The following is a 114,470-nucleotide window of genomic DNA, read 5'->3' as shown; positions in this document are numbered from 1 at the left end:
TAGGGTTTGGCATTGTTGATGGAGGCGACGTAATGGTTTGGCTAGATAAAATGGAGGCGACTGGTGGTTTTCCATTGTTGATGGAGGCGATGGAAATAAGGGAGAGACGTTTTCGGGAGAGAATGAGGCTTAAAGAAGACAAAAATGAGGGAGAAGGAATAACAGATCTAGCAACTGGTGGTTTGTCATTGTTGATGGAGGCGACGGATTTTCAAGGGAGAGGGAGGCTTGACGAAGACAAACACAAGGAAAAATGGAGCAGATCTACTTTTTCGCTTGAAAAAGATGATTTTTTTTAATCTATTAAGTCATGCCACATGGGATGCCACGTCAAGCAGGATGGTCAAGCGGGAAGGGCAAGCGGTGAGCGTAGTTTTTTCCTTAACTTTTTAGGTTAAAGTGTATGAAGTAAGTTGAGATAAATTTAACTTTTTATGGAAAGTTGAAAAAGTAGTGGGTCTTATCAATAATTGGTTTGAGATGAGTTTGGTTCAACAATCAAACACAACCTAAAATATGGTGATCTGGGTATTTTACGTAAACATGATATGGAGAAGACTTATGATTATGTTAATTAGGACTTCATACAATACTTACTTGGGAGGTGTGGATTTAAGGAGATATGGTGCGGATTTAAAGAGATATGGTGCTATTGGATTAGATATTGCATATCTAGAGTGAGGTTCTCAATTTCGATGAATGGTAGTCTAGTTAGCTTCTTCAATAGCTCTCGCAGACTAAGGCAATGTGATCCTCTGTCTAAGCTTCTTTTTGTCATTGTTGTGGAGTTGTTTAATGGAAGAGACGCGCTGCGGAGCGGTCCGACTATTAAACTGAGAATAACAGCTCTCCATTCACACGATGACACGTATACAAAAACACAACAAACCCATTAGACCTCGCCACACATAATCACAAGCAATTCACAGAATCAGTTTTCAATCTTACTCACGATTTCTTTTCTTCGTCTTCGTGCACTTCCAACCCGCATCCTTGCTGTGCCACCAAGCCCACCGCCCACCGACCAAGACTTTCAAGGTTCCACCACCACCATCTCATTCTTTTCACCCTGGAGAACAGAGACACCCCCAGATAGAGAGAGAGAGAGATTCAGCAAAACAGAAACAAAATTAGGATTTTTTCTAATTACGTTACTCATCCCCCCGATTCTTCCAACTTAGATTTTTCTACTACTAACCCAAAATACTCCAAGACAAACAGTTCTTTATTATCCCATTGCCACTATCTCTTTCTCATTCTCCAAAAGTAATAAACTCCGAGACATAGATGGAGATAATTGGATCAAATTGATAAGTCAGAGATTGGGAATTTAAGCTATGGACTTAGACAGTGGCAACAAGCGTGTGTTCCAACGGCTGGGTGGGGTCGTTCCCACGGCGGTGCAAATAGTAGAACGGTTAGGAAGCTGAAGAGAGTATCCAAGATTTGTAAATTTTGGGTTCAGGGGAGTTGTGGCTACAATGAGCAGTGTAGGTTCTTACATTCTTGGAGCTTGGGAGAGGGTTTTTTGATGCTAACGCAGCTCGAGGGGCATCAAAAGGTGCAGTCTGGGTCGAGCGCCGTGCGGGATGGCAGTGGTGTTAAGATCTTAAGCTCGTCAGGGATGGAGTGGAAGAAGTTCAAAGGGAGGCATATGAGTGAGGAAGAAGGGGTGTAATGGATTCTCTGATCGGGTGTATGCAGATGTAGAATAAATATAATAAATCGCTTACATGTCATCGTGTGAATGGAGGGCTGTTTTTCTCAATTTAATGGACGGACCTTTTCCCATGATTTCTCTGAATGGAATGATATATGCTATGGTTGCATGTGACTTTATGATCGGGTTTTCGGTTGGTGACACCAATTGAGGTACTCTTAACATTTTTCATTTATCATTTGCAAATGATATTTTGACATTTTGTGACGCAAACCAAAATCAGATTCGTTCTTTAAAAGACATTCTTACTTTGCTTTGAAGTTGTGTCTGATTGAAAATGAACTTATTCAATCGGAGTTGGTTCCATTGGGAAACGTTTGCAATCTCCAAACGTTGACCAACACTCTTGGATGCAAATGTCTTATCCTTTCTCATGAGATAACTTAGCCTTTTGTTGGGGCCTTTTTCATGGCTAAATCTATTTGAAATGAGATAATAGAGAAAATTGAACATAGATTGACTGGTTGAAAGAGATTATAGTTGTCAAAAGGTGGTAAGACCACACTAATCAAGAGCACTCTATCCAACTTACCAACTTATTTCTTATATTTGTTCCCAATTCCATTGAGTGTGGCTATACAAATTGAGAAACTCCATTGTGATTTCCTTTGGAGTGAATTAGAGGATGAGTTCGAGTTCCACCTGTCCAAGTGGGATAAGGCATACTCTCCAATCTCTATTGGTGTGCTAGGAATTAAAAATTGGAGGGTATTCAATTGGACTCTTTTTGAAAAATGTATGTGGCGGTATAACATGGAGAGTGAACCTTTATGGAAGTTGGTGATTTATTTCAAGTACGGGGTACGTAGGGGTGAAGCACTAGGAAAGTATAAGGGGTTTATGGAGTAGGAGTTGGGAAGCACATTAGAAGAGGTTGGAGGGTTTTTGCTCAACACACTAGAATTGTGATGGGAGATGGATCTAGAATAAGATGCTGATATGATTTATGGTGTGGAGATAGAGCCCTTAAAGATACATTTCCTACAGTTTTTCAAGATTGTGTGTGAAAAGGAAACCTTAGTGGTGGACCTCATGAAGATTTATGGTGGTTCAATCCAATGGAATGTGAGCTTTTTTAGGGTGAACCATGATTGGGAAGTTAGTAGCTTTTATGATTTTTTCAAACTCTTATACGTCGTGAGATTGAGAACTTAGGGAACTAACAATTTATGGTGGGTATCAATTAGAAAAGGTAAATTTTCTGTTTGTTCCTCTAAGACCCTCACAAATCTGCTGCACAATCACTTTTCAAGAAGAAATAATTGGAGAAACAAGGTGCCTCTCAAGGCACTATGTTTCGCTTTAACAACTTCTTCAAGCAAGATTTTGACAATGGATACTTTACAGAAACGTTAGGTGATTGTTGTGGATTGGTGATGTATATAAAAAATGATGAAACTGTGAATTATCTTTTGCTAAATCGTAAGGTCGCAAGAGCATTATGAGATGATGTCTTTAGAATAATGGAGCTAGCCTGGGTTATACCTACTATTGCGGTCGAGCTTCTAGCCACGTAGACGACTTTTGGCGATATTCCACAAATCACAACGGTGTAAAAGATGATTTGTATATGTATTCTATAGTGTCCATGAAATGAGCAAAGTGTTAGTACTTTTGAAGAAAAAGAGTTTCATTGGAAGATATTATATTATTCTTTGTTAAAACTTTATTTCTATAAGCTCAAGTTCAAGATATTTTTACGTGCTTATATAAATAGCTAAAAAATGCTTATATAAATAAGAAAGAAAAAATTGGAAAAAAAAAAGCTTCGAAGCGATTTTTGCTCGGGACAAGCTTATGGCTCGTAGGGGTAAGGCAGCGAGCCCCATCGCTGCGTCATACCCGTCGTGAGGCAATTTCCACCATCTCCATGAATCTTGGCCAGTCTGTATCTGGAGTCTCTATCACGGGAAGCGGTGCTTGAGACAGACTCTTTATATATACCAGCCGCCCGCATCCATATATATATATATAAAAATATATATATACGCATGAAACGACGTCGTTTCATGCGTATATATTTTTTTTTAAAACCCAGGCATGAAACGACGTCGTTTCATGCCTGGGTTAATTAGCCCCCCCCGATTCCCTCCCTCGGCCTCGCTCACTCTCAGACCCTCACTTCTCTCATCTCTGTCTCTCCGCTCAACCCTCCCTCTCTCTAAGTCTGAGTTTCCGGCGCCGCACCCAGCTACCAGCGGTGGCTTCAACGTCGCCGTGCGCATCCGCCCATCCGGTCCGTTTCTCTGCATCTCACCGAAGATCCGAATCCCGAAAGGTAAGAAACGACGAAACCCATTTTATTTTGTTGTGATTTATATTTTTAATGGAGATTGGAGGAAGGATGGGGTTTATCGGAGATGGAGGATGGGATTTTTGTGAATTGTGTGCTGTGGAGCTTAGATTGTGCATGTGTTTTGGTTTGAAATTTGAATGAGTTCGTGAAATGCATGTGAATTGTGTTTGATTTCTCATTTCTGTAATTATTTCGGTTTGGAATCTTTGGATTGAAATTAATTGTGTAATTAATTTGGAATGAAACCCCTAATTTAATTTAGGGCTCAAATCCGAAACCCTAAATTAATTTAGGGCTCAATTCCGAAACCCTAGATTAATTTAGGGGTTTCAATCTTTGAAACCCCTAAATTAATTTAGGGTTTCGAAATACCCTAAATTAATTTAGGGGTTTCAAAGATTGAAACCCCTAAATTAATTTAGGGATCAAATCCGAAACCCTAAATTAATTTAGGGGTTTCAATCTTTGAAACCCCTAAATTAATTTAGGGTTTCGAAATACCCTAAATTAATTTAGGGCTTTCAAAGGAGAAAAATCAGTAGAGAGCAAGCATGATTTGGAATTAATTCCGAAAAGTCTCATGCTATACTTTCATTCTTTGAGTTAAATCATACTTATCTAAAAAATTTAAACTCCAAAAAATCTAAACTCTTAGGAGATGATAAATTCATCGTTGGCATGTGGGGTCAAATATATAGCATCCAAAGCCTCGTATTAGCTAGAAAATGAATTTGATATTTTCAATGGGAGGTAAATGAGTTTTAGGCCCCATTTCACAATTTCTTTTGCATATCCATTATGCTATGAAGCCTATGATAATTTGGATTTTCTGCTGCTTCTTGAAAATCATATCCAATATTAGTAGTAACAATTGTTGTTGTTATTATGGAATGATCTCTGTGTGTGTGTGTACACATTTGAAGACATGCAGTCTTCTTGCGAAGCTGGGTGCACATGCATATTGGTTAAGTGGCACCCCTTTTTATGTCAACTTGTATGTATATATATATATATAAATAGTTGGATAGTATATACAACTAATAAGCAAATAATTGTTTATATATAATTGTATGTAGCTAGAAGGTGTCAAATTGGATTCAATACCTCCTTTGTGAGGACTTGCTTTCATTATATAGGCACTGCCGTGCATGTTACAAGGCTATATTATTTTTTTATTTCTCATTTCTTTGTTAATATTTTATAATTTGTTGGATGTGGACTTTTCCACCTTACTTAAATAAAGGAAACATCCATATTTTCTTGCCTCATATAGTGTATTTGTTAATATACTTTATTAACAACATATAGTGTATTTGTTGTTAATATACTTTATTACATTTTATAACCAAAGTACACATATATATATATGAATGTAAAGTGATAGTGTGATACTTTTTGTTATTCTACTTTTATTTTATGTTCATTATATAGTTATGTTTTCTATTATTTCAGATTTCTTGTTTGCTTTAGTTCATGGATATTCCAGCGGATTCGAGTGCGAGCTCTCCTTTTCAGGCCGAGGGCACCCCTACCCCTACACCTACACCTACACCTACCCCTCCTACTCATACCCCTACCCCTAGCCCTACGACACCTTGCCCCGCCCCCAAGCCCAGCAAGAAACCTGCTTCAATAGTTTGGACTCATTTCACCAAATTAGAGGGTGGTGACTCAAGTAACCCCCAAGCCAAGTGTAACCATTGTGGCAAAATTTATGGATGCCACTATAGGAAACATGGCACCTCTCAATTAAAGGTGCACTTAGAAGAGCAATGCAAAAAAAGTCCAATATTAAGATCATTACAAGATAAAAGCCAATCTAGGCTAGAAGTTGGACTTCAAAAAATGGCGGATGGGACTAGTGGGGGTGCAAGTTTGAGGGGGTATACTAAGTATGATCCCGATGAGTGTAGAAGACATCTAGCTCGTATGGTCATAATGGACGAGCTACCTTTTCAAATTGTAGACGGGAAAGGGTTCCAGGCGTATTCTCACTACTTGGAACCAAGGTTTAATATTCCCTCTCGCCACACGGTGGCAAAGGATGTAAAAAAGCATTTTTACATTGAAAAGGAGAAGTTGAGGGGTCAATTGGCAGATCAATTTGTTTGTCTCACCACTGACACTTGGACATCGATCCAAAATTTTAATTATATGTCTTTGACTGTGCATTTTATTGATTGCCATTGGACATTACACAAGAAAATCATAAAATTTTGTAAAATCACCGATCATAAGGGTGAGACAGTTGGGAAGGCCTTGGAGGCTTCAATAAAAGAGTGGGGTTTGAGCCGAGTTGTTACAGTCACAGTCGATAATGCCTCGTCTAACGATGTTGCATTAGGACATTTGAGAACTTATCTTAGAGAGGCAAATAAGACACTTATGGGTGGTGAGTGTCTGCATGTGAGATGTGCAGCACATATTCTGAATTTGATTGTCAGTGATGGTTTGAGAGATCTTCATGACTCGATTGCTCGAGTTAGGACTGCTGTGAGATGGGTGAGATCTTCTCCTTCAAGGTTGGAGAAATTCAAGGTTGCTGCGAGATCTGCGGGTCTAACATCTAAGAATGGTCTTTGTACTGATATGCCTACACGATGGAACTCAACATTTCTGATGTTAGAGGCGGCCCAAGAATATAGGCTGGCATTTGCATTATTGGGTGATGAAGACATCCAATATGTAAAATATTTTGATGATCACGGGGGATTGGGGAAACCCGTAGCTGATGATTGGGAAGTTGTAACTATTTTTGTAGACTTTTTGAGGCTTTTTTACGATATCACCACGAGGCTATCTGGAACTTTGTACCCTACATCCAATGTTGTATGCCAGCAAATATGTAGGGTAAAAGAAGAATTAGATGACATGGTCGCGGGTGGTCACATTAGGCTGCGGGAGATGGCATTGATTATGAGGTCAAAGTACGACAAGTATTGGGGAGATTTAACTAGGGCTAATATTTTGTTATATGTAGCTGTCGTCTTTGACCCGAGGTATAAGTTGGATGGCATGATATTTGGATTGGGCCTTGCGTACGGGCAAGTATGGGCGGAGCTTATTGCAGCAAGGGTTCGGGAAACCCTTACTAGATTATTTGATGAGTTTTCCACCTTGCGGGGTGGTAATATTGCGGCACCTACATCTACCCCCTCAGCCTCAGGCTCACAGTTTCCTGAAGTCGAGAGTGGGAAAAGGCGTAGATTGGAGTGGGGTGAGAGGTATGAGCAGGCCCCCTTCCTCCGGACTTCTGTAGAGGCTCAGTCAGAGATAGACAGATACTTAGCAGCAGAGATGCTACCATTTTCACGAGATTTCGATATATTAAGTTGGTGGAAGGTGAATGCTGTGAAGTATCCCATCCTTGGAGAGATAGCCCGCTCACTTTTGGCCATCCCTGTTAGCACAGTAGCCTCAGAGTCGGCCTTTAGCACCGGAGGACGTGTATTAGATTCATTTCGGAGTTCATTAGCTCCTGCCACTGTGGAGGCTTTGATTTGCACCCAGAATTGGATCAAGGGAACTCCAATTCATGTTCCGGATGTTCTTGAGTATGAGGAGGCCGACGTCGAGGAGGAGGGTGATGATCAATCTGGATCTGGTATTTATTCTAATTTCTTATTTTCATTTATTTATTTTCATTTAATTGGTATTCATTAATTTCATTTCAAATTTAATACTTATAGTGATACATGAGACGGCGTCTACGGCTACCTCCGATGCAGTATGACTTTTGTATTGGACTCACCATTGCCATGGTTTGCATAATTTCTTCCCTAATTGTTTGTTTATAACTTTTTAATTCTAATTTGTTTTATTTTTAACTTATTAATATTTCAGGTTTTTTGACTTATTAACTTTTATTTTTAACTTATTGATTTTCAGTCTCGCAGCAGTCGCTCAGTGAACTCACAACTACGGCTCCACCCCTAAAATTAATTTTCTTAATTTACAATTATTGTAATGTTGCTACAATAGTTAATTATACAATTTGTAATATTTATTTTTTTTAGAAGAGTTTGTAATAGTGTAATAGTTTATTAGTTCTCTTAATTTGTATAATTGTAAACTATTTATTGTAGCAGTGTCTTATTGCCTTAGTGATGAATATTACTTAATTATTTAATAGTTAAAACTTAATATCTACTTATCAAAAAAAAAATATTTCTTTTTTGTTTTTAATTTTATATTTTTTTTAATATAAATAATGGGCCCAAAGTGGCCAAAAACGAATTCTGGGCCCAAAGGGGCCCAAAAACTGATTCTGGGCCATTTATGGCCAGAAAAAAGTACTGGGCCGGAGGCCCAGTACTCAGTACGGGGGTGCGGACGGGTGGGGGTCCACCCCCACGGGGTGGGGAAAAATCCCCATATCTGAGGCAGGAGGGGTGGCCCCGCCCCGTAGGGGGCGGGTATCACCCCTATAAACAAGTAAGTCGAAATAACACGAAGCGATATCCACCCATTGGTATCACCACTCACCCAAAACCCCATTAAAACCTCCCTTCTTCGAGAGAGATCTGATTCAACCGATTCGATTCTCTCGATATCAGACGCCATGAGAAGAGCTTCTACTCTTGCATCCTCCGTCCTCTCCCGGACCCTCGCTACCGCCCACGGTGGAGTCAATTCAGCCACCGTGAATCACCGGCTCCTCCAGGTGGCGCTCTTCGGCAGCACGGGTGGTTCGTACGCCCGTGGTAGGTGGTTCTCTTCCTTCACTGGCTCTCCGGCTCGATCCGTGTCTGTCGGCGTCGCTGGTGCGCTGCTCTCGGTAGCCGCAGCGGCCACGTCACTCTCCCAGGAGGTCCACGCGAAGGAGCCACCGCCGACTGAGCTCGTCCCGAAGGACGTCATTCTTTACCAATACGAAGCTTGCCCCTTCTGCAACAAAGTTAGAGGTAAGAATCTCTTTGGCTGATCTGTCTTGAACTTATAAATAAGTGAAAATCTTGTTGCATCGAAATCTAAGTTCCAATTCTTACCTCTAATTGGTGATTAGCAATGAGTAGTAGGCTTAATGTTTTGGGTGGGTTTTCATGTATGGAACTGCGAAATTCTGTTTTTCTTCTTCTTCTTTTTGGGATCGTGGGCTTTTATTTTTGTTGAAAAAGAAGTTGAAATCCACCTTAATTGTACCCATTTCTCATTTTTAGCAAGTTAGGGTGATGCTTCTAAAGGCCTTGGCGTCCAACAGTGGGAAAAGTACATAATATATCTCTTGCCAATGGTAGGACTTCTCACATTTATATGTTTATAGTTATGAAACGTATTTTCCGTCCAAATTTCTTACTTGTGATGACGAGGAATCCTGGAAACCGTGCAAACTTTTACCCTGTTAAACACTGGACCTGTGTAGGACGTCCCCATCACACGGATCAGGAAAATCATTGCCTTTTTCACCGCAGCCCCAAAACATGTTTGCACCCAAGGGTTCGAACCTTGGACCTAAAGGGAGCGTAACACCAAGATGAAGGTTCTTACCACTTGAGCCAACCCTTAGTCGATAAGATTTCTTATTTAAAAAAGGGCAATACCAAGTTAAAAACTTTAAGAGATTGTTTTATAAATTTGAAAGTCCATAATTTTATAGTTAGGTTCCTAGTTGAAGCAAGTTTTTTGGGTTTATGCAATTTTTTAGATTTATATGTCCATAGGCTGGAAGTTTTTCTTTTCTTAAACAAAAAATATTAGTTTACCAAGTATCTAGTCTCCTTAAATCTCATACATTTCTCTCTTTGTCAAATTGACAAAATAAAATAAAACCATCTGAATATTTTTTTTCTGATAAGTAAAAAATTATATATATCAAAAGGAGAAATCAAGTACACTGAATGTATACAAGAAAATACCTTGTCCAAAATGATCCAAAAAGTCCCTAATGACCCAAAAAGCCTGTGGAAAAACAACCCAAAATACATCAGACCCGATCCCAACCCCCTGTTTCCCGTAGAACTAAAACTCTACCTGAACACCCAACCCCAACCCCTTGATTCCTCCCGTCTTCACAATGCCCTCCCTTTAGACTTCCCTCTAGATGAGCTACCACTCTTAGCGTCGTAGTTGATTGCCCAGGAAAGACGCTGTAAAAACCATCTGAATATTGTCATACAATGCTATAGAAGGTGACAATGATGATTATTCAAGTAATTAAGTTTTTTCCCTATTATCATTTTGAGCTAAGCTTAAAAATATGGTCCTAGGAGCCTATATATATATATTTTTATCAGTGGGCCTGTATTTATAAGCAAAAACCTATTTCTATATTTTTAGCATCCTAACTTTTCAATTTTTGTTGTTTCGGGATATTTTTCTTTTGGCAAACAAAATGAATTCTTTGATTTTTTTTTTTAAATTGTGTTGGTTTGATTCTGTTATCTGTGCTTCTGGGAAAAAAGTATGAGTATCTCAATATGAGCCGACTTTGGTCTATTCATTATTTCTGAAAATACTCATTTTTGTAAATTTTTATAATTATAGAACTGTTAATGATAATTGACAAATAAATCTTTATCTTACCCATCGGAATTTTAATTGAAAAATTGACAGTGATGATGAATTTACAATTTTAAATGCCAGTTCTGCTTCAGAAATTCTTGATTGATAGAGCTATTTGTGATCTGAGTGCATCATTGCATCGTTTCTTCAAATAACATATAGTGTTTTCAAACCTTTCCATTTTGTGTTGAAATTGGCTTCCATCTTTTTGTATTCATGTTGGTTTACTTCAAATATGATATTTTGGTGTTTTATTTCACCCTTTTTGCTAATTTATAGAATTCGTACATATTATTTCATTTAGTTAGAATTCGTCCTGTTTTCAGGGAGAACCTACGTGAGGCTGTTATATCATGACATGATATTATTGGACCATTCTTAGAGCCAATTGATGATGATGTGGGTGCTTATTGGATTATACTCAAGCAAATTTAATTTATGCTTTATGTTTTATCTTTTGAAGTCATGACTCTAGATGGGAGTGGTTGTTATTGTGCAAGTTACCTCTTGATGTGTTGGTGTTGTTTTGTATTACGCTTTTTACCAGTTGGTGATGATATTTCCTTGCCATCCCAGCCTTTCTAGACTACTATGACATACCATACAAAGTCGTGGAAGTCAACCCAATTAGTAAGAAAGAAATCAAATGGTCTGACTATAAAAAGGTGCCTATATTGATGGTAGATGGGGAACAGCTGATTGACTCATCAGGTACTTGCCATTCATTGAACATAGGCTTGTTTTTACTTGTTGAGTTCCATTTTAAGTATTCATTAAACTCGTATATGGCATGCTGGCAGTTATCATTGACAAGCTGGGTCATAGGATTCATCCAGAAAAAAGGGCCGTGTCAGAGATGGATGATGATGAAGAGACAAAGTGGCGCCGGTATTTTGTTTTAGTACTTCATGATTTTTAACCCTTGGCTAAGCATATGTGAATGATTTGAGTACTTCTACCTGTTGCCTTAAATAATTCTGGTTAATGGCATACATTGTGAATTAGAAGCTGGTAGGAAAATGATATGTTTACATGTTCAAGAGTTTATGACAATATATTATGTACATAAGAACGTCTAAACATTCCCTAATATTTATTTTTGTATGCACTACCATGTGTATAGACACAGATGCCTACATATGTGTTATAAAAAATAATGTAAGTACCTTTGATTTTTGAAGACATTCTAAAATAATGCTCTCCTCCTGCTGCCTTGTGTTATTATTTCTTAGCTTCCACAGCAGTTGAATGGTATACCCTTGCTTTATCATTTCAAGTCTTGATCAGGATTTAGTAGGCATTACAAGTACAATGATGGCTTTTGAAAATTACAGTCTTCTAATTTTATGCCTTGATGGTGTAGGTGGGTTGACAGTCACTTGGTGCATATATTATCGCCAAACATATATCGAAATGCTTCTGAGGCACTTGAATCCTTTGACTACATCACAAGCAATGGTAAGAAATGCATGAATCCATTAAGAATTTATTGGTATTTTCATTTCTTAATCTAGACAACAAAAAGGGTATTTTGTACATTTCTATCGAATAAATGAGATGCTTAAATTCTCTTTTTTGAGAATCATACTTATAAAAAAAAAACAATTCTCTTTTTTGAGAATCTTGTGTTAAGACCCCAATGGAAAGAATAGTAATATTGATACTAAAAGAGAATCAAGAACAAGAAGATGAAGATAATGGCTACACTTTGGAGTATTCGAGGTCTCCAATTCCTCCCAAATGAAAATATAAGTTTCAGCAATAATTTTCCAGATCCTTTCCACCTCCTTTTCCCTCCTCTTATACTCTTCAGGAATAACAAACTAGACTAATTAATAAAAGACACGTGTACTGTAAAATACTGAATTACAAAAGGGCAAACTGGTAACTAAGTAATATTCTGAAAATAACTAACTAGCTTCTAGAACACTTGGAGATTAAACACATCGTTCCATTCTATCATCACGTCACTTATCCAATCTTCTTCCACGTTACATTTTGCCACCAAGGTTTAAGGTAATGGGCCGATATTGTAGTAAAGTACTTGGCTCTCAACTGATCTGCATTTTCCTCATGGGCCTCATAACAAACTCCCCCACTCAAAGAACCTTGTCCACAAGGTTAAGAGTATTGGTGCAAATCAATTGTCTAACCACCGGGGTCAAAGACATGTATGTTATTTTCACCCATAGATATCCCTGCCAGCATGGATGCTTTAGTACATACAGCCACAATTGTTGTAAAGGAAGGTGTGAGTGAGATCATTTCCGAGCCAAGTAGGATAACCATAGTCTTGATATCAAGTGGAAAATTGGCTGATAGTAGAACTCTGCAAGCATGCTTCTGCACAGGGTCATCAGTCAAGGCATAGAGTGAGTTGTAGTTTAGATCAGCAGGTTCACCCAGACAACACAACACTCTATTATGTAAAACTCCTCTTAGGAGGCAGACGAATATGCTTAATTGTAGCATGTAAACAATTCCAACAACCCCATGAACCAGTGAGCTTGCTAAAGGAGAAGCTGAAAAGAATTTAACTCCTTGAGCCGGGGACTCCCCAAACATCCTTATGAAACCGATATCTATCCACCTGCTGCACATCAGAGGAAAAAACTCCAGGTTCAAGGACCAGAAGGAAAACAACTTTTATCATGGTCATCAAATGCCTTATTGTTGCCAAAGACTGCTTGAAGAGAGATGGAAATGTCTTTGCTATAGAAGTAATACCGTATAATCTCCCCAAAGTCAAAGGCTCACCTTTAGTGTATCGATTCAACTCATCAATGCCAAGATAGAAGAGAACTAGGGGAAGGATAAAAATATATCCAACAACGAGAGTGGTAACATAAAAAAAAACCATGATTCTCCAAGGCATATAAGTAATAGAGTTGCAACTAGCAATGCCAATGGCGTAGCATATGGATGGACTGATAAAAACGCATCCCCACTATTCCATCCCAACCATTCCAGAGGTGGTGGAAGCTTGTCATTTTCTATTTTACTGAATGTACCCATGTGCTTCTCTAATACCTTTATTGAGCCTTTAAGTAATGCAAATGGGTTGTTCCCTGGGTTTATTAAATTTGCTTCAGTTACTTGTGAGGTTTGATCCTCAGAATCACCCCCGTACTCCACCCAAATTTCTAGACTCTGCTTTCCCACTAATTTCTCATCCACACATTCTTCCTTCCATTTGGACATTTCCATTAAAACCCCAATTTTCATAGGTCCTTTCCGCGTTCCCCCACCAACACAAAAAATGTGCCTACGCATTTTATCGAACATGTGGAGTGCAAAATCCGTACAACCATGCATACCTTGGCTCGCGGCATACTCAACAAGAAGATGGTTGGATGTTAAGCCGTTGTTGGCGGCAGTGGGAGGTGGCTCTTGATCAGCCTCGCGTTTGGCATACGTGGTGCAGCCGAGCTCTTCCTCGCTGAACATAGCAGCAACAATTGTGCAGAACGCCCAGCAACTCGCACAACTCTCTTGATCTGTGACGTCAACGACGACACCTTCCTTCCTCCAGTCAACGAACTTTGGTACCCTATCGCCGACACAGGGCTCATACGGGTCGCTGCTTGGCCTCGAGAGTCTCCTCTTGGAGTTGAACTTGGCACCTAGGGACGTGGTCTGGTACTCCTCGTTGGTCATATCGGCAACCCGGTTCAACCTAAGCTTGTAGGCCAGGTTCTCCTCAGTGTCATGTTCGTCGATGAACCAGAGATTGTCGTTGAAGATCTCGAACCTTTTCTCCTTGTTTGGAATCAATTGCAGAACCCTTAACAGCAACAATAATAAACGAGAAGACCGTATAGCCTCCTGATATAAGGATGAGAGTGATCGTGGAAGATGGTTTGTTGAGGGGGTTCCCATTTGGAATAGTGGTGGAATCTGACTTGTGAAAAATTGGCGAGTGTGAATATCCGGATCAAAAATCCATAATCCAGCACTAGAACCCTTGGTATTTCGGGCAAAAATCCCTACAGGAAGATCTCGATGGTAATCTCCATTTCGATGAACATCACCCCTGGTTTCACACTTAGTAATTTCCCCATGAAGAAGTGGCCGTGATGCCCGATCTTCTGAAGTTTGAGAAATTAATTTTTGTTCTGTGTTTCTAAGAACAAGTGGAAGAGAGATTTCATCCGTGGTCACTGCTATTATCTCTTCCACCTCCTTTGCAGCATCTTCTTCTAAGCCGTCCTCCACAGTCTCTACTGCATCTTCTACAACTACAGATTTTTCCTTGGCCACCCTTGCGTTCCCTTTAGGGATTTCGTTGAAATCCTGTGCAATTTCATGAAGATGCTCCTGAATATTAGGGACATTTGTTTCCTCTTCTTCGTCTAAAACTACAGAATTTTCTATTCCTTTCGAAAAACATGCTGATTTTTGTTTCATCAACTTTTCAATCATAGTAGTCCGATTAGGAATATTGTGTTGCTTTGTCAACCAGTGAAGCAGCAAATCTCTCAAATCGTTCAAGTCGTTTTTAAGCTCCTGAAGACTCTTTTCATTAGAGTCTATCCCCCGTTGCAGGGCTTCTTCTTGCTGCTCAAAACATATTTTGTCCTCCATAGATCGTCGGCTCTGAATACCAATTGTTAAGACCCCAATGGAAAGAATAGTAATATTGATACTAAAAGAGAATCAAGAACAAGAAGATGAAGATAATGGCTACACTTTGGAGTATTCGAGGTCTCCAATTCCTCCCAAATGAAAATATAAGTTTCAGCAATAATTTTCCAGATCCTTTCCACCTCCTTTTCCCTCCTCTTATACTCTTCAGGAATAACAAACTAGACTAATTAATAAAAGACACGTGTACTGTAAAATACTGAATTACAAAAGGGCAAACTGGTAACTAAGTAATATTCTGAAAATAACTAACTAGCTTCTAGAACACTTGGAGATTAAACACATCGTTCCATTCTATCATCACGTCACTTATCCAATCTTCTTCCATGTTACATTTTGCCACCAAGGTTTAAGGTAATGGGCCGATATTGTAGTAAAGTACTTGGCTCTCAACTGATCTGCATTTTCCTCATGGGCCTCATAACATCTTGTATGATTAGATGTTGGTCGTAGGTATTAGGGGGCATTTCATCCTATTCTTCTTTTCTTGACTTCTTGATTGTCCATTTTATGTTGAATAAATGCGATTGTGAAATTCTCTTTATTGAGAATGTTGTATGATTGGATGCTGGAGTAGGCAGCAGGGGGCATTCCATCCTTTTCTTCTAATCCTCCACTTCTGTCTTTTGCTAAAAATGTGCCAAAGCTTTGGCCTGTCATGTCTTTCTAGACTAGTTTTTTTTTTTTTTTTGTAATTTTTTTATGGTGTGCCGTGTTTGATACATCTGATCTGTTATCTTCTGGGGTTATCACAAACTGTGGATCCGTGTGGCTGGGTGGGTGGGGAGGAGACATGTACTCTCTGTTACCATTCTACATATGTTTGGAATTTTGTACCAATTGTTCTTCTCCTGCTCCTAAATTCTCAAGTGAATGATTAACTTGAGCTTTAGATATTGTGTGATAACATTAATTCTCACAGCGATGTCTTATAATATTGCAGGTAATTTTGGCTTCACAGAAAAAATCACAGCGAAATATGCTGGAGCTGCTGCTATGTATTTTGTGTCCAAGAAATTGAAAAAGAAATATAACATCACTGATGAACGTGCAGCCCTCTATGAAGCTGCGGAAACATGGGTGGATGCTCTAAATGGCAGGGATTTCCTTGGTATGCATTCGTGACAACCGCATTAGCATGCAATACATTTCATTCAATTTATGTTTTCTTTTGGGTTGGTTTGATTAGTACATATGCTTGATGAATATTGAGCACCACCCCTGTAGATATCACTGCTAACTTCATTGCTCACAAATGTCCCAACTACATTCTGTAGAGGGCAAATATCTCCCCAAGCATCAGGTTCATTAGTTCCATGAGTCAAATATTTTGTCAGGCCCAATGATCTACCCTTCCTGATTTCTCTCTGGCATCTCTCATTTTAACATATTCATTCTAGTTGGGGTTGTGGATTTCTTCCATTCTTCATTTTTGCTCTCCCTAGAATAATTTAGTTCTCTCTTTTTATTTTTAGAACTTAGGGAGAAAATGTAGGCGGCTTTGATGGTAAGACATTGCAATGGCAGTGGATTTCCTAGTTGAACTAAACCACCACGTTGCAATCTCACCAATCCCACCCCAGCCCTTGGACAAAATTGGTCCGATCATTGAGTTCCAGAAAGATCTTTGCAAAGTGATGCCTTTGGAGGTCACAGTTCCCCCTATCATTGTTCAAGAAGGCAGATTCAGGTGAGAGAGAGAGATGATTGAGTGTAAGATTTTGGTTTGAGATGGTGGCAACAGATGGGTGGCCTTTCCCAGAGTCTTTTGAGGGTGGTGGAGAATAGTGGTCCCATAGGGATGGTGATGTTCACCATGGCTGAAAGAAAGAATTAAAGTTCTTTAAATTCAGTTTGTTACGCGACTCTCATCAAATGACCATATTGTTCACTTATTATGAAAAAAATATGTTGTTCACTTATACATAAAAAAAATTATGACCATATTGTTCATTTGTTCTTGTTTCTCATTGTGTCAGGGGGCTCCAAGCCTAATTTAGCTGACCTTGCCGTCTTTGGGGTGTTAAGACCCATCCGTAACTTGAGGTCTGGTAAAGATATGGTGGAGCACACTCGTATTGGAGATTGGTACTCAAGAATGGAGAGTTCTGTTGGAGAGTCTCCTAGGATTAAAGTATAAACTGCTGGTCAATTGGTCTCTGCCTTTCTCAGGCTTGTAGGCTCTCTTACTACCTGAGTATATTTAATGCACAAAAACTGAGAGATTTTAGAAGAAACATTCTTGGTCCTTTGCAACTAGAAGGTTTTGCTTTCTTGTGGTAAACGATTCTTATAAGCCAATTTTTGCCCTTACTATTGATTGTTTGGCAACTGAAATGATATTTATTACTGCATGTTAATCACAGACAAGAAATAAAGGAATTGTGGTTTGCAATATTCAAACTTAGTCGTTGTATATTAACGATGGTCGCTTTTTCTGCTGCCTGAATTTTCTTGCATGCTTTTTGCTCAAGCCATGGATTTTCACTACCCTGAGTTCAGGAATTCTCTCTCATATTCTATGCAAACCAGTGATCTTTTTTGCTGTATTCTGCATTTTTGGCTGACAGTGACGAGTGTTTAAACTTTAGACAAAAGGTTAATTGACCCCCCCAAAAACAAAGCTTCTCTTGTTGGCTCTTAGGTCTCTGACACCACTGCACTCTCTTAAAAAAATGTTTATTAAATAAAGAGAGAGAATTGATGATTTTTGCAGGTGGAAAGATTTATGGTGCTAGTTGAGCGAGGAATAGGATCAATGGTTATTAACAAATTTTGGTACCACATTCATTATCAAATTACTCTTTCTATGACTAATTCATGCTTCCAAGAATCATAACTAGGATCTTTAGCTTGCGGGTAAAACTATAGAAGTATTTTTTCGAGAATAGCATCCTAATTAATCCCGGGGGTGTACAAGCCCTCGGTCTCTCAGTAAGGAGTTTTCTGCAAGTGCACATCGAATAATTTAAAAGAAAAATCTTTCAATCCAATAGTCCCTAGAGATTGTTTGTACTCAAGGAGATTTGAACCTTAGACCTGGGAGGAGCATACTCCAAGTTGAAGGCCTTTACCACTTGAGCCAACTTATTAAAATTATAAAAATAATTTTTGAGTATTCTTTGTAAAAATACCTTACAAATATTAAAAGATTTGCTTTATAAGGCAAAAAGGTGTCATTTGTTGCAATGGGGCCAAACTGGCATATGGACTCCGGTGAACATGGAATAAGTCATAGGATTTAATATGACCCTAGTCGAAATATATGCATTTGTCAAATGTCCTATTAGATGATGCAGAAGCTGTGAGTTTGTATCTCTGATGTCTTTTCTATGTGAAAGTAATTGCTCAAAAATAACTGGATCTGCATAATCAATTGCAAGGGACAGGACCCGTTGATTTTAATGCAAATAATTTCATTATTTCCGTTCTGCACTTGCTTAGAGAAATGAGAAGAAAAAAAGACAAAACGCTTTTTTTTTTTTTTAAAATGTATGATCATGCTTTTAAGCAATTTATGAATTATATTAATGCAGAACTCTTTTTGTTGATAAATAATAAATACTCATTTTATCGCAAGAGGAGAGTGATTCAACACACATTTCCATACTTTCTTTATTAGTAATATTGGATACAAGTCTTAAATAAATAAGTCTCCCTCATACCTTTTATAAAAGGAAAAATTTTTGCATCTGCCTACACCGGCACACACTCAATGCATTGAGTGTAAAAAAAAATAAAAAAAAAATATGTGAAGTGTGTGCTGGGTGTAGGCAGATGCATAGCAAACCCCTTTATAAAAAAGTGGACTTCGTTAGTTTTTTTTTACACTTTTTCAAAATGTGATTTATTTTTTTACAAAGTCTTGTGCAGGATTTGTCTATTTGGAACTTGTACAAATAATTTCTTTTTCTTAAATGGTTATCTGGCAACTTAATTTTGGATTAAAACCACAGCTTGAATTTTTTAAGTCCAGAAGAAATGCATTAATTATCAGATGGATCTCACTTTATACTCCATTGAATTACATAGAAAATCAGAATGGATTGAGATATAAAAATATTAAGCTGGTTTTTTTTATAAGAACAATTTGGGTCTCCTCAAACCAGAAAAGTAAAACTAAGGAAATTAAATTCAAATAACAGTGCACAATAAATTCTAGAAACACATATTTCAGATTAAAATGATAAGATAAGTCATGCATAGATCAAATTATACGTAGTCAACTATGTTGAAGGTGTGTCCGGACACCTAACTTCAAATAAAATTTGAGAAGCGTTACATTTTGAAAGAAATTTCATAAAAATAAAATCACAAACTGACGTAGTTTTATGTGATATGTCATATTTACTTTACAATAAAAATCAATTTACAACTTGACGCAACATTTATTGGCGTTAGTTTATAAATTTATTTTTATAAAATCTATTTATAAAGGAAACATTTCTTATAAAAGTTTTTGTAGGACTAGTGGGTATCTACTGTGACGCTCCCAAATTTCGCTTGGGATTTGATGAAAAATGAAAGGTTGAGATATGCAACACAAGGTTACATACTCACTTTCATAACAATTAAAATGTAATGCACCTAGTATGTTTCTAACAATATGCAGTAAATACAATGGATAATTTTTTTCTTTTGATCAACATACATTGTACCAGAATGCTAATATTAAAACATAATCGCTTTTCATTCATATTCACATAGCCAAAAGTCACCTCATTCGTCCAACCAATCTATAAACAAAATAACATAGTACTAGAGACAGGACTTCATAGTTACAAACAAACAAAACTCTAATCTAAATACCAAGCCGCTCACGCAGCTTCGCTATAAGCTCTAGAATATCCAAAAATTGGAGGATTGACTCCATAAGCTTCCCGAGGCTCCTCCTCGGCCTATTTGACATCGTCCAGTGGGGGTTTTGCTGCTCCTCCATTTCCTAACACATCGTCTATCATTCCGGAGGGGGGGAATGATAGTTGAGACTGCTACAATGAGATTTATAAAATCTCAACAAGTAAAGCTCATAATCTACCAACAGTATAAATATGCATGCATGACAGTAAACACGACATGTATGCTTGATGAACATGAACTTGCTTATAAAAACATAACTTAGTAACATCATGACTATTATGAATATGATATGCTTGCATAAACAAAATTCATACATAACTTAACAATAACATAACTTTTCATGAACATAGCATGCTTTCTTGCATAAACTGAATTCATTCATGCTTATTCTTGTTGTTACATGATAATGGAAGCTCCACAATTCCCCATAAATCGTGTGCTCATGTCGATACCACATCATATCACGGATCCTCATACCAGCTGTGAGTACGTCTTGAAGGTTTTACATAAACACTCAAGCTATTCGAATTAACCATAGCAAAAGTATTTAATAATGGATATTCAGGTAGTTTGAATTAACCATTACAAGAGTATTTTCACATGGTAGTACGAATTAACCATTACATAAGTTCTGTGCTTGTACAACGTGTGGCACCACCTGCGTTGGGTGCCTTAACTTCACTTCGGAATCCACTTTTGGACGTATTCGAAGTTTGATTGACGATACTTGGTCAACTTAGGAGACTCCACTTCATTTTAATTAGGGGTGTAACCGGTCTGATCCGGTTTTGGACAAAATCTAGGACTGAACCGGTATGTACCGGTTTTGTATTTTTCAAAACCGATTACGCTCTAGTTACCCTCCTAAACCGGTACCTCCGGTTTTACCGGTTTTCTGTCCTATCCGGTTAGGTTTTCTGGTTTTTTTTTTTAAATGTAAAAAATATAGAATAAAATGTTACTTCTTATGATAAAATGCTATTAATAATTTAATATATATATTATATTTAAAGCATATGATCAATTAAATTTTCATCTTGGGAAAAGAGGGTCATTCGGCTGGAACATACTTCACCCACTCCGGTTTGCTCATCTAGGGTATAGTTACTTAGGGCTTCAAGTCCACATGCAATTGTTTTGGTTAAATGAAAATACTATGGTGTAAGAGAGTAGATAATGGTGTAAGAGCTTGTACTTGAGTGATTGGTTGTTTGTGGAAGTGGTTTAAACCAAGAGGGAAACACTTAGTCAAAACTAGATGCATGTTTAGGGTTTGGAGCATTTGGGGTTTTGGTTACCCTAGGGATTTAGGGCTTTGGCTTTCACCACCAATTTTGGGGTTTCATTAGGGTTGAAACCCTTTTTGTGGTTGGCCAAATAGTATTTGAGTGGGTAGAATAATGAAATGTGTAAGAATGTATGTTGACTTGCTTTGTTTTCACTCCATTCACCTTACACACTTGTACTCCTATTAAAAAGTGTAAAGTGGGTTTCCAAAAAGACTTTCTAGTGATCATAGGCTTATTTGGACATCATGCATGGCGATGTAATGACTGTTTGGTCTAGGTGCAGCACGACGCTCTTCAGTGTAATTCATTTCGCCAAATTATGTTCTTAAATGCCTTAAATAAATAAAAAAGACAATTAGTTCGCTGTAGCAAATCATGATTCAACTACACTAAATAACTAAAACCTAATTGATCGTTCAATTCATGAAATCCTCTCGGAACTTCATTGCATTTCTAAGGTTTAAAAAAATTCCTTCTATTAAATTTATTTCAGGTCGTTACATCTACTCTTTTATATAAAAAGCGTGGATCTGTTTAGAATCTTACTTGATGACCTTTTTGCACCTACTTTGGTCTCAAAATTATGTGTTCAACTGTTTTTAATATTCGCACAATTAGCTTCTTCCTTTTTAACTCTTCTCTTTAACTATTAAGATAACTTATTGTCAGTGCTTTCTCCTTATGCAGCTTGTTGAGTAACCCTCATTTCACGCTTTGGATTTTAGAGGTTAGTTGGGGTTCAGTGTTGGGGTAGAGGCAAGACATTCGATCACAACCTGTGGCCAGTCCTTTCTTGCCCAGGAATCCGGGTAACAATTAGCAAAGTAATGGGAAGATATGCTCTGTATCTCCTCGGTGTTCTAGTATCAGTCCTTTTGCAATCTCCCATGGGTCACCTCCATCAACTTTTCAGCTGCCTAGGGGATGGCGCGGCCATCCAGTCATTTGATTTCCAAACTCTCCAGATTTATATGTTGGGCACATGGTGATGCGAGAGTCTTATTCTTTCTGAATCGATTGTTGCCGCTCTGCTCTTCACGGGAGGTAAAGAAAATCTATAGATCTTTCGAGGTTTAGAGTGAAACCAAATAGGTGGCTCCATCGCAATGTGGGGCAGAAGTGAATGGGGGAGAGAGTTTTATGGCAGTAGTGGAGATTGGCTACCAACGATGAGGCGGCAGAAGCCAATCACTGACACAATAGCATGAGGGTGGAGAGGGATGAGTGAAACCTAGTGTGGGGGTTGGGGGTGGAAGCCAGTCATAGGCGTGGTAATATTTTAATTAAGTGTGGAATATGCATCGTTATATTATCATATTTTAATACTAGTCTCAATATACATTTTAGTATATTAGTAATAGTTATTAGCGTATTTAACATCTTATATGGTCAGTGGTCAATGGCTATAATTATTTAGGTTAGATAAAAATCACATAATTTTTTTTTTTATTACAACAAAAAAGTTTCATTATTAAACAGATACATCAACAATTACATAAGGATGAATGTTCAAAGGGACATCCTTTATAACTGCTACATCCTTTTGTAAACATAAAGCCCCTTTGGCCAAGTAAAGAGCCACGTGATTAGCAACCCTAATTAACATGAGTAAAAGACTAAGAATGAAAAGACAATAATAACAACTTAATGTATGAAATGATAAGACCACAATTACTAAGATTCTCATTTGCACTGTTAATTGCATCCACAATCTATTTTGCATCTCCTTCAAACATCACTTGTGCAAATTCCAAATCTAGACAAAGACAGACAACAACGAAAGAACCCCAAGCTTTAGCATCCTTGGGGGGAAAATAAGCCAGTTTAGGAGTTTGTTTGAAAGCCAAGATGTGACCCATAGAATCTCTTATGACAATCCTAGCACCAACCTTACCAGTGCCCCTCTCAACAACTATATCCCAGTCAGCTTTCACATAACCACTTCTTGGTACCTGCCATCTTGGTTGTATTATCTAATAATGAAGGGCAGGAAGACCATGATGTTGCAGTTCTTGAAATTTTGCAAGAGATTCTTTTGCCTAATCAATTAGACGCAAGGGGTTATCAAAAGATTGTCTAAATACCAGAGAATTTCTTCTAAATCATATACCTCAAACAATACATAACATTAACTCAACATCTTAGAGCATTGGCTAATGGCTAGGCCATTGCCAATGCAAGTTCAAATTAGAAGGAAATGTGAGAAAAAACTTCAGCATTGGCCTAGTTAAACTTCATAAGTTTAACATTTATGCTATAGTAAATGTTAGCAGCTCTCCATACTTGGCGAGGGACTATACTCAGACCAAAGTATTTTTTTATCATTTATCTACCTCCCTCTCTTTCTTTCCCTCGGTTTTATTCTTCTTCATCCAAAAACCCTCATTTCATCTATCTTGATTTTCTTTCTCTCGAAACTCTATCTTCGCCCTTTTTTTCCCGAACTCCCTTCTCTTCTTCACCATTTTCTTCTTCAACCCGCAAGCCATAATCTTCTTGCCCCATTCTTATTGAGACGTTGCTCTTCCCCAGCCCGCAAGCGTCCCCTTCTCTCTAGCGGTCGCCTTCTCCAGCGGTTGCCATCGTCTTCGTTCTCTCCAACTTAAGTCCCTCTTCCTCGCTCTTCTCTCTGATTTCTTTTCCCTTTTTTTCCCTCCTCTCTATTCCTTCTTCTTGTTTTGTGCTTTTGATTTGTGGGTTTTGTTTTGATTGTATGCATTTTGTTGGAAATACTGCTCCTCTTGGTTTGTCAAGAAAACTCAAAAAATAAGTGAAGTTTCGTGGTGCTTTCCAAATCCAAATTAGTAAAGGGATGTGCTAGATGGCATTGCCTTATCTTTCTCGTAATAATAATAATAAAAATATTGGGCTGCAAAACTTTGATTACTCATAGTCCATGGGTTCTTCTTTTCTTTCTATATGCATTCTGGTTTGTTGGAGATTTGTCGATTTCTACGACTTTCTTGGGTATTGTATGGTGTATTGCATTTCATATTGGGTATTGATTCATATTGGGTATTGATTTCTATGACTTTCTTAGTATGGTGTATTGCATTTTATATTGGGTATTGATTCTCTACCATCTCTGTTTTGGCATATTGTTTATCTATTGGTTGTTGATTTTGTCATATCTAAAATTAAGTACAATTAACAAATTAAAAAGACTGTTAAAGAAGCTTAACTCATGTGTAAGTACGGCTGGATCTCTGACAATTAAGTAATTGCTAAGATTAATATGTATAACTACTGGCTAGGTTGCATATATCTGTGCATATGGGTTAAGAACAATGTCATGATCAGGGTGCGCCCATAAATTAATGCCATGATCAGCTCGATTGAGCTATAATCTACCATCAAGTTGTATATATAGTCTTTGGACCACCATATTAAATTAATTGAGAGCTAGTTAATCAAACAGAAGATCAGAGGCCTCTTACTTGATGTTCATGCTCATTGCTCATGGATTTTTGGTGATCTTCCAGCATCATCACACACACACACACATATATATATATATATATGAAATATCCATCTCCAAAGTTCTAATACTATGAACTATATACACACACACATATATACAAATAAAAAATTATATTTTGCAAGTCAGGATATAAGATATATAGATTAACTTAAATACCAATTTACAACTAAAATGACTCGTACAAAATACACATGAAACTAAAACAGTGTATCATGTTAACTAAATAACTATCATCAACTTAATTACAAAAATATATAGCATTAAAGAAGGTTTAGAATTATAGAAACAAGCTAGTAAGAAGTAGAGATTATATACCTTAATTTATCATTAAAAAAAATGGAATTGTATATCGAGAAGCAATTGGACAGAAACCCATTAAATCTTCATCATCATCATGGTATAACTTTAAGCACTACAAGAGTCACATGACCTCTTCATCTCTCTCCCTCTGTCTCTTTCTCCACACACATGTATATATGTACATATTTTTAAATATAAAGACAGACACATACACACACAGAGGTTATATTGCTTTTAATTTTGAGAAGTTGCTCCTATGATTCTCAGTATGCATCAAACCTCAATTGAACGTGATGTGTTTTGTGACTCTTAAAGAAAAACTAGATTCCTTTATCAAAATTCAATCTAGGTCCATAATGAAGTCATGAAGTAGAACTACACAAATGCATGTTCTACTAATTTACAGTGTAACTGTGTTACACCCATTGGGTCCCCCATTCTTAAAACCATGATGTGTGGAAGCTTTTGCACTTAAACATGGAGTTTGTAATGCAACCCTTTTGTTGGAGAGGCTAACAAGTGGCATTTCATTAATTTTGTTGTAGGAAATTATGTTGTGGAGCATCTCTTGGCAATTCCTCACAATTTCAAGGAGTTTTGTAAAACTTTAATTAGTAATTTGACTAGTTACTGCTATTGAAGATGGTGAAAATCTGTATAGATATTTTGTTTTATTGGTGGAATTTAATGTTGAGTAGCAACTGATTTATGAACTATTTTTATAGCTGGGTAGCAACAGGTTTTGTTTTGTTGGTTTGGTAGTTGCTGAAGTTGGTGGATTTCTCAACTTTTAGATTAAATGTTGGTGGAAATGTTGCTGAATTTGATCTGTGATTGGCATTTTGTGGAGATTAAATGTGTGTTTGTAAAATATTAAAAAAAATTTAAAAAAATTAATATTAAAATAATAATATTTTATTATTATTTAGACTTTAGGATATCTAGTTTAATGTGAACTAATCTAGCTAGAAGTCCATATTATAACCAAAAGATAACATTCTAGCTAAATTTTAGACTTGACAATACCATTGCCAATGCTCTTTGTAGGAAATGCAAACATAATTCCTGGAAAGTGATATTTTGAAAGGAAGTTTTTTGAAGAGTGATAAAACAATTACCCCATACATTTATATAAGACAATTTCCATTCATTTATATAACTACTTAGAACACATTATAAAATACTATATAAAAATTATTTAAACAAATATATAATTATTTTGGTCGGTTGGGATAAAAAAACATTCCAAGAAGGGATTGAAAATCGAGAATTTTCAACTTTTAAGACCATGATTGACCAGTTTTACTATTTCCAACCGACCAAAACTGTCCAATCGAGACCGAAAATCTTTCACTCCTACGTTTACCTATATTTATAAATTTATTTTTATAAAATTACTTTATAGCTAAAACTTTCCTCTTTTTACCGAAAATATTTGATTTGAAGATACTCACACACTATTTATACAGTTGTAAAATGCGTAAACGTCGTACAATTATTTTAAAAAAAATTAAAATCTATTATTAAAAAGAGTTATGCTACATATAATTATTTTTGTGTACTTCTTGAACACTTCACTAATATAATTAATTAAAATAATTATTTTATATTAAAAAATAATACAACTAATCACATTAATGAAATGTGCAAAAAGTATATAAAAATAACTGTACATAAAATTATTAATTAAAAAATTAATTTTTTATAATATAAATCTTATATTTATTTATTTTTTTTAAAAAAATACGTAGCACTCGATTATAAATATTATTTTTAATTCAAAAATAAAACAAAATGATATTTACCACACGTTGCTACTGTAGTAACATTTAACTAATTTAGATTGATTTGGTTAAATAAAATTAAATTATATCATCTTATATAATTATTATAATTTTATTAAATTTTTATAAAAAAAAATATAATAAATAGTTTAATTTTTTTAAATTTTAAAATAAAAATAATATTATAAATTTATATTATAATAATATTTTAATCAATTCTCCATCAAACATATCATTTATCTCACAGCTGCTAACCAAAGGACGCCAACTCGGTTTGGTACTCTTCTCCTCCGATCCTCTCTGTATTATCCGCTCCCTCCTATCCATCTCTCTCTCTCTTCCTAAAACACTCGGTCTCCGTCGGCAATTCAATTATAGGGTTCTGAGAATACTCATCCGAATTCCAGCACACATGGCCTCTCATTCGGCCAATCTGTGGGTGCTGCTGGGATTGGGCTTGGCTGGAATTTTACTTGTCACGAGAAAGCTCAGGAAAGCGGTAAGGGAGGACTTTGGCGCGTTTATCGAGAAGTTTCAGCTGCTTCCGCCTCCTCCACCTCCTCCGCCGAAAGCACCCCACCCCCTCACTGGCCTCACCTTCGCTGTTTCCGACGTGTAAACCTCGTTTACTTCAAATCTATATTGTTTTGATCGTTGTTGTTGTTGTTTTTTCTGTCTCTATTTTTCCGTTTGCTTCTCGATTAGATTTCGGGGTTGGAAGTATATAGTAAGGAGGTGCTTGTGGTTTATGCTGTTTCTGGGTGGGGAAGGGTTATCTAGATTAAGGATTCTTTTTGACTTCACTGTTCTGCTTGGTTACTGAGAAGATTTGGGGGGGAAGGAAAAAGAGGAACAAAGTATTGAATTTTTGTTGTTTTATGTTACTGTTGTTTGAACTAATCAAAGAGTATGGAGTAATTTAAGATTGTCTTTTGGTATGTTAAATCTTTCATTTGAATCAATCAACTTCCAACTGGGCCTGGCAATTAATTTTTTATTTTTTATTTTATTGGGTTGAGTTTGGAAGACACGGTGGTTGTGCTTTAAGTTCCAAAAGACTGAAAAGCAAGTATTATTTTAGTCTTTCCCTCACAGGTTTCCTATTCTCATTATTTCAAGGTACCTATCTTGATTGATATTGTCCGTTTTGCTCTATGTGATTTTTGAATATTATGGATTTTGAAACTGTGCATGTTTCAATTGATTTAGCATTATGTGGAGGTATAGTGATATCCTCAATTTAAACTTCTAGAGAGTCCTCTAGCGTGGTAAAAGCCTGAAAGGAGCCTTTTTTTTTTTATATCTCCGAAAAAAGGACTTGTGAACATCTTATAAATTGAGAAAGAAGATTTTTTTTTTCTTTGGATCAATTAAACAAGTTATTATCAGTCCTGCGCAAGATGCTGTTAATTGGGCTAGTAATTCTTTTGGTTTAAAGTTTTTTTTTTGGTTGCTGAGAGTAAAAGAGATGCTCATTGCTTTTTTTTCACTGTCACATACCTTGGCTCAGTGACCACATTATTGGAGTTGCACTCCTGATCTCTGATTTCTATTTTTTTATTCATTTATTAAAATGTTCAGATTTGACATAGATGGGCATGAGACTGGATTTGGTCATCCGGACTGGGTGAAGACACATGAAAAAGCTTCTTGGACATCTCCCGTGGTTACTACTCTTGTCGAAGGAGGTGCCACTTGCATTGGAAAAACTGTTGTGGACGAACTAGCTTATGGGTATATCTGTCTAGTACTTAATTTGTTGCAATTTCACATTGGGTTGGACATTGTTGATACGTCCTGTGTTTGTAATAAACATCTATTTGGACTTACTAAAATTTTATTTTGCTTAAGAGTATAGTTTGCCATGGATGAAGATATGCATGTTCCACTTGTTATCTTTGTTTATTTTTTGTTTTTTAGTTTTTCCCTTCTAGCTGTTGTTTTGATTTAATAATGTCATTTTTATTTTGGCACGTCTTATTTTCAGTATTAGTGGAGAAAATAAGCATTATGGTACACCCGAAAATCCTGCTGCATCTGGAAGACTGCCAGGTGGATCCTCTAGTGGAGCTGCTGTGGCTGTGGCTGCTAATCTTGTTGACTTCTCATTGGGTGAGCATCTGACCAACTTTCAACAGCTTATTGCTGTTCTCTTAAATCTTTTTAGTATCAACATATACATTGCTGATGCTAGCGAAATCGCTAAAAGGCTCTTCGGGTTAAAATTTTCTGTTTGATTGATAGTTAAGGCAATTGGGTTCATTCTTTGCATGTTTTGTTGTTTTTGGTTTCCATTTCCTTTTCTTGGCATCTTAGAATTCTTTTACTACTCACTATAAATATGAAGTGTGAGACGTCTAGTTCCTAACTTGTAACTAGGTGTTTTCTTTTGTATACTTCCTTTGGGCAACACCTATTTACTTGAATCAATAAAATTTTATTTTACTTTACCTATATAAAAAAAAGATGAAGTGTGAAGACTTATTACACTGCTTCTGAGTATATTTATTGGTGGAGCTAGCCTTGTGTTGTTATTAATGTAGTTTTTTTGTTTTTGTTCTTTCCGTAGTCTTTAGCTGGTTGTGATGACCAGAAATTCTGTTTACGAAGGCCCAACTTTTAATTATGCGTAAACAACTAAAATACCTATACTTATAAAAAAAATAACTAAAATACCTATTCATGATTTTTAAAGAGTCACTGTGTGTTCTGTACCCCAGGACTTTTAGTAAGTAAAATTTATTTTTCCAATAAAAATGAAATCAAACAATAGAAGAATTCAGTATTAAGTGTGAAACATAAAATGCCAAGATTATTATTGTTCCAATTTGCTGAAAGGTGAGCAACACTGAGAAGTTAAATTGTATCTTGAAGAAATATACTAGATAATATTTTTTTTTGATAAGTAAACAAAGAAATCAAGATGTCTGAGCCTGGGCTCGAACCGGGGACTACTAGATAATATTAAGTGGTAGGTTTTATTTATTTATTTATTTTTTATTTTATATATATCTATCCTTGAAATTCAGTTTTGGGATGTGTTTCTGCAAATATTTTTCTCTGTATTGGTTAGCGTAATGGAACTTAATGAAGAAAAGTTGTACTTTTGATTAAAATTGTACGATTGCCAATGCTAAGTTACTGGATTTACTGGGAAATGATTTAGATTTTCTACAGAACATATATATGCTTACTTCGACTTGATCCACACCGATGACAACTTTAGTGGATTTAAAATTTGTATTGTGTGTGTTGATAATGGAAATAGGATATTTTACTCTCTGGGACAGAAGTATCATTTACCTTTAATGTTAATGCACTTGTTGAATGGAGGTATAATTTTAAATAAACCTAATTTGGGTTCAATTTGCAGCATATCCAGATATATCTAGTTTAAGCAATGAGTGTCATGAAGCTAATCTACCATGCTATAGTTTATACTGGAATTTTTTCATCACATTATTGCATGATGTTGTCAATCTTCCCAAGTGAGAATGAATGCACCAGCAATGTCATTTATACTTTGATCAAGTGACGCTTAGTGCTGGGAATCTGTATTTTCAATATAGAAATTAAATTTTGAACACGTTTTCGGTGTTTAATGAATTTTTGCATGCAGTTCCCTTTTTGGAGTCCTTAAATAAGTTTTTGGATAAGTAAAGGTATCGATATTCATTAAAGAATGCTAGGGGCATAGCTCAATTACACTGGGGGGTATACATTGGAGAACACCTATTTAAGATAAGAATGAGAACAAGAATCCAAAAAATCTACGAAGGAGGAAGAACTAGAATTGTTGTGGGCGACTGAATACTCATACAAAGATTTAAGCAATGATATTTTAACTAAGATAACTGTCACTCGTAGTCTTCAAAATTGAGGGAGCTGCATTTGTTCCCATTACTCCACATCAAGCACTAAGGAGCCATCCTCCATACATTTGTGCTCAGATTACCTCCCGGTCACTGCCCCATATTTCCATTAACTCAATTACCTGTTGGAGCATCACCCATTCAATCCCGAAAAGATGGAAGATTGATGCCTTCAAGGCCCATGCCACTTAACAGTGAAGGATTAGATGGTCTATCGTTTTCCCCGCTTTTCTTGCACATAGAATGCTGGTCTATCACCATTAGTTTTTAGATGAGAGACAGATCCATAGATTTTGTGCATGATGTGTGATGTGGGGACTAGGCTCTAAATGCAGTTTGATGAGATTTGTTTAGAATCTCCTTCTGCAGGGGGGTGTCAGTGGCTGAACTAAACCAGGATACTAATGGCACAATGGAGTATCTTCTTCATCAGACCAGGATGGTTTTGGAGGTGGATTCCATCTCTTATCTTCTCAACCTCTTGTATTCTTTCAAATTGAGGTTAAATTCTATTATCACTACTACATCCAGCAGTGGAACACTCCATTTAGTTGAAAGTATATGGCAGCACAGGTCTCTCCCAAGAGTTAGCTTCTTTGTATGGACAGCGGCTGGGAAAATTAAATTGGATTTTAGGCTTTAGTATTTTGCTTTTTTTTTTTTTTTTTTAGGTATTTCTCTTGTATACCTCTCAACTGCTAATGTTTCACTTCCTGTAGCATTCTTTATGTTATTACATCTGTTTAAAAATTGTTGATAGAACTGTTGTGATGCTTGATCATATTTTAAATCCTTGAGCAAGCTAATTGTTTTAATCTATGATTAAGCCTTTCTTACTAACAGTATATGGCAGGTGTTGATACTGTTGGTGGGGTGAGAATACCTGCTGCATTTTGTGGCATTCTAGGATTCCGACCCTCACATGGGGCTGTTTCTCACGTGGGTATTATACCTATTTCAACAAGCCTTGATACAATTGGTATGTATGGCTGCAATTCTGTTTGCTACCTTAATGCAGATATATGTTGTAATGTCTCTATGACTGCCTGGGCAAGCTTAAGGAGATATATATCGTGTTTCTATTTTCTGGTTTACAGGTTGTCAGAAAAAAGGGTTGATAAGAGTATTAATTGCCGTAATGATTATTCGCCCTTTTATTTTTCCATTTTTAATTTGCCACGGTGTTTATATTTTCTATAAGTTCATAATTGCTATCTTCTAGTGGGTGGGGTTGTGAATCCAAGGCTTATAACCTAGGGATGGTCCGAAGGACCCTGCCTTGGGGTGGTTCCACATTATCAAAAAAATTTGATAAGTTGTTATTATTTTAAGTTTCCGTGAAATGCCACGAGTGATTAATTGTGCTACTGTCATAGTTTCTTTTAGTGGATTTAGAGACCAAAAGCTTGCATGCCATTTTGTGCAGCATTTATAGCTGGTCACCAAGTTTTTGTGTGCATGTGTCCCTAACTTCTCTGAAACTCATATACTGCAAACTTCTCAGTGACTCTCTTTGAAATCTTAGTTTAAAAGTAATTGTAAGAAGTTCATGTAGATAATTGATGGTCTTGCATTACAGAGTCATTACATGTGATGCAATATGCAGTCACCATGCCTTGGCTGGATTTTTGGTTTCAACAATCATTTCTCACCCTCACTGGGTCAGGATGTCATGTAACTGATTGCCTTTTGTATTGGTCATTGGTTGGAAACTTGATTTCTGCAGTTAGAAAGCCATCGACATGCATTCTAGATCCCTTATATAATTTTATTGTAGTTATCTTATGCAATCTCTTTGTCAGGATGGTTTGCTAAGGATCCTAATATCCTTCGTCGTGTTGGCCATGTGCTGCTGCAACTTCCATATGCAGTTCAACGCAGTCCCAGACAAATTATAATTGCAGATGATTGCTTTCAACAGTTAAAGATTCCTGTTGACAGAGTTGCTCAGGTGGTCATCAAATCTACTGAGAAGCTTTTTGGAAGTATGTCAATTTGCTATGCTCCCCTAAGCGTCTATTCTTCTTCTTCTTGGTGCTGCTGCTCTTATCATTATCATTACTGCTATTGCCTTCTAATTATCCCTTTTGTCAAAAACTGTCTACTTTTTATGTTGGAATTATGCTTAATGATGCCTCATTAAACTTCTTTAGGACAATTATTGAAGCATGAAAATGTTGAGGGCTATCTCAAGTCTAAAGTCCCAAGTTTGAAAGAGTTTCAAAGCAAGAAATCAAATGGTGAATTCAAAACTTCTTCAACAAGTTTGATTGCAAATGTTATGCAATTTCTTCAAAGGTTAGCTTGCATACAGAGAAATTTTTGTGGGTTCAAAAAGAGTTGGATATTTCTTTCTATGTCACATATGACTCTTTCTAATTTGTTATTTTCTTAGCCCATTCGTTTCACAGAGAGAGAGAGAGAGACTTTGGGAAAAATTAGTGTAGAATGGTTGTTGGCCACCTTGGAAGCTTGCTTTTAGTTAGAGGGAAAAATGAAATTCATTAAGGCTCCGTTTGGATACTAAGAGTATCTCAGATGATCTATGAATAGTAGTGAGAATAGTAACCTTTCCAATTCCCATTTCCAGTGGTTTCTGCTAGGAATGATTTCTAATCTTCCTGTGTGTTTTTCTCCTACCTTGGCTTGGTTGTGTTCCTTGTGTGGTTTGTTGTTATCTTAGAGATGGATCAGAGTTTACGTATAGAAGCTAAGGTGTTAGTATTCTACATTGTAGAAAAGGGTAGGAAATATTCTTTATCTTTATACTTATCTGATGGTATGGTTGATTGGTATGCAAAGGAGATGGAAGATTGTTTGAAGAAATTTGGTAAGATGGTAGATTATCAGACAAGAAGGGAGGGAGACAAAGTTTTTATGTTGTAGGGGGGCCATAATCAATATGGCAGGTTTTTGAAGATGATGGTGTATGGTACACGTAAGGGTAAAGGAATTTAGTAATCCCTCAAGGGCGGAGAGGTTGCGGATGGGCTAGTTTTGTGAGATACCTGAGAGATATGGTTGGGGCCTCCTCTATTGTGGTCAACACACGTTGATAGAGGTATGTTCAAGGCTAGGTATGCTGTTAAAGATTCTAGTAGTAATATGGTGGCTGCTACTTCTTTGTATGGTGGTGACAAAAAGGCTGGATGAGCTTCTTATGTGGCAGCATTAATGAAACCTGTTCAAGTTGCAGAGAGATTTGGTGGTTCTAAGAGCAGGAAGGAGGTAACCTTGCCGGAAGATGGAAGGAGGAAGGAAGGTGGGATAGAACTCTGGTGAAATAAATTTGGTGAAGTAATTGGAAGGAATTAGGAGGTGTTGGAAAAAATTGGGGAAGTGGAAGGGTCTCTTTGGCATTTACGATCTGAATAATGGGATGGAAGGATAAGATTGATTTTATGCTGAACAAGGTTGATGGAGGGTTTGGTCTTGTGATGGGCTTGGGCCAAAAGATGAGGGCCCTTGAATTAAATGAGAAACCAGTGGAGGAGAAGATTGGGTCGAGTGAAGAAGGCAAATGAAATGGGCTTGTTAGAGGCCCAGAAAGGAGCGACGGCGGGAGGCGATCCTTCAGGGTGCTTTCTGGCAAGGAATGACACGGTGGTGAAGGTGATTCCGAGTCATTCTCGCCCGATAGAGGAGAAGGACGATCAGCCTAGTTGCTCAACGGCGCCTATGGGTTGTTTGTCTTCATAGAATGGAGCGACGACGGGAGATGATCCGTCAGAGTGTTTTCCGACAAGGAATGGCATGGTGGCAACGTCATCTCAGGGGAGATCTTTGAGTCTGGTTTGCGACAATATGCAAGGAAGCCTTAGATCGAATCTTTTAGGGGATTCTTCTTTACAGAAAGGCTCGACATAGGTGAGTTCTGGGGGGTCCCCGATGTAGGGAAGTTCTCAGATGAGAGAGAAAATTCAATTTTCCTCAATTTTAAGCAGAGGTCAGGAGGTGTTGAGTAATGTGTTTAGTGTTCTCAGGTGAGTAAGGAAGGGGAAGTAAGGGAGGAAGGGGCAGTGATGGTGGAAGGGGAAGTTGGGAAAGAGGGGACGAGGAACCAGGTCAATAACACTGTTGGAATGTTGGAGGATGGGGCCATTTGTTCTCAGAATAATATTTTTGAGATGTAAATGGTTATTAGCAATAGTACAGAGAATGAGGATGAAGAGATTGGAGTTTCAAGTGAATTTGGAGAGGAGTCTTCTCCTGAACCTTTATGTTCCATATTCCCTGGTATAGAGTGGAATCCAAAATCTTTTGATTGGGTGATGAGAAAGGTGGATGAGATAAAGGATTGTGTGGGTGTATTGTGATGGATTTAAGGAACAGTTTAGAGTTCTCTTGATTGCTATTGAGGCTGGTCAACCTTTGGTGGCTAGATCCGCCTTAAAAAAGAAGAGAGAATTGAAGAGGTTGTCGTGCTCGGTCAACTATACTGGGAAGGAAGTGTTTCTAGAAACAAAGGAAAGGAAAGGGTTGTGACAGTTCATAGATGAAGCCTGAGATTATTTCATGGAACATTAGGGTTAGGTGGTACACTATATTTATATGTACCATAGAATTCCTTCTAATAACTTATGCATTCTATTATCATTTCCAATTGGATGATCCATTAATGCAACTGACAGAGGATTATAAATGGATCAATTTTTTTATTTTTATTTCTACTGGAGATTGGGAATAGATGGACTTTCTATAGGACCTATTTTGCTGGTAGGATTTATCACCACTTTAGCTACTTTAGCGGCCATGAAACGTTAGGGGACCTAACGATCTTCATAAGCGTCTTCGGGTGAAAAACTGGTTTAAAAAATGGAGGGTGGATGTTATATGTAATCAAGAAACAAAGTTGAAAAAAGTAAATCAAGCTATTGTTCATAGTTTGTGGAATTGTAATAGTGTGGGATGGGTTGAGTTAGTGTCAAAAGGGGCTTTGGGAGTTGATGGGGATCATTATGGGGGGAATTCTTGGTGGCGTGTCATTTCAAGTGTATAGAGGATGGGTTTGAATGGGCATTTGCTGGAGTGTATGGTCCGAATGTGGATAGTAGGAGTATCCTATGGGATGAAATGTCGGATTTATGTGGTTGGTGGAATTTACCTTGGTGTTTTGGCGGGGACTTTAATCTTACTCTCTTTCCTAGTGAAAGAGTGGGGGATTCACACTTCGCATGCAATGAATGCTTTTTCAGATTTAGGCCTCGTTTGTTTTCACAACCTCTCTCAATTCATCTCGTATAATCATTATAACTTTCTCAAATTCCTACACAAAATAAAATAAACAATTCAACTTTTTCAAATTCAAAAACAAAAATAATATTAAAAAAATATATTATAACAATATTTTATTCAACTTTTAACTTTCATCTTATCTCATCTGCGAAAACAAACGAGGCTTTAATCTTTGAGTTAAATCTGATTGATTTACGTTTGGTGGGAGGAGATTATACGCGGACTAATGGAAGGACTTGTTCAAGGCTGGACAGGTTTCTGGTCTTGCCCTCTTAGGAGGCTCATTTTTCTGGTTTGAGGCAGAAATTATTGCCGAGATTGTGTTCTGATCATTATCCTATTATGTTGGATTGTGGTGGAATTGAGGGTGGGCGTAGTTATTTTAAATTTGAAAATATGTGGCTGAAGGATGAGGGATTTGTGGATAGGGTGAGAAGATGGTGGTCTTTGTATAATCTTTCAGGTACTCCAAGTTTTGTTTTGGTTGGAAAATTGAAAGCTCTTAAAAAATATTTAAAGAGATGGGATGATGAGGAGTTTGGGAATTTGGACAGCAAAAGAAAGAGTCTTTTGGAAGAGTTGAGAGGTTTGGAGGAAAAGGAGGTGCAAGGGGTTTTTTTCAGGGGAATATAGGAAAAAAAAAATAGGGGTGGTTTCTGAATTGGAAAATATTGCGTTAATGGAGGAAATTTCTTTGAGGAAAAAAATCTAGGGTGTTGTGTTTGAAGGAAGGTGATAGATGGACTAAAGTTTTTCATCAAATGGCTAACTCTCATAGAAGAAATAATACGATTGAGGTCCTTTGAGATGGGGATTGACTTATTATGGATCAAGAAGATATTAAGGCTCACATAGTGAATTTTTATGAGAAGCTGTTTTCGGAAGATTTTTCATGGCGACCAAAGCTGGACGGACTATGCTTCGATTCTATAGATCAACTTGAAGTTGAATGGTTGGAGAGAGAGTTTGAAGAAGAAGAAGTCCTTAATGTGGTTAGCGGTATGGATAGGGATAAGGCTTCGGGCCCATATGGGTTCTCTTTGGCATTTTTTCAAGCATGCCGGGACATTGTATGAGTAGATATCATGAAGGTGTTTGCTGAATTTCATTCATTCATGAGGTTTGAGAAGAGTTTTAATGTGACTTTAATTGCACTCATTCCGACAAAGGTAGGGGCTGTGGAGATGAGAGATTTTCGGCCTATTAGTTTGGTGAATGGAGTGTATAAAATCATTTCAAATGTGCTGGCCAACCGCTTGAGCAGTGTGATGGAGAGGATTATTGGGCAATCTCAAAATGCTTTTGTCGGGGGGAGACAAATTTTAGATTCTGTTTTAATTGCAAATGAATATTTGGAGAGTAGAATTAAATTGGAGAAAGCTGGTATTTTGATTAAATTGGATATGGAAAAGGCTTACGACCATGTTTGCTGGGAATACCTTTTCTATTTGCTTAGGAGATATGGTTTTGGTGATAAATGGTGTTTGTGGATAAGCATTGTGTTTTGACGTCGAGATTTTTAATTTTGGTGAATGGTTCTTTGGTTGGATTCTTTAATAGCTTTCGTGGTTTGAGGCAAGGTGATCCCATTTCTCCCTTCCTTTTTGTTATGCTTATGGATGCTTTGAGTAGAATGATTGAGAAGGCGGTGGATGGTAATTTTTTGTCAAGCTTTGTGGTGGGTGATGAGGCCCGGAATAGTTTAAAAGTCTCTCACTTATTATTTGCTGATGATACATTGATATTTAGTGTGCCCATTTCTGATCATCTTCATGCTTTAGGGGCACTTCTGCTGTGTTTTGAAGCTGTCTCGGAGTTAAAAGTTAATTTATCTAAATCTGAAATTGTTCCTGTGGGTACCATTCAGAATATTTTAGACTTGGCCAATATATTGGGTTGCAGAATTTCTTCACTTCCTATGCGATATCTCGGTCTTCCATTAGGGGCTTCACATAAATCAGTTACTATTTGGGATGGGGTGATTGAGAAAATTGAAAAGAAGTTAGCTGGTTGGAAAATGATTTACTTGTCGGGAAGATTAACATTGATAAAAAGTACTTTGTCTAATCTTCCTACTTATTTTTTTATCTCTTCTCCCATTGCCGGCAAGGGTAGAAAGAAGAATTGAGAGTTTATATTGGAATTTTTTGTGGGGTGGAAAAGGAGAAGAAAAAAAGTTCCATTTGGTTAGTTGGAAAAAAGTTTGTCAACCAATTAATTGTGGTGGGTTGGGGATAAAAAACTTGAGATTGTTTAATAGAGCACTACTTGGGATATGACTTTGTGGATATCACTTGGAAAGAAATGCCTTATGGAAAAATGTCATTGAAGTAAAATATGGAAGTTTTTTGGGAGGTTGGTGCTCAAAAGAAGTTAGAGGTGCATATGGGGTGAGTTTGTGGAAGTTCATTAGAAAAGGTTGGGGGGATTTCTCTAATCATATTAAATTGAAGGTGGGAGATGGGAAGATGATTCTTTTTTGGCATAACATTTGGTGTGAGGATTCTATGCTTAAGTCGGATTTTCCCTCTCTTTTTAGGATTGCAAGGGATCAATCTGCAGCTGTGGAACATTCTTTCTCATGTATTGATAATAATATTCAGTGGAATGTTAACTTTATTAGGGATGCCAATGATGGGGAAGTGGATGATGTTACTACTTTTTTGGAAAGATTTTATTGTTCGAAGGTGATGCTAGGAAGGGAGGACAACATGCTGTGGGTTCATGCAGGAAATTCTAAGTTCTCGGTTTCTTCTTATTACAACATATTAACTTGTCACAGGAGCTGTGAGTTCCCTTGGAAAAATATTTGTAGAGTGAAGGTCCTTCCAAGGTGGCTTTTTTCAGTTGGGTGGTATCCCTTGGCAAAGTTTTGACAACTGATAATCTTAGGAGGAGAGGTATGTATATTGCTGATTGGTGTGTCATGTGCAAGAAGGATGGAAATCTGTTAATCATCTATTTCTTCACTGTGAAGTGGCCATGTTTTTGTGGAATGAGGTTTTTAATCGTAGAGGTTTACTTTGGGTGATGCCCAAGGAAGTGGTGGTTCTATTGGCAGGGTGGTATGGATTAAAGGGAAGAAAGTATGCTGCTTTGGAAGATGATCCCTTCATGTCTCATGTGGTGTCTATGGCTTGAAAGGAATGAGAGATGTTTTGAAGACAAAGAATGTTTGATGGGAGAACTTAGGGATTTTTTCTTTAGTACTTTGTGTTTGTGGGCTAAAACTCTTGTAATGGAAGATGTTAACTTTCAGAACTTGTTTTAGATTTTGCTTTTGTTATTAGAAAGATGTAGGTTTTTCCTTTGTATACGTCATGTGTACTTAGGCTTTGCCTATTCTTGGGAATATGCCCCTAGGGGTTGGTTCAAGTGGTAAAGGCCTTGGACTTGAGGGAATGCTCCCCTCAGGTCTAAGGTTCAAATTTCCTTGGGTGCAAACAATCTTTAGGAGCCATCGGACTGAGAGATTTTTCCCTTGAATTACCCGAGGTGCACTTGCGAGAAACTCCTTGTTGAGGGTTTGTGCACCCCGGGATTAGTCGGGACGTTGTTCTCGGACACTCGGTACCAATAAAAAAAGTTTCTTATTGCTTATCAAAAAAAGTGAGAATAGTAGTGAAATTGAAATAATAGTGAATAGTTTGTGAATGGTAGTGAATATTTTGTGAATAGTAGTGAAGTAGTATGAGAATATCCGAAAACAGTTGTGTTCCAAAACAGACCGTAAAACCTCTCATGTTGGAAATAAAGGCTATCTAGCTCAATGGTGCTCTAATGCTCAAGGGCACCCATCTCTAGCAGAGTATGGGGAGGTGGGTTGCAAGGTTTCATTGTCATATGGTAAGAAAATGGATGGGCTGTGTGGAAACGTTAGCTGCACAAAGTTTGTTTTCTTTAATGCAATGCACAATCTCTGGGATTCCTCGTCATAAAAAAATGCTCAACAATAGGTCCTAGTCTCTTAGCTGGTAACTTAGGCATGTACCATGGCACCTGGGATGGGTGGTCCTCTATTGGTGAAAATGGTGTGGTGATCACTAAGCACAATAATGACACTTTCAAGTCATACGCAAAGGTGGTTTCAGAATCAGGAAAATTCTCAACAACTAGTCTAAGCAATGAGGGTATATCGATAATCATGGTGGAAGGAAATGTGAAATACAAAAGGATTGAGGACGGATAGCTGCAAATTCGTCTGTTGCACAGTTGCGAAAATCCATTGCAGGGACTTTTGAAATTATTGTCGGTAGTGTTGAGGGTTGTATATGCAGAGCCCTCTTTACAATTAAGTTACAAATGGAATGTATGTTGAGGGATGTGGTAGGTACAAAGAAGATGAATAGTGATGTGGGTGGCTTTGGGCTTGTGAATGTAGAACTATGCTCTGGGTCATTCGAGGTCTAGTCTAGTAAAAAAGCAATGTAGAGCTAGGTCTCCTCTTAAATCACACAGAAGTGGGTGTAATCAAAGCCCACCAGCCCAGGGAAAAAAAAGCAGAGAATTATGAAGGGAAAGGAATGTGGGTTATTAATAACCCAACTCTGCCTAGTGTGAATCTTAAAAGAGTAGGCTTGTTGGTTGTAAAGAAACCCGGCTCGGTTCAACAGCTTCCTTTCAATGGTAGCCTAAGATGAATCGAGTCATTGACTTCATCTTTGGGTCTCGATGCGGCAAGGCAGCAAAACTTGAAATCATAGCCTGGTGGTGCACATAAAGAACTATCGAAGGATAGTGAAGCTTTGACCACTGTCTTTGAAGACATCAAGCTGGAGAGTTAGGTTGCCCAGATTGTTGAAGCAAAGCCACCCCACGTTGGGAGAAGTGGATTGACACTGAAGCAAAATCTCAATTCTGTGTAATGGTGGTGCATTGCAGGACCCAAAAAATAGTGGTGGTCTCAAAACCAGTGCACCAAACCAAGAGATCAATCCTCCGTGTATTGGTGTCTGATTCACACTCAATGCTTGTCCTTTGCATTCCATTTTCTGAATTGTCCAGAAAAGGGGTCTGGGAGGTAACCGATGGGTTTTCTGAGAGGTGGATCAATGTTACTTGTCGTGGGGGTTTGGTAGCAAGGGAAGGACTTGGAGGGGTAGAAGAGTTGGGTAGTTGGTTTTTGGTGTTAGAAGCAATGTTTTAAATTCCGTTTTGGTGATCATTCCAGTTAAACACTGTAATAGAATATTTCGGTACCGGTGTGTTTCCATGTACCGTTTCGGGATTAACTACATATACATATATTTATAAGTATATATAAGCTAATAACTAGTAGAATAAATATATGTATATGTAAGTGTGCATCATATATGTGTGTGTGTGTGTGTGTGTGTGTATATATATATATATATATATATATATGGAAGAATTAACTATTTATAAAATGAATATACATTGAAAACATTAAAAAAAGCAGAGCTATTAGTGTCAAAAGATAATATTAAAAAAATCACAAATGTTAGTTGAGAGAAAAAAACAAAGAAAAAAATTTAAAAGAGCAAAGAAATTATTAAAAATAATGATATTTAAAAAAAGAGAGAATGAAGGGACATATTTAAAGTTATATAAAAATTGAAATTATATAAATACCTTTTAGATTTTAGAAATAATTAAATACCATCTAGATTTAAAATTTACAAAAATGCCATCTAAACTCAAGAAAATTACAAAATTTCCATTAAAATAGTCCGGAACGGAATAGGACCCAGAATGCCAATTCCGACTGGAATTTGACCAGAATGGCTAAAATGGGCCGGAATTTCAAATGAAACGGAATGAGGAGGTATAGTGTACTGGGTACTACACTGAAATGAAAAATTCTGGCCAGAATGGAATGGAATTAAAAACTATGGTTAGAAGGGGACAAGGGGAGAAGGTGTCCCTAGGGATTGAGCATTGTCCCCTTTCTAACCAAATTTGGGTAGACAAGAAGAATTTTGTAATGGGGCAAGAGTTGTCTATCATGGTTGGGTCTGATCCAGGCACTTCAGACTAGGTATTGCAGAAGTTGAAAGAATTTGAGACTTTTGAGGGGATATTGTGTGAGATATTTGAAGTGGCGCTAATGGCCTTGTTTACAGCCATTGAAGCTACTCACTATCCGGCCAATATGGTCCCTATACTAGGTGATACTTAGACGGGTGGTAGATCTGGTTGGCATGCTAGACCTCTTTGTTAGTCATCATTATGATGTCCTATTGAACATAATCTCGATCTCTTCGATGTGGTGCATATGGAGAGAAATAAATGATTGAAGTTTTGAAGACACCACAAAGAATGCAGAGGGCCTCGACCTTTTTTTTTTCCTTTGGATAACAGCCTATGTTTCTTTGTCTTTAACTTCCAGGATTTTCTTCATCTATTTACTCTCTAATTTTATTTGAAATCATTTACTCTTCTAATTAGGTGTATTTGATGTATACTCTGTTATGATAATGCATCAACCATATATCAGACAACATTTTCTCTCCGTACAACCAAAATCAGAAGATGGAAAACAACCACTTTTCTCTCTGATGAGGTTGGGTGGTCTGTGACGGCGGGTTTAAGACCGAGTCTTGAGGTGGTGGTGTGATTAGGATGGGGTTCTCTAAAGATTTAGTGATAGAATCAAAAGTTTTTTCACTTGAGAAAGATAGAGGTTTCTTGCTTATCATAGAGAGAAGCTGGAAGGTGATGACTAAGTTGACACTGGGGTTATCTACGGTGCAATGGTTGGCTAAGGCATTGGAAGACTGTCTGAAGGGAGAAAAAAAGGATTTTTACACCACAGTCAGGGAAGGCAACCGCAACTTCATAGTGCAACGATGCACCAATGTTTGAGGCTGTTACATGGCGTTGGTGGAATACGGTAGTGGTGGTAGGCAAAACTTTTTCTTCATACCTGAAGAAAAGGAAGGCAATGGTTGGAGAAGGATGGGGGAGGCCTGTGGGAGTTTATTTACGAAGGGAGAAGCACCTATAGAAGGCCATCGGTGATGGTGATTTAGTTGCAAACATGCTCCTACATGGAGGCGTTGATGCCGGAGCAACCCCGTGAAACAAGAAAAGGGGACAACGGCATGGAAGCTCAGAGAGGTGCTGCTACAAGAAAGGGCAACAAAGATGGTGCTGGTAGACTTCCTAGTACTGCACAGTGGCAGGGTGGCAATGGCAGGCCTACTATCAACATGGCAGGGGGGAACGTACTTGGTACATTGATGGACGTCAAGGCATAGTTGGTAGGCCTTTAGTGTAAAGTAGTTTGGTTGATACGGTGCGAAGAGGATAAAGGAGAATTTGGGCCTAGAAAGACGTGGGCCTACCGTTGGCATGGGTGACGAGGAAGCTGTAGAAACATTAGGAAGAAGTTGGCAATGTAAAAAGGGCTTGGGCCTGGAAGTCGTTGGACCCAGCAAGTGCGCTGTGACAGAGCAGCTCGTGTGGGTGTGGGTCAATTGTCTGGGCCTCAACCCGTGGGGCACAATGCGGGAAAGGAGAAACTCGTGGCCCAGCCCGTGTGGGTGTGATCCACTGCCCCTTACCGGCGGGAGCCTCGCATCCTCGCCGAAAACGTTGTTGAGAGCCCTGCAACCAGCTGAGGAACGCTCGACGGAGGCCCAGAGGGTACTGGCGATGGTGGAGGAGCCGATGACAATAGATCCCAAAAGAGAGCTGGACTTTTCTCTACCTCCGTGTGTTGAGACTCTGACATATTGTGGCTAGACGCTGCCGACGAACAGCAAGGAAGCTCTATCCCTTCCGGCGGAGGCTATACAGCAGCCTGAAGAGCATATCGAGACACGGGCAGCAAGGAAATCCCAAGATGATGCTTTTCTCCTCTCTGGAAGTGACGAGGGAGATTTTAATGGGCCACCAAAAATGCTTATTCCGATGCAAGGCTATTCTGAGTGGGAGTGTAGAAACCTCTTCAAGGAGGAGGCGATGGGGATGCCGTTGGAGTCATAGTGGGTTACTAGAGAGGGGGAGCCCTTACCCCTGAACTACATGTTACCGAAAGAGTCTAGTGTGTCTGATTGGGTTCTGGTAAAGGTGAAGGAAATTCAACATTGTGTGGGGATGGAGTATGAGGGCTTTGAGGATCAGTTTATGGCTTTACTTACTGCCATAGAGGTGAGTCACATTTAGCTTAAGAAATATGGGTCTAAGAAACAGAGAGAGCTAAAGAGACTTACGTGGTCGTTGAATTATGAGGGCAACTCAAGCCAAGATAGGTCCAAAGGGAAGGGGATAATATCTTCTATATATGAAGCCCAAAATTGTGTTCTGGAATGTCCGCGGGCTTAATGAGGTCAATAAGCGTCTTTGTATAAGAAATTTGCTTCGTGAGTGGAAGGCGGACATAGTATGCTTACAAGAAACCAAGTTGAAATCTATTCCAAGAAGAATTGTGAGGAGTATTTGGAGCTGTCCATTTGTGGATTGGGTGTATTTTGCATTGAGTGGGGCTTCGGGAGGAGTTTTAGTTATGTGGGATAGAAGGGTGGTGGAGAAAATGGAGGACTTCACAGGGGAGTATACAGTGGCATGTTCCTTTAAGAGTGTGGAAGATAATTTCTTATGGGCTTTTGCAGGTATATATGGGACGAACTTAGATAGTACCAGAAGATTATTATGGGAAGAATTAGCTGGAGTATATAGCTGATGGGACATTCCCTAGTGCTTAGGTGGTGATTTGAATGTTATAAGGTTCCCAAGCGAACGTTCTGGAGATAGTAGGCTGCGACCAGCAATGACAGAATTTTCAGAGCGTATTTTCGACTTGAAACTGGTGGACCTTCCTCTCATGGGAGATACTTTCACGTAGTCTAATACTCAGACTTGGTCTCGATTAGACAGATTCTTAGTCTCACCGGAATGGGAAATGCATTATCCGGATGTTTGTCAAAAGAGGTTGCTTCGCATTTGTCCAGACCATTTCCCCATCCTGCTGGATTGTGGTGGTATCCAAGGAGGGCGTTGGTATTTTAAGTTCGAAATATGTGGCTGAAAACTAAAGGCTTTGTGGATAGGGTAAGGCAGTGGTGGTCCTCATACCAGTTTCATGGCACCATGGCACCCTTAGTTTCATCCTTGCTGGTAAATTAAAAGCTTTAAAGCACGATTTAAAGCTTTGGAATACTCAATCCTTTGGAGACATAAGGGAATGTAAGAAAACCATGTTAGAGGAGTTAGAGAGGATATACGAGGATAGGGTTCTTTCATCAGATGAGATATCTAGGAAGACAAAGTTGGTTTCACAATTAGAGAGGGTAATCTCTTTAGAGGAGATCTCTTGGTGCAAAAAATTAAGAGCATTGTGGTTGAAATAAGGGAATCGAAGTACGAAGTTCTTTCATAGAGTAGCTAACTCATTTTAGAACTAATACCATTGAGATGCTAAATATCAATGGTGAGGATTGTATGGAGGCTCCCGTGATTCGGGAGCATGTTGCTGATTTCTTTGAACACTTACTTACAGAGCAAGAGGGGTGGAGGCCCGTAGAATGCCTCTCGGTTAGAGAGGCCTTTTGAGGAGGCAGAGGTTTATGGTGTGGTAAGAAGAATAGTCAAAGACAAAGCATCAGGTCCGGACAACTATTTTATGGGATTCTTCTAAACATGTTGGGAGGTAGCGAAGGAGGCTCTAATAAAGGTGTTTTAAGAGCTGTTTTTAGTTGGACAATTTGAGAAAAGTCTAAATGCCACTTTTATTGCATTGATTCCTAAGAAGATTGGGCATCAAAGGTAAAGGATTTTAGGCCCATTAGCCTTGTCAATGAGGTGTACAAGATCATCTTCAAGGTGCTTGCAAATCGCTTAGGGGAGGTATTGGGGAAGATCATTATGAAACCACAAAATGCATTTGTAAGGGGTAGGCAAATTTTGGACTCAGTTCTTATTGCCAATGAATGCCTGGATAGCAGACTCAAATCTGGTTCCACAGGGATCCTATGTAAGCTGGATATGGAGAAAGCCTATGATCACGTAAATTGGGACTTTATACTTTACTTACTAGGGAGGTGCGGATTTGGGGAGAGATGGTGTTTGTCGATCAAATGGTGCATTTCAAAGACAAGATTCTTAGTTTTGATAAATGGAAGTCCAGTTGGTTTTTTTGGCAGTTCGCGAGGCCTAAGACAAGGGGATCCGTTGTCCCCATTCCTCTTCGTCATTATTATGGAGGCACTTAGCAGGATGTTATCGGCTTTGGTTATGAATGGCTTTGGTTATGAATGGCTTTGTGGTAGGCTTCTCGGTTGGTGACCCCAATAGGGGTATTATTAACATCTCTCCCTTATTGTTTGCAGATGACACACTAGTATTTTGTGATGTAGACCAAAACCAACTTTGGGCCCTAAGGGCACTTCTATTATGTTTTGAAGCAGCGTCAGGTTTGAAAGTGAACTTTGATAAATCAGAGTTAGTGCCAGTTGGTAGTGTTAGCAACATTCGACAATTGGGCAGTATGCTTGGATGTAAGGTTTCTTCTCTCCCCGTGGATTACCTTGGACTTCCTTTGGGGGATGCCTCAACGGCTATATCAATATGGGATATAGTGATCGAGAAGATAGAATGTAGATTGGTAGGGTGGAAGTGGCAGTACTTGTCGAAAGGTGGCCGAATTACCTTAATCAATAGTACTCTTTCTAACTTACCAACATATTTCTTGTTTCTTTTCCCAATTTCAGCTAGTGTGGTGGCCTGGATCAGTCAGTTGGGACAAGGTATGCACTCCAATCTCCTCTGGTGGATTGAGAATTAGAAATATGAGAATTTTCAATTGGGCCTTACTTGGGAAATGGTTGTGGAGATATAATATGGAACCGGAGGCCCTATGGAAGTCGGTAGTTGATTGCAAATATGGTAGTTTGTGGGGGGGCTGGTGTACAGAGAGGTGAGTGGGGCATATGGAGTGGGAGTTTGGAAGCACATTAGATGAGGGTGGGGGGTTTTTATTCGCCATACCAAACTGATGTTGGGAGCGGGCTCTAGAATTAAATTTTGGAGTGGCATATGGTGTGGAAATAATGCCCTAAAGGACTCATTTCCTTCAGTTTTCTGGATTTCATGTGCTCAAGAAGCTTCAGTGGCTGATCTCATGGTGTTATTGGGAGAGCAAGTCCAATGGAGCATCACTTTCAGTAGGGCGACACAAGATTGAGAAGTTGGCAGCTTCCAGGACTGTTTTAGCCTATTGTATTCTGCAAAGCTGAGTAGACAGCAAGTTGATACGTTGTGGTGGGTATCCCCAGGTAAGGGTACATTCTCGGTTCGATCCTTCTACAAGTCCCTCACACCCTTGCCAAACAATCAGTTTCCATGGCGAAGGATTTGGTAGAATAAGGCACCTCCCAAGGTGGCATTCTTTACTTGGACAACGTCCCTAGGTAAGATTTTGACAACAGATAACCTGAGGAAGAGAATGGTGATTATGTTAGATTGGTGCTTCATGTGTAAGAAATCCAGCGAGAGTGTAGATCACCTCTTACTACATTGCGAGATTGCTAGAGCGCTATGGAATGAAGTGTTTGGCCGAGTAGAGTTAGCTTGGGTAATGCCTGCCACAGTGGTTGAGTTTTTGGCCAGCTGGACACATTCAGGAGGTATTCCACAAATCAAAGCCTTGTGGAAGATGGTACCTATCTGTATTATGTGGTACCTGTGGCAGGAGCGAAACGACCGGACGTTTGAAGACAAGGAGTGTTCATTAGCGGAACTTAGATCTTTATTTTTTAGAACTCTATTCCTATGGGCCATAATTTAATAGCCTTGATTTTCATGACTTTCTTGTTTCTATTGCTACGACCTAGATATGTCTTATCTCTTGTATACAATTTTATGTACTTGGACTATGCCTATCATCATTAATACAATCGTTTACTTATAAAAAAAAATTGATAATGCATCTTTGATCACTAAGAAAAATGATCTTACTGATGTAAAAAAAGTAAGTTATCTATTACAACGAGCTTGTAGGAAGCATTTAGTAGTGCTAGGGAAATAAGTGCCTATATTCTCCTGCTAGATGAGCGCAGTACAGAATCCAACTGTAACCATTTTCAGTTGCAAGTGGGCCCTAGTGTCTGTCCCCCTACTAAGGAACAAAATAAAGGGAAAAAGATTGAGATGATTTTAACTTCTTGGGAAGGTAGATCCTTTTAAGCATTACTTATAAAAAAAAAGGTAGATCCTTTAAGCATTAAAAAACTTCATCTCTGAAACCAGTTTGGATGAAGCTATATTTGCATGTGTAAGTAATGACGTTATACCGTCAGCCTTTGGCAAGCTCACCTCATTGTTAGTTTACAACAGCGGTGAAAGTTTTTTGCACCGTGATTTTGGCATACCAGAATCTAGTCACAAGTCTTTCATATGAATGAAAGATTTTCATGATGGCTTGATCTTGGTCCAATTATATGTTTTCCTTTGTACTGATTGTTTTTTTCCGTGAACATTCAATTGTCCTCAGTCGAGAGGCAATTGTTTGTTGTCCGTTGATTCCAGATATTAGTGGATGCCTTCTTGCTGTGGCTGATGGGTTTGGATAGATGCAATGTGCCATACTTCTAGTATTTATTCTGTAATATCTATTGTTGCTGTGTTATTGTTTGTTATGCCTTTTCTCCCCTCAATTAGTTCATTTTCTTTATATTTGCACTTATCCTGGAGAATGTGTTTCATCTCAACCCTTCCTAATGCAGACATGAGTTCAAACAAAATCATGCGGAATGGATTAGTTTGGTTAAACCTGTTTTAGATCCTGCCATCTCAGCTCAAATATATGAAACACTGGAGATACTGGATACAGTTATCTACAGATCTATCAGGGATGAAATGCGTTCAGCTATCCAGTATCTTTTGAAGGTAATGCCATATGGAAGTTTAACGGTTTGTTTTGGTCTCTGATTCAAGTTATACATGTTGCAGAGAATATAAGATCTGTAGCAACTTTTTAGTCTCTATTCATGAAGTTCCAATCTATATTGCTTTCAAGAAGAAAAAGGCTGGCTATAGTTATAACTTATGAACCCTTTATGGTGGTGGTTGGCACTGCACCGATTGAAGTGTTGTTTGTTTTAACTCAATTGATTCATTCTGTAACAAAGTAATGGCTTCTTGGGTACTGCTTTGTAACTTAGCATATTACTTTTGTAGGTACTGCTTTGTAGTTTTTTCCATGATCACTTTTTAATCGTACCTGATTTGTATTTGAAATTTTGTTTAGGATGATGGAATTCTGGTGATCCCTACCATTGCTGATCCTCCTCCAAAAATTGGTGGGAAGGAGATCTTATCCGAGAGCTACCAGAGCCGTGCATGTAGTTTGTTGAGTATTGCTAGCGTATCAGGTTGCTGTCAGGTGACTCTCTCTCTCTGAAAAGGCCTAACACAGTAATTTCTTGTGTCTTGAATCCTCAGTATCGAAAATTAACTGCTTGCTGTTTGTTAGGTTTTCCTTATACAGAGATGTGTACTGCTTAAATATCATCTCTGTTCTATGTCTCACTTATAAAAAAAAAATCTCTGTTCTGTCTCTTTTCAGGTCACAATACCTCTAGGATTTCACAACAAGTGCCCTATTTCAGTATCCTTCATAGCCAGGCATGGGGGTGACCGCTTTTTACTAGATACCGTCCATACCATGTATACATCTCTCCAGGAGCAGGTTGACATTGCTTCCAAATCTAAAGTATCAAAAAATGTTATCAGCAAGGAGCAGTCTGCTGAGATTGCTAAAGAAAAGGTAAAGGATGGGTAACTCAACTCAATTAGGGCGGCTACATGTATCCTTTTAGGCCACTCAGCTCTATCTAGGGCATGGTTCTCATTTAACTCTTTGGAATTCATTTTAATAAACTTGTAGAGTTTGACCAGTAGTGCTAGATGTGCTAAGTAGTGTTATGAATGACCTGGCTCTTCAACCCCGATTTTCCTTCATAGGTGTTTTGTATTAATATATGGTCTAGTATTTGTTTTTATGTGATTTGTGCATTTATTTCTCCTAAATTGGATGCTATTGGGCTCTGTGGATCAGGGCAATGAAGCATTCAAAGATAAGCAATGGCAGAAGGCTATTGGCTTTTATACAGAAGCTATTAAGCTTAGTGGCACTATTGCAACGTATTACAGTAACAGGGCATTAGCATATCTGGAACTGGGAAGGTATTATCATATTCTTGGGTTGCACTCCTCGTTTTTATTTGCTAAGTAGGGTTGAACTTCTCAGTCCTTGCATTGTTATCAAATGTGTGACCAGCCTCTTTTTGCCCATATAGTTACCTCCAAGCTGAGGCAGATTGTAATCAAGCTATCACTCTTGATAAAAAGGTGACTTCTTTCTTCTGAAATGTCTTTTTGTGCATGGTTGTGGTCTAACTTATGTAAGTAGTAAAATTAATGAATTTGTCAATGCCAGCTATCCAACAATGGTTTATACTTAATATAGTCTGGCTTTTGTATTTAGTGCTAATTTGGGCTGTTGTCATTGACTGTCTTATCAGAAAAAAATCCCTTGATAAAAACTCTTATAATTATTTTGTTTCAGCAATCAATTATTAAGCATAATGTAGTGAATGATAGAAGTACGAGTACTCTGTGAATTCATACAAATTGCAGGGTTTAGGTCATGTGAAGTTATTTAGTGCATGTTCTATGCCAAAAGCAAGTCATATTTGTAAGAGTTGTGGTGCGTGGTGGACAGGACTTTTAAGAGTCCTATTCTTGTTCTTTCACATTTGTTCCTCTAAAAGTTTTATGGTATATTTATATGCACTGTATGATGTTATAATAACATGCATGCCTTGTGTGTTTTGCCTAAAGCGTGGTGATTCTTGCTGTTTTCTACATCCCACACCTGGCGTTGCATGGTAAGGGCCGTAATCTAGATCATGCTTCCATGAATTGGCGCCATGTTGCCTCAAATTTTCAAGTGAACTTGTTTACCGATATAAAAAGAAAAAATATCAAATGAAAATTCAGGTGTAGAACTGATGCTTAGAGAGTTAAATCAAACTCAAGCTTCCAGATTCAAGGTAGCATTTACATGGAGTAGGACAGGATGGGGGAAGAGATCAGCAACAGTAAAAAATTTTCATGTCTGCAACTGTAGTTGTTATTGGTTCATAAAGATATCTTGAATGTCGTTTTTTCTTCTGTGGGGCATATCATGAGGATACTTAAAAACACTGTCTTGCTGTTTCCTGCTGTTTACGACATGCCATGCCTGGAGACAGTATAGTTGTCTATCTAGTGGAGATTTATCATACGTTGTAAATTGGATCTGTATTTTCTTCTTGATTACCCTAGGACAAAATGAAGTGGACATGATAGTGTTTCTAAGGTGCTCAGGTAGGTTATTGCAGGATAAAAAAAAGGCACAACATTGACTACTGAAATGATGACTCTATGAGGGTTTCTACTTCCAAAATTTGTCTACATAGTCTGGCCAAGTTCTGCATATTCCCTAGATTTCCATTTTCTGATTGCTCGTCATTTTGGTATGCTAAAATAATTGTTTTCTACTTTTTCTTCAGAATGTAAAGGCCTATTTACGTAGAGCCACAGCAAGAGAGATGCTCGGCTATTATAAGGAAGCAATTGAAGGTAATTACTTTTTTTTTTTGATTTGGTGTTTCCTAAATGGTTTATAGTAGAGTAATGTCTCATTATTTGCTCCTTAGTTATTGACGACACGAAGTCTGCCAAGTGGTCCTATTAGGAATGTTATAGTACTTGTAGAGAATCTTAAGCTGGAGATGATACTCAACTAAGTTAATTCAGTTCTGGGTTGGTTTTAGATCCTCATCAATAATCAGAGTTGCTCACATGTAGTGTTTTTCATCATTCTGTTGTATATAAAACCATGCTCCCTATTGCCTCTCTAGTTAATATATCTTAATCCACTACTTCTGCCTATGTTATTTGAGCCGGTTTCACTCTTTCAATTTGAATAAAATCACTGTTTATTCCAGTGCATTGAACAGTCTCCATGGCAAATGATTAAATCCTAACAATCTTAAACAAGTTTCCCTCCCCTTTTCCTCAATAGGACCCGACTCTACCTCTGGACAAATTAAATTATTCCTATTATATCTTTCCTAGTAATCCTGCCTACTCATTTTAACATTCCTCAATCCTGTTACTTGTCAAAAAGAAAAAAGAAAAACATTTGTCGATCTAGTTACTTTATGTACGTGTTGCTTTTAGCTGCCTAACATTCTGTACCATAAAACATAGCTTGCCTTATAGCCGCCCTATATAATTTTCTCCTTAACTCGGGGTATTCGATGAGCAACATCCTCCATATCACATCCCTGTGATTTTTTGGTCCAAGATGCCAAAAGTAATCCCCCTTTGGTGTCTCTAGACTATCCCTTTTTAATATCTCTCACTATTAAAATTTTTGTTAAACTTGTACTTCCCATATTCAGTTTTGGTCCCCTACTTAAACCTAGAACCTCTAGATTCTAGAATCTAAAGTATATCTCCAAATTTCCCATATGGAGTTGACTCCCACTCTAGTATCATCAACCAGCGCAATATCATCCTTCAAAGGCATACACTGAGGAACTTCATCCTTGATGATGGAGTAGGTCCATTTATTATCCATCCGAAGAGATATGCACTTGATGATGAACTTGTGTGCATGAGTCCCATGTCATAGGTTCGATTCCCCCTGCGATCAAACTGCGATTTAAGTGGGAGGCCATGGCAAAGGGTTGCTGTGCTAGTCTACCCGGGGGTTTAGATGGGTGAGTCCTAAGGGCTCTTCCGTGGGGTGGTTCCCCGTCATAAAAAAAAAAATTCCCCGTCATTAAAAAAAAAACAAAAAACAAAAAGAGATATGCACTTGATGCTGATCCTTAATGTAAACCTATATTGATAAGAAACTCCCTTGTTATACTTGTTCTCACACTAGCTACGTCTCCATTATTCATATATTTACTGTAGTGATATCCACTAGAGGCACTATTCTTTTCCGGAACTTATCACATTCCCTCTCTAGGTGCCCCACCACTTCTTCATGCTATTTGCAAAGATAACTGATGAATTATTTAACCAAATAGCCAAGAACTGTGGAGAATAATAATAAGCAAAAGCTTTATTAACCTGGTAGTATTTTCTAGGGCACATCTCGTGTTTAGACCTGGTTTCATTTTTTGAGTCATTTGTTTGATTGTGTTGTAACCCTGCAGATTTTAGATATGCGCTTGTCCTTGAGCCAACAAATAAAAGAGCATCACAATCTGTTGAAAGATTAAGGAAGCTATTTCAGTAGATTATGCAAGATTAAGCAAACTTCTTGGAGGCTCAAGAACTGGTTCTCATCCTGCCGACCACCCGCAGATCCTTTAAAATGGTTGATGGTTGGCATACCACGCAACAATCTCATCGACAATTACGAGCAAGGGGGGAGAATATTTTCCTACCGGAGAGAAAAGGGAAAATACAAGAACAACATTTTCTTTCTTTTATCGGAGTTGATATTATTTTGTTGCTTGATATAAATTATGGGATTATAGTTCAATTTTGTTTATTTTAGAATTTTGCATTCAGGATGTACTGCTAGTTTTGAGGAGAGGTTAAATTCTTATGGTTGGTATAGCTTGGAGATAACCTTGTGGAATTGACGCTTCTTCATAGTGTACTTTGCCAATTAAGTTGTCAATTGTCTCTCTCACTCATTGCAATTTCTTAGTCAATACAATTTTTTGAACTCATGGGTTCGCATCGCGGGAGCATCGTCGCGAGGGAGAGATTGTTGGGGTGTCCACAATAGTGTTCCCTGCGACCTTTTTATTTAAAAAAAGCCTGCAGGTGCTGTGTCAAATGCCATAAAAGACTTGTGTGTCTTCCTTACATCAATTGATTTTAATTGGATTGACAACTCAAAGGTTCGACTACCTAAAACATGATAGCCCGACGAGGATGTTGAAGATTTAAAGGGGGAAATGTAATATTTGAGATTGAGTATTAGGAGGGTGGTGAATGAGATCTCATATTGTCTGGAGGGAAAATTCTTTTGATTTAAAATGATTGCAATCAACTCCAATAATGAGATTTGCTAGCAAAGTTTCAAATACCGTTTTGGTTAAAGTATTAGAGCAAAATATTTCGATACCGGTGTCGTTTTGAGATAGTTTATATATAATAAATTAATTATATATGTATAAATTATATTTCAAAATAACATCAATGCAAGTTTTAAAAAGTTAAAATATATATTTATAAAATTCAATAATACTTCTAAGTTCTCAATCTAACTATTTAAAAAAAAATCACTTATCTTTATCACGAAAAGGGAAGTAAGGATTTGATTTTCAGTTCTCCAGAAAAGGAGATTAAAAAAAGTTAAGAAAATAATCTTCAGATGTGAAAATTAGAGTGAGAATTTTGAAAAAGTAAGAATTGTACCTGTATGATCAGTATTTGACCTGATTCGAAATACATACCTTCCATGTATCGGTCACTACCCGGCACGGTAAATACTGACCGGTACGACATGGTATTTAAAACTTTTCTTGCTAGTCTTTTAGAGTACAAGCAAAATGCTGACTTTGATTTTCTTTACAAAAACTAGAGACAAAAAAGATGCACAAATTGGAACTAAGCCTAACATAAAATATTGGATAAAATTACGCTTCATTCATTCATAATAGGCATTCATACAACTATCTAGATCTGTAAATATTCAGTGTTGGTTTCTAAATCTCGTATGGTCCAAATAATTGTCGGTGTTTTCTCGTAAAACTAAGCATTCTTAGACATTTTTAATATTCTAAAAAGTTCGCATAATTTCTTTCTAAAAAACTACTCAAATGCAAAACACTTTTCAATTTTACATATTCAACTTTTTCGTATAATTATTATCCAAACATAAAACCTAATACAACTTTCCTAAACTTAAAAAAAAAAAAACACATAAAACAATAATTTTTTTTTCAAATTTAAAAAGAAAATTATATTCAAACAATTTTTTAACTTGATAATATTTTTATTTAACTTTTTCTTTCTCTTTTTTCAAAATCCAATAAAACATTTTAACTCAAATCATTTCATTATTATTCACAAATTATTTCACTATTATTAACAGAATCTTGAGATGTTCTAAGATTTCAAACGAGCCCTAAATGAATAGAAATGGTTTCTACTTCATCTACAATCTCTCCCGCTGTAGATACTCATATTCTTCTTGCCTCTTTCATTTTCTTCTACTTTTATGGCCTTTGTTGGCACTAAATAATATATTATTAAACAACCATTGGAACTTGGGATCTCTCGCCTCTTTAGGGTTGGAAAAACTCTCAAGGCAGGTGATATTACGCACCGATGTGCTGAAATGGAAAGAGCTAATGAAACGAATCGTTTGGAATTTTGCGTGCGTTGAGTTGAAGGAATTGGGTGGGATGAAGTTATATGAAAAATGTTGACAAAACTGTGCATTTTTAGCCCCTTCGCGTTTGAGCCCCTTTCTCTCTTCTTTGGTTTGAGCCCCGATGCGTGCACAGTATGCTTCTCTTCTCCACGCCATCAATTCTCTTCTCTCTTCAAGCCGTCGAAAGCTCACATTTCTCATGCCTAATCTCTTATCTGGTTTAACCCCCATTTTTTGGTCCGACCCATAATCTTCTCCGCATGCCTTCGTTGTGCCTCTTCCCCTCGAACACAGCTGCTACCACCGGTATATATCTCTCTCTCTCTCTTTATGTAACAGATAAATGCAGTTGATTAATTTTGTGTTGTGGATATATTTTGATTTTGTGGTTTTCAAAAGTTAGGTTTTTACAATCTCTATCAATAAAAAAGGGTAAGAATCAAGCAACCGAAACCTAATCTTCTGAGTTCTTAGGTAATAAAATTTGGGAGAAAAATATATGAAAAAAAAAATATTGTTGGCAGGCTGGTTGGCGTATTCACCAAGTTTAATATGCCATTTCAATATTTTCAAATTATGGCATACCAATCAAAAGGGATCATTCTCTTAGGCTGATCTTTCAAGGAATCTTAAATAGGAATGGTTTTCTTAAATAGGAATGGTCTTTGTGGGTCTAATTGCATCTTAAATAGGAATGGTTTTCTTAAATAGGAATGATCTTTCAATGCAGGTGAAAAGCTTCAAACAAATCGAAGAGAAGAATCAACCGAAGAGAAGACCGTCGCGGGTAAAGGAGACCGTCACCGTCGGTTGATTCTTCGGTTGTGTAACGGTACCTCCACTCTTTGTCTTTCCCTCTTTTCAATTGAAGAGAAGGCCGTCGCGCACAGAGTACACTTCACATCAACCTCGTCGTCGCGCGTAAGGAGATGCCTAATTTGAGGAAGATATTTGGGGGAGTTGGCTTCGTTGAGGAAGAGATTTGGGGAGACTGAGGGAATCAGACTATTCTCTTCTTTGTATTTCGTTTCAAAGTTTCTCTTCTTTTTTTACGCGTTGAGGAAGAGATCTGGGGAGATGGAGGGAAGCGGGTGTTCTCTTCTTCTGTTCTTCATATTTCATTTCATTTCAATTTCTTTTCTTTTTTTACTTTTTACAATTACATAAATGCCCCTGCCTGCCTGCCATGTCACTTTCGTTCGCAAATTGGTACACTAATTTGCCTGTACATAGAAGAATTGTTTCAATGAAAAAGGTTATGTAAGCATCAGTACACAGTTTAGTGCGCGAACTCGCTTATACCTAGCAAGATTGGCAACAACCAATGCATTGACTTTTTGGGGAATCTTTTTATTTTTAATTTTTTTTGTGAGAAAATATTTTATTCTTTTTGGAAAATCTTACAAAATCTTTTACTCTTTTTGGGAAATCTTACATTTTGTTTCTTTTTTTTTTTTTTGATAAGAAGAACTTCATTTAATCATCAAATGTAATGCTTACAAATTGGTTTGATCGAGCCATATATATTGATGTAGAAAAGAAGGGACAGATCCCATCCACATCTTTAAATCATAGACTGACCATGCATGCTTTGCCAGGAAGTGAGCAACTTGATTTCCACCTCTAATTACACGTTGAACTTGATACTGTTCGAAATGGCTAAGCAGATTTCTGACCTCTTTTAATAGGTTACTTTGGCTTGATAACAAATCTTCATTAGTAGCCAAAGCTTCCACCATAAGTAAACAATCACTCTCAAGCACAACCTTGGAAATCCCCAAGTGCAAATTGAATTGCAGACCTCGTAATAGGGCTAGTAATTCGACTAACTCCGGTTCATGAAGCTCATGCTCAGATTTACTCACAGCCATAAGAACATTTTCTTTCTCATCCCTAAGCACAACACCTACTCCAGCCTTTTTAAGGTAAAAACATAACGCAGCATCAATATTTAGCTTGCAAAAACCAGGAGGAGTGCGCCAACAACCCAGTTTCTGCATTGAATAGTTTGGTTCAGCAGGTGCTGGGAGTACAAGTTTTTGCAAACTAATAGCATAGTTTGCAGTCTGCAAAGGGTTCAGTAGGCTATGCTCAATGGTCCACTTGTTGCACCTATACCAGAATGACCATGCAATTAAGAAAAATTTGCTAAGTAAACCTTGATCCCCTCTGTGTAATAGAGACACAACTGCTTCAGTAACTATGCATAAGTCAAAGAAAAATGTTAGATCAAGTAAAAGTTGCTGCCAAGCAGCTTTAATATCATGATACTGTAACACACCATGTGATACATCTTCAATAGGATAATTGCAAAAATCACATGCAGTACTCTCTATAATTTTCCTTTTGAACAAGTTATGTTTCGAAGGTAAGCTTTCTTTGCAAGCTCTTCAAGCAAAAAGTCTAACTTTATTGGGAACCCTTATTTTCCAAATGGCTTTCCACATTTTCTGCTCTTCATGGGCATTTGAACTCTCAGAAATATCATGTTGTGTAAGATTTTTGAAGAATCTATATCCACTTCGAACACTGAATGCCCCATTTTTCTCATGCCACATCCGTACATCTTCATGTTGCCCTGGATTGAGAAGGATTTTCATTACATCTGAAGCTGTTTTTAGATTGAAGAGAGCTCTAACCCTGGAGACATCCCACCAACCCGTCTCAATATCTATCAAAGATGCTACCCTTGCTGAAAAGTCCCTTTTTGCACTACTAGACTCCTCCAACATTAAACTTTGGTGGCCAGTAACCCAGTTATCTTACATTTTGTTTCTGGTACAATGCATGTGTTCATAATTGCATGTGGGGTATCTTGTGTGGGTGAGGAGAAATTTTGGACCATATTTTGAAGAGTAGTTATATATGTATTTATACAGAATCATTTTGTTAGTTTTTTTTTTAATTTAATTTTTGAAATTTAAATTTTATAATTTTCAGCATATCAATAACTTATACATGTAAAAAAAAAAAGTTTTTGTAAGTTTTTCTTAAATACATTTAGTATTTTTCTATTTTGAAAAGTAGTGGTACTTACAAGAAAATGTTAAACGTACTTAAGAAATACTTATAAAAAATTTATTTCTCCACATGTCAGTTATTGATATGCTGAAAATCATGAAACTTGAAATTTAAAATTTAAAATTCAAAAGAAAAAACTAACAAAATAAATTTTGTAAGTAAAAATATAAGTAAAATTGTAAGTCCATATATAACTACTTTATATCAAACTTACACAAATCATTTTCTAATAAATAGGCATAAAATAATTTTATATGAGAAATGTTATACAAACACTATTTATATATTTTTAGAGATATATATATATATATATTTAACTCTAAAATAATTTTAGGAATAAAATAACTTACACAAATCATACATTTTTAAAAACAGTACTCCTGAAAAGGATTTATTGAAATGGTATATGGAAAATCTTTTATGGATTAAGTTTCTGCATCTAACAGGTGAATATTAGATATAGAGAATTTATGTGATGATGACGATACTCCATTGTATAAATTAAGGGCTTGTTTGGATTCGCAAGTCATTTCAGCTCATTTCAGCTCATCTCAACTCATCTCACTACTATTCATTACTATTCAGCAACTTTAACTCACAAATCTCACTACTATTCACAACTCATCTCATTACTATTCACAATTCATCTCAACTCATCCCAGCTCATCTCAAGTCATCTTCGAATTTAAAGCAATCTAATGAAAAAAAAAAAGAGAGAAATAGTAAAATAAAATTTAAAATTAGCGAAACCAAAGTAAACATTTTATCGTCCAGTTCTCCTTCGACTGGCTACCGGATCTCCAGGTCACTTTCTCCTCTCTCTCTCTCTCTCTCTCGCGCAAATCGACCATCTTCCTGAGTCAGTCGAATACGAACACAACAAAAAACGAAAAGAAGAACATGTGGTTCTGGTTCATCGTTGAACCGTTCAAATCGAAAGTCACTGCGCGTGAACACTCGAATATTTTTCTGTCTCTCACCGGTAGGGCCCATTCTCATTTGAGTCATTTCTTTCACTTCGTGTCTTTCACCGTTGTATTTACTTTTTATTTTTATTTGTTCGTACTAAATTCAAGAACACATTTCGATAAAAATCATATTAATAAATCAGACAAGAAAATAATAAATTACCCTGGAAGAACCTTCCTTTGAATATAAATAAAATCTAAGGAAAAAAATACTATAATAATAACAATAATAATTTTATTGTAGTAATGCTTTTGTATGGACATCACATCACATGGATGATGGGATTGGAAAGCTGATATTAATTATCGTGAAGAATTTTCAGCGGTTGAATTTATTAGAATTTAACCAGAAATGCAATGAGATTTTTTTATTTATTAATGACGTAAAAATGGTTTTTGTGGGGACAGGGAGTAGAGATTCAGAGAATTGGAACTGGTCTGGTTGGTTTGATACAAAAGTGAAGGTAAGGAGGGAGACGCAAAGGATATGACAGATTCTTCAGCCGCCAGAGGCCGGTCGTCGTCCCAAATGGACAATTTGGTCGGACTCCTCAGGATCCGCGTCAAGCGTGGCGTCAATCTCGCCGTCCGCGACGTCTGTAGCAGTGACCCTTACGTTGTCATCAAGATGGCCAAACAGGTCTTAATTCCTATGATCCTTTCTTTTTCTCCTCCTCACCACACACACCCCGCAAAACTGCTTCTTTTTATATTGGGTTTATTTCTCTTTCCAGATATGGGTATGTTTTCGATATGATTCTTGTGTTAAATACCATCAGCTTTCTTGATTCCTTTCTTAAATACTGCGTGGTCTGAAGTTTTCTTGCAGGGAAATATATAATTCAAAAAGAGTAAAAGTATCCGACCAAAACCATGTCTCACTTTTTTTTAAGGATCTGTACATGTTTTCTGCGCTCTCTCTCTCTCCCTCTCTCTCTCTCTCTCTCTCTCTCTCTCTCTCTCTCTCTCTCTCTCTCTCTATATATATATATATATATGTTACTGCTTTATTTATTTTATCATATAAATGTTTTACTTATTGATTGTTACAAAAGCGATCAACTTTGCGTCCATAAAGAAGAGAATGTTTGAGTTTCACTAACAGCTGGAATCTTTTGAGAATGACGTAACTGAACAATTGTGTTTTAATGACATCTTAAGTTACGGGAACTTTAAAAAAAAAAAAAAAAACAGACAAGGGCCTTTAACCTTAACTCAGGAGCCACCTTCTTTTATCAACCAAAAATTAGTTTCGTTACTTTGAGTTTTTGATGTCTCAAATTAAGAACAAATGAAAGGAGAGGAAAAAAAGAAAAGGATAATTATAACGTTGAAATCAGAATAAATTGCTCAGTTGTGATATTTATTCAATATAGGTATGACACACTAACCTTTTACCTTGATGTGCTGGTGGAGACTTGCATAGATGGTGCGGTGTTAGGAGGTGAGTTTTGATCGTTTGTTCATCCTAATGAGCATATATTGGATGACGGGTTTTTGGTGGAATTTGGCTCATCTAAAGAGTCAGGTGTAGTGGATGAAGTAGCATTGTCTAAAGGTCTATGGGGGAAACATATTTTTGTGGTTCCCTGGGTGTGCATGAAATGCTATTATGCACATGGTCAGATGTATTATATGAAATAGGAATAAAAGATGGTAAAAGAGTGGTATTATCTGTAGGAACATTTGTCTGAACGAAGTCATCCTTACCAGGAAACAGATTCTCGTCAAATATCATATTCCCTGAAATAATCTCAGTTGGTTAATGGATCTAAGCAAGGATACCCTTTATCAAATGCACTATATCCTGAAAAGTTAGAATACTGTTTGCTGCGCTATTCTAACTTGTTTTAGTTATAGGGTCTCAATAATGGATAACGAGCACAGCCAAAAGACCTCAACAAGGTACATTATTATCCAAGACTAGCGTGTGCAATCAGTTAATTAAATAGACTGCTGTTTGGAGTGCATCCACCCAAGAACGTGAAAGCAACAATGAATGAGCATAGTAGAGAGGGCAATTGGAGGTGGCCTCCCTACATGGACGTGACCATAGTAGCACCTTACTGGTGGGAAGTCTCTGGCGCTCCCTCAAGTAGAGTTTGAGCCATAGCCTAAACCTGGCTCCACTAGAAAATGTAACAAGTCATTAGGCGGCTAATACTAATAATCTAAGGGGAATCCATATTCGGATTTGACCTAGGACCTAGTACATGCTAAACCATATGGGAGTAACCCCAAACCATTGCGACACCACCCTTGGTGGTTTCTGTCCGCTATACCACTGTTGAGCAATATGCGGATAAGAGATTTTTGTGTAAAATCCCATTGGAAGACAATTATTACTGAAATTGAGTTCAAAGATATTTACTGCTACTGTCAGTTTGAAACTGTTTAATTCTATTGGAGAACAAGATTTCAACCTAATTCTTTTAAACCCAAAACCGGAGTCTTATTAATGTGATGAAACAAAGAACTATATCAGGTTTGTTTTTAAAGGAAAAGATTCACGAAGAACAAAGAGTACTCATGAACGGAAATAACTTGAAATTTTAACCATTAACGGATTGAACCAATGAGTTCCATCATTTGAATTAATTATTTTCAAAGCTGAACTGGATGACCATGTGGATTTAGAAAAGGCAAGACGCTTGCGTTTGGCCAACTGACATGGCTCACACAAAGTACACACAGACTTGGAAACAATTTTCACCTGAAACTGGAAGAGTCCGTTTGAAGAATTTTGAGGAGAACTTGATGAGAAGGATGGCCTATAGTGCCAAGTGGGAGTTGTTTTGTTGCCTAGCAAAGCTTTGTATGGAACTTAGATTTGTAGAGGCAGATGGACTGCATGAAATAGTCTTAAGAAGGAATCTAGTGATTGTTGTGTTAAAGATAGTAGAACTGGTATATTATGGCCGGCTAGCCCCATTTTTAACAGTTTTGGTGTCATCACCATTGTAAGGTTGTTTAAAGACAAAAGTGTTTAATCTGCCAAGAACCAGCTATGGCTACATGTTGATTGGCTCCACTATCCATGAACCATGATTGATCCTCCATAGAAGCATTTTTCTGAGCTGGGGAAGTTTCCTTTGTAGGAGAAATACATAGGGTGATTACCATCTAAAGCCTGCTTATTGATTTTACTGCAAATCTAGAATCGTGCTGCACCTCTGTTCTGCTTGCTTCAATTGTTTGAGAATTGCTGCTGAAAGTTTTGAGTGCAGAGGATTTTTTCTGATTAGACAATTTCGGTGGGAGTCTCTAGGTATTTTGCTTGAACTTCCTATTTGGTCCACCATTCTTCTGATTGAAGAAATCAACTTGACCCACTTCAAGAGCTATGGATTGAGTTTGATGTTGACTTACAATGAGAGTCTCATAATTCAACAATTCACTCTCAAATTCTGTGAAATTCATATGCTTATCCTAGTAGAAAGATTAAAAGAAGCAACAAAGGGATGATAAGCAACATTTGATCCACCAATAACCTTAGATAGATGGTCATCTTTGTCAACTTTAAATCCAAGTGCTCAGCACATTTTTTTGATCCCTGAGTTAAATTCTGCAACTTTCGCTTCAAGGAGGACATTCTGGATCATGAGTGAGACATATTGGTTTGCCAAGGCTGCACAAACCTGGCACGAGAGATTTAGCCCATAAACCAAGCACAGCACCCTTTTGGACAAAGTAGCAATCATCCAGCGAAGTAACAGCTGATGCTTTTGTTACAGAAACTAAACTATTCAAGGTAGTAGTCACCTTACCTTCATCATGAAATTGGTTCTTAGAAGGACAAGATTCTGTGCCATCCAGAATACTCAATAAATTGTGGTTGAGCGGGATTGGTAAAAACTGACAATCACGTCAAGTAATTAGTGAAGTCATTTCGATATACGATTTTATTTTATTTCAATTTTATTTATTATCCCTCATCTGGAAGTAACCTTTTCTTTCCTTGGGCAGTCCATCAAGTTTGATTGAGACCAAATGGGTTATGTTAGGAAAAGTATAGCTGGAAGAAGCAGGAGAACTTGATGTGGTCATGGTGGGAAAATATTTTAACAATGGTTAGCCTAGGGCACTGATACCATTAAAGAATTTAGAAGTAAAACGTGGCTGGCCAAGATGGCCAAACTGTATATTCTTTTATCATTATATGGACAATGATTACATCGACTCCAACAACCGTTTCTATCTGTTACACCAGATTAAATGGACAGAAAATATTCGCAGGTGTACAAAGGAAATAGAGGGAATGTTAATAACAACTGAGGCCTTTTATCCTAGCTGATGAGTCACAATGGGAGATATCAATCTGATCGTTATCTTTACTGCTATGCTGAACAGATGAGCTGGAGTGAGTTGAGTGACTTGGCATGGGACTAGATTGAGCTGGATGACTTGTAACGAGACTCTTGGCTTACATATACTATTTATTGTTCCTTCCACTTATAGTTGTTCAATTATATGTATTGGGCTAGCAAGACGGTTCATTAATTTTTAGTTTGTTTCATAAATTTTCTATGTAGTAATTTTCGACAACTTTCTGTTCAGTTCTAATTACAATTAAGTGTGAACATTTGATGCAGAAACTCAAGACAAGTGTCATTAAAAAGGATGTTAATCCTGAGTGGAATGAAGATCTAACTCTATCAGTTACAGACCCTAATCTTCCAATCAATCTGGTAAGTATTTTGTTCACTGCCCACGTTTATCAAAATATGAAAATCCTAATAGAAACCTTTTAAGCTTGAAAATGTGGTGCTTTGTATACTCAAAAAAGAAAGGATCACTTTGTATGGTGACTTTAATTTTTGTGCTACTCTAATGGTGCTCTTAGAATTTTGGTTAACTTGGGAGCAAAGTACTGGATCCTTGAAGAATGTTGGACTCTGGTTTGTTTACAAGACCTCAACCACAGGAAACAAGAGTTTTTGAGTACTAACATGTCTGGTGACTGCAATCTCCTATATAGAACGTGTTGTCATCCCTATCAAATTCATTATGGTTGAATCACATGTATGAAGCTTGGCCATTTAGCTAGAAGGCAATAACAACACTAAACAATTCACTAGCCCATAATTTGATGCTGTAAAATCTACCTTTTAGGTAGAAGTGACTTGTGTAGAGTGAAAAAGATAAGGGGCCAACGTCCTGTACATTTATGCTCTTGATGATGGCAAATATGGTAAAAGCCACTTGATAGCTGTTCATGTCTTGGGCTTTTCTCTCTCTTCCGTCTTCCACTTTTCTATATTGTTTCTTATGCTTTACACCTATTTATACGTCAATGGTCATTGTTTCTTGTGATTGCAGACTGTTTATGATCATGACACATTCACCAAAGATGACAAAATGGGAGATGCTGAGTTTTACATCAAGGATTATGTAGATGCCTTGAGGATGAATTTAAAAGACCTTCCAAGTGGCACCATAATAAGAACAGTACAGCCAAGCAGGCAAAACTGCTTGGTTGAAGAGAGCTGCATAACATGGAACGAAGGCAAGCTGGTCCAAGATCTCTGCCTCAGATTGAGAAATGTGGAATGTGGGGAAGTGGAAATCCAATTGCAATGGATTGATCTTCCTGGTTCCAAGGGTTTGTAAAGTATGTGTACGCTCCTTTATTTGCTTTCTTTCACGTGTTGTGTGTGGGATGGCTTCAAGCTTTTACAACCCTGCATCTTGTGATTTCACGGTATATAGACGTGTGATGAACTTGGCTTGTATGCTTTCATGTTTGGCTATTTGTATCCGGTTTGTAGCTCATTATGTAGGTTTGAACAATTTTAGGTGTTAATGTTACCAAAATTACTATATTGCATGTGCTCTATTATCGTTTGCTGTGAATCCAGTGGATGTTTGGGAAATGAGATGAGATGAGAATGTTGTGAATAGTAGTAAGATGGTTTATGAATAGTAGTGAGATAGTTTGAGATAAGTATTTATTGGAGTTTGGGAAATGAGAGAGAAAAAGTTGAATAAAAAATATTATAAAATTAAAATATTATTAGAATATAATTTTTCTAATATAATTTTTATTTTGAAATTTAAAAAAGTTGAATTGTTTTTTGTTTGAAAAGTTAGAAACGTTGTAATGATTTGTTTGAAAATGTTTAGAAGGAAATGAGATGAGATGAAAAATGTTTCCAAACATCCCCTGAATCTGTAAGGTGCTTTCCCACTTAGCAGGTATTCCACTGTGTATTTGCTAATTACCTGTAGAAAATGAGATGCAGTAAACGGAGAAAAGTTGTGTATTTTCTTTGCTTTGTTCACTTAGATCATCCTTTGTTTCTGAGATTTTTTTAGGCAATTTCACTACATCCTATTTTTTTTTTTTAATTTCAATTGCATTTTTTTTTGTTGCATTATAATTCTGTTACACTTGATTGCATTTGATTCTATTCAATCGTCAAAATCTAGAAAACAAACTAGTTACAAAATCATATTAATAGCCTCTACTCGTGTCCTAGATCGTCTGAGAGCTAGATTTGCCTCAATTGTTTGTCTCTTGCCTTCAGCTTTACTCAAGTCGCTTCTTCTATTTGAAGAGTTTGCTGAGCTTCTCTGTGTTTTAAAATGTTCATTGCATATTTTTGGCTTCAAATACACTGAAGGGCATTATGTTATGACTCAAATAGGATAAAGCCTTGGTGCAGGTCCATATCCCTGCCTATCATTTAGTCCTTCAATCATCTCATTTATTCATGATTGTGCATTGGCTTTCAGGCTCATTTTCACTGGCTTTGTTGCTGAATAAAGTAAAACTACCCAAGCCGAACACTCTGTATATTTGCTTGTATGCCTCATTACGACCCTCCCTACCTCAATTCTTCTGTTGGTCACGACAGGAGAAAGAGAGAAGGAAGAAACAGAACAAGAAGAAAGAAATGGTTTTCTGTTGCTTAATTCATACTTGGGTTAAATTGTGATTATTGCATAAGCCTAAATAGTAAATGATTAGGCCCCGTTTGGATTGAGAAGCCATTTCAATTCATCTCATCTTATCATTACAACTTTCTCAAATTTTTACATAAAATATAATAAACAATTCAACTTTTTCAAATTTCAAAATAATATTAATATTACAAAATAATATTTTAAAAATATTTTTTTTAACTTCTATCTTAAATCATCTCATCTTACTATTCAAACAGGGCTAAATTCTTTCCTAAGATTGGAAGACAACTTTTTTGTTTTGTTGTTGAAATTTGAGATTGTAGTTTGTGATCACCTCTTTGTGGGTTGAGCCAGCTCCTTATAGATTATGGGTTCTGGACTTTTAGGTCTTGAGTTGTTTCTTCTTCCTTGAAGAGAGAGCTTCAATGTCCAAAGTCGCAAAAGTTCGCCCTTACTACTTAAATGAACAATCACTTTTAAAATATGCTATATTAATGTGTGATTAGAGATAAAAAAAAAATCTAAAATAAAAAATTGAATTTCCTTTCTTACTAAAAAATAGTGACAAATTTTGGATTGTGATTTTTTCTTTGAATTATTCGATGTGCACTTGTGTGAAAATTTCTTGTCGAAGGCCTAGGATAGTGATAGGCTTACTACCCTATTACTACCCATTTACTACCAAAAGGTATTTTAAGTTTTTTTTTTATTTTTTTATCATTTTCTTTTAAGTATTTTTTTAACATCCTTAATCATTAAGAAAAAATTAAAAAAATATATATTTACTAATACACAATTCCTTAATCATTAAGTAAAATTAAAAAATTAAAAAAAAAATCAAATATAAAAAGAGTAGTAAATAAGTAGTAGTAGGGTAGTAACCCTATCATTATTCATTTGCAAAATACTTTGTCTTAAACATCTCTACCTTATTATTAGATCCAAGAAATGTCTAGTTCCATCCCCTCAAACTAAATCCACTAGCAATGGTAGGGTAAATTAACCACATCAATGTGGAACCCAGCCCTAGTTGTGCTTCATAATCTACTCCGGCTCTGGATATAGACACTTGCAGCTCTGTTGTCACCTATCATCTTTTTTTCTTCTAGGCCACCGCCCATTGCTCCTTAGTCTTCTGAATTATGACATGATCTTACAATTGGTTTCTTTATATCTTGGAATAACTACTTCCCATCAATTTTTTTTTTGACTTCGACATTACTCTATCTGGAAGGACTTTGAGAGAACCATGCATGTTGGGATGCTTTTCAGAATATATTATGGGGATCCAATGACAGTATTTGGCAAGTTCATGTATATGATTTTCATTGTTAGAGCATATTGCATGGATTAAGATCTCTTAGAATTCTTGTTCGGATTCTAAAGTTTGGAGTGAAGCGATTTATTGAACATTTAGGACCTGTTTGGATACAGATGTGATATGAAACCACTATCCAAACCATCTCATCTCATCAAATTTTAACTAATAATCTCACTACTATTCACAAACCATCTTAACTCATCTCACTATCCAAATGGGTCCAATAATACTCTGAAAAACTCACACAGATAGTAATAAATACTATATGACTGACTATTTCTCTCCCATTTTAGGCCCTAGAATTTGAGCTGAAGCTCTAAAGAAACCTAATAGCATATATTCTAGGTTCTAAGTTCTAATTCATGTTTTTTCTATTATTCTAAGTTTTTTTCCCCCTTTCCTTTGTACTTTCTTTGAGCATTCATTTAAATTATGACGTTAATTGTATCTTCGAATATCTGCATATATTGTCACTAGATAAGTCGCTTGGACATTAGGCTTTATAATTATCTTATATGGTTCAATCATTTTATAACTATGATGTAACTGATCAAGTTGATCTTAACTGTGCACGAACCTACAAAATGGGTTGTTGCCTTCCATGACGTCGACCCATTACTTTTCGAGATTTTCATAGTGGAAAAGACCCTCATTCCTGTCCCGATATCGACCCAAAGCTAGCAACTATTAAAATCTTATATTGCTTAAAAAAATGGGGATCTTAGATTGGTCATAGCCACATATATTGCTATTGATGAAATATGAAGGATATGATCTCTCCCTGATTAGAGGGACATTGGAATATTGCACCACACATTGCTCAATAAAACACATGCGTGTGCTATTAAAATTATGATCAGTTTCTATACAATATTGAAACGTATAAAATTATCTAGATTATCCAGATCGATCTAGTACGAGTCCCTAAGCAAAGTCAATGTTGGATCTTTTGGAATTCAATGTGCTTTCCACACAAATTCATGTTCCATTCTCCAACAATATTGAAAAGTATATAGTTTTATAGCCCTATGCATGCATGCATGCTAGGAACAATACCAATGCAAATAACATCCTTTTCTGACATTTAGGAAACTTTGTACCTTAAATAAACTGATTTTCATCCCATGAAATTGGGTTTCCTAATTATTCACATGGGGAGCTCATTCAGCCATAGAATGTGTGTGCAAAGGCAGTCAATTAAATGATTTTTTTGGTGCTCCTTTGTCTGCTAAAATAGCTGTATAAAAAGAAGATGAATTTTATACATCAGTCACTATTCACTTTCACACCTTACACTTATAGTTTTTTTTTTTCCATAAAGTGTGGGATGTGGAGTAGTGAATAGTAGCTGATGAGAAGAATTTTTCTAAAAAGAATTTTCTTTTTTAATATTTAATGTTTCAACACTTCATAACTTTTTTTTTTCAAAATTTATATAATCAATGCCAAATTCAGGATAGGGAAGTGGTCGGAAAGATCAGCAACTTCCCACAACTTGCAAAGAAGCTAGCTAATTATGAGTAGTATTATTTGAAGGCTTTACACCATACACTATTCACGTGTCATAATTTAATTTGTAATATTTAAATTTTAAAATTTATTTTTTAAATCAAATTATATGATATAAATGATGCCTGGTGTAAAATCTTTCAATTAAAATTATTCATTAATTATATATACAGAAAGGTTTCTATGATCCCCATTATAACTCTGAAGAAAATATTTTCTTAGCCACATTTTCCAAGATATCAATCACAATCAGTACTACTACTGCTGCTGCTGCTTTGGGTTAATCTGATTTACGTGTGATATGCCGAAAGCTGCATGTTGCTTATCTCATGGAACTTTAATCATCGATGGATCGATCAATATCAGCAGAATGAATACAATTGGTCAACTTCGATATAATGTCTAATGCTTTTCATGCAGAAAACTTTTGCTGCTAGGCTAGCAGTGCCTGATCTCGTCTAAAGAAATGGACCAATGGTGGAGATAGTGCCACCCCAATTCTTTATTTTATTTTATAATTATTATCTATCCGAGAAGTGATACAACCATAAAGAGATTTATAAAAATAAATTTATAAATTGACATGAATTCATATCATATGTTAGATATATTTTAAAATAAAAGTAGCGTCACAATCTAACGTATATATTACATCAAACTACGTCAATTTATATACTTATTTTTATAAAATCTTTTTATAACTAAAATATTTATATTATTTAAATATTTAGAAACCCCAAGTGATATATATATATATAAATATAAATATATACGACAAATTAAAGCTAAAAATTTTTTATATAAAAAAATGAAGTGCATGCATTCCTTTTTATACTCATAGGAAACACAAACCCTATTGCAGTGCGTGCAGTTGAGCATGGTGTTTGGGTTTTGAATTTCGAATGAGTTGTGGGACTGACACGCCAATCCTTGTCCCCACTTTGGCTTTTATCCTTTCCCACCCCCAAACCCTCCATCCCATATATCATTAACTTCAACGCATGCTTCTGCGTTTTTATATAGCACTTCTAGGATGTATGTATACACCCACACACACACACACACACACACACATATATATATATATATATATATATATATATATATATTATATTTCATTTCATTGAACAAACCCCCTTTAGTTAATTACCTTCTCTCAAGCCAATCATATCCTAGCGTTTGTCCCTCTTGTGATCAGCATTTAGATCTGGCTAGGAGAATATATATATATATATATATAAGCATTCATATATTTTCTTATGTTGATTAATTCGAAAAACTTTATTTATATGCCACCAAATTATATGATGAGGAATTTTCTAGTCACAAAGAAATCTATAAAAATAAATTCACAAATTGACGTGACATATAATTTATTAAATTGTAAAATTACTTTTATTGTAAAATACGTAGATCTAACATCATATGAATTCATATACTAATATATATTTTCATGCATGTGCTTTTGCTGATAGCTAGAGAATTCATGTTCTAATTTTGAATTGTTGGAAAAGCTAATCTCACTTTCTACTAATATTCACTAATTTCAATATTTATTGAATATCCCCTATTAGCAAAAGTAATAATGTGATTATGCATATGATGAATGAATAAGGGGATGTTTGGATTCAAAGACACTCTTAACTCATCTCATCTAATCTAATAATTATAATTTTTTCGAACCTTCAAACAAAATATAATAAACAATTCAACTTTTTCAAATCTCAAAATAAAAATAATATCAAAAAATTATATTATAACAATGTTTTATTCAACTTTTAACTTTCATTTCATCTTATCTAAACTCAACTTTATTCTAAAGACTCTATACCACACACCATCCACGTGATGTAATTTGATTTAGAAGATAAATCTTATAAATCAAATTATTTCATGTATAATGTAGATGCCTTAAAATAACATTTCTCATAATCAGATTCTTTGAACTGATCAAGCTGGTCATGACTGCTTATAAGTCTTGATCAGACCATATTTAAGAGCCTTTTTCTTGTTTGGTACAAGTCCATTAAGTCCACTTTCACAAAGTTTCTGCTGATTGATGGTTGTTTATAAAAGTTTGGCTGGCTAGCTAAGAATATGGTAATAGGATAGGCAAGTTAGGCAAAATTAGCGACTACCCATATATATGTTAATTCATTGAGGTGATCTACTATTTTTGTAACTTTTCATAAAAAAATTAAATTTATTTCATCTTATTGAGACCCGTTGTGTTTTGTTGTTAAACTCATCTCAACTCAATTATTAATAGGACCCACAACTTTTTCAACTTCCCATAAAAAAAATTCATAACATCTTATTTCATACATTTAAACATATATCTTAACTTATTTACATTTAAACACATCTCAATAGGACTCACAAAATATTACTATTTATAGATCAACTCAGATCATCTCAGAGTCAAATGCAGTCGAGAAAGGAAACGTGTCAAATCACAGAGATTACTCCTTACAATTCAACCATATATATTAGAACAATTGAATGAGAAATTAATCCATTCATTTCTTTTGCGTGGGATCATATATATGTATGAATTTTTTCTATACTGATTTTAACTCTGATTAATTCTAATGCCTATTGTAGGGCACATTTGTGAGTCATACTATCATTTTCCTAATCGTTGTTCCACATTCTTAAGTATTAGAATCTCATATAAATTCGAACCAAGTTCCGTAAGTTTGTATAAAAGTTTAGAGTCATTTATTAAACGAGTCAAATTCGTATAAATTATTCATTTTGAAATAAAGCCATATATGGTTTTTTACAAGTAGTTTTAGATTTATCAATTTAGGTTTTGCAAGTTCATATTTATCTGAGTTATGCTAGGGTGTGCAACTCTCGTGCATTTCCTTTAAAAAAAAATAGGGTCTACATTAAAAAAATAACTTTATTCATATGAATCTCAGGTTTATCTACTTTTTTTTTTTAAAAAGAGTGCAAGTTTCGTATAGTCATTTTAACAAAAATTAAATTATATGTGAGTCTTAAGATTAACCAATTTTTTCAATAGAGTTCGATCCCTAGACTTGGATACCGTAGGACTGCAAATATTATTATTATTATTTTAAAAAGCTCTTTTGCAAAAAGATTATATATGATCTCGAAATCGGTCATTTCTTTACTAGAATTTATTTTAGGTAAAATGTTACTATATATTAATTTTCTGTGTCAAATAAATATATAGTAGATTTGAATAACGAAAAGTTTAGGGTGCACAATGCAATTTTAATTAGTAGCTTACTAAAGGTACATGTAAAAGAATGTGCTATAGTGCTATAGTGTGTGGTCATGAAAATTTTAATTATTTTTGTGTGGAAGTTATATGAATATTGTTTAATTACCTACAATATATTCAACAATTAATGCCCTCTTTTAGGATTTTGCAACAGGAGGTCATGAAGCTGATGGCTCAAAGCAAATGGTTCTTGCATGAAGGAGAAGAGGTAAAGTTGCACAGAAAGATACTACAGATCCATATCAACATGTAGAGCGATAGAGATCAGTCAATTAATTAGGAGGCAAATACCAAATTAAGGAGAGGAAAATAAATAATAAAATTGGCGTGCCGGGGAGGAGGGAGGAGATGGATTCCTCTCCCTTTTCGGAGTGAGAATAGTGTAAACTAAGATATGTCGACTAAAGTTGGGAGAGAGAGAGAGGTTTCTTTTAAAAGTTATTCCATATTTCTTTCTTAATTAGATATACATTCACGTAACACTAATGATATAACATACATTATAATCTCTAATACATGCTCGATACGCCGTAAATATAAGATGGTGACTAGCATTATTCATAATTACATGGAATTAAGAAGGCCAATTGCTAGACAAGAATATACAAGAAGTAGTGTGGAATGAAAGAAAATTGGATTATAGCGTTTTGGTGTTGCATAAGGCATAGAGTTGGAGCCTTTGCAAATGCCAAGTACTAAGATGCGGTCGGGAACGGACAATTTAGGGTCCACGTGAAGGTATCACCCATCCATCACTGTTCCCTAGAATGATAATCTCACCAATGAAATAGGAATTATTCCAAGAAAATTGCCAAGAAAACTTGGAAAATAGGATCGCTTTACACTACTATTTATGGCACTTTCCCATGAATATCTTCTTATTGAAAAATTCTATTCATCATTTTATACATCACACACTATATTTTTTTTTAATCTTACTAAATGAATAGTATATGGATGATCTGTAAAAGAATTGAATATGTTTAAAAAGAATAAAACCAAAAAAGAAAAAAATGTGATGTGTGAAGATGATGACTAGTAAAACTCATTCTCGTTAACCCACCCCAGAAAAAAGAGAAGAAAATAAAAACCAAAAAAATAGGAGGAAGAATAAAAACAAGCAAATGTAGCCATGGTAGCCGCATCTACAATACAACCCATGAGCATAAAAGCGAATCCAAGAAGAAAGAGGAAGAGGCTCTTTTGCAAAGCCTTTACAAAACAACTACTTAGAGACACACCCCAACCAAAATGCCTTTCTCCACTTTATGCAACCAATGGTGTTATAGAAGATAGAGCCATATACCAACGTACCAAGTTATCAAATACCACCACAAACCCCTCTCTCATCTCTCTCTCTCTCTCTCTCTCCAAAACCCAAATCCAAACACAACTCAAAACAAAAGGGAAAAAAACAAAGCAAAATAAAAAAGCAAAAAACTCTGTATGTGCGCTTTGGGGACTGTAAGTGCAAGCTTGTTTCGCAACTCTCAAAGCTGAAAAAATATTGCTGTATTCTGCTTATTACCCACTACCCCAGAAACCAAAACACATGCTCTCCCATTTCCCCAACTCTTTTCATCATCACCTCCACCATCAAAATCTCCTTCCTTCTTCTTCTTCTTCTTCCTCAAATTTCATCCAATCTTTTGGAACTTCACCTCCTTCCTCAGAGCTTAGGGACTCTCTCTTGAATTGGGTAATACAAGAACTTATCAAAGATGATCACACTATCAGATTTCTACCATGTTATGACTGCAATGGTGCCACTTTATGTGGCTATGGTCTTAGCCTATGGCTCAGTGAAATGGTGGAAGATCTTCACGCCAGACCAGTGCTCTGGTATCAACCGTTTTGTGGCTCTCTTTGCCGTCCCTCTCCTCTCCTTCCACTTCATCTCCACCAATGATCCCTACACCATGAATATGCGGTTCATTGCTGCTGATAGCCTTCAAAAGATCATCGTTTTAGTTGTTCTTGCCGTTTGGACTAAGGTGAGCAAAAGGGGTTGCTTGGAATGGACAATTACTCTATTCTCACTCTCAAGTCTACCCAACACTTTGGTCATGGGCATCCCTTTGCTCAAAGGAATGTATGGTGACTTTTCTGGGAGTTTGATGGTCCAAATTGTGGTCCTTCAGTGCATCATTTGGTACACTTTGATGCTCTTCTTATTTGAGTTCAGAGGTGCTAGAATGCTCATATCTGAGCAGTTCCCAGATACAGCAGGCTCCATTGTCTCAATCCATGTTGACTCTGACATCATGTCACTGGACGGAAGGCAGCCTCTAGAAACCGAAGCTGCAATCAAAGAAGATGGAAAACTTCATGTCACTGTAAGAAAATCCAATGCTTCAAGATCAGATATCTTCTCAAGAAGGTCACAAGGTTTGTCATCGACAACTCCCAGACCCTCCAATCTAACCAATGCAGAGATATACTCCTTGCAATCTTCAAGAAACCCAACTCCAAGAGGGTCTAGTTTCAATCATACAGACTTCTATTCAATGATGGCTGGTGGCAGGAACTCAAACTTCGGAGCCTCCGATGTTTATGGCCTCTCAGCTTCACGAGGCCCAACACCAAGGCCTTCGAATTACGAGGAAGATGGTGCAGTCGGTGGCAAGCCGAGGTTCCATTACCATGCTGGGGCTGCTGGTGGTGGTGCTGCTGGGCATTACCCTGCACCAAATCCGGGAATGTTTTCACCAACGGGTTCCAAAAATGTTGGTGTAAATGCAAATGCAAAGAAGCCGAATGGCCAAGCACAGCAGAAGCCAGAAGATGGTGCTAGGGATCTTCATATGTTTGTTTGGAGCTCTAGTGCTTCTCCCGTATCAGATGTTTTTGGAGGACATGAATATGGAGCTCATGATCAGAAAGACGTGAGATTGGCTGCTTCTCCAGGAAAAGGTTGTTTCCTATTTTCAGTTTTGTTGGATTGTGCTTTTTCTTTCTGTAGAATTCATATTAATTTTACTTTCTGTATATCTTCCTTTATTTGATATTTAAATGGGCTTCTTTTTCTGTTGAATTGGGTTGTTAGTGGAGGGTCAGAGAGAGAATCAAGATTACTTAGAGAGAGATGAATTCAGCTTTGGGAACAGAGGGTTGGAAGGAGAGATGAACAACGTTGAAGCTGAGAAAGTGGGAGATGGAAAGCCTAAGGCCATGCCACCAACAAGTGTCATGACCAGGCTTATACTCATCATGGTTTGGAGAAAGCTCATTAGAAACCCCAACACCTACTCAAGCTTAATAGGTCTCACTTGGGCACTGGTCTCATTCAGGTATCTGTCCTTTTCATCACAGTATAAACTCTGAACCTTGAAATTGTGCATAGTTTGATATTTTCTTGTATATATTCATATTTTTGGATTATACCCTTTTAATTTTGAACATTTTTGCTTATGGGGTTCCTTGCAGGTGGCATGTTGAAATGCCTGCCATCATAGCAAAGTCCATTTCCATACTGTCAGATGCAGGGCTTGGCATGGCCATGTTCAGTCTAGGTCAGTAAAAACAGTACCCTTCTTGACTACTTGTATTACAGATTTCTTCCAGTCCTCCTCCAGACAAAATTCTCTCCTACACTTTCTTTACTAAAAAAATCTTACCCGATTCTGTCTCACATTTCATTATTAAAAAGTAGGAATAAGAAAGCAAGCAGACCAGTAACAAAAGCAAGCAAAGTAAAGAAAAACAGTGTGGTTATGATAATGTCTTGGGAGGGTTTCTTTTATGGATGGGAGCACTCTCTATCTGTCTTCCACTTTTTGCCATGTTTGTGTTGGGTTGCGATGGTTTGGTGGTGGTGGTGGTGGTGATGATGAAAGGTCTATCAAAAAAAGAGAGACTGACAGTCACAGACAGACAGACAGACAGACAGTGTAGGAGATGTGAGGAGGGGGGTAGTGATGGGCATGCTTTGGCTGATGCTTTTTCTATGTGAATATTGACAGGTCTGTTCATGGCTTTGCAACCGAGGATCATAGCATGTGGAAATTCCATTGCAGCTTTTGCTATGGCCGTGAGATTCCTTGCTGGTCCAGCTGTCATGGCAGCAGCTTCCATTGCTGTTGGCCTTAAGGGTGTTCTCTTACATGTTGCCATTGTCCAGGTCATCATCTCATCTTTCTTGCTTTCTTTTCCTCTCTCTCTCTCTCTCTCTCTCTCTTGCCTCCTCCTGACACAACCAATCCTACTTAACTGCATAAGCTCCAAAACTTCACATTCAAAAAAATAAAATAAAATACTATATCTATATATATATATATTGCTATGATCAGCTATCTCCCGATAAGATTTTTTATTTTTTATTCAGTTAAATTTATTTAATACATACTACTGTAATCACAGCATCTCATTCATCAGGTCCTGATTAGGATAATTTTCCTTTTAAATTGTTTTCTGGAGATAGCAAAATATGGGCTGGAAAAGAGCAATAGCAGATAATGTAAAGCAGTGAGCTGCTTAGAACATATATATATATATATATATAGTTCCAAACATGACAAACATGATCTAACGACTTGTTTGGATCAGGGTTATTAATGAACAACAAACATATGTACGTACCCATTTCTCTAACATGTTCTTTTGCCCCTCATGTTCCCTTGATTTCCAAAACAAATTAACAGGCAGCTCTCCCACAAGGAATCGTCCCCTTTGTCTTTGCCAAGGAGTACAATGTACATCCTGACATTCTCAGCACAGCGTGAGTATTATATATTTTTCCAACTCATTAACATCTTTTAATTTAAATATTTCACTACAAGAAAAATGAGCATTTGTGACGGATTATTTGCGCCGAGAATGATTATTTGCGACAAAAACAGATTCATTTTAGCAATAAATAGTCATTTTCGCAGGAAATAATTGAGTACAAATAAACAATTTTCTTATAGTGTTTCTGCTATATTATTATTATTATTTCGTGTGTTCTGTAGTACTGATCAGGAATTTCTGAATTTTGCAGTGTTATATTTGGGATGCTAATTGCATTGCCCATAACGCTCGTCTACTACATCTTGTTGGGGGTATGAATTGGTGGAAATCATCGCAGAATATGACTGCAATATCCATCCATGCAATGCTCAAGCAGGGCCATGCATCAATGCAGTGATAAGTTCGGATGTTGAAGAAGTCAAAAGCATGCATGCATGATGAGAAATAGGATCGATCGGATCATGATGATCAGAATGAAACTTTTTCTTTTGATTTGTCTTTTGCTAGTAAAATTGTAAAATCATCATGTTTGTAGTCAATTTATAATATATATAAAAAAAAAAAAATGTTTCTCTAGTTAACTATAAACAAGTTCTTCCTTTGATTCTATTCATAGCTAGAATTTATGCCTTCAGAAAAGCAACAGAAACTAGGAAGAAAAGGAAAAGGAAAGGAGCTGGAAAAGTGCTTGATATGATGATTCATATATACCTTATCCCTCCATTAACAATGCTCTACTATTTGAATGAAGGGCGCTGGAGGTTAATTTCAAACTTTCTTTTCTTTTCTGGTTGATCTGTTTATACCACTAACTCATAAGACAAGTAAACTAATTCATTGACATCGTTGACATGGTATAGATTGATTTTAAGAGAAGTTTAAAATTAAATTATCTTTCAAATCAAATTATATCATATTAACGGTGTGGATTAATGCACGTGTGTTATAATTTACGTACACAGGCGTGCAAGTATATAAATATTCGTTCAAAAATCATTCTTTTTCGAGTACTATTGTTACCAGCAATATATATATATATATATATATATATATATATATATCTCAAGAGTACTCAAGAAAACTGAATTTGGCAAAGTGATCTAGACCCTACTTTAATTTGATGAATATTAATTTACCAGCTTGTGTTAAGAGTTCATGAGCTTGATTTAGATTTGAGAGCTATATATATTATCAACAAACCTAGGTAATGGAAAATACATATTGAAGGAGACTCAAAACAGACAATCCACGCAATCCTACAAGAACAGCAACCAACTGATTGGGAAATGCAAGCAGTCACAAATGACATCCAGTTCTTACTCTCAGATTTTGAAGCTTGGTCAGTAGAAAAGATTCACCGATCTAAAAATCGATGTACGCACAATCTAGTGCATGAAGAAATTAATGAGCCTAACTCATCTCATAAAACCGGTTCTACAAGAGAGGATTGTTCATTACTTATAAACATATCCAAGACCTTGTCCACAACTAATATGAGATTATTCCTCAACACCCTCTCTCACTTGCAGGCCAGTATTTTTTCTGGTCCTTGTCACTGGGTAAATAGTGTGGGTTCCCATTCGTCCTGTGGCAGGCTCTAATACCATGAAGAAATTAATGGGTCTAACTCATCTCATAAAACCGGTTCTACAAGAAATGATTGCTCATTACTTATAAACATGTCCAAGATCTTGTTCACAGCCAATATGTGATTATTCCTTAACAGCGCAATGTACAGTATCCAACCATTTTTATGGAAGCATACCCCCCTCTCGACCATTCCCCCTTGCATCTTACATTTTCATAGTGGTAAAGACTCCCCTGTGTAATAAGCTTGTAATTTATAAGACAACTATGTATCTGCTTCATTTTAATGCATTCTACTTGCTGGAGAGGGAAGAAAAAAAAAAAAACCAACCAACCTAGGCAATGGTTTTAAGAAGGTAAGCAGTTAGTGCAAGGAGGGACCCTCTGGCCATTATAAGATGGGGGGTGTGATTTTGATTTAGACTTATTTCGAATATTGGGAGACAATTAAAAGTCACAGTCCAAAGTTTCTCCTCGACCTTTCTTCTCACTGCTCCTTTCTTCGTCTCCTCATTCTTTTAGTTACACATTGCCTTTTCTTGACACCTTTCCTTTTCACTGACGTTGGTGATCCATCTATATATATATATATATGTTTGGTGCTTTTGTATGACACCCTTTTGAACTCTTATGAACCAAAATAAAAAAGGCTAGCTAGCTATATATAAGGAGGGCTCCTCCTGTTGGCCACTCATGATAATATTATTATAAGATATCGTCTTAATTAATTAAATACGCCATTTATTTATTTATTTTGAGAGTGTAGGAGGCAATGTCTTCATATTTTATGTACTGTTTTACTTTTTCCTATAGTTGTATATATAATTGTGATAAACATGCATTGTTGTTTGTAAAAAGCTAGTTTGCCCACCAAATGTGACTGCTCTACTTGACTATTCAGGAAAAAAAAATTATATTTATTTTTACTTAATGATTAAGGAAGTGATTTTAAATGTATTAATATATATATTTTTTTATTTTTTTAAAATATTTAAATATATTAAAAAATGTGAATAAAAAAAAAAGATTACAAAAAGTAACTATCGGTCAAGTAGAGCAGGCTACTCTAGGTGGCAGAGTAGCCCGACTCTTGTTGTTTACACCCGATTGAAATTGTACTAGGCATATATTAAATCGTGGTTTGTATAATGAGTTGAGTTGATATGAGATGAAAGTTGAAAGTTAGATAAAATATTGTTAGAATATTATTTTTTAATATTATTTTTATTTTGAGATTTGAAAAAGTTAAATTATTCATATATATATATATATATATATATATGGTTTTTTCAAATGTTTTGTTGTGTTTAATTCAATATAAAATATTTTTTTAGAAATAAGAAAATTCTTAGTTTTTCATTTGTTAGTTTTTGGTCACTAACAAAATCAATGGAAATAACTGGATAACGATGACAATTTTGCAGGTAAAGATATATTCAACTGAAAAAAGTAGACACATGAAGTGAGTTTTATAATATTTATCTTACCCACTTCATACGTGTATCTTTTTCTCACTTTAGGGTTCTATAACTTGGATAAAATTACAAGAGTTTCTAAAATTGTGTTTGGATAATGAGGTGATCTTAAATATTCTGTAAATAATAGTAAAAAAGTAATAATAGAATATTAAATAATAGTAAATAGTAGGTGAAAAATAATAACAAAATATTAAATATACTCAACTATTCAAACTAGTCCTAAATCTCAAAGAAACATAAGATCCCGATTGAACAAGTAGTACTATACGTACATTGTAATCAATGATTACATTGTCTAACAATAATTTTCCTAATTTCTAAGGAAGATGTGTCTTGAGGTGAATTAATTGCAAGTGCAAGATTTATGAGAAGTACTTTTGTGGGATTATGAAGTTTTAAATGTCTAAAAGAAAAAGTAAACAAATTGAAACGACAATATATCATGCATGCATAGTACCCATTTTTATTTCTTAGAGTAATGCTAGATATAGTTTTATGGTGTCCATTATGAAGTCTCGCGCATTTTCTTTATAAAAAAATAGGACTCACCATTAAAGAAATGATTTTTTCATGCGGGTCTTAGCTAGGTTTATCTACTTCTTTTTGAATGAATTGTGTGAGACTTGCACATCTTAACACTGTAAATATCATTTATCTGTTTATTATATCCAGCTAGCTAGCTAGAAAGAATAATAGGTACAACTTTAAGAGTGTGGAATATTGATCACAACCATCACTAATAATTTTTTTTTTTTAGGCAAGCACAACAACCATCAGTACTAATAGTTATAGAAAGTCGGATTGCCTAATTCGTTGGCCAACCTCTTATAATTACTAGCTAACACAAGTCATGTAGGCCTTTGTGAGATCAAAGTAAATTATCGCGCGCCGTCCATTTGCTAGCCTTTTGTTCTACAAATTAATGCCATCAATATTCACTTCTTTATAAAAATCTTCGGTCCATGATGAAGTCCATGATCTATATTATTGTGTCAAATAAAATGATCAAGCATCGTGACTATATATATATATATACACACGCATTTTGTTTTGGTCTTGACGTGCTTTGGGAAACGTAGAGAGATATGATTTGGTCTAGAACACTTGCAATAGACCCACCTTGGAAGACATTCATTGCGCGACATTGACATCTTAATTTGGTGCAATTAATTTGGACATATTGATCGATCTTTATTCTTGATTTGGACTTTTATGTGAATAAAAAATGTAGAAGAGGAAAATTGGAGTTGTCTTCCCTACTTGGATGTGATTAGGGGTGATTAACGGTCCGGTCGGACCGACCGTTTCGGTCCGGACCGGACCGGATCGAGATTTAGACTGGTCCGGTCCGGTCCACGGTCCACAGTTTTTTCGGACCGGACCGGACCGGACCGAATGAAAAATTAAAAAAAAAAATTATATATATTTTATATATAATAATTGTACAATTAACAATATAAATTTTTAAATATATTATTAATACTTGTTAATATTCTATAAATTAACAATATTTTATATATATCTTCATTTAACCTATCACTATTAACAATATAAAATTTTAAATATACTATTAACACTTGTTAATATTCTAAAATTTTAAATATACTATTAACACTTGTTAATATTCTATGAATTAATAAATATATAATATCAATTAGTTAATTATATAGTAATTATATAAATTAATAATATAATTTTCATCTAATTTATTATCATTGACCATATAAAATATTTTTTTATTGAGTTTGTTACATAATCCACATTAATAAGTCATTTAATTTAATTTAGTATTTTAAATAAATTTTTTTATTAGTTATTTAAAAAAAAAAAAGAGGGCGGACCGACTGGACCTGACCGGACCGATAGCTATCGGTCCGGTCCGGTCCCTTTGGGTGTTCGGTCCGGTCCGGTCCGGAAAAATAATGGACCGAAAATTTTTGGTCCATCGCCGGACTGGACCGGACCGTTTGCAGCCCTAGATGTGATAATATATAACAACATGCATTTTATCCATTAGGAACCAGACAGGAGAGGCCTAAACATGAGTAAGAAGTCGTAGGTGCTCCGGCCACAAGTTGAGTACTTTAAATCATAACTTAGACCCTAGTCTCATTAGAGAATTCAATGAATCATTAAGCGGCTAATACTAATAGTTTAAGCTCGTAATTAATCCATATTCAAATTCGAATCCATGACCTAGTACATACATGTCAATTAATCACTTGGAAGTAACCCGAGAATCATATTCAAGTTGGAACCATATAAATTTTCGATTTGGACTTAAATGTTAAGAAAAATAGATGTAATGTATGGACCTTATAATATAATTTAATGCTCTCGGATAAAGACGTCAAAATATTTCTTGTCAAAGTTTATGTTGTTTGGCACTGTTAATTGGTACATGAGCTTGAACATGACTTAACTTTAAGCACATGCATGAATGTGAAAAGCCCCAACAGGATGCAAGAGCTGAACTTGAGGCGCGCGGATGATTGTTCTGTTCATGATGCGCCATGGTATGGGTTTTAGCCCTGCCGAACATTAATATGCATGGCACCATATATAGCAAGTTGTCAGCATGCATATTCCATGCATGCATCAGAATGCAATATTTAAAATTGGCCAAATTGGTTTTATTAGAATTTATCTAATCAGATGATATGTCTTGCAGGTTTATCGAGGACAGTAATATGAGAAATAATATTTATAGTCATGAAGTTCGCAAGGGTCACACACTCATTTTGAAAAAAGTGAGTATATATAGAATTCACATGTTGAAATAAGATAAGATGAAATGAAAGTTGAAAATCGAATAAAATATTATTAGAATATTATTTTTATTTTGGAAATTGAAAAAATTGAATTGTTTATTGTATTTTGTGTGAGAGTTTGAAAAAGTTGTAATAATTAGATGAGATAAGATGAATTGAGAGACTCTCTCAATCCAAACAACCCGTTTCAAGAATTTTGTCTATTAATTTATAGAAAAATGCTACATACAGTCACTTTTGCATATGTTTTGTACACTCTACTAATGTGAGCAGTTATTTTTACAAAAATGATGTGTGCAACCGCGCTTGGGGAGTCGATGGGGAACCGGTGCCCACATGATGATGAAACACACCGTTTCATTTGAGAATTCTCAAAATGCACGTCTTCTCCATGAAGCCAACCCATTCCCACGAAACCAACCCCTCCCTTCATCTTCCCCACTTTAGACCTGGTCTCCATGAAGCCACCATCGAAGCCCCCTTCATCATATTCACTCAGAGCAACTTCTTCTATTCTCTACTCAGATATGGTTTCCACAAATCCTTCATCATACGTTTTCCTCTTCCGAGAAAAAGGTAAAAATATCCCAACAAATTAACACGAGCAAAAGAATGAACACCTTTGAAATTTCAGCAACGATTTCATGTTGAACAAAAATATAAAAAATGTTGGTTTGGAGACTCTGAAAGTAGTTTTCCAGTGCCATGTGATCACATTCAAGAAGGAAGAGATAAGCGATTTGTGTCGGAGTTGGATTCATGGAAATTAGTGAATGGGTTTTCAAGATCGAGCTCCATGGCCGTGAGTCCTAGTGTGAGGATCTCAGAACTAGGGTTGAGGTCCTTCAAGATACAAGAAGTAACGCATGATTGTTTAAAAAAAATAAAAGGGATAAAGAAAAGCTGGGAAAGTTGTGTGTTTTATGGTAAAAGAATATTTGTGGAGATTTGAAATTCACTGCTTTGGTTGCAGCTCTCTATCTTGTACTGTTTTTCTTCCATTCTTTTTTGGATCGATGTCTGCTAGCTGCTCTAGTGCTCTCTCTCGTAGTCTTTTTTGCTTTTTGCATGACCTCCATTCTTGTAGCCTTTTTGCTTTCTTTTTATTTTTATTTTTCTTCCACATAAGCTTTGCCACGTACAGCCGATTGCATCTAGTTTGCCCATGCCGGTTGTACGTAGTAAAACTCTTACTTTTATATTAAAAAAAGTAATGCAGTCAATCACATCAATAGAATGTATAAAAAGTACGCAAAATTGATTATACATAAAAATTTTAAAATAGCTATTAACGATGAGAATGCATTTTCGTACTGCCCGCAACTCCCTACATGGCCTGTTGATGGAGCAACAACTATATTTTTATATATCTAACTAGTAATGTTAGGTAGAAGTTTTAAATAGATAAATTTTATATAAAGTCATTTATAAAAGAATGAATCTATTTAAAAAAGAATAGGTATTTTAATATTTTTTAAAATTGAATCTATTTTCTTACAAAAATTTACGTGAGATTTAACTATTTAGGATTTGTATCTAATTTATATATATATATATATATATATTATATATATATATATATTTCGGTAATATCATGGCTTGCTGGCTTGATGCATGCCAAGAGATGATGATGGCGGAAGAAGCCGGCGCATTCAAAGTTTGATGATGATCATGACCACATATCAACATTGCAGTTCAATCAAATCAAATTAAGCATATTTGATGACAATAATAATGCAGACATGCAGATGCAGGCTTTGGTTTTAAAGAAGAAATTAAAGCTCTAGCTAGAGCCTAGAGCTAGCTAGTTTGTGTACTGACCCCATATACATTGAGTAATCTCGTACAAGCAGATGATCGAGATCATGATCTGCCAATTCACGAAGATCAGACCAGACCCGCGGATCATTGCTGCAGTCATATATATACTGCAACGAATTTAAGGGCTCCCCCAGATTGGCCAACTACTAAATTATAACCTTAATAATAACGAAACGACATAAGCTGGATGTGACTTTAATTTGAGACATCGATCGGAACATCCACCGGAAAATGAGAAAAAATTAATGATCATAATAAAGCTTAGCTGGCCTTATTCTTAATTTGTCCGTGATAAAACAAGCCCTTCATCTACTTCATCCTTCATCCTTCATCCTTCATCACATATATCAGCTGGCTAGGCTACTGTAAATCCCCTGCATGCATGTTCATGGAGCTCTACATTTAGATATACAATATTTCTTGATCAGTTATTTTTTGTGAAAATAATTATTTTTTGTGAAAATAATTATTTTTTTATTAAAATAAATTTATTTTTATCACAAATAATCTGTCACAAATGTTTATTTTTTTATAGTGATTACTAGCTAGCTCTCTACTTATTATATGTACGTTTGATCTATTTTTTAATTGAATCATTCTGTTCATTATTCTACACCACATATTACGTATATATATATATATATATATATTTTATTCTTGTCAAACTAAAGGAATTCTTTTACGTATCATCCATACACTATATATTTGATAAGAAAAAAAAATGTGTGATATAGTAAGAATGATGAGTAGAACTTTTCTTTTAATTTGCTTAGAAAAACAGTAATTATATATTTCTCATTCTCAAATATTGAAACCGGCGGCCCCATCGACAGCATGCATGCACTAATAATTATTGATTTAAAAAAATCTATAATCGGCCTTATGTGTATATATATCTAGCTAGCCAAGATCAACCTCGATCATCTTAGTCTAGTAGTAGTACTGCCTGCATGCCTGCCATTGTTGGGGCCCTTGCTAAAATTAAGTGCTGCACCACATGACCAAGATGATCAGGTACATATATACATACATGAAGCTCCAAAACAGTAGTACGTAGTACTCATGAAAGTCCAACACATTATTTCAATAATGGATTTAAAATTATGATCAAACGGAAAGATATATGTTGATGTCTGTAGTGGGAATGTTGGTTTCTGTCAGGATGCTGCATGTTGTTCATGAAATAATAAATATATAATATAACATATAAAAATATTATCCGTCATGACTGCTCATCATCTCTATATAGATCACTAAAATGTATATTTTTTTTTCTTAATAAATATATAGTGTAAGAATGACGGATAGAAGAATTAAGCCATTTTTCTATTTTGATAAAGAGTTATAACATGAGTAGTTATAATTATAAAAAGAGTTGCGGTGATCTTGTCATTACTTTATTATAATTAGAGAAATGATAGTTATAGTCGTGAGTGTGTAAACGATGTATAATCACTTTAAAAAAATTAAATAAATATGAGATTTACATAAAAAAAAATAATAATTTTTTTTAAAATAACTGTACGAATCTATTATATAATTATATGTAAGATTACTCTTATAATTAATAACTAAGCATAAAGAGCTAATTACTAATTGGGTACGTACGTCGACTTGGCCACAAAGTACGTAGAGAGAGAGAGAGAGAGAGAGAGAGAGATCATTATACAAATTAGCAAATTATTCTGTAAAGAGATCAAGGCAAGCGACGTCGACATGAGTAATCTTGTCCTTTACAAGTGGACGCAGCGAAGCATGCGAGAGAGAGAGAGAGGGATGGCAGTGCCAGAACTGCCAGCCCTCTTAATACAGACGTGACAAACCCACAAAGCATTGTCTCAGTGACGGCCGACCCAACACAAGTAAATGGTAGCCACGTACGTACAACTCTCTCTCTCTCTCTCACCCATATAATTAATTTAATATAGAGCCTAGAGGCACAGAAATATAAAAGAGAGATGTACGTGTCTGCTTGTTTTATTCCCGGACGGCCTAGATTCCCATTACGTACAATTTTTTTAGGGTGATGCTACAGTTGTTATTTTATATGTGTTTTGTTTAAGTAATTTTTTATATAGATCTTTTAGTATTTTAAAATATTTTAAAAAAATAAAATAAATTAAAACATCATTCAGAAAATATTTTCTTAATTAGAAAGTAAAAAAATATAAATTAAAAAATACTTTCTTAATCATGAAGTAAAATAAAAAATTATAAAAAATATTTTTAAAAAAATAAAATAAATTTAGAACATCATTAAAAATATTTCCTTAATTAAAAAGTAAAAAAAAAAATTCATTAAAATATACTTTCTTAATCACGAAGTAAAATAAAAAAATATTTTTTTATGATTTTTTATTTTACTTCGTGATTAAGAAATATGATTTTTTATTTTATTTCGTGATTAAAAAAATATTTTTTAATAATATTTTAAATTTTTTTATTTTTTAAAAATAGTTAAAATTATTAAAAAATCTATATAAAAAATAATTTAAAAAAAAACACATAAAAAATACACTCATCTCCAGCGGGAGCTCCAAGCGGGAGCTCCCAGCGGGAGATATAGCATTTCTCATTTCTTTAACGCTCGGAGATGGAAAATGATAGAATTACTATTTTATTATTATTTATTTATTATTTTTTTTATATTTGATTTTTTTTATAATTTTTTATTTTATTTAATAGTTAAGAAAGTGACAATTAGTAAGTTTATATATTTTTTTAATTTTTTCTTAATGATTAAAGATATTAAAAAAATACTTAAAATAAAATAATAAAAAAATAAAAATATTACAAATAGTAGATGAGTAATAAATGGATAGTAAGTCTATCACTACCCCTCGGAGATTGGATCCCTATGGCGAATTCCAGCCTTCAAATTAATTATTTTCTCTCATTTGTACACTTGTTTTTCATCCCAGCTTTCACCAATGTATGCTCTCTCTCTCTCTCTCTCATTTAAGATTGTCTACTACTGCACGTGAAAAGTGAATAGAAATATCACGAATTAATGTTGTTTTAATAAGAGTAATCTTATAGAAATAATGTAATGCGTGTAATTATTGTGTAATTTTTTTTTAAAAAATTAAGTAAATATAGAATTAATATAAAAAAAATTAATTTTTTAATAATTGACTTCACTTTTTTTCAAAACGATTACGCGACACTTACACACTCGATTTACAATTATATATAACATTACTCTATATACTATTTTTTTTTAGACATCTCATGCACGCATGCTTCCCTCTCTAATATTGTTAATTTACTTAATTAGTGTATCATTAGTGGTATAAGAAAGAACTAATTAATAGCTTTTGTTGGGAAATCTCACTTTAAAGTTCAAATAAATTGTTTTTTTTTTTTTTTTTTCATGAAGAGGTAAAGCTAGTGTCTGCAAGGGAATGAAAGTTGAGCTCAATTAATTAAAGGTAACGAAAGTTGAGCTTCATAGGTTTTATGCTTAAATAATACTCAAATGTTAAATAAAAATTTATTTTTTTAGTTTTTTTATATAGTAACATTAAGATTATGAAAATTCTAATTGCAATCGCCTGGTGCAACTGGCGTGCCCAGATCAGATGTGTTTTTCATCCGTTTATTTTTTTATTCTTGATGAAATACATCATTTCATTTTCCCCTCCCTCTCTCTCTTCATTTTGTTCCCTCTCTCTCTCTCTCTCCCTCAAAATTTCGTCAGTTGTAATCCCTCTCTCTCCTCTCCTCACCTCGATCCCTCTCCGATCTCACTCCCTCACCTTTCCTCTTTCAAAATTGTTGAAAAATCAAAAATCATATTAAAGTCTCGTTTGTATTCACAGTCCATCTCAACTCATCTTACTGCTATTTATTACTATTCAACTACTTTAACTCACAAATCTCACTATTATTCACGACTCATCTCATTACTATTTACAATCCATCTCAACTCATCTTTAAATCCAAACAACACCTAAGACCAGAATTAAAAGCAAGAAAAAAAAATTTTCACGCATAACCATTTGGGTATGGAGTTAAAATAGCATTAGAACCAAAAAAAAGAAAAAACTTGAAAGTTTGCTTTACAAATAAATCCAAAAACATGACGGATATGTCAAACATAACAATCAGAACCCAATCTTCTGACTGACCGATCAATCAAAAACGGTGCAGAAATAAAGGGAAAATCCAAAAACAAAAAAACTTACTCAACAGATGGATCTATTAAAAATTTCTATGCCAAAAAACACAGAACTAGCCCAGACAAGATAACCAAAGAAAGCTATATCTCTATTCAGCTGCCTCTATAATTTTCTCGCACTTTCTCAAGGAAAAAACCAAGAAAGAAAATCAAACTCAAGAAGGTAGAATCGGAAGAAGAAAGAGAAAGACTGGTCTTAAAGGCAAAGGTAAAATTTGCTCCGCTACTCGCCTGAAAGAAAAATAATCAGATCTCATAATAGTAGAAAGTAGAAAAATTTGCTCTTGAGAGGCTTTTTTGCTATTTCTTCTTTACAGAGAAGAATAATCTGCGATACAAAAGCCGAAAAAAGTTAAGACCACAAATTATTTTGCTATTTCCTCTTTCTGCTATTTTTTACATGATTGATCTCTATGATCTTTTCAAACATTTCAGATGTTCTTGCTGCGATGTTAAAAATAATAATGTAAAAATATTAAATACCAAGTAATTTTAGGATGCTACGAGTTGAGCTAATTAATTAGTTAATATAAGCTGCTAATTAGTCTAAATTTTTGTTCGAACTCGATTTATTTTTTAAATAAATTTAGCTCGAGTCAAGTTTATATATTATATACACGATCATGCCACTACAACAAAATTACTTATTTATGATCAGTTAATTTCAACAAAATGATTATTTACAGTTAAAATGAGTCTGTTTTTATCATAAATATCTATTTTTCTTGTAGTATCAGTCAAGCTCAAACTATTCACGAGTAGATGGAATATTCTTTAATAGCACGCCCCAATTAATCAAGATCGTCTCAGATGATCATGATTCTTAATTAGAGAATATTTATATATTTTAATTAATATTAACCCATCAAAATAATTAAAGTAGGGACCAGAATTACTATTGGGATCAATTATCTGTTACATATTAAGGGTTCTGCATTATTAACTTCCACATGATGAGTAGCTCATGTGTGCGACAGATCATGATCTTGATCACACTTCAATCTTACGTAAAACATAATAAAACAACCCAATCCCCCATATCTCATGTGGCAAATCACATGGCTATATATATATATATATATATATATATATATATCTAGGTTGCTTGTACGCATCCATGTTGATTAAGAAAAAAATAAAGAGATCCGACACATGAATGAAACCATGCATGCATTTGAATGGTCTAGAAGCTCATCATGTCCATACACTATTAGTACAAGAAAAATGATTATTTATGATAGTTATTTACGACGAAAACAGACTCATTTTAATAATAAATTGTGATTTTGTCATAAATAACTAGGCACATATGAAAAGTTGAAATATTGTGGAAAGCCCAGTACTCATACTACTATTCTAAGACCTTTACACCACACACTGCTGACGTGATATAATTTAATTTTAAAAATTAAATTTAAAATATAAATATTACAAATTAAATTTTATCATTTAAATCATATTGATTATGTGCTCTATATGATTCCGGTTTAAGAATAAAATAATTTGTAGTATTCTCACGAAAATGATCTTATTAATGTACACAAGTCCAAAAACAATAAGTAGTAGTACTGGTTGTTCAAACTTATAGTGAAAAGGATGGTCAACTCAACTGATTTTTCAAAAGTTAAATGATATTATGACGCTCTAGCTGATAATAATGCCTTTTGGACTTTCAAGTTTACGTGCTTTAGTGGGGGAGTTCATATATAAATATATATATATATATAGATATCATATATAATTAAGCAGCTTAATTAATTAATTCCTAGCTAGTTAGTTGCATTAGTGGAAGTCTTCTGATAAAATTAAGGGGCAAATTAATTAAAGTTGTTCTGCAGCATCACACGCTTGCTTTAGCCCTTGAAAAATGAATGAAGCAACTCTCTGAAAGCCTAGTTTCACTCCAAAAAGATAAAGTCATGCTTTCATTACTCCATATTATCAAATGTCAAATCATCTTTTTTAATTACTACTTTATTGTTAATTCCCGATCTACATTTTTTTTTTAAAATTTAAGCGCTTTTTACCAATTAGATCATAAAGATAGCTAGACATAGGCCGGTTCGTCCGGATAAAGAGATGAGATGAGATGAGATGATATGAGATTATATTATTTTTAAATAAATTGAATAAAATATTATTACAATATTATTTTTTAATATTATTATTATTTAAAAATTTAAAAATTTTAAATTATTTATTATATTTTATGTGAAAATTTAGAAATATTGTAATGAAATGATGAGATAAAATGAAATCATATATGTATCCAAATAGGGCTATAGTTGTAGTTAACCTCACAATGGGTTGTACTACATATATTTATAGTTTTATTTACATTTTTATTTATAAAACTCATTTTATTAATTTTCTTTTGAAATTCAAATTTTAAATTTTAAATTTCATGATTTTCAGCATATTAATAACTGACATATGGAGAAGTAAGGTTTTTTATAAGTTTTTCTTAAGTACATTTAACATTTTTGTTGTTAAAACTAGAAAATTGTTGATCATTAATCTCTATTAATTAAGAGGGTTATGAGTTTCTTAAGTGGTCTTTTATATATATATATATATATATATATATATATATATGATCATGAAATGATCTAAATTAAGCCTTTTAGGGTCCTTAATCAACAACTACTGGCCTAATCAAAAGCCTTGAAAGGGCCACTCTACCTCTCAGGGCACATTAGTGCATGGCCTTAACAAGAATTAATACTCTTAACCACCAATCTTTCTTGCCAGTTGCCAATGGCAATTACCAACCCTCAGAATAGACATGACATTCATTAATCTATCGATCACACACTGACACTATTATTGATTTTTTGTCCTTTTTTTGGTTGTAATTAGAGGGTTGGAATCAACAATAAAACAGAAATATTTTTTTGGGCACCAACATGATCATGATCATGATCTATACATGTGAGATCTTGGAAATATATATATATATATATATATAGGCTAAGATTTTTCATGTTCATAGTTGTTTTTTCCTTTCTGTCTTGACACATGATGCAGTACTAATGCATGTCTTCTTGAGATAATTCACAAAAATATATTCCAGTCATTAGTTTCTTGGAAGCTAACCCTTTCCAGCATTTTAGTAATTGTCCTATCCCAAACATGCAGGCATGCATGTTCCAACCCCTGCAAATAACTTATCTCCATGACTACTATTTATGATAAGGCCTAAAATACTACTATTTATATTCCCAATAATAATAATAATAATAATAATAATGGTTCCAAAAGAGGTAGTTCAATCAGCAATAGAGAAAATATGCTTTTTCATTATGAAGCGTGCGGGAATGGGTTAAATAATGAGAGACAATTACAAACAAAGAGGTCCAAATGAAATTAATTAGGTTAATCATGTGAGTACTATGATACCCCCCATATGGGTAGCAGCTTTGCCCAGAAAATTAATCTCTCTCTGTACAATATTAATGCAGCTAGCTCAGAACAATGATCTGATGATATGCATCATGATGTGCTTCATATGATGAAACCCTGTTCATATATATATATATATATATATATATATATATAGAGGGTAGTGCTAGCGTGCCGCCTAGCTTTGACTGTTGGGTGTGCCTGCTATCACAAATCTCTATTTTTATTTTTTTTAATATATTTAAATATTTTTAAAAAAATATATATATATATATACCAATATATTAAAAATCACTTTCTTAATCATTACGTAAAAAAAATTAAATATATGAGCGGACAAAATGAGCGGGCAAAGTCAGACAGCATACTAGCATTTTCCATAAATATATATCAACCAATATGGGATGCTTAATTTTATAGATGATCAGATTAATCTTTGTTTTTATCCCCTTGTTTTGGAAATTAAGCAACAGTCATGTTTTTAATTCTCCAATATTCTATCAATAAAAGAATTCCATCCAATTTCATCCAAAACTTTTAGTAAAATGCATCTTTAAGATGATTATTAAAATTAGAGAAATGGTACTCCTAATTATATTAGTACTGATCTTATTACCCACAATCACATTTTTTAATGCGATATATTTTAAGTGGTTTTATATATCTATCTAAATCGACAACCACTTAAAATATGTCTTATCAAAAAGCGTGGTTAGAGATGACAAACTATAAGATGAAAAATAATATTTTTCTTAAAATTACCCTATTCAACAAAAACAAAGGCCATGAAACCCAAAACTATAATCAGCATATTATCTTAGCATCTTAAGAAGTAAATTAAAAATGGAATTATTATTATTATTAATCCAACCTCTTTCTCAAAACCATGGCAACCTAACCTAAAGGAAATTAAAGAAGAAGTCCTTAGACATACTGGGCCCAGACATGTATATCAGCCCAGGAAAGTCAAGAAAATTTTTGGCTTGGGCCAGAAAAGTATTGAGATTTCTGCATTTAGAAAGTTTCTGCCTCTGTAATTTATTTACTGGAAAATCTCTTCGGTTCTAGGTGGCCTTAGGCTGAGAAGGACTACATATTCATCCTCGTGACTGTATGTAACCTTTTAATTTTGCCCGGGGGACCGAAGAAGGAAAACGACTCTAACTTTTAAGTTAATGGGCTTACTTTCAAAATATTGTTGGCCCTTAAACCGAGAATATATTAGAGGAAATAACTATAAATTGGCGGCCAGATTGGGATCAGTTTACTATGTTTGGTTAGTGAGTGATTTGTTACTGCCTCAATACTATTCACAAACTATTCACTACTTTTATATTACTATTCACAGATCATATGATATCACCTCAACATCCAAATATAACCTAATTTTTTTGCTCAAATTCTAGCATATGAATTTTGGAGTTCTACGCTATTGTATATAGTCTCTGAAGTACTTGCGGCACTATTGGGTGTAGAAAGAGCTTATTCTAATCATTGACCACGAGGCATCGGAGTACATCAATGGTCAACGGAAATTGAGTATGCGATTGTTAATGATGTGTTTCACACCACTAACTGCACGGATGACCTACAATAGATGAGATGGTAGCACGGGATGCCGAGTGGAACTCTGATGTCTAAGTTAGAGAAAAATGGTCTCAATATAAGTATATAAGTAAAGGGGTTGTGGGGCCTCTTGACCTCCACGCCCATTGATTACACCGCGAGTCTTTGGACTCGACTTTAGTGGCTAAGTAAGGGGTTGCAACGCGAGTTTTTGGACTCGATTTTAGTGGCTAAGTAAAGAGGTCGTGTAAGTTGAAAAACTATTCGCCTTTATTGATCTCGTTTTATTGAATACATCTTAGAAAAGAATCAAGGGTAAAATTTCTTCAAATGTTCGGCATTTCAAAGGTGTTGCAACAACTTTCCTTAACCGTCTTTAAGGCTGTATGACCTCGGTCGGTTGCTAGTGACTACTATGTACGACCCCTTTCATCTTGGTTTGAGTTTCCCTTCATCTTGGGTTGTCACTGTCGTTTCTTTGAGCACCAGGTCGCTGACTTTAAAAGATCTGGATTTGACTCTTTTGTTGAAGTAGCTCTCTATTGTCCTTTTGTTGAGAATATTTTAGATCTCAGCTTTATCTCTTTTCTATTCTAAGAGGTCAAGGTGCTCTTCGAGCGCCTTGTCGTTCTTAGGTTGGATAAAGTGGTGGGTTCGGTACGTAGGCAAACCGACTTCTATTGGGGCAACTGTTTCGCTCCCAAAAGACAATGTGAACGATGTTTTGCCTATTGGGGTCTTCATAGTTATCCTATAGACCCACATCACTTCTGGGAGCTCTTCCCACCCATTCTCATTTCCTCTCTGTGAGCTTCTTTTTTAAAATCCCAAGTAAGGATTTGTTTGTTGCCTCCACTTGCCCGTTAGCTTTTGGGTGTCCTGGTGATGAGTGCTTGGCTTGGATTCCCAGCTCTTTGCACCATTCTTTGTAATGTTCTAAGTCAAACTGCTTCCCATTGTCGAAGATTATGTTGTGGGGATGCCAAACTGGTATGCAATATTTTTTCACAAAAATTTGGTGATGGCTTTTGCCGTTATGGTTGCAAGGGGCTCCACCTCTCAGTGAAATAAACTACAGCAATGACTATATGTTTTACCCCTCCATTCCCTGGCGGGAATGGGCCAACCAGATCAATCCCTCATTGAGTGAACGTCCATGGGGTGGTAATAGAAAATAATTTATCGAAGGGACAATGTGGTACGAGGGCATAGACCTGGCATCTGATGCACTTCTTTGCAAACTGCTTGGCATCCCTTAGGGCATTGGGCCAATAGTAGCCTGCCTTAAGGGCCTTTCTCGCAAAAGCCTTTCTGTCAGAATGGTTGTAGCAGACGCCCTCATGTATCTCCGCCAAGACGTACTGAGCTTTCTCTGACGAGATGCACCTTAACAAGGGGGTGGCAAAGCCCTTTTTGTAAAGGATTCCATCAATCTTGACAAACCGTATTGCGTTCCTCTTGATCTTATTTGTTGTCTTTTTCTCCTTGGGGAGTTTGCTTGTGTTCAAGTACTCTGATATTGCCTTGGCCCACTCTGACCTTGTATGCCCTACCTGGTTTACCTGTACTCCGATTGATGGGATCTCTATCACTCTCTTCTATACTTCTCAAGGTAAATCCGCCTCATCCCAAGCCTGTCTGCTATTGTGTTATCCTCCCTCGGTATCTGCTTAAGACTAAAATAGGCAAGTTGGTCGTGGATCTCTAACACTCGATTTAGATACTTTTTTAGCTTCTCCGCTTTCGTGGCGTACACCCCGGTTACTTGGTTTACCATGATTTGAGAATTTGTCTTTGCTTCAATCTTTACAATGCCTAGAGTTTTCACGAATGATAGTCCAGCTATCAGGGCTTCATACTCGGCTTCATTATTAGTGGTTTTAAATGTAAATGTGGCCATGTAATAGTGCTCTTGTCATGCTTTTCCCACGATGTAGATCCCTATTCTTCCTCCCATTTAGCAGGCGGATCCATCAACGAACACCAGCCAGGGTTGTCGGCATGGTGCAACTTCAGCTTCCATTGGGAATCTGGTGAATTCGATGATGAAATCTGCCAAAGCCTGCCTCTTCACTACGCTCCTGGGCATGTAATCGATGTCGAATTCGTTGAGTTCCACTGACCACACGACCAGTCTTCCAGAGCTATATAGTTTTTGCAGTATTCTCCCGAAGGGGTGTTCTGTCAATACCTTCATGGGTGAGCCTAAAAATATGGCCGTAATCTCCTGGCGACTGTCACTAACGTGAACGTCAACATTTCCATTCATGGGGATTTGGTCTCGGTATCTCTTAATGCGCGGCTCGTGTAATACATTGTTGCCTGTATTGCTTCCTCTTCCTTGACTAGGACCACAGAGACGGCGTGGGGGATACTGCCAGGTATACGTATAAGATGTCGTCCTGATTAGGTTGCTTTAATAGAGGTGGGTTAGATAAATACTCATTTAATTCCTAGAAAGCCTGATCGCTTTTTTCGTTTCATGGGTGTATCTTTCGTAGAATCCTAAAATGGGGAAGACATTTGTCTGTGCATCTTGACACAAACCTATTCAAGGCTGCCACTCTACCTGCCAACCGTTGGGCTTCGTTGATGTTCTGTGATGGCTTCATGTTCAGGATGGCGCCAATATTTTTAGTGTTTGCCTCAATTCCTCTTTCAGAGACAATGAAGCCCAAAATGTTTCCTGAATCTACCCTGAAAGCACACTTCGTTGAGTTCAATTTCATCTTATACTTACGAAACACAACGAAAGATTCTCTTAGGTCTGCTAGGTGTTCGGCGGGTTTCTTAATTTTCACCAACAAGTCGTTGACACATACCTCCATAGTCCTTTTGATCTGCTGTTTAAACATCCGATGGACCAGCCTTTGGTAAATCGTCCCGGCGTTCTTAACCTCAAAGGGCATCACTTGGTAGCAGTAAAGGTCTCTGTCGATGATAAATGTCGTCTTCTCTTCATCCGACAGGTTCATGCGGATCTGATTGTATACTGAATATGCATCCATTAAACTCAGCTTTCGGTGTCCCGCCATGGTGTCAATGATAATATCAATCATTGGCAAAGGGAAGTTGTCATTGGGGCATGCTTTGTTCTTGTTAGCTTTCTTGACTAACACCACGTTGGAGAGCCAATACGGGTAATATGTTTCTCTTATAGACCCTGCAGCTAGGAGGTGGTCTATCTCCTTAGCTATGGCAGTGCACTTCTCCAAATTGAAGGTTCTCCTTTTTGGTGTATTTTCTTTGCCGCTAGATCAACACATAGCCTATGCTATATGATGACATTGTCAATTCCTGGCATGTCTTCCTGACTTTAGGTGAACACATCTTTGTGTTTGATCAATAGTTGTTTTAAAGCCTCTCTATATTTTTGGGGGGAGCCTTGTTCCCACCTGTGTTGTGGCATTCGGCTGAGCTGGGTGAAGGGCTATTATCTCTAGAGGCTCGTTTGCCTTTTCTTTCATCAGATTGTTCTTATCCCTTACTTCCATGTCCTGGCTATCTACGATTAACGGTGGGGGTGGCGGCTTTCCTTCCAAACTTTCTGCGACACATACACTTGGTGCCAGAGTTTTAAATTTCATTTCGTTCCAGCGTAGTAGTTGGTACACTATAGCTCCTCGTTTCGTTCCACTCTAAATTTTGGCCCTTTCCAGGCCGTTCTAGCCATTCAGGTCAAATTCCGGCTAGAATTGGCATTCCGATCGCTATTTCATTTTGGACTGTTTTTTTAATTTTCTTGTGTTTGAATGACATTTTTGTAAATTTTAAATCCAGATTGTATTTAATTAATTCTACAATATAAAATGTATTTATATAATTTTAATTTTTTTTGTAACTTTAAATATGTCCCCTCATTTTTTTTTAAATATCATTATTTTTTATAATTCTCTATTCTTTTATTTTGTTCCTTTGTTTTTGTGTCTCAACTCAAGTTTGTGATTTTTTCAACGTATATTCATTTTATAAATCTTCAATTCTTCCATATATATACACATATACATGATACTCACATATATATATATATGTATTTATTATATTAGTTGTTAGTTTATATATACATATAAATATTTATATATAATATATTATTAATCCTGAAACAGTACACCGGAATATACTGGTACCGAAATATTCTATTCCAGTACTTAAACTGGAATGATCACTGGAATAAAATTTAAAAGCATTGCTTGGTGCCCCTGCTTTGAGTTCCTGTACGTAGCATTCTCGTGCCAGGATCTGCTCTCCCCGAACCTCGTTGACGCTTGTTTTCGTTGGGAACTTCATTTTTAGGTTGTAGGTAGAAGTGACAACTTTCAAATTATTCAAAGTTGGGCATCCCAATATGGTGTTGTAGAATGACGGGGATTTAACTACCAATAAGTCCGTCAATGTTGTAGTCATGTGTGACCCTTGGCTGAATGTGACTGGTAGTGCTATGGCGCCCATTGGTTGAACAGTCTCGCCAAAAAATCCCTTTAGGGGGTAGGTGACTGGCGTAGCCTATCGAGGCTAATGTCCATTTTGGTGGAGTCATCCTAGAATAAGATGTTAGCTGAGTTCCCATTGTCAATTAGGATCCACCTAGTCATGTAGTTTGCGATTAGCAAGGTGACTACCAAGGCATCATCATGGGGGTATAGGATCCCTTGACAGTCTTCGTCTCCAAAAGAAATGGTAGGCGTGGTACCCAGTTTGGGCTGTTTGGAGGGTTTATCAGCCATGTACACCTCGTGGTACCTTGCTTTACAGGCGTTAGCCTTTCTACTGGATGTCGTCACGCCCCTGTTGGCAAATCCTCCTGCTATAGTGCAGATTTCTACTAAGAGAGCTTGGTCTTGGTTGCGAGGTTGGCGGGGAACGTCATGTCTCCATTCCCTTTCTTGTCTTTGCCTTTTTGGGCTATTGCTCTACCTGGGCTCGGCATTCTTCTCTTCTTGGTTTGTCATGCTTGGTCAACATTCGCTCAAGTTCCCCATTTCCTACCAATCTAGCTACTCTTTTCTTCATGGTTAAGCAGTCTTCTGTCCAATGGGTATCCGATTGTTGGTACTTGCAATAGTGTTGGCCCTTCGTGGGTGTGTGTGCTTCTTTCCTTGTGGTTTCCACATTTTCTTGTACACTCAGATTGTTGTGGATGAGGCGAGGCCCTTGGTCTCGCTGGGTGGGGTACCTTTCTCATCACCCGTCTTGATGACTTAGGTCAGTCTTCCTATCCCTCGCACTGTTCGAGTTCTTGATTTCCGACTTCACTTCTTTCTTCCTGGGTTCTAAGAGGGCTTGTAACGTGTCTTCCGTATTAACATAATCATCAGCCCTGTCCATGAATTCCCTCAGAGTTGAGGGGGTTTTCCTGACCAACTCAGTCATGAATGGACTATGGGGCCATATACCTCTTAGAAATGCGGCTAGTGTGATCTTCTCATCCTAATAGTCTGTGGTCAATTTCTCCTTGTTGAATTGGGTCAGATACGCTTTTAAGCTCTCATATTCCCTTTACTTAATGGTGAAAAGATAAGCGGCGGTCAGTTGACATCTCCTACTCGCCATGAATTGTGTTAAGAATTACTTGGCCAACTTTTCAAAACTGTTAATAAATCCTAGTCGTAAAGTTCCAAACCAGCCCCGTGCTATTCCTTTTAATGTTAGCGGGAAATCATGGCAAGCTAGCTCTCCTAAGAAGCCGTGGAGAGTAATGCGTGCTTTAAAATTCTCCAAGTGATCTACAGAGTCCCGAGATCCGTCATACATGTCGACTTGAGGAACTTTAAATTTAGGTGGGAGAGGTACTGCCATCACTTCATCGTTGTAGGGAATATCAGTCCGATTCAGCAGCTGCTCTACAGAGGAAGATCCTCCCATTTTTCTTGTCATCTCCTCGTATTTATCTACAAGGCTATGCAGCTCTTCGTGTAATCTCTTATTTCCTAACTCCTCGGTGTTCATGCCTCCTGCACTATGTGCGTCTCCTCCTGTCTGTCCATTTAGGACAGGTGGTGTAGTAGTGTTCTGTCTTTTCAGCTCTTCATTCTCCTTCTGCAGCTGCTCAACCACTGTGATCGCCTTTTTCAACTTTTCTTTAGCTTCTAACAACCTCGCTTCTACGTTTGTCATATTCATATCTAGGTCACCGGTTGCCTGAGATCGTGTGGTAGTTGGCATGTTAAAGTCATGTTGAAGTTTGAAGAGATCCCACAGACGACGCTACTGTTAATAACATGTTTCACACCACCAATTGCACAGATAACCTACAATAAATGAGATGGTGGCATGGGATGGACAGTGGAATTCCAATGCCTAAGTTAGAGAGAAGTGGTCTCAATATAAGTATATGAATGAATGACATATACGTTACCTTTAGGTATTATTTATAAGAGTATGAAGATGTTGATAACGACCAACTCCAAAGTTTATCTTAGATAACCATCGAATAAATTGGTAGGATAGTTTTCCTAATCCATCGTAGGTGTTATCTATTCTCTATATTATCCATCATGTGTCCATAGGTTCAACCTTTGGGCTTGCAAATCAGCCTTGATTCTTGATGCCTCAGACTTGGGCCCTTCAACACATGAGCTTATTCCTCTGAGCCTTGAGGCCCTAAATATCCCTTCCAGCGACATTTCAAGTGGGTTGCCTATGTGTAAGAGTTTATATTCTCGCTAAGGCACAATCAGGGAGTTTGAACTGAGTTATAAATGCTTTTAGCCAACGTGTGTCACATCTCACTAGCATGAGCACAACAATTGTGTGTCCCAAATTCCTTTTTGAGAGAGCACATCATACAAGAGTTATATGGAGATGGACATTTGGGCGAGATAAGACTTTGGAATTGATCTCAATAGATTACTACTAGCCCAAGTTTATCAGCGATGTTGCATGCAAAGAGATGCTTTGCTTGTTAGATGTCGAAGGGAGCCCTCATCAATGTTGGGCTTTATACTCCGTTACATGTACCTGAGAGCCCATGACTCGATGTCAGAATGGATTTCGTCTTGAGTTTGCCCTCAACCCAATATGGAATGGATTCAATCTTGGTGGTGGTTGACAGGTACTCCATGATGACCCATTTTGTAGCATGCTGAAAGACTATAGACGTTACACAGATTGCCTATCTTTATTTCAAGGAGATGTTTGCCTACATGGCATTCCTCAATTTATCACCTCAGATTGGGATACGAAGTTTCTGATTAATTTTTAGAAGAGTTTTGTGGGAGAATTAGAATGAAACTAAATTTTGGTAATGCCTACCATCCCTAAATAGATGGCCAGATTGAGGTAGTAAATTTTCACTTCGATAACTTTCTGAGGAGCTTGGCCGGTATTAAGTTGAAGTAGTGGGGCCTTGTCTTATCTCAAGCATTGTTTGCTTACAACTGTTCTAAGAACAAGACTATACAACTGAGTTCATTTGAGATTGTGTATGGGTTGAATCATTTGGACATTCTTGACTTGGCACCCATTCCACATATTGGTTGCTTGAACATTAAGGCAGATGAGAAGGCAGCACACCTTCATAGAGTACATGACCAAGTCAAGCACCAACCTAGAAGAGCATTGCTAGGTACAAAGCTCAAGTCGATAGTGTTAAGGTATTTTTTTGTGGTCGATTTTGTTTGGGCCATGCTAATCGTGATCATTTTCCTGTTGGTGAGTACAACAAGTTGAAGGACAGGAAGATTTGGCATTGTGAAGTTCTTTAAAAAAAATCAATGACAATGCATATATGTTGTGCCTTCATAGTCATTTGAGGACCTCTGACGTGTCCAATGTCAAACACCTCAGTCCATACTTTTGTCGACGCTAACGTGAACTCGAGGGCGAATTCTTTCCAACCTAGGGAGATTAATGCAAAGGATTATGGTCTGAAACAACAAAGATTCTTCAAATTAGGACACTATTGCATACATGTTAGTATTTTGATCGTAACTTTAACTAAAAGTATCTGAATTGTGCATAAAATCTCGATTTGAAGTGTTATTTTCAGCGCGCACATCGTTGTTATTGAGTTACGCATGGGGGTCAATATTTATGACTTTGAAATCATCCGTTTTTCCCTTCAAATCATTAATGTATATGGGGTCGCCTTTCTTTCAATTCGCCATACAGTTTGCCTTCAAGCCTTAAAGATAGAGAAGAGGAAGAGCAGTTATCTATGTAATTATTTTCTTTTGTTAGCCATTGTTTCGGTTGGTTACTCTCTTTTTCTTTTTGTCCAATTCTATCTGACCAAATAAGACTGACTTCTGATCAACCCGCTAAGGTTGTGAAGTTGGACTAAGTACGAAAAATGAATCTATATCTATGTTCAGAAGTTGGTCGGCTGCCACTCAATTTGTTCGAGCATAATACAGTGGTGAGTCTCCCTATTAAGTTTTCTTAAAGATAATTGACAGTTTGGAAAAATCACAATAACCCAAGTCTTATAATAAAAGTCTTGTTTCTTTGGTATTTTTTTTTTTTATACAAGAAGGTGTAATTTGGAGTAGTTTTACATTTTTCCTTTTTTTAATTGACCTTAGTTTTATATAATTTGACTAGCCAAGACGTAAAGAGATCATTGGTAAAACAAATTCAAGAGAAAATGTAGAAAATCAAAGAGAGGGAAGATGGGGAAATTTTGCACAAAGACATGTTAGAGCACTAGTATTGCACTCATCAAATGAGTCCAATATTTAAAATTTGATGATTTTAGCTTTAAAATTCTGGTATTGGATTCACTATATGCTCAAATGTCAAGTTTTTAGCTATAATACATTTTTCTTCATCTTCAAATTTGAAGACTCACTATTTACACTTTATAACCATTATTTTATTTACTTAAATTATTGTTTTCCAATTTTGAGCCACAATATATTTAAATTGAAAAATAATAATTTAAGTATCAAATTAAATTATTAATTAACATATCATTAGTGTAATTATAAAATATGAAAAAAATAAATTAAAAATATTATATTATATTATTATTTTGATAAATTTAATAACTAATCTAATGTGAAGTTATGGATAAAGATATTTTAAATTTATAAAAAATATATATTTTTTATTAAATTTTAAATATAAAAATAATGAATTCAATGCTTATAGTCATAAACTAGCAAGTTGCAATCAAATGGATGCTATTGCTATAATTGAATAGTCAGAGATCCTGTATAAAAGTAGGCTCGAGGCTGTAACCAAACAGGGAGCAACAAGTGGTGGAAAGGACAAAACCAGTTTCCAGAAACCAAAAACGTGGCCTAGTTTTTCAATCACAGAATCGCACGTAAAAAGAGTAAAAGACTCAGAGAGTCTCTAAAATATTAATCTTTTTATATAAATTTTATATTTTTTTAAAAAAGTGCCGAAAACCCGGCCGTTACGTTCATTTAAAAAAAAAAAAAAAAAAACAACAAACCGACTGTTACAGAAGCTGAAGAGACAAGTGAGAATAGCAAACTTCGTCACGACAATACAAATATCGGTCCACCCAACCCGCGGTCCCGCGTCACGTGGCGGCGACTGTATTGGGTCATCCACTCACCCCACCGACAAAACGACCTTGTTTCTATGTTTTGTACTTTGGACCACATAGAATTTCTACCATTCTCTACCGAACAGTTCAACTTTTTTTTTTTTTTTTTCTTTTTCTTTCACCAATTTTTAAAGTATTTAGATATTTTTAAAAAATAAAAAAAAATCATACATTCATTTAAAAAAATTTACTTAATTATTAAGTAAAAAAATAAAAAAAATTTCGATAGAAATCTTATATAAAAATAGTGTTTTCCTTTGTACTTTTATGTTAAAAATGATAACATAATTGTTTTTTTAACAGAAAAATGATAACAAAATTAAGGTTGAATTTAAAAAAATTAAATTATTTATTATATTTTATGTATAAATTTAAAATAATTATAATGATAAGATGAGTTTTATACAAATAATTTTTTATTTAGATTAATCAACGTTTGATTATTAAATTAACTTATTGTGGATAATGTTATTTTTTATTTTAAATTTTTGAAATTTTATTGATATGATTTTAATTAGTTTTATATGTCAATTATTTAAATTAATTTCATTTAAAATAAAAAATATCATTTTTAGATTGATAACAAAAATAACTATGATATGATTGTTTGTTTATGATTTTTTGACTAAGTAAAAAAATCCATAGCAAGTAAATAGATAAGCAGTTGACATCACTGTATATATTATGAATATTAGTCTTGAAATTAAAATAATAGAAATATTAAGAATGATTATGTAAAATTGAATTTTTTTAATCAAGCAACAACACTATATCAGTTGGCAGTAAAATTAGTTATTAAATGGTTATAAAATAATTATAAGAATATTGTTATTCTAATGGTTCTACAGTACAAATTATTTACGTGATATAATTTGATTTAAAAGATAAATTTTAAATTTTAAATTTTATAAATCAAATATTAATATTTAAGTGAAAGAAAATAATATGCTCTATAAAATAATTTGAGAATAGAATAACTCTAATTATAAATATATAGACAAAATCAACCAATTCTATCACCTATGCACAGAATTGGCAGGTCTATAAAAAAGAATGATTATATAAAATTTTAATTTTTTTAAATTTAAATAAAAAATTTCAAGGTTTTTATCAAGTGCTATTAGCATATATATTGACAAAAAAGTAATTGAGAAAAGCTATTTTACCTCCTCAATTATACTGCTCAAATGTACCACTTAGGTAATTTTTTTTATTTAATGATTAAAGAAATGATTTTAAATATATTGATGTATTTTTTTTATTTTTAAAAAATATTAAAAAAATATGAATAGAAAAAAAAAATTACAAAACTGACTAGCGGTCAGTTTGAGCGGTACTACTCAGATGGCAGAATATCACTGCTCAAAATGGCTATGAAAGTGTCTGTTAAATTGTCTAAAATGCTAGATTCTGAAAATATTTATACACTAGCATTGTTTAATATAATCAATCAATTATTAAAATATTTTTTTATTATAAAATTGATCTAACATTAATATCTAAATTTTTTATGTAGAATTAATGCGTATACTTTTAATTTTTTTAAAGAAGAGAAAAAATGAAAAATGAAAAAATAATTATTAAATAATTTGTTTTTAGTCAATTAGATAGAGAGTGTTAAAATTATCAGAAGGAAAACATTACTCATCTCGCTGGGCTACGGAATTTTGTTTTTAGTTAATAATTAAAGAAATATTTTTTAATAATATTATATTTTTTTATTTTTTTAAAAAATAATAAAAAATTACATTTAAAAAAAAAATACTAATATAAGTAACGGTTGGCTATAGAGTCACCCTTTAATAAGAGGAATGACGTGGGAGGGGTCCATTGGAGGGCTGAAGTAATAAAGGGGGAGATTCTGCAAGATTCTCGCCGTTCATCTTCTGCCGTTCGCAGCTTCGCACCGTTTTCTCTTTGAAAGAAAAAAACAATAAACGCCAAAGATGCACGAAACAGACTATATATTAATGTAATTGTCTGCCCTTCTCTGCACACCAAGCCATTGTGACTCGTGAGAGTTCCATTCGTGCTGAAGAGGCGCACAGAAGGGAGAGACGTGTGAGGCTGTGAGCTAATGCAGCAGAAGGGGAGGTCATACAACCGTAGATCGAGGAGCTTTTCCAGATCTCGTCTTGCAATTGAGGGTTGTTAACCTTTGCATCCCCAAGCCCAATCTCATCGCATTTTTCCCGATCTCGGTTTATTTCTTAGAAATCCCCTCATTTCCTTCCCTCTTGGTTTTTTTTACGTCTCCTTCCTTGCAATTTTTCCGCAATGGATGCTATTCAAGGTACGCCATTTGGTCGTTTTGTTTCGGTTTGGATTTGAGGTCGGTGAATCGGTTTTTGATTTGGAAATGGTTCGTTTTGTAGAACAAGAGCGTGATATGCAGAAGAGCTACTGGATTGAGCACTCTGCGGATTTGACCGTCGAGGCTATGATGCTCGACTCCAAAGCCTCCGATCTCGACAAAGAAGAGCGACCTGAAGTAAATCCCTCTCCTCCGTCTTTCTGATTTCTACTGGGGTAGTGATAGGCTTACAACCTATCTACTATCCATTTACTTTTTATTTTTTTATTTTAAATATTTTTTTAATATTCTTAATTATTAAAAAAATATATAAATTTATTAATAATCATTTTTTTAATTATTAAATAAAAAAATTAAATAAAAAAAATAATAACTGAATAGTAAGTGAGAAGTAACCTTTTCCCCTTTTTACTGTATTGAGGAGACGTTTGAATTTGCAAGTCATTTCAATTCATTTCAACTCATCTCACTACAATTTAGTACTATTCAGTAACTTTAACTTACAAATCTCACTACTATTCACAACTCATCTCATTACTATTAATAATCTATCTCAACTCATCTCAAGTTATCTTCTAATTCAAATATCTCCTAAATCTACATTTGGACTTGTACATTGAACATCTTTTTTGTGTCTGTGCTGTTGTATTTACTAAGGTTTCGTTTAGTTATTAATCATTTCTCAACTCATCTCAATTTATTATTATAATTTTTTCAAATTTCAATATAAAATATAATAAATAATTTAATTTTTTCAAATCTCAAAATAATAATAATATTAAAAAATAATATTTTAATAATATTTTATCATCTCAACTCAACTCACTTCAACATCCAAACGCAACCTAAATCTGATTTGAGTCGGGCGCAGGAGAGTAGCCCGCTCAAGTTTACCGCTGGTTATTTTTTATTTTTTTAATATATTTAAATATTTTTAAAAAAATATTTTAATATATTTAAAATCACTTCTTTAATTATTAAGTAAAAAAAAAATTTCTTATCAAGCGATGAAGTTGAGGTGTACAACTTGGGAGGCAAATTAGTTTTTTCTATCTGATTTTTATTTTTTTATTATTTTTTAAATAACATTTAGATGTTAAATTGAGTTGAATTGAGATCATAAAATATTATTAGAATATTATTTTTTAATATTATATTATTTTAAAATTTTAAAAAGTTGAATTATTTATTATATTTTATGTTAAAATTTAAAAAAATTATAATGATGAATTAAAAGATTCAAATGCACCCTGAGTATAATTAATTCGGTAAAGTTTTCGACTCCCATTTGGATATTTGAAGCAGTGCTTTTCTAGGGTTCTTGTTAACTGATCCCGACATTCCGCCTAGCAACCAACGCCTACCATTTTTTAAGTGAACAAATACCAATTCTTTAAGCACGTGCCCTTTTCACATGCGGCGTGGACTTCAAAAGAGGGATCCGACTACTGTAATGTGATGGGAAAATGGCGTATGGTTTGTCTTCGAAAGTGGAAATTACTGCTTAAAGTTTTAGGCGTAGGGGCTTCTATGGGATTTGCCAATTATCTGTTTTATCTGCAGGTGCTGCTGAGTTTCAAATTCAATATTCGACAAATTACCATATTTTCTTTGCACACTTCTCTCTTCAAATTTATAACGCGACTATAGGTTAATTGGTTATATACGTAATTTTCCCAATAATATATATAAAACCCATAAGGTACGAAGAAAAATGAAATAGAATAAAGTAACACAACTCTTCCTTTCATGGACCATTGTTCAATTGGGTACGGCCAAGTTGTGCTCTTGCTTTAACTTGGGCCTACAAGCTTGCGATGGCAATATTGAAATAACACCTTTGCGAGTAGCTGGTCATCTTCTTACTTGTTGGAAAACTTTTACTTATTCCAGCTCCATACATACAGCTTTCTTTCTCTCTTTGGCTCTCAAAGCATAAAAGTCCATTTTTATGGGTTTTAGATTTTCTTTCATTTTCTTTATGTATTTTTTCTTTTAATTTCATGGCATTAGTAATATAATCTTTCACGTCTCTCATTGGTTTATACATACGGTCACGACTCTTGTTTCAACTTCCGAGGACTTTGTTGACTATATTGAGTGAGCTATATATATATATATATTTTTTTTTTAAAAATTTCTCTAGTCTTTTCAAAGAAATTTCTTGACTTATGTTGTTTTAAAATTCTGGCCAATCACACGCAGTTTCTAATGATATAATGAGAATTTCTTCCGTGGAACTGAGTAACAGAATTAAAACAGTACTTTTTTTTAATTGATAATTCCATTTTTGTGTTTGTTAATATGCTTGTTGCTAATATGCTCGCTGTTGAATATCCTACACTGAATTAACTGGGTTATAAATAGGTACTTTCACTACTCCCACCGTACGATGGAAAAGCAGTTTTGGAACTCGGAGCAGGTATTGGTCGTTTTACTGGTGAGTTAGCTCAGAGGGCCGGTCACCTTCTTGCTCTGGACTTCATTGAGAGTGTAATAAAGAAGGTAATCGTGGTTCTGTACCTTGCTGAAGATTATTAGCTTTTGAGGGGATTATTTGACTATTCACTTTTCAATGGTCTCCTTGCAGAATGAGAGCATTAATGGACACTTCAAGAATGTCAAATTTATGTGTGCGGATGTGACATCCCCGGACTTGAAAATACCTGAACAATCAGTGGACTTGATATTCTCCAATTGGCTACTTATGTATCTTTCCGATCAAGAGGTAAGTAATATTGAAATTAGTAAAGGCTAGGTGCTATTTTGAGTTTAGTGGAGTCGGAGTATAGGTTTTTATGCTAATGGGTCAATTTTATTGTAAAGTGCAAAGGGATGCAACCCAAGTGCACAAGTATATGCAAAAATAAAGCACCCAATTAGGAATACAAATAGGGAAAACAAAGAGACATAAAAACTATATCATTCTTTTTAGTTACTACAATCAACATTGGCTTAATAACTAACATAGTTTTTCATGTTAATTATTAAGCCTCTGTGGATTCTAGTAACTAAAAAGAATTGACATTATTCGTATGGCTCAGTGTTTACAAGTACTTATGATCAATAACTTAGATGTTGGTATCATGACAGAGTTTAGAAACTAAAATTCTACCAATTTCAAAGGCAAAAATTAAAAATGAAAAAATTACAAATTTTTGATAAGGTAATCTTATAAAAAAACATAAAGGGGGGGCTTAACTCAAATAATTTGGAAGTATTCTAGAGGGAACACTCAGCTAGGGGGAAGAAGAGGAAGAATGAAAGTCTGCAAACTCTAGAAAATCAGAAAAGGGAGCCTTTATGAGTATAGCCAATCAAGCATAAATAGAATTGAACAAAAATGGATTTTACCTCTACCGCTGTCCTCTTGCAAATTTTGAAGGTTTGAGCAGAGCAGTACGTTTCCTGCTAAAAGGAAAAAAAAGTTATAATCTCCCAAATTACTATGATTTTTTGTAACATGATCTTGGAAGGATCAATTTCGATACTTGGTACCCCATTTTGAATCTTAAGTTGCAATCTGCACTCTCTGTGCATTTGTTTAGGCCTAAAAATAACTCATTTGCCCCTACCTGTTCTAATTTTGAAAAACCACATAACTTATAAAAAAAAAAAATTGAAAAACCACATAGGTGCGTATTACAACTGAAGTTTCAAATTGCAACGCCAAGTGTCATAGTTGGTAATTCAGAGGTTGCATTGCAAAAGAGGTGGTAGTTCTAGGGTTGAGTATGAATTTACCATAAAAAAGAAGAAAAGTATCAACTCACCCTCATTTAATCATTCTTTGTTTTACTCCAACTTAATATCATTTTCCTTTCCTAGTTTCTTTTGGTAATTTCTGTGCTGTTAATCCATCATCAAAATCTTTAACAGGAAACTAGTCTCCCACCAAGTATTTCCAAAGAAAGTTATTGTTAAACAGACTAGTCAAGCTGTTTCAGAAGTTGAAGGAGGTTAAGACAGAATTATCATTAAAAAAAATTTAGAGAAATAAAAAATTATGTTTAAATTCTTGCTTGCCTTGGACTGAGGTCAATGGTGACCACTTTCTATGCATAGTAAGGTATACATATCATAATATACATATATCAATTGCTTTGTTATTCCTTATTAATAGCTACAACCGGGTCTTCTTATATCCAGTAGAGCTTTATAACTGTCTTGCAATGCTATTTTATTCATGTGTGGTTCTGCATATGCTACTGATTGCTGAAGTTAGTGTACATTTTTTATTGTTCCGATTATAATGTCAATTTTCATGTGCAATACCTGTTCATGATTTAACAAAAACAGGTTAGATTCAGCCTTTCATCGACTTCTGGTTTCTTGGGAATAACAAGCTAATTAGCTTATTTTCTACACATTTCTTTCAATGCATTGCAGGTGGAGGATTTAGCTGAAAGAATGGTCAAGTGGCTGAAGGTTGGTGGGTTTATTTTCTTTAGAGAGTCTTGTTTTCACCAATCAGGAGATAGCAAGCGAAAGTACAACCCAACCCACTACCGGGAGCCCCGATTTTATACAAAGGTTTTCCTTGTGGAATCTCAGTTTGTCTTCTTCTTCTTCTTTTTTTTTTTTAATTTCTTATTTTTTATTCAATGCTGTGCCTGTGGGGGGTGAATGTGGCAAGAAAACAAATGAGCACTTGCACATTGAACTTGACACTGGCCCCATTTGGATAGTGAGATGAGATGAGATGATTTTAGATGAAAGTTGAAAGTTGAATAAAATATTGTTAGAATATTATTTTTTAATATTATTATTATTTTGGGTTTTGAAAAAGTAGAATTGTTTATTATATTTTGTGTGAGAATTTGAAAAAATTGTAATGATGAGTTGAGATGAAACACTTTCACTATCCAAATGGGGCCTCAATGTGTTGATATGAACTTTGTGTGGAGGCAAGTTAATTACATCGAACTTGATTTGAATGCATTCAACCTGGAAACCAGGCTGTCATATTTATTCTTGTTTTCTAGAGAGAGAATGAAATGGTTTTCAATCAAATTTCCATTCATTTGGGCTGAGTTGCATAATTGTGTGTTTTGGGATATAAAATCTCCAGTTTAGTTTTATTTTGTTTCAAGATACGGTACTCTAATAAATCCATCAACAAAATGGATAACCAAGTTCTATAAACTATTTCTTTCTGTGTCTAGTTGTAGAAAAACATAGAATATGGTCCCTATATATAGTTTCATCTACACGTTTTCTTATGCAAACTACGCGTGGCATAGTGACGTGCTGTCTGTAAATAAAATTTTTTGTTATAGCCATAAATTGGCTCTAAATCATAGTGCTGCAGGTCTTTAAAGAGTGCCATTTACGTGATGGTAAAGGAGATTCATTTGAACTCTCTCTTGTTGGCTGCAAATGTATTGGAGCTTATGTGCGAAACAAAAAGAATCAGAACCAGGTAATACAAAATTGCTTGTGTATTATCTGATCCTTTTACTTAGATTGGTTGTCTGACAAGATGCACATTTAATGTTTTGGAAATACAGATTTGCTGGACATGGCAAAAGATCAGTTCACAAGATGACAGGGGTTTCCAGAGGTTCTTAGACAATGTTCAGTATAAATCCAATGGAATTTTACGTTACGAGCGTGTCTTTGGGGAAGGTTTTGTGAGCACAGGAGGGATAGGTATGCTTTACTGGCCATTCTCTCTCCCTCTCTCCCATTTTTTATATCTGATTGTGAAAATAAAGAGGATAGAAAGACGAAAATTAAGGTTTCTAGTTCTTAATTTCGTGTACTCACATGTATACCTCCGGTATACCTGAGCTATGCCTATCTTTATATCAATCAAATTTCTTCTTACTTATCAAAAAAAAGAAAGAAGAAAATTAAGCACAAAAATGGGTAATTGAACAACAAATGTTTTCCACTAAGTTCTTAAAGATGTTTCTATGACAATAACTTTTTGGGATGTGAACACGCAAGCAGCTAATTTTGCCTTTTTCTTTTTCTTTTGATTTTTTTAATTTTGTAGTTAAATAAAAAATTTCATCTTTTTGTCAATTTTCTTGCTGGTCTGATGAAAACTTTTCATGGTTTCTTTTACATTCTCAATGTTGAGGAATTGCATGTTTTCTTTCTTTCTTTAGCATTTTTTCAGTAACTCATTCTCCACATCATGACCTAGAATTTGTACACAGATTAAATATTTCAGTTTGAACTTAAAACCTAGAAACTAATTATATAAATCAGAAAAACAATTATATTGTTTCTTGTGCACGTATGTTTCTTTTTTAATTTATTTTTTCCTTCGTAAGAGTGAAGGAAAATTCATAGCCCAATTAATCCTAAAGCTCTGTCATTAAGTTTAAGTGAATCTCGTCTTTGGACAGATACAACTAAAGAATTTGTGCAAAAGTTGGAACTAAAGCCTGGCCAGAAGGTCTTAGATGTTGGATGTGGCATTGGGGGAGGTGACTTCTATATGGCTGAGAACTTTGATGTCGACGTGGTTGGGATCGATCTGTCCATAAATATGATTTCTTTTGCTCTTGAGCGTGCTATCGGTTTGAAATGCTCGGTCGAATTTGAAGTTGCTGATTGCACTAAGAAAACATATCCTGAGAACACATTTGATGTGATATATAGCCGTGACACTATTTTGCACATTCAAGTAAGGCAGCTTTCTGTTTCTGTTATAGTTTCTATTTGAACAGTTATAAGCATTTTCTTTTATTTATGTTGTTCATTAAGTTTGCATTTTCATTTTATTTATATTGTTCATTTCAGTTTATGTTTTGTATTATTTATGTTGTTCTTTTCATCAATAATTTGGAATCTGAAAGCTTTATCTCGTATTAGAAGCAGTTATTGTGTGTACCACCCGACGTTAAATGCCCTTTCTATAGATTCCTGTTTAGAATTCATTAGAAGAATACGAGATATGTGGGCAATGATTGAACCTTATGAGCTTTTATCATGCTATCTTTCTGCAATGGTGCTGACTATGGCTTGCTCGGTTACAAGATTCAAGACCTCCGTTATATCTTGTCCGTATGATTTTTAAGTTGGCTAATCCTACTGCATATAGACTTTTATCTCCTAGGTGTTCTATCCACGCAATTATTATGGGTTTAGCTTGGAGGCTCTCTCCCTCTTTGAAATGCATGAATAGTTTCCGGTTAACTTTTCAGGACAAACCTGGATTATTCAGATCCTTCTACAAGTGGTTGAAGCCAGGGGGTAAAATTCTTATCAGTGATTACTGCAAGAGTGCTGGAACTCCATCACCAGAATTTACTGCATATATTAAGCAAAGAGGGTATGATCTATATGACGTTAAAGCATATGGTCAGGTATATGTTTACAATTAAAGGTTTCTCTCGTTTAATGCTTTCTGTGAATCGTTTCATGGCATTCCTCTACATATTTCTTTGGACATAATGAACTTATGTTTCAACTGTGGCACAGATGCTTCGTGATGCTGGTTTTGAGGAGGTCATTGCAGAGGATCGTACTGATCAGGTTCATGTAGATCCGTGTGTATTTGTATGTTGTAAATATGAATCATGTTGAAATTCCTCCTCTTAAGAGAGTTTACTTTTGCATCAGTTCATACACGTTCTGCAGCAGGAATTGAATGCTGTTGAGAAGGACAAGGATGCATTCATCTGCGACTTTTCTGAAGTGCGCTTTTCCTCTTTTTTTTTTTTGGTCTAGCTGTCTTCTTGATTGGTGTTTAAAATTTGTATTAATTGTTTTGTTTCTTTCTTTTTTTTTTCCTTCCTGGTTGATTGATGATATGCAGGAGGACTACAATGAAATTGTTGATGGATGGAAGGCGAAGCTTATCAGGAGTTCTTCCGGCGAGCAGAGGTGGGGTCTGTTCATTGCCAGGAAGAAATGATCCTCTTATCCCTTCATTTTCCCTATCTCTACTAGCTATCAATATGCATTAAGAACAGTCTTGGTGTTTATATTATTGTTGCATCAGATGGTTGATATCTTGATACCATCCTACCTTATTTTTTCAGCAAAACCTGTTCAACTTTAAATAATGAGATAGAGAAAGCTGATGAATTTGCCAATTAGAAAGAGAATAATAAGCATTTGGACTTTTATCTTTGCTTAGTCTAATGATACCAATTATATGATTACTTTATGTTTGTTGGAGAGAATGGTTGTTGATTGTATAACAATTTTCATTACCCGTAACTTCTTATATTTTGGTGATTGACTTTATAGGTTATGGCAGATTGGTGACTTAAAAAAGTATTTGATATTTTGATGTAAAGGGCTTTTCAGGTGAATTTACCCCCATTAGTGTAATCAACATATCTAGAGAAACTTAAGTTTACTTTTCTCGTTCATACTGAAAATAGATTTACAAGGGTTTATTTATAGATTACAATGCTGAAATAGATCAGGAAAGAAATAACTAATTGATAAAAAAAGAAATAGATAAGAAAAGAAATAACTCTTAAAAAGAAAAGATAAATCTCCTAAAAAACTCTTTTAAGATATTCACAAATTTACAACAAATTCCCTACAATACATTCTGATTGAGTCGTCCAACACTCCCCCTCAAGTTGGCTTGAAGATATCTTCGATGGCCAGCTTGCTGTTCAAGTTCTCAAACTGTTTCTTTGGCAGTCCCTTGGTAAATATATCAGCTACTTGTTCAGGCAAACAGATCAGTCCACTATATATCTTCTCCTTTATGAAATGTTTGTCAACTTCAACATATGTTGTTCTATCATGAAGTATCGGATTGTGAGCAATGGCTATGGCAGCTTTATTATCACAATATAATCTCA

At 35.7% G+C, this 114,470-nt stretch overlaps 7 protein-coding genes and 1 non-coding gene across 10 annotated transcripts; 6 read left to right on the top strand and 2 right to left on the bottom strand.

Annotated features, from left to right (window-relative positions):
* Positions 1-8,450: 8,450 nt before the first annotated feature.
* LOC108980351 (prostaglandin E synthase 2-like) lies at positions 8,451-17,564 on the top strand. The gene is made up of 6 exons (XM_018951244.2): positions 8,451-8,920; positions 11,094-11,228; positions 11,318-11,405; positions 11,881-11,975; positions 16,105-16,272; positions 17,141-17,564. The coding sequence occupies exons 1-6, from the start codon at positions 8,578-8,580 to the stop codon at positions 17,299-17,301; spliced, it is 990 nt and encodes a 329-aa protein (XP_018806789.1). The 5' UTR covers positions 8,451-8,577; the 3' UTR covers positions 17,302-17,564.
* On the top strand, positions 10,560-10,650 carry LOC118348841. Its single transcript, XR_004801848.1, has one exon. It is a non-coding gene; the product is annotated as a small nucleolar RNA Z223 (small nucleolar RNA).
* Positions 17,565-27,103: 9,539 nt separating the features above from the next.
* On the top strand, positions 27,104-53,635 carry LOC118348699 (translocon at the outer membrane of chloroplasts 64-like). 2 transcript variants are annotated; one of them, XM_035690827.1, is made up of 13 exons: positions 27,104-27,490; positions 28,457-28,609; positions 28,863-28,987; positions 31,601-31,726; positions 32,550-32,732; positions 32,901-33,045; positions 48,669-48,831; positions 49,193-49,327; positions 49,511-49,711; positions 50,003-50,130; positions 50,244-50,295; positions 51,501-51,570; positions 53,163-53,635. In XM_035690827.1, exons 1-13 carry the CDS (start codon positions 27,288-27,290, stop codon positions 53,243-53,245), a joined length of 1,767 nt encoding a protein of 588 aa, XP_035546720.1. In that variant the 5' UTR covers positions 27,104-27,287; the 3' UTR covers positions 53,246-53,635. The 2 variants fall into 2 exon arrangements, with proteins under 2 accessions (XP_035546720.1, XP_035546721.1); XM_035690828.1 differs by lacking the exon at positions 53,163-53,635 and adding an exon at positions 50,788-50,834 and having other exon boundaries at positions 27,115-27,490.
* A 3,203-nt stretch (positions 53,636-56,838) lies between these two features.
* LOC109018046 lies at positions 56,839-58,074 on the bottom strand. The gene is made up of 2 exons (XM_019000238.2): positions 57,751-58,074; positions 56,839-57,612 (listed from the first exon to the last, which is right to left on the bottom strand). Exons 1-2 carry the CDS (start codon positions 58,072-58,074, stop codon positions 56,839-56,841), a joined length of 1,098 nt encoding a protein of 365 aa, XP_018855783.2.
* A 1,080-nt stretch (positions 58,075-59,154) lies between these two features.
* Positions 59,155-65,184, top strand: LOC109018047 (protein C2-DOMAIN ABA-RELATED 4-like). 2 transcript variants are annotated; one of them, XM_035691067.1, is made up of 4 exons: positions 59,155-59,345; positions 59,740-59,971; positions 63,924-64,019; positions 64,651-65,184. In XM_035691067.1, the coding sequence occupies exons 2-4, from the start codon at positions 59,819-59,821 to the stop codon at positions 64,939-64,941; spliced, it is 540 nt and encodes a 179-aa protein (XP_035546960.1). In that variant the 5' UTR covers positions 59,155-59,345; positions 59,740-59,818; the 3' UTR covers positions 64,942-65,184. The 2 variants fall into 2 exon arrangements, with proteins under 2 accessions (XP_035546960.1, XP_035546959.1); XM_035691066.1 differs by lacking the exon at positions 59,155-59,345 and adding an exon at positions 59,493-59,656.
* An 8,415-nt stretch (positions 65,185-73,599) lies between these two features.
* Positions 73,600-77,585, top strand: LOC108980352 (probable auxin efflux carrier component 1c). The gene is made up of 6 exons (XM_018951245.2): positions 73,600-75,236; positions 75,370-75,613; positions 75,750-75,835; positions 76,286-76,443; positions 76,964-77,040; positions 77,302-77,585. The coding sequence occupies exons 1-6, from the start codon at positions 74,045-74,047 to the stop codon at positions 77,366-77,368; spliced, it is 1,824 nt and encodes a 607-aa protein (XP_018806790.2). The 5' UTR covers positions 73,600-74,044; the 3' UTR covers positions 77,369-77,585.
* Positions 77,586-95,813: 18,228 nt separating this feature from the next.
* Positions 95,814-99,226, bottom strand: LOC108980346. The gene is made up of 3 exons (XM_018951234.1): positions 99,042-99,226; positions 96,404-97,108; positions 95,814-96,258 (listed from the first exon to the last, which is right to left on the bottom strand). The coding sequence occupies exons 1-3, from the start codon at positions 99,224-99,226 to the stop codon at positions 95,814-95,816; spliced, it is 1,335 nt and encodes a 444-aa protein (XP_018806779.1).
* Positions 99,227-105,267: 6,041 nt separating this feature from the next.
* Positions 105,268-113,826, top strand: LOC118348763 (phosphomethylethanolamine N-methyltransferase-like). Its single transcript, XM_035691148.1, has 12 exons — positions 105,268-105,666; positions 105,749-105,864; positions 108,055-108,192; positions 108,278-108,415; positions 110,077-110,220; positions 110,999-111,109; positions 111,198-111,339; positions 112,047-112,327; positions 112,848-113,009; positions 113,125-113,178; positions 113,266-113,340; positions 113,462-113,826. The coding sequence occupies exons 1-12, from the start codon at positions 105,651-105,653 to the stop codon at positions 113,558-113,560; spliced, it is 1,476 nt and encodes a 491-aa protein (XP_035547041.1). The 5' UTR covers positions 105,268-105,650; the 3' UTR covers positions 113,561-113,826.
* Positions 113,827-114,470: the final 644 nt, after the last annotated feature.

Source organism: Juglans regia, chromosome 6, assembly GCF_001411555.2.
Source record: "Juglans regia cultivar Chandler chromosome 6, Walnut 2.0, whole genome shotgun sequence".
NCBI lineage: Eukaryota > Viridiplantae > Streptophyta > Magnoliopsida > Fagales > Juglandaceae > Juglans > Juglans regia.
The sequence above is the reverse complement of the archived record's forward strand: the minus strand, read 5'-3'. Positions and strand labels throughout refer to the sequence as shown.

Coding starts and splice junctions, on each gene's coding strand:
- LOC108980351 (XM_018951244.2), top strand. CDS start 8,578: ATGAGAAGAGCTTCTACTCTTGCATCCTCCGTCCTCTCCCGGACCCTC. Junction 8,921..11,093: donor CTTCTGCAACAAAGTTAGAG/GTAAGAATCTCT, acceptor TTGCCATCCCAG/CCTTTCTAGACTACTATGAC. Junction 16,273..17,140: donor AAATGGCAGGGATTTCCTTG/GTATGCATTCGT, acceptor TCATTGTGTCAG/GGGGCTCCAAGCCTAATTTA.
- LOC118348699 (XM_035690827.1), top strand. CDS start 27,288: ATGGCCTCTCATTCGGCCAATCTGTGGGTGCTGCTGGGATTGGGCTTG. Junction 32,733..32,900: donor TACTGAGAAGCTTTTTGGAA/GTATGTCAATTT, acceptor AAACTTCTTTAG/GACAATTATTGAAGCATGAA. Junction 49,712..50,002: donor CTGAGATTGCTAAAGAAAAG/GTAAAGGATGGG, acceptor TCTGTGGATCAG/GGCAATGAAGCATTCAAAGA.
- LOC109018046 (XM_019000238.2), bottom strand. CDS start 58,074: ATGTTGGAGGAGTCTAGTAGTGCAAAAAGGGACTTTTCAGCAAGGGTA. Junction 57,613..57,750: donor AAATAAGGGTTCCCAATAAA/GTTAGACTTTTT, acceptor GGTGTGTTACAG/TATCATGATATTAAAGCTGC.
- LOC109018047 (XM_035691067.1), top strand. CDS start 59,819: ATGACAGATTCTTCAGCCGCCAGAGGCCGGTCGTCGTCCCAAATGGAC. Junction 59,972..63,923: donor TCATCAAGATGGCCAAACAG/GTCTTAATTCCT, acceptor CATTTGATGCAG/AAACTCAAGACAAGTGTCAT. Junction 64,020..64,650: donor CTAATCTTCCAATCAATCTG/GTAAGTATTTTG, acceptor TTGTGATTGCAG/ACTGTTTATGATCATGACAC.
- LOC108980352 (XM_018951245.2), top strand. CDS start 74,045: ATGATCACACTATCAGATTTCTACCATGTTATGACTGCAATGGTGCCA. Junction 75,836..76,285: donor CATGGCCATGTTCAGTCTAG/GTCAGTAAAAAC, acceptor GAATATTGACAG/GTCTGTTCATGGCTTTGCAA. Junction 76,444..76,963: donor TACATGTTGCCATTGTCCAG/GTCATCATCTCA, acceptor ACAAATTAACAG/GCAGCTCTCCCACAAGGAAT.
- LOC108980346 (XM_018951234.1), bottom strand. CDS start 99,226: ATGACTGAGTTGGTCAGGAAAACCCCCTCAACTCTGAGGGAATTCATG. Junction 97,109..99,041: donor GACCTAAGTCATCAAGACGG/GTGATGAGAAAG, acceptor GTGTTGATCTAG/CGGCAAAGAAAATACACCAA. Junction 96,259..96,403: donor AGAGTGGCAGCCTTGAATAG/GTTTGTGTCAAG, acceptor CAACCTAATCAG/GACGACATCTTATACGTATA.
- LOC118348763 (XM_035691148.1), top strand. Junction 113,010..113,124: donor ACGTTAAAGCATATGGTCAG/GTATATGTTTAC, acceptor ACTGTGGCACAG/ATGCTTCGTGATGCTGGTTT. Junction 113,179..113,265: donor CAGAGGATCGTACTGATCAG/GTTCATGTAGAT, acceptor CTTTTGCATCAG/TTCATACACGTTCTGCAGCA.